This window comes from Gossypium arboreum, chromosome 4 (genome assembly GCF_025698485.1).
Source record: "Gossypium arboreum isolate Shixiya-1 chromosome 4, ASM2569848v2, whole genome shotgun sequence".
In the NCBI taxonomy this organism is placed as follows: Eukaryota; Viridiplantae; Streptophyta; class Magnoliopsida; order Malvales; family Malvaceae; genus Gossypium; species Gossypium arboreum.
Window position 1 is genome coordinate 101,680,211 of NC_069073.1, and position 144,179 is coordinate 101,824,389.

The 144,179-nt window shown below is 33.1% G+C and overlaps 7 protein-coding genes and 1 non-coding gene across 12 annotated transcripts; 5 read left to right on the plus strand and 3 right to left on the minus strand.

Annotated features, from left to right (window-relative positions):
* Window positions 1–26,165: 26,165 nt before the first annotated feature.
* Window positions 26,166–27,376, plus strand: LOC108458390 (dirigent protein 17-like). Its single transcript, XM_017757764.2, has one exon. It carries the CDS (start codon window positions 26,610–26,612, stop codon window positions 27,084–27,086), a length of 477 nt encoding a protein of 158 aa, XP_017613253.1. The 5' UTR covers window positions 26,166–26,609; the 3' UTR covers window positions 27,087–27,376.
* A 10,184-nt stretch (window positions 27,377–37,560) lies between these two features.
* On the plus strand, window positions 37,561–39,223 carry LOC108459643 (protein ALUMINUM SENSITIVE 3). Its single transcript, XM_017759044.2, has 3 exons — window positions 37,561–38,014; window positions 38,488–38,733; window positions 38,805–39,223. The coding sequence occupies exons 1-3, from the start codon at window positions 37,748–37,750 to the stop codon at window positions 39,117–39,119; spliced, it is 828 nt and encodes a 275-aa protein (XP_017614533.1). The 5' UTR covers window positions 37,561–37,747; the 3' UTR covers window positions 39,120–39,223.
* Window positions 39,224–45,129: 5,906 nt separating this feature from the next.
* On the minus strand, window positions 45,130–45,202 carry TRNAA-UGC (transfer RNA alanine (anticodon UGC)). The gene has a single exon. It is a non-coding gene; the product is annotated as a tRNA-Ala (tRNA).
* A 21,803-nt stretch (window positions 45,203–67,005) lies between these two features.
* On the plus strand, window positions 67,006–68,823 carry LOC108460821 (protein CANDIDATE G-PROTEIN COUPLED RECEPTOR 7-like). The gene has a single exon (XM_053027397.1). It carries the CDS (start codon window positions 67,279–67,281, stop codon window positions 68,590–68,592), a length of 1,314 nt encoding a protein of 437 aa, XP_052883357.1. The 5' UTR covers window positions 67,006–67,278; the 3' UTR covers window positions 68,593–68,823.
* A 1,488-nt stretch (window positions 68,824–70,311) lies between these two features.
* On the minus strand, window positions 70,312–70,974 carry LOC108460822 (uncharacterized). Its single transcript, XM_053027398.1, has one exon. The coding sequence runs from the start codon at window positions 70,838–70,840 to the stop codon at window positions 70,424–70,426; it is 417 nt and encodes a 138-aa protein (XP_052883358.1). The 5' UTR covers window positions 70,841–70,974; the 3' UTR covers window positions 70,312–70,423.
* A 1,117-nt stretch (window positions 70,975–72,091) lies between these two features.
* On the plus strand, window positions 72,092–77,731 carry LOC108458339 (phosphatidate phosphatase PAH1-like). Of its 2 annotated transcripts, none has more exons than XM_017757693.2 (11): window positions 72,092–72,444; window positions 72,877–74,414; window positions 74,494–75,092; window positions 75,187–75,260; window positions 75,579–75,663; window positions 76,233–76,319; window positions 76,478–76,550; window positions 76,841–76,884; window positions 76,991–77,119; window positions 77,206–77,304; window positions 77,429–77,731. In XM_017757693.2, exons 2-11 carry the CDS (start codon window positions 73,016–73,018, stop codon window positions 77,480–77,482), a joined length of 2,643 nt encoding a protein of 880 aa, XP_017613182.1. In that variant the 5' UTR covers window positions 72,092–72,444; window positions 72,877–73,015; the 3' UTR covers window positions 77,483–77,731. The 2 variants fall into 2 exon arrangements, with proteins under 2 accessions (XP_017613182.1, XP_017613181.1); XM_017757692.2 differs by having other exon boundaries at window positions 72,958–74,414.
* On the plus strand, window positions 77,483–85,298 carry LOC108459617 (probable membrane-associated kinase regulator 3). Its single transcript, XM_053027401.1, has 3 exons — window positions 77,483–77,554; window positions 78,491–78,677; window positions 79,792–85,298. Exon 3 carries the CDS (start codon window positions 80,833–80,835, stop codon window positions 81,943–81,945), a length of 1,113 nt encoding a protein of 370 aa, XP_052883361.1. The 5' UTR covers window positions 77,483–77,554; window positions 78,491–78,677; window positions 79,792–80,832; the 3' UTR covers window positions 81,946–85,298.
* LOC108457709 (ankyrin repeat-containing protein At5g02620-like) lies at window positions 84,693–88,142 on the minus strand. Of its 4 annotated transcripts, none has more exons than XM_017756792.2 (4): window positions 87,762–88,142; window positions 86,888–87,290; window positions 86,165–86,574; window positions 84,693–85,817 (listed from the first exon to the last, which is right to left on the minus strand). In XM_017756792.2, the coding sequence occupies exons 2-4, from the start codon at window positions 87,177–87,179 to the stop codon at window positions 84,939–84,941; spliced, it is 1,581 nt and encodes a 526-aa protein (XP_017612281.1). In that variant the 5' UTR covers window positions 87,180–87,290; window positions 87,762–88,142; the 3' UTR covers window positions 84,693–84,938. The 4 variants fall into 4 exon arrangements, with proteins under 4 accessions (XP_017612281.1, XP_017612280.1, XP_052883359.1 ...); XM_017756791.2 differs by having other exon boundaries at window positions 86,888–87,350; window positions 87,762–88,136; XM_053027399.1 differs by lacking the exon at window positions 87,762–88,142 and adding an exon at window positions 87,560–87,712 and having other exon boundaries at window positions 86,888–87,350.
* Between the last annotated feature and the right edge of the window lie 56,037 nt (window positions 88,143–144,179).

Below are 144,179 nucleotides of genomic sequence, written 5' to 3' on the forward strand. Positions count from 1 at the left end.
GTCCATTTAATTAATTTTTAATTTATAATTCACCTTTTATCCTATACGTGATTTAGTCCTTATACTCTAATAGCTCTTAATTCAAGCAAATTCGCCTAACTGAAACCTAATTAACTACACAATTAGCTTTTTAAATATTTATTAAAAATATTTACGAGTCCGATTTATGGGAATAGAGTCTTGAGAATACAATTTTCGACACCCCTGACTATGGGGTCGTTACAATAAAACTGGTCGACAATAATTTTGCATGCAATATTATTGTTAAAGTAATGAAATAAAAGGAGAATCTTGGATAAATCTATTGAGAAATATAGATATGGAATAAATTGGTCAATATAGAAAGATACAACTCAAGTACAATTAAATTTGTTGAGTTTTTGAACCAATAGTCCAAATATCTAAATGTATAAAGCCAACGAGGATGCAAATGAAGTAGTTTTGAAAAAACAAAATAAAAATATGAAGTTTTTCGCCAAGTCCTGGCATTAATTATGAAAAGATATAATATTCTTTTGTGGTGAATGCAATAATCTTTAGATATATTATTTTGACAATTCATAAAAGATTTTAACTTGCATCTAATTGTTGTTGTTACAACCTTTATGAATCACTATATAGTGTAAAGTTTATATTAAAATCCTTGAAGGATTTAGAATGCTAAAATCATATTGAAATTCTAGAAATTGTTCATTTATATGAATTGAAATAATTTGAAGATATGTGGTAAATTTGACTTAGTGAATAATAGTTGAAGGAGGATTATAAAATGATCCAAAATACCTATATGTGTTTTTATAAAAGAATCATAATTAAAGTTTGCTATGATTATTGTTAAAACTTTTGAAAAGATCAAAATTTTATTTCCTCTAAAATTTCTCTCACAAGTGACTTTCAAAGAAATGGTGATATAAATGCTCATTTGAAAAGCTAATATTCAAGATTAAATACATAGAATATGAGATATTATGTGATGTTTTCATGAGGTGGAGTAAATACACGCTTTACTCTTTTTTCCTTAACCAAGATTTTATCCCATTGGGTTTTCCTGGTAAAGGTTTTTAACGAGGCAGCTTGTAATAGAAGATTGTGTACTATATTTCCTTCATTAGATTTTTATCCCACAGGGTTTTTCCTAATAAGATTTTAACGTGGCACATTATCTACCAATGAACATCCAATGGGGAGAGTTATGAATATCTTATTAAGTGGATGTCCATCAAGATCAAGATAAGTTTTGATGTACTTTAAATTCTAGTAGTCATTAGAAGTAGATCTCTACTTCATTTATACTTCTTATACTTATAAATAGAGACTTTGGAAAAGGTTTGTAAATGTCCCGATTGATTAATAAAAATACGCTATCTTTTGCTCTCACATTCTCTTTATTCTTTATTCTCATCTTTTATTTTATAACAATAAATTTTTTTATCTATATTTTTATATAAATCTATAAAAAAAAATTTAAGCATAAAATAAATTCACAAATATTGGAATTTAAATTTTAGGCACAAGATATACAAACTTTCAATTTTATAATTTCAACCAAAACTTTGCTTGTCCACATTATAAATATCTCATAATCTAATATCATATAATTGGGTAAAAATAAGGTAAAACCAAGGCGCTTTTCTTCTTTGATTAAGGGTGCGTTTGTTAATGGAAAATGACTTACGATTTTTTTTTTCCACTTTCCTATATTTATTTCACAGAAAATAGCTTAACTAATGGAAAATAACTTACAGGACAACATAAAAAAATCCTTTTTTTCTTGTAAAATGACTTACCTTTTTTAAAAGTGTAAACTATTTTTTAGAAAAGAGCTCATTTATAAGTAATTTTTGTAACAACCCGATTTAGACCCTAATCGGAACGGTGGTTTCGGGACCACGAATCCGAGTTATAAAAATATTTAAAAATTATTTTTTGTGTTTATTTTGTGTGAATTTATATCTGTGAAATTTTTGTGATTTAATTTTGTCATTTAGGTGTCCGATTAAATAAAAGGACTTAATCGCGTTAATTAAAAATTTGATAGTTAAAAGCATAAAGGGCTAAATTGATAATGGCTTATTAAATGGAATAATTTAAGTTGTAAATTACCCATTTCCATAATAAGTGGACGGTAAAAGACATGGATTATATAGTTTATTATTATTTCATTAAGGTTATTTAATTAATTTATTTAATAAACATATAATAGTTAAAATAAAGTTATGAAATTCATTACATTCATTTTTTCTTTGACCGAAACTTAAGAAAAGAAAAGAAGAAAGAATAAAAGCTTGGGTTCGGCCTATTTGGAGCTCAATCAAGGTTCATTTTCTTGTCGGTTTTTGATAATTTTTACGTTTTTGAGATCGTTGCTTAGTAATCTTTAAAATCCAAGCTTTAATTTTTTATTTTGATGAATATTTTGAGTTGTGCCATTGTGATAGCTTGTGATTTTTGTTGTTTGATGATGAAAAATGAAAGATATGTTTTAGATTAACATATTTTGTAATAGAGTTTTTGATGATTTTGAGTAATTAGGACTTAATTGCAAAAATAATAATTTGAGGGACTAAAATGTGAAATTGATAAAATATGTGGGGGCTATTCGGCCTAACATGGGTGTTGTGAAATTTTGTGTATTTTGTGTTTTGTGCAATAGAGACTAAATTGTAAAAATTTTAAATGTTAGGGTTAAAATGGTAATTTGCCTATTTATGTGTTTTTGGGCTAAATTGAATGAAAATATGTTTGAATGAGCTTAATTTGAATATGTTTAGATCAAGAACCAAAGAAACAGGATTTGGACCGAGGAAAAACAAAAGATGTCGACTAGCAGCCCCGTCCCATTTTACGACGTCCGAGGTAAGTTTATAAGAAATTAGACGTGTTTATTGATAACTTTAACGTTATGTTTACATGCTGTTAAGAAATGTTAAGTTAAAATTATGGTATGGCCGAATGTGATTGAATATGGTTACCATACTTCTGAGTGTGATTCGACTGAAATACGACGTCCGAAAGCCCCGTATGAACCTTAGGAATAGCTATGATACATATGTCATGACATAGGATTTCGATATATGCGTGTGAGTAAGACCATGGTATCGATTTGTGATTTTCGATATGTGTTTACGAGTAAGACCCTATCCGGGACAGTGGCATCGTTTTGTGGATACATGTAAGACCACGTCTGGGACGTTGGCGTTGTACAATTTATGTGATTATCCGAGTGTCCTATCCAATTCCGAATGGTTCATCAGGCAAAGGTAATCGTGTACAGATTGTATGATATGAGCTAATGGCCAGGTATGAGTTAGTTTGATAATTAACAAAAATAAGGTAAGTGTATTCGGCCTATTGCACATTATTGAATAAATGTAAATTTAGTATATGTGTATTTATGAGTATTCGGTCATGTGACTAATATAAGTACTTGAGACTATATTATAATCTATGAGTTTATGTATGTATGGGTATGTGAACTAAGGACTTAGTGGATATTCGGCCTTGAAAGCTAAATAATGAGTTGTAACTTTTGATCATACAAGCATTCGGGTAAGGTGATGATTTAACTGTGTATAAATGCATATGATTATATATAAGTAACATGGATATATTCGTGCCTAGAATCGAATGTAAATTGATGTAATAATTCTAGTATAAATTAGTTAAGTTGAATGAATCATTAAGTAGTTGATTTGCTTATGACTTACTAAGCTTTGAGAGCTTATTCCTTGTGTTTTGTCTACTTTGTTTTATAGATTTTGAAGTCAAGCTACAAGCTAGGGAGCAGTCAGCCAAGTTCATCACACTATCTACTATTTTGGGTACCTTCAGACTAAATTTAAGTTATGGCGTGTATAGGCTGGTTTTTGAGTTAGTTATTTCGGAAATGAATGTATATTTAAGCCATGCGAAAATGGCTAAATTCTTAAGTTAGTCTTGAATGTGTTTTGGTTGTGGTTATTGCTCTTTATATGAATTCGGTTATGCATGAGCATGGAATGAGCTCATTAGGGTTAACATGCTGTGAGTGAATTAAGTTTAATTAAGATTATGTGTGTTTTGTGTATCGCAATAATTGATGAATTGGGCAGCATCTTTGGTTAATCCGATTATAGTTTTTGAGTGAGTATAAACACATATATGAAAGCGGTAGTTATATTTTGTTAAGGTGTTGTTATATGCATTGTTGCAGGGAATATTCAGCTATGTCTTATTGCGAATTGAATTGATTTTGTTACAGGTTTTATATGATATGTATGGTTGCTTGGCATGGCTCATTAATGATTTATATTTTGATAAATCATTTGTCATATGAGTTGAATTAAAAAAAATGTCTAGGTTGATTTATATTCGGCCTTGATACTTAAAATGTCTTGGGTACTTTGTTATATGTTTATGAGGTAATTATAACGGATAATGTACGTGCATGGTCCGTTATAAGACAAGAGTGAATGAGATGTTTGTAACCAACTTGATTATAGGTATAAGTTTATGTATTTATTTGCGCATAGGATGGATTAACTTATCCATGATATGGTAGTTGTCTGTGCTATTACATTGGGCAAATAATGTGGTTAGAAGTATGCATGAATGTAATAATATGAGCCTATGTGAATTTTGATTGCCATATCGACATTATAAGGTGTATATTTTTGCCATGCGAGTTGGCTTGAATTTCGTAATAAAAAGTGCATTTATATTCGACTAGGAAAGGAAAAAACATACACACATGAAATGATATAACGTTTATGGTTCGGTGATTAAGTGTTTATATATGTATGCATATTCGAATGGGTGAATTTACCTATATTAATGCATGAAACATGTAAACTAATGCCAACTATGAAATCATGCTGCATAAATGATATATATATTGGAAATTTGTATTGTCTGACATGTAAAGTAGCACTTATGCAATTCTTTTATATTAAAAGGATATAATACGTCTGATGTTTAATTAATAAAGTTGTTGGTTAGTTATTTATATTCCGTATTCATAAATAGTTTGCTTTGACATATATTGGATTATGTTTTAATTATGTTGTAATATGATCGATATGATTTTAAGTCTGATAACAAATTAAGTTACGAATAATAATGTTATTTTAGATTTTGAATTGAAATTTGTGATGTATGATTATATGAACCGTGATACGATTGGTAATGCCTTATAGCTCTACTCCAACGACAGATACGGGTTAGGGGTGTTACATTTTATTGGCATCAGAGCTACGGTTTAGTCGGTTCTAGGACTACGTAGTGTGTGTGAGATTAGCTATACATGCCATAATTATATACTGTGATAGTGTGATGACTTCTGACATTTGAAATGTGTTTTCATATAGTAAATGGATCCCGACAGAGCTATAGCTGATGATGTCGAAAGTGTAGTGCTTGTTCCCACGCAAGGGACAGCGTAGGCTGATTCTCGATCGACTTCGTGTAATCCAGAAAGTGAGGCTAAACAAGCCTTCTATCGAATGATGAATGACTGGTTCACTCAATATATCCGGACTAACCTGGCTACACAACAACCTCCACCATCGACGAATCCATCTTCCGTGCCTATCGTACCTCAAGTAAGTAATCTGCGATTGAGTAGACCACCTGTTGATAAAATCAGAAAACATGAAGCTAAAGAGTTTAAAGCCACTGATGATGATGACGCTGAGCGGGCTGAGTTCTGGCTTGATAATACCGTCCGTGTGTTTGATGAGTTGTCTTGTACTCCAGTTGAATTTTTAAAATGTGCTATATCATTGCTCCGAGACACAGCATACCACTAGTGGAATACCCTAGTATCAGTAGTTCCGAGAGAGCAGGTGACCTGAGCATTTTTTCAAACTGAGTTCCATAAGAAATATATCAGTTAGAGATTTATCGACCAGAAGCGTAAAGAATTTCTGGAGCTGAAACAGGGTAGGATGGCAGTGATGGAGTATGAGCGAAAATTCGTAAGACTCAGCCGGTATGCTCGAGAATGTGTTTCTACTGAATCTATAATGTGTAAAAGATTTGAAGTTGGGCTGAATGAAGATATCAAATTGTTAGTTAGCATACTTGAGATAAAAGAGTTTGTGGTACTTGTTGAGCGAGCCTGCAAAGTTGAAGAGCTCGGGAAAGAGAAAAGAAAAGCTGACTTTTAAGCTAGAGATACACGAAAAAGAACATCTGATAAGTGATTCCAGTCAGCATCAAAGAAGTTCCGAGATGATTTTAGCCGTTCTAAAGCCACTTTAGGTTACTCCAGATGGGATCAGAATAGACCACTAGTGAGCTCGAGAGCTACCTCAGTAGCGAGTGTGGGTAATGTCAGATCAAATCAAACCGAGTGCAAGCACTATGGTAAACGACATCCCGAAAGTTGTAGGTTGAATGATCGGGCCTGTTTTAAATGTGGATCGACAGATCATTATATTCGAGATTGCCTAATGTTAGCTGAGAAAAATCCAGTGCAGAATATGAGATCGGGTAACACTGCAGCTCGAGATAGACCACCCAGAAATGCTGGTAATACGAGTGGCAGTCAGAGAGGGACTAAAGATACGAAAATCAGATCTAAGGCTCGCGCACTTGTAAGAGCTTATGCTATACGTGCACGAGAGGAGGCTTCATCCCCAGATGTTATTACCGGTACATTTACTCTTTATGATACTAATGTAATTGCATTGATTGATCCTAGTTCTACTCATTCTTATGTACGTGAGACACTAGTATTTAGCAAGACTCTGCCTGTTGAGTCTAATGAGTTTGTGATTAGAGTGTCAAACCCTTTGGGCCGGTGTGTTATGGTTAATAAAGTGTGTAAGAATTGTCCCTTGATGGTTCGAGTTCTGTGATTTTCAGCTAATTTGATGTTATTGCCATTTGATGAGTTCGATATAATTCTGGGTATGGATTGGCTAACTTTACATGACACTATTGTGAACTGCAAAAGGAAGACCATTGATCTTCGGAGCCAGAATGATGAAGTTATTCGGATTGAATCTAATGATTTGTATAGGTTACAAGCAGTGATTTCTTCGATGCTAGCTCAGAAATATGTGAGGAAAGGGTGTGAAGCTTATTTTGCCTATGTGCTCGACAGTAAAGCAGCTGAAAGAAATATTAAATCAGTACCTGTTGTATGTAAGTATTCAGATGTGTTTCCAAAAGAATTACCAAGATTGCCACCTATTCAGGGAATAGAGTTTGGTATTGAGTTAATACCCGGGATGACTCCGATATCCATAGCCCCGTACCGAATGGCTCTTACAGAATTAAAAGAATTGAAAGCACAGTTGCAAGAATTGATAGATAGAGGTTTCGCGCGACTGAGTTTCTCTCCGTGGGGTGCACCTGTGTTGTTTGTGAAAAAGAAAGATGGAACTAGGAGAATGTGCATTGATTACAGACAACTTAATAAGGTGACTATAAAGAATAAGTATCCGTTACCACGGATTAATGATCTGTTTGACCAACTGAAAGGGGCTACAGTATTTTCGAAGATAGATTTGAGATTAGGCTATTATCAGTTACGAGTTAAAGATTCAGATGTGCCGAAGACTGCCTTCAGAACAAGGTACGGACACTATGAGTTTTTGGTTATGCCTTTCGGACTTATTAATGCACCTGCTGTTTTCATGGACTTGATGAATCAGATCTTTAGACCGTATCTAGACCGATTTTTAGTTGTGTTTATAGATGACATTTTGATCTACTCTTGTGATGAAGCTGAACATACTGAACATTTGAGACTTGTGTTACAGACCTTACGAGATAAGCAGTTTTATGCGAAATTCAGTAAATGTGAGTTCTGGTTAAATGAAGTCAGTTTTCTAGGCCATGTAGTATCAGCATCAGGTATTCAAGTTGATTCGAGCAAAATTTCAACTATACTAGATTGGAAACCTCCGAAGAATGTTTTTGAAGTCCGAAGCTTTCTGGGACTTGCTGGTTATTATAGACGGTTCGTGAAAGGTTTCTTTATGATTGTAGCTCCGATGACAAAGCTATTGCAAAAAGATGTTAAGTTCGAGTGATCAGAGAAGTGTCAACAAAGTTTTGATCAGTTGAAGCCTCTTCTGACAGAAGCTCCAGTGCTAGTTCAGCTGGAATCTGGTAAAGAATTTGTTATTTATAGTGATGCATCATTAAATGGTTGGGGTTGTGTCCTGATGTAGGAAGGCAAAGTGATAGCTTACGCCTCGAGACAGTTAAAGCCACATGAAAAGAACTATTCGACACACGACCTAGAATTGGCAGCCATTGTGTTTGCATTGAAGATTTGGCGTCATTATCTGTTCGGTGAGAAATGTCATGTTTATTCTGATCATAAAAGCCTGAAATATTTGATGACTCAAAAATATCTGAATTTGAGACAACGTCGATGGTTAGAACTGCTAAAAGACTACGAACTTGTGATTGACTATCATCCGGGAAAAGCTAACGTTGTTACTGATGCCTTAAGCTGAAAATCACTGTTTGCTTTACGTGTAATGAATATGCATATGGCTATGTCTGATGATGGTTCAATAGTAGCTGAATTGAAAGCTAGACCATTATTTGTTCAACAAATATGTGATGCCTAAAAGATTGATAATGAATTGATTGCAAAACGAGCTCAGTGTGAGACAGATGCTGATTCAGAGTTCAGAGTTAATGCTGATAATTGTTTAAGGTTCAGAGACCGAATATACGTTCCAAGAAATTCGGAGTTGATTTAGATGATTATGAATGAAGCTCACATCAGTCGATTATCTATTCACCCAGGTAGTACAAAGATGTACAATGGTCTGAAACAACTTTACTGGTGGCATGGTATGAAACGAGACATTTCTGACTTTGTTGCAAGATGTTTAGTCTGTCAACAAGTAAAAGCTAAACACCAGGTACCTTCAGGACTACTTCAGCCTATTATGATACCTCAATGGAAATGGGATAGAGTTATGATGGATTTCGTATCTGGTTTACCAGTGACACCAAGTAAGAAAGATGCAATTTGGGTTGTTGTTGATAGATTGACTAAATTGGCTCATTTTGTTCCGATATGTACAGATTACTCACTAGATAAGTTAGCTAAATTGTATGTCTCTCAGATTGTGAGATTACATGGTATGCCTATATCTATTGTCTCGAATAGAGATTCGAGGTTTACATTGCGGTTTTAGAAGAAACTATAAGATGCACTAGGTACGAAATTACATTTCAGTACTGCTTTCCATCTGCAAACAAATGGCCAGTTTGAGCGAGCCATTCAGATACTTGAGGATATGTTGAGATGTTGCATTCTCGAGTTCGAAGGTACGTGGGAATGATACTTGCCTCTAATTGAATTTGCATATAATAACAGTTATCAATCGAGTATCAAAATGCCACCTTATGAGGCTTTTTATGGTCGTAAATGTCGTACGCTGTTGTACTAGACTGAGCTCAGTGAGAATAAGATACACGGAGTTGATTTGATCAGAGAAACTGAACAGAAAGTGAAAGTGATTCATGAAAGTTTAAAAGCAGCATCAGATCGTCAAAAATCTTATGCGGACTTGAAACATAAAGATATAGAGTTTCAGATTGGAGACAAAGTCTTCTTGAAAGTATCATCGTGGAAGAAAATACTCAGATTTGGTCGTAAAGGCAAATTGAGTCCGAGGTTTATTGGGCCATATAAAGTTATAGAGCGTATCGGACCGGTCGCTTACAGACTATTGTTGCCACTTGAGTTAGAAAAGATCCACAATGTATTCCACGTTTCGATGCTTTAGAGGTATCAATCTAATCCTTCACATATGATTAGTCAGTCCAAGATTGAAATTCAGCCTAATATGACCTCCGAGGAAAAACCGATTCGCATTCTAATTCGTGAGATTAAAGAGTTGAGAAATAAGAAGATTTCGTTAGTTAAAGTACTGTGGCATAAACACGGTGTTGAAGAAGTAACATGGGAACCAGAGGATGCAATGAAAGAACGCTATCCGAACCTATTCACTGGTAAGATTTTCGGGGACTAAAATCCCTAAGGGGGGAGAGTTGTAACAGCCCGATTTATACCCGAATCGAAACTGTGGTTTCGGGACCACGAATCCGAGTTATAAAAATATTTAAAAATTATTTTCTGTGTTTATTTTGTGTGAATTTATATCTATGAAATTTTCGTGATTTAATTTTGTCGTTTAGGTGTCCGATTAAATAAAATGACTTAATCGCGTTAATTAAAAATTTGATAGTTAAAAGAATAAAGGGCTAAATTGATAATGACTTATTAAATGAAAGACTTTAAGTTGTAAATTACCCATTTCCATAATAAGTGGACGGTAAAAGACATGGATTATATAGTTTATTATTATTTCATTAAGGTTATTTAAGTAATTTACTTAATAAACATATAATAGTTAAAATAAAGTTATGAAATTCATTACATTCATTTTGTTCTTTGACCGAAACTTAAGAAAAGAAAAGAATAAAGAATAAAAGCTAGGGTTCGGCCTATTTGGAGCTCAATCAAGGTTCGTTTTCTTGTCGATTTTTGATAATTTCTATGTTTTTGAGATCGTTGCTTAGTAATCTTCAAAACCCAAGCTTTAATTTTTTATTTTGATGAATATTTTGAGTTGTGCCATTGTGATAGCTTGTGATTTTTGTTGTTTGATGATGAAAAATGAAAGATATGGTTTTCATTAACATAGTTTGTATTGGAGTTTTTGATGATTTTGAGTAATTAGGACTTAATTGCAAAAATAATAATTTGAGGGACTAAAATGTGAAATTGATAAAATATGTGGACTTGCATGAGCATGGGGGCTATTCGGCCTAACATGGGTGCTGTGAAATTTTGTGTATTTTGTGTTTTGTGCAATAGAGACTAAATTGTAAAAATTGTAAATATTAGGGTTAAAATGGTAATTTGACTATTTATGTGTTTTTGGGATAAATTGAATGAAAATATGTTTGAATGAGCTTAATTTGAATATGTTTAGATCAAGAACCAAAGAAATTGGATTTGGACTGGGGAAAATGAAAGATGTCGACTAGTAGCCCCGTCCCATTTTACGACGTTTGAGGTAAGTTTATAAGAAATTAGACATGTTTATTGATAACATTAACGTTATGTTTACATGCTGTTAAGAAATGTTAATTTAAAATTATGGTATGGCCGAATGTGATTGAATATGGTTACCATACTTCTGAGTGCGATTCGACTGAAATACGACGTCCGAAAGCCCCGTATGAACCTTAGGAATAGCTAGGATACATATGTCATGACATAGGATTTCGATATATGCGTGCGAGTAAGACCATGGCATCGATTTGTGATTTCCGATATGTGTTTATGAGTAAGACCCTGTCCAGGACAGTGGCATCATTTTGTGGCTACATGTAAGACCATGTCTGAGACGTTTGCGTTGGACGATTTATGTGATTATCCGAATGTCCTATCCAATTCCGAATGGTTCATCGGGCAAAGGTAATCGTGTACAGATTGTATGATATGAGCTAATGGTCAGGTATGAGTTACTTCGATAATTAACAAAAATAAGGTAAGTGTATTCGACCTATTGTACATTATTGAATAAATGTAAATTTAGTATATGTGTATTTATGAGTATTCGGTCATGTAACTAATATAAGTACTTGAGACTATATTATAATCTATGAGTTTATGTATGTATGGGTATGTGAACTAAGAACTTAGTGGATATTCGGCCTTGAAAGCTAAATAATGAGTTGTAACTTTTGATCATACAAGCATTCGGGTAAGGTGATGATTTAACTATGTATAAATGCATATGATTATATATAAGTAACATGGATGTATTCGTGCCTAGAATCGAATGTAAATTGATGTAATAATTCTAGTATAAATTAGTTAAGTTGAATGAATCATTAAGTAGTTGATTTGCTTATGACTTACTAAGCTTTGAGAGCTTATTCCTTGTGTTTTGTCTACTTTTTTTTATAGATTTTGAAGTCAAGCTACAAGCTCGGGAGCAGTCAGCCAAGTTCATCACACTATCTACTATTTTGGGTACCTTCAGACTAAATTTAAGTTATGGCGTGTATAGGCTGGTTTTTGAGTTAGTTATTTCGGAAATGAATGTATATTTAAGCCATGCGAAAATGGCTAAATTCTTAAGTTAGTCTTGAATGTGTTTTGGTTGTGGTTATTGCTCTTTATATGAATTCGGTTATGCATGATCATGGAATGAGCTCATTAGGGTTAACATGCTGTGAGTGAATTAAGTTTAATTAAGATTATGTGTGTTTTGTGCATCGCAATAATTGATGAATTGGGCAGCATCTTTGGTTAATCCGATTATAGTTTTTGCGTGATGTATAAACATATATATGGAAGCGGTAGTTATATTTTGTTAAGGTGTTGTTATATGCATTGGTACAGGGAATATTCAGCTATGTCTTATTGTGAATTAGATTGATTTTGTTACAGGTTTTATATGATATGTATGGTTACTTGGCATGGCTCATTAATGATTTATATTTTGATAAATCTCTTGTCATATGAATTGAATTAAAAATAATGTCTAGGTTGATTTATATTCGGCCTTGATACTTAAAATGTCTTGGGTACTTTGTTATATGTTTATGAGGTAATTATAATGGATAATGCACGTGCATGGTCCGTTATAAGACAAGAGTGAATGAGATGGTTGTAACCAACTTGATTATAAGTATAAGTTTATGTATTTATTTGCGCATAGGATGGATTAACTTATCCATGATATGGTAGTTGTCTGTGCTATTACATTGGGTAAATAATGCGGTTAGAAGTATGCATGAAAGTAATAATATGAGCCTATGTGAATTTTGATTGCCATATCGACATTATAAGGTGTATATTTTTGCCACGCGAGTTGGCTTGAATTTCTTAATAAAAAGTGCATTTATATTCGACTAGGAAAGGAAGAAACATACACACATGCAATGATATAACGTTTGTGGTTCGGTGATTAAGTGTTTATATATGTATGCATATTCGAATGGGTGAATTTACCTATATTAATGCATGAAACATGTAAACTAATGCCAACTATGAAATCATGCTGCATAAATGATATATATATTTGAAATTTGTATTGCCTCACATGTAAAGTAGCACTTATGCAATTCTTTTATATTAAAAGGATATAATAGGTCTGATGTTTAAGTAATAAAGTTGTTGGTTAGTTATTTATATTCCGTATACATAAGTAGTTTGCTTTGACATATATTGGATTATGTTTTAATTATGTTGTAATATGATCGATATGATTTTAAGTCTGATAACAGATTAAGTTATGAATAATAATGTTATTTTAGATTTTGAATTGAAATTTGTGATGTATGATTATATGAACTGTGATACGATTGGTAATGCCCCATAGCTCTACTCCGGCGACGGATACGGTTTAGGGGTGTTACAATTTTATTTTATATAAAAATTAATTTGAATTAATAATATTTTTAATTTTAAAATATTTAAAATATTAAAATATTGATATCAAATATTATAATTTTCAATATTATCAAACATACATATTTAATTATTTATATTTAATAATATAATAAATTATTAATATAATTAATATGATTTATTATTTTAGTAATTTTTTAATATTATAATTCTATTTTAATAATAAATTTTAAAAATAATAATTTTAAATTTTAAATAATACTCTTCATATATTATTGACAAATATTTATATTAATACTTTAATAATAAATATATATTTGTTACGAAAGCTATTATGTGGATGTTCATTATAATTAACCTTTCACCTTTAATCGCCTTAACTGTTCACCTTTCATATCCTTGAAACCCATTCCCTATTTATGTATTAGAAAGCGAGAAGTCTAATCTCCTTATATATATATATATATATATATAGGAATATACTACTTGTCTTGATGATGAAAAATAATAAAATACAATAGAAATCTTCCTATTCTCATATCTATCTTTTATCTATTATTCTTGTTTTATAATACGTTATCAGTACAAACGTTTAAGTTAATCCAAGAGTATTGTGATTTTCGTTAGTTTAGATCAATGTGTTTTTGCATTGTTAAAAGTTCCACTAATCCCATAATTTGTTAAAACTTCTAACATAGCCAAATTACTTGTAATTTATTTTGTGACTAAATTGTTGTAATTGCTTGAGTACTCTTTTGTTATGGTATGCTTGAAAGTTTGTTAAGAGGCTACTTATGTTTACATTAAATTTGCATTGTAGCTGTATCATCAATGTCGAACCTTGCAAAATTTGATTTTGTAGCTCTTGATATTACTAAAAGAACTATTTATCTTAGATGTTAGATGCTGAAATACACTTAGATGTAAAAGGCCTTGGTGAAACTATTAATGAAGGAATTGAAGCATCTAGTTAAGATAAGGCCAAAGCTATGATATTTCTTCACCATCACCTCCATAAGGGACTGAAGACTGAATATTTGACCGTTAAAGATCCACTTTTCCTCTGGAATAGTCTAAAAGAAATATATGACCACCAGAAAACTGTAATACTTCCTAAAGCTCGCTATGATTGGTTGTATTTGAGATTACATGATTTTAAATATATGTGTGAATATAACTCAACTATGTTTAGAGTCACTTCCCAATTGAAATTATGTGGAGGGAAAATAACTTATAAGGATATGTTAGAAAAAACATACTCCACATTTCACATAAATAATGTTGTCCTATAAACACAATATCTTGAAAAATGTTTTAAGAAATATTCTAAGTTAATATTTTGTATTCTATGGTTGAACAAAATAATGAACTGTTAATGAAAAATCATGAGTCACTTTCAACTGACTCTACTCCATTCCTTGAATTGAATGCGACATCATATAATGGAAAAGATAAAAGCCACACTAATAGTCATGGTCAAGGACATGGGCGTAGCTGTGGTCGTGGTTGAGGACTAGATGTGGACGATGTGGTCATTTTAAGAATACCCACCATAAGTGGGATCATAAGGATGAAAATAATGATAAAGATACAACTGGGAAAGTGGAATGTTTGTGTTATTGTTGTAGAGGTAAAAATCATTGGTCTCATACCTATTGTACACCAAGGCATCTTGTGGAGCTATATCAACAATCATTGAATGATAAAGTGTAACAGCCTGTTTTTAGTGAATCGAAATAGTGAGTTTGGGACCACAATTCCAATGAGTAAATTATTATTTTATTATTTATTATAAGTCTACAAGATATTATTAAGGTTGTATTAAAATTTCGTTAAGAAATTTTGATGTTTGAATGGTTAATTAGGCAAAAAGGACTAAATCGTAAAAGGGTAAAAGTTGAGTTCTAATAGTTATAAGGTCAAATGGCGATAAAATTTTAAATTAAGTGGATTTAAATGATAATTATGCCATTCTTAAGGTTAATGGATAATTATGGGCATGATTTAATGGATTTTAATATTAATGGCAAAGGTTAAATTTGCAATTTAATAAATAAGTTAAAACTAAAATAAAGAAAAAATGGTTGCATCTTCTCAAAGGGTTTTCTCCACTGAAATTAAAATAAAAAGTAGCCATTTTTGAGCTTTGAAGAATCGGTTGGTTCAAGCACTTGCAAGGTATGTGATTTTGGCCTATTTTTAATGATTTTTATGTTTTTTTAACTCATTTTAGTTTAACTTTGCTAGCCTAGGGGCTAATTTATAAAAAATTTAAAGGTTGTAGGATATTCCATGAATTATTTTGAATGATTTTTGATGTTAATTAATAGATTATGAATCTTTGTTAAAAAATAAACAAGTTTTGTAAAGTGATATTTGATGAAAATGGTATTTAGGGATTAATTTGTTAAAGGTATAAATTCTAGGGTTTTGTTGTGAAATGATGGTAAATATAAGTTGTTTCAAGGTCCCTTTCATGTTTGATTAACATGGAATTAGATTAAAATGATTAGATTTCAAATTACGGACTTAAAGACTAAATTGTGAAAAGTTAAAATGTTAAGGGTAAAATAGTAATTTTTCATAAATATGAAATGTGGGTTGAATTGAATGTTTAAATTTAATTGAGGTACTAAATTGAATATAATTACCTATTTATATCAAGATAAACTACATATGGACTTAGACCGACGCAAAGCAAAAGCTTTAGATTAGCTCGATTTAACTTCTACGCCCCTAGTCATTAAGGTAGGTTCATATAAATAGTTATCGTATTAATGCTATTTAAATCGTATGTTATTATGTTATTTATAATTTGAATTGATTGATGTATAAATAAATCAATGTTATGACGGTTAACGAGTCCCGGTTGAACCTCAGGAATTCGTAGGATACAATGACATGTCATTAGGGATTTCATGTTTCGGGTGTTGGTCTTAAACGTCCTACCGATGGCTGAGGTCCTGCATTTGTTGCGGATACCCCACAGCTCGTGTAAGTAGCATCGTGTAGCTTACATTCTGACCTACAGCTCGTGTGAGCAATAATGTAAAAGAAAGGTTACGGTTATTTGTAAAGGCATAGTTCGTGTGAGCTTTCCCAAGTATCCGATAAAATTCTAGATGGTTCAACGGGTAAGAAAAGGGAGTGAAATGGTAAGTATTCAAATGGAATCAAGAATGATCTTATGGAAAGAATGCATGAACTAATTGATGTATTTCATATGGAAAATGACTTATATTATGGTTGGTTCATTTGATTTATGAGCAAGTGTACTAACTTGTGTATTGATGGTAATGTATAGGCTTATGCCAAGCTTATTGTTTGGGTTATATTGTGCTTATGCTTTATATTATGCAAATGAAATGGTAAGTTATGTTTTAATTTGTACGAGCTTACTAAGTATTAATTGCTTACGAAGTTTCTTTCCTATGTTTATAGATTATCGGAAGCTCGATTTGGTCGGAAGCTTGTCGGAGATCTATCACATTTTTGAATGTTTTGGTCAAGGTTTATAATGGCATGTATAGAGTGAATTGTAATGGCATTTTGTTAAATGTTTAGTTAGTGATTTGGCATGTATAAGTTGTGAAAGTTAATTTTGTTGGAACCATTTGATACCTTGCTAGATTGTGTCATTTTGGTTATCTTATGATGCATGTTTTGAATGACTCCTATGGTATGTTTTGAATTGTATGATTATGGTCAAGTTATGACATGTTTTGGAAAGTATTGAACTATAAGTAATGACTGAAATGTGGTAAAATTGACATGTTTAGGTAAGTGTTATTGAATGCAAGTGATGTGCCTTCAAATGTCATATTGCTTAGGTGAATTAGGTTGTTGAAATAACATAATTATGCAGGTTTGAATGATGCTTGGGGTACCTCGAATGTATGTTTAAATAGGTTGAGTGTTTAATCATGAAATGGTGTTGTAATGGTTTGATTTTAGGTACATTTTCGGTCCACACGATCTGAGACACGGGTGTGTGACTCAGTCATGTGAAACACACAACCTGGCGACACAGCCGTGTGTCATCTGAGGTTTTCAAAGGGTGGAAGTCAGTGAGTTACACGGCCTAGCACACGACCTAGCACACAGGCATGTGGGGCAACTTAGAGAGTTATACGGGCTGGGACACGGCCATATGTCCCTAGTTTGAAGGTTACATGGCTTGAGACACGGGCGATAATTCCTGTAATAGTGTGAAAATTCCTAACTTAAATTGAACTATGTTTTCGTATAGATAAGATGTCATCCAACCGAGCCGATTTTGATGAAGTTGAAAGTAATGCGCAAGCCTCCGTTCATGGAATAGCTTCTAGTGGTAGTAGCCTCGTGACTGACGACCAGAGAGGAGAGGCTAAAGAAGCCTTCTTTCACGTGATGTCCGAGTGGTTTATTGAGTTCGTGAGAACTAACCCGTTGGCTCAACAACCTCCACCCCACCTGTATCGTAACCTGTCCCTATAGTTTCTCAGGGTTTGGAACAAACATGTATAAGCAAGCCTCCAGTTGTTAAAATCTGAAAGTATAGGGCTGAAGAGTTTCGTGGTACAGCCGAAGACAATCGAGAGAAAGCTAAGTTCTGATTAGAAAACACAGTGAGGGTTTTTGATGAATTATCTTGTACACCAATTGAATGCCTGAAATGTGTTGTATCATTATTAAAAGACTCAACATATCAGTGGTGGAATACATTGATTGTGGTAGTACTGAGAGATCGTCTAAACTGGGAATTCTTTCAGACAGAGTTTTGGAAGAAATATGTTAGCCAGCGATTTCTTAACAAGAAACGCAAAGAGTTTCTGGAATTGAAACATGACCATATGATTGTGGTTCAATACGAACAAGAATTTGTATGACTCAGAAAATATGCTTGAGAATGTATACCATCTAAAGCTGTCATGTGCACACGGTTTAAAGATGGTCTAAATAAAGATATTAAGTTGCTAGTCGGGATTCTTGAGCTAAAAGAATTCGTAGTTCTGGTTGACAGAGCACACGAGGCAGAGAAGCTTAGCAATGCGAAAAGAAAAGCATATTTTGAGGCTCGTGATACGGGAAAACAACATATAAGAAAATCGTTCTCGTCTCCATCAAAGAAATCAAAAGAATTTCTTAGTCGTTCATCAGCTTCAGTGGGTTATCCTAAGAGAGATAAAGGAAAACATCATTCGAGCTCAAAACCTTAGGCTACATCTATAGCAAGTGTGGATAGTGTCAGGAACAACAAGCCTGAATATCAATAATGTAATAGACGACACTTCGGTGAATGCAGATTGAAAGATGGGTTGTGTTTTAAATGTGGTTCCTACGATCATTTTCTTAAAGATTGCCTAGAAAGGTCTGAAAAAGAAAAGGCTCAAAATACTCGTCCGAGTAATACGACTGTGAGAGGGAGTGTAACGCCCCTAACCTGAATTCGTCACCGGAATAGAGTTACGGAGCATTACCGGAGTTATCGATTCATTTATCAGATATTTCATTAATCCGATATCTTTTTTTTATCACGTTCAAGTCTCGTATTCAAGTCATCTGAATCTTTATAAAGAAATTTGATCGTCGTTTTCATTTATTTCATGTTATAATACATTCAACTAATGCTCTAAACAAAATTATCATTTTACCCCTAAACTTTTAATTAATGACGATTTCATCCTTAGGTTAAAATAAAATAAAATTATTACAATTTAATCCTTATTTCCGGCCGTTATTCTCACACAAATTGATAACAACCTATGAATTCTATAAAATGTCAGAATTTTCCATAATTTCAACACTTTTCAATTTAATCCTTAAAACATGTTTTTCCCTGATCTTGAGCTAAATTAATAATTTCATTAAAATTTTGTAATTTAAATACTAAAATAATCCATTTCATGCAAATTGGTCATTTCTAACATTTTTTTTACAAAATTTCCCATAAAATTTTACTTTTATTCAATTTAGTCCATGAGCCTAAAACATACAAATTAGCCATGCTAACTGAATATTCATACATATTTTTCTCCTCCTCCTCTCCATTCCACATCCTTAATTTATATAACATGCAACAAGTAACATTATTAATAATTTCACTATTTACTTATGTATATTCAAATTGTCCATTTGCGTCATGGTCACTAAATTATTTATATCTTAAGCTACAAAAGTCGAAATTAAGATCCGCTAATTTTCCATGAAACTAGACTTACTTATCTTATTACCGTAAAATTTTCAGAATTTTTGGTTTAGCCAATAAGTACAGTTTATTCTTTAAAGTTGCCCTGTTCTGCTGTCGACAGTTCCGACCTTTCTTCACTAAAATTAATTATCTCATCGCATGCGAGATTAGGATGATGTTCCTGCTTATTTCTATTGAAAATAGACTCTTTAAGGATTTTAAACATATAAATTTAATCCCTTAATTATTTTTGTCCAATTTTGATGATTTTATAAAGTCGAACAGGGAACCCGAAATCATTACGATATTGTCTCACAAAACTTATTATATCTCATGATTTACAATTCCATTGCTTACAGTTTCTTCTATAAGAAACTAGACTCAATAAGCTTTAATTTCATATTATTCATCCTCTAATTAGATTTATACAATTTTTTGAGATTTTTCAAAGTTAGACTATTGCTGCTGTCCAAAAGCTGTTTTAGTGCAAAATGTTAATTTTCATTTTGCCCCAAATTTCACAGATTCATACAATTCGGTCCTTACTTAATTAACCCTCAATTAAACTAATTTTCTCAATTAATACTTTTCCTACACATTATAAGTTATTTCATAACTATTGAAATTCAGAATTTCCACATAAAACTCTAACTTCAAACTCTTTTACAGTTTAGGTCCCAAACAGTCACTTTCTATTCAATTCTTTCAATAAAATCAGCATATAAACAATTTAAAGCTCTAATTCTATGTCAAATCATGATATACTTCCAGCACATATTCATAGAAACTTTCAATTTCTTTCATAGAATCAAGAACTAATGAATTCAACAAATGGACCTAGTTGTAAAAGTCACAAAAACACAAAAATTTCAAGAAATAATCAAGAATTGAACTTACTTGCAGTAAAATATGAAAAACCAGCTTAAGGGAACTCTTCCATAGTGTTTTTTCTGATGACAATGCCGAAAAATAAAGAGAAATCTAGATAATTCCACTTTAGTCCTAGCTTTATTAAGTAAATTTTGCAATTTTCCAATTTTGCCCTTAATTCCCCTTATTTTCTTGGTGATTTCATGCTCTTGCCGTCCAGCCCAAATAGACCTTGGGTCTATTTGCCTTTTAAACCCTCTTTCTTTTATCATTTAAGCTATTTAATCATTTCCCACAATTTTGCATTTGATACAATTTAGTCCTTTTTGTTCAATTAGCTATCAATACTTTAAAATTTCTTGACGAAACTTTAATACTAACTTATTAACACTCCATAAATATTTATAAAAATATTTATGGCTCGATTTAAAATTCCCGAGGTCTCGATACCTCGTTTTCAATTCTAATTATTTTAATATATATATATTTAGTACATTTCACTATTTCAAAATTTTTCCTAACTTCACATTTAACTTATACTCACTAAATTAATAATATTTCCTACTCATTTGTCGGATTTAGTGATCTCGAATCACTGTTTCGACATCACTGAAAATTAGGCGTTACAGGGAGACCACCCCAGAACACTGGAAATGCTAGTAACAGTCACGGTGGAATGAAAGATTCTGTTGTTAGATCTGAGGCACGGGCACCAGCTAAGGCTTATGTATTCGTGCTCGAGAGGAAGCTTCAGCACTGATGTGATCACTGTTACATTTTCTATCTTTGATACTAATGTTAATGCTTTGATTGACCTAGGGTTAACACACTCATATGTATTCATAACTTTAGTGTCGAATTAGAAAATACCTTTTGAGCCAACTGAATTTGTAGTTAAAGTAACAAACCCTCTAGGTTAGTATGTATTAGTTGATAAAGTCTGTAAAAATTGTCCTTTAATGGTTCGAGGTTGCAACTTTCCGGTTGATTTGATGTTATTACACTACCAAATACCAAATACTAACCCTATGTAATATATGTAATTTAGATTAAGTTTTAATTAGACATTATTTATTATTAAGTTTATATATGATATTAATTATTAAAATTTTATCTTATTATCTTGTACTACAATATTTTGTAATAAATATATTTATGTCATGTTCAATTTACTAATAACAACTTTTAGAAAATGATTTCAAGAAAATTTTCCAAATAATGGAAAATATTTTACGTAAAATCATCCAAACACCAAAAAAATCAATCCATTTTCCAAACATCATTTTCCACAAGTATTTTTAGTGAAACAAATGTAGATGAAAGAAAATGACGATGCATTTGACTTCAGAGAACATCTATACTTGTATATTTATATAATTTGTCTGACTAAATTGGTATCACAAATCAACTCGACTCCAACTCAATTAGAAAAATTCTTAATTTTTAATAAAATAAAAATATTATAATAATGATTTTAGATTTTACTATTTTAATATAAGTTTTAAATAAAACAACTAAAAATTAAGAGGTTTAAAGGTTGAACTCATTATTGATAATTTGGGTTAAATCACTTTTTGGGTTATAAATTTTTTTTGTTTAAGTTAATCTCTAAATTTTACAATTGTTCTCACATTAGGGTCTGAATTTTTATCCGATTCAAGCTAATCCTTGGTATTTTCTTGAAAGTCCTAAAGCTTAAGCCTCAATGTGAGAACAATTGCCAAGTTCTTGCCCCAATATTAGGAACAATTGTCAAGTTTAAAGACTAATTTGGATAAAAAAAATTAAGCCCAAATGTGAGGACAATTGCCTAGTTTAGCTCCTAACATGAGAATAATTATCAAACTCAAGAACTAACTTAGACAAAAAAAAAAGTTTAAATCTCAATATAAAAGTTGTTACCAAATTTAGACCCCAAATAATGATTCAACTGTTATAATTACTTTACCACTTTATCTATTACTCAATTGTGGAACTAATTTTATTACCAAAAACATTATTTAATAAATTAGTTATAAATTTTATTTTAATATTTTTTCCATTCACCCTAGAATCTAGTAATATAAGGTAAACTACACCCAATATTATGAATTATTAGTAAGTTTACATTTTGGTCAGTTAACTTCAAAAAGTTACAAAATGGTTATTGAACTATTCAGAAGTTTTCATTTAAGTCATTAGATTGTTAAAAGTGCTACTGAATGTCCTTCTCTATTAGCACCACTTACACTAATCGAAAGATCTCATTCCCCTTTTGTTGAGGGGGGATTGACTCCTCTAAGAGAAGTCTTCAAAGTGTTGTCCTTAAGGATGTCAATCCGATCCCTCAACAATGGAAGGTATTGTCCCCTAAGGAGGGTTTTGTCCCCTTTCGTTGAGAGTAGTGTACGGTTTACGGAGGGGAGCCTCAACCATACATGGATGTACGACCACCCACCAAGAGGCAACATAAGCATCTCGCCCTTGGTGGGATTTGAACCCCTGGCCTATGCCATATAGGTCAATTGTTGGGGTATATGGCATAAGCTAGGGGTCCAAATCCTACCAAGGGCTCATGTTGCCTCTTGGTGGGTGGTCATATGTCCTCGTATGGTCAAGGCGCTCCCCCCGTGAACAGTACATGACTCTTCAAAAGGGGGGAAATACCTTTCATTGTTGAGGGATCGGATTGGTGTCCCCGAGGACTATAGTTCAAAGACTTTTCTCAGAGGAGTTGATCCCCTTTTAACACCTTCTATAACGACCCGAATTTTACGGTTATCGAAAAATGTATTTTCGGGTCTCCGTTTCTGAAAAATGGATTCGTAAATATTTATTAAAAATATTTATGAAGTTAATCGAGTGGTTAATTAGGCTTTAATTAAGTGAATTTAGCTTAATTAAGAATAATTAGAAAAAAAGACTAAATTGAATAAAGTGTGAAAGTTTAATTGTAGATTAAAAGAAAATAAAAAGGACCAAAATAGAAATTATGCCATTTGTCCTAAGTGAGTGGCAAATGCATAAAAATCTTTGATTTTTATGCATAAATATATATTAAATAATAATAATAACAATAATAATTATTATTATTATTATTATTATTATTATTATGGTTTTATATTTGATATTTATTAATGTTATTTTTATTAATTTGATATTTTATTATGAAATAAATTAAAGTAAAAAAAATGTATAGTAATAAAAATATACATGTGTAATACATATATTTGTACAATTGTAAATATTTATTTAATTATTTTTATTTAAGTAAATAAATTTTTATATGAAATAGATAAAATAAATAGTTGAAAGACAAATGTGTGGTTATGATTTGATACAAGTGTATTAATAAAAATACATATATTTGTAATACATGTATTTAATTATTTATAAATATTTATTATTTATAAAAATATATATTAATTAATTATATTATAAGGTATTTATATAATGAATAAATCTTATTTTTAACAAGTGTATGGAGTTGATAAATCCATGTGGAAAGATTATATACATATAATTATTAATATTATAATAAACTTAAATATTAAGTATATGTGTATATATTATATTATAATAAATAAAAAGAAACAAAAGAAATGAAAAGGAAACAGAATATGAAACGAAAACAGAGAAGAAAAGAAGGAAAGAAAGAAAAGAAAGAAGAAAGGGAAATTTCAGGGTTTAAAGTTTGAGGTTTAAATAGCTAACATCGCACTTGAGGCATCTATGAAGAAAGGAAAAGAAAAGGTGGACGAAGAATAATTAGAAATTACGGTTTGTATTTTTATAATCCGAACCTAGTTATTAATTGTTATATTTTGTATTCAATGCATTTAGTAAATGTTGAAGTGAGAATTATTGAGTTTATAATGGAAATGGATTAATTTGGTATGTGATGAATTTATATTGGTTGAATTAAATTGAATTATATATTATAAATATATAAATGTGTGAATGTGATATTGTGTAATTATGATAATTGAATTTTGGGTAAATGTTATGATAAATAATAAAGATGAGAATTATTTATATTGTGTCTTTATAATTGAAATGAATTGATTTAGTATGTGATAAATTTATTGAATTTATATGAATATATGTGATTGATGTGGAAATTGAATAATTGAATATACGATATATTGGAAAATATATTGGTTAGAAATGAGATGAAATTAGTATGAATAAGTGACTATTGCGAAATCGAATATTTGTTATTGAAAAGTGAATTGAATTATATTGAATTGAGTTGTAATTAAATTGAGAATGAAATTGAAATAAAAAAAAATTGAAATCCCTATTAACAGTGTCGGGCTAGTCGGATATAATTGGCATGCCATAAGATTGGAAGTATTCAGGGATATTCGACTTTGTGTCGATAAGGCACCTTGTGTGCCATCTTTATTAATATTCTTGTTCGGATTTGTTCGATGAGGTACTCGTATCTTGTACTATTCTTGTTATTTTTGGCTGACCGATGAAGCACTATGTGCTTTACTGGTGTGTGGGTTGGATCCATGTATCCGTCCAGGTCAGAGTCATGTTAATAGGGGTAAATAAAGGTACTGAATAACTGATTGCTACTGAATAATTAACTGTTACTGAATAAATGACTGTTACTGAATAACTGATTATTACTGAATAATTGACTGTTACTGAATAACCAACTGTTATTGAATAACCGACTGTTACTGAATGATATTGATAAAGTGATTAATATTGAAAATACTAACTGTTATTGGAATGAATGAGTATAGAATATTGATTGACAAGTGAATTGTTGAATAATATTTATTGAAATAACAGTGAACTAAAGTATGAATAAGACACATGAATTAAGTATCTCTGAATTGAATATGAATGAAGAATATTATTGTTCTAATGATTTGTGAATTTATTGAGAAAAACTATTCGGTAAATAGATAACAAAAATTGAATTAGTATAAGGAATTTGTCTACGAATTGAACAATTAAATAATTGTGATTGTTATATGATTTTTAAGTAAATGTTATATTTTCATATTATTAAGTGTTCAGATTATATCAATACCACTGAGTTCATACTCAGCGTACGGTTTGTTTTCTTACGCAGGTCAAGTTAAAGCTAGAACATGGAATCAGCATCCCAGGCCGATCCCGAATTTAATAAGGTAAAATGTGTTAATAGTTGGTAATGGCATGTACCTAGGATATTTTACGTGTCTGTATTTTGAATTGTCAATGTATTGATGAAATATTTAGAATTAGGTTTGATAATGGTATATAATAGGATTTGGCTTAATTGGTATAAATTTGAATTATTTAATAATTTGTTAAATTTGTGATAAGTGTAAATAATTATTTTAATTAATAACTGTAAACGAACTATACTGACTGGCAATTCCCCGTAATCCTGTTCCGGGAACGGATAAGGGTTAAGGGGTGCTACACCTTCTCTTCCACAATTTCATTTTTTTTCATGAAATAACTTTGAACGTTATGAATTTGCAAACCAAAATCCAAATAATTGACTATCAAATCGACTTGGATCTAAGGTATGTTTTTCTATCTGTTGATTGATACTAATCCATTGTATTGATGGTCGAAAATCGCCGCTTAAAACTCATTAGTTGAACTTAAAGAAAAAAAATTTAATAATCCAGTAAGTTAAATGAAAACTTTCGAATATTTGAATGACCATTTTATAGCATTTTGAAGTTAAATGATCAAAACATAAATTTACTAATAATTTAGTGACTTTAAGTAAAATTTACCCTAATAAATATCTCTCTGTCTCCATCCTCCCGCAAAATTCGGTGGGTATAGAGTTACGAGGAAAATCTGGATTTTTTTAGTAGGCTAATTGCGACCTGCGGAATTCGATTTCTAACGACATCGTTTAGGTGATAAACAGTTACACATTTTACTTACCCTGGGGCTGGCGAGTATAAGACCATAACCCAAGGAGTCTCTAGACTCACTTCCATTACACTCAAATTTCAACTCTCGAAGGCAAATTAGGGTTTTTACGCTTCTTCACAGCGAAAAGGAAACTTTTTAATTTCAAAGAAAGGGGGGACGAAAACCAAGAAAATTGCGAAAAAAAAAAAAGTCTCAATATTGAATCATTTTCTGGTGAAATTTCAGAACCAGGTATTCAGTTTTACACATTCTTTTCTCAAATTTCTTTTCCCTGTTTCCTTGAATTAAATTCTTGTTGGAATGGAAAAGAAATCGGAGGCAGAATCAGAGCCCGGGGTATACGAAATACCGGGAGAGCCAGTTGTGGTTATCAATGGAGTCCCAAAGGAAAACCCAAATTGCATCACCCTTGTCCCGTCAAAATCCAATAAGGAAGACAACGAGCCTCAGAAAGATAAAGGGTGTGGTGAATGGTTGGAAGGCAGAGAAGTCCAGAAACTGTTTGGGGAAAGATATTATCGTGGGAGTGTGATCCAGTTTGACAAGGAAACCGGGTGGTATAGGGTGGAATATGAAGATGGGGATTCTGAGGATCTTGACTGGATTGAACTGGAAGAAGTGCTTTTGCCTGTGGACATTGCAGTTCCTTTGAAAACATTGGCATTGAAGTTGTTGAACAAGGATCAAAAAGATGTGCAGTTGGTGCTTCCAGCCTCTGAAATTCCCAAGCCCAAGCATGTGGGAAGCAACAAAGGAAAGAAGACAAAAGCACGTTGATCTTGATTCTCGAAGCTGGTAGGTGAATTCCTAACTGAGAATGCTATAGTTTTAGTAATTAGTTGATATTGTTTCATGTCTATGTTGTGTGGGAATGTTGTATGTGGATGAAATTAGTGGTTGCAGTATAAGAGAAGCCTATTTCCATTTGTGTAACATTGTCACTGTAGAAATTGACTCTTGCAGTAGTAGAATTTTAGCTTTGATGCCCCAGATTTTTACCTTGATAAATTCATGGAATGCCGTCAACCATGTACATTATATACTGGTTTAATCAGTTATCCAAAGGATTTCTGACTTCACTTCTTTCTATCTCAATGTAGTCCTTTGTATCATCTTATCATGCATGAAACTTGACTTCGTTTATGGTTTGGATCTTTCTACAATTCCTTTTATGGTTGTTCAGTTGCGGATTAACACCCATTTGATAAAAAAAAAAAAAAAGTATCTAAATACAAGTTTATATAATAGTTTTCTTCCAACAAGCTTTCTTCAGGATTCCCGTAGTAGGAGGAATAGGAATTTACGTTTTACGAGTTTTATATTTGGATAATTGGGTCGTTGAGTTGGGTTTAATTTTATGAATATTGGGTTTTTGTTTGGGCTTGGGTATGGATAAGGATTAAATGGGAAAAATAGCATTTTGGGAAGAGATAATGCTATATATTGATAAAATTCTGTCACAATTATACATTGCATAACGTTTGAGTTGAGGAAAATGCTTCTGTAAATAGACTCGTACATATCCCGTTGAAAGCTAACGGGAACATCTCCAAGTCGGAAGAATACCACTTGGATCAATCCCAAAACCCTGTCTAAACCCAACCACACACAGATGTAACTGGTTTCTTGCTTTGGATCCTTTGATCAGCTTTCCCCACTATTTTTGAACTCACACCATACAAATTTCCCCCAAGTTGTATAGTTGGGTATTTGTAATTGGGGGAGCTGAAATACAAGGAAATCAAGGACTGGTGTTCTCATGTATGACTAAACTTTCTCTAAACCTAAGTGTTGTATGATTTACTACTACAAGCGAAACCCACAAAAACAAGATCAATGCTAGTTGTTTTTCTCTCAATCCCACACTTGAGATTTTATAAGAAAATTTTTCATTATCCATACCAACAGATGGATTGATGAAGCAAATAGATAGCAGTTGCAGGACATTTCGAAATTATAGTGTTCCAAAAAATAAAGTTTGATATATTCATAAGTCCCCCAATCAGTAAAACTAAAGTAGCATAACATGTACATCATTTGGTTTGGCTTTTCACTTTAGCTGAAAGTGAGATATTTGACAAAGTCACCATAAGTATTTTTTTAAAATTAATTAGTACATCAAAGTACGAATGATTATCAAGTTGTACCTGTTTTTTTCTTTCTTTATTTATGTTTAGTATGATAATAAGCTTAATCAAATTATAAAGAAAGTCTAATACCCTACCCACAATTATCAATAAATAAATAAAAGTCAAACATTCCATTTCATTAGATGATGTACACCATGCCCCTTTCTCATAAAGCAAGCAACATAAGACCAACAAAAAGGAAAACATAGACAAAACAAGTTTGGGATAATTAATAGCAATGTTTTGTGTCAAAGCAACACTAATATTCCTTATTTAAAAAAAAGTATACACCATTCCCCTTTCTCATGTATTCATGAGTCATTTCATTAGATTTTAATTTCTTTTATATTAATATTATCAAGTTTTAAATAATATTTCAAATAAAAATATGACATTATTTTTTTATCAATATCGAATAAGATTGTTTAGAATTGAATCTAAGCTCTCACACCTCATAACTTAACATTCTTACCACTAAATCAAGAGGTTGTTGGCCATGCTCATCTATATTATTACTTAATAAAATTTTAAATGGTAAACTATCTAGATACTCTCTCATGTTAGTTTAAATATTTAACAAATTTAGCAGTCAATGTTCACACATTCTTTCGATTTAGTTATAGTTTTAAAATTTTGACATATAAAAATTTAGGGAAAAAATAAAATCTCAAAATATATAAAATATATAAAAAAAAGGAAAGAAACTTGCATAAAATATTAAAAATTCAAAACTTATAATAAAAATTTGAAAATATATAGATTATAAAATATTAAAAAAACAAAAATCGTTTCAAATATGTTTTCCTTCCTTCACTTTTTCATCAAATCAAAATTAATTTTATAGTTGTGTGAGCAGTTTAATTTTTAAAAAAAAAATTGTTCATGTGCGTTGTTTTCATATATATAAAAATTTGGGTACCCATGTGTTGTTATTCTTGGGTTTCCCCTGGGACGGATGACGGGGGTGATTGATGGACTGAAGAAGTTGTTGTTGGCGCCAAAAATCATTGAAAATTTGCTCAGAATATGGTATTGTAAAGGTGATTTGGTTGCATTTTAGTTTATTAATAAGGTTTGGGTTGGTTAGTGTGAGTGCCTCACAAATTGTAGTTTTCAGCTTTACTCGTGATTTCAAGATTGATCTGATCCTATGCCTCAACAATAAACTTTATGTATTTTTTTTATAATTATAATAAATTAAAATGTTTGTATACATAATATTCCAATCACCCTCCATGTGAGCCCCAACCAGAAGCATCATCCATTGCCATATAAATTATTGCAGGTGAGATCTGAGCTCCAACTACCAATTTCTGTCTTGCTTTTAATATCGGCAACTATATTTAGTTTACTTTTTTTACATTCAATTTTAAGTTTAAAATGATGCATCATTCAATTTTATGTTATATCAATAGGATTCGTTGGTTTAATGAATATTACTTATTTTTAAAAATAAAATTAAACTTTCCTAATTAAATCGTCTTATCTTTTTAATTTCTACATTATGTTATTGTGCTTGTTATATTTTAAAAGAAGGTATATAAAAAATTTCTTTGCATCGATTATTATCGTTAATGTGTCATGTATTGTTTCAATAGAATAATCTAGTCCATTCTTCAATCTTCATTACTCTATTTTAATTATCAAGAGTTGTAATATTTTAATAAATTGATCTTATACTGTACTCATAAATTATTGTGCAACTTTTTCTAACACTTAAAATCTATAATTTTGCCTACATTTACTCAAAAAGTTCAATGCTAACCAATAATGATAAAATGATAGTTTAAATATCAAAATAGATAAAATCATTCAAAATTTAAAGTGAAAAATTAGTATAATTCAAAAACTAAATCATGAATTAAGCATAAAAAAAAAGTTATTTTGGACAAAAAAAATCTTTATGATTTTTTGTTATGGAAACATGGTCCAAGCAATAAACATTTACAAATAGTTAACTAGAGATAGTAGTTGTAGCTCCCTTCAGACATAATTTGTGCATGTGTGGTTTGTGAGTATTACTTTTCTAATTTTATATTAAAAAAATAGAGATAGTAGTTATTAGTGCATTAATCATTTGATAATTTGTCAATTTATCTCTTGCCATCACTCAAGCTAAGTTACGTCCATCATGTCACTGGTAAAGGATTTAGATATGTTGAACGCGTTAATGCCATGCAAAATGATGCATAAGGGTAGGGGTGTGTCAAAAGTTGGGTCAGATTGATTGAATTGATAAAATTTGCTGGTTTCAATTTTTTCAAGTCAGTTTTAATAATTCAATTGTAGGTGAATTTGAAAGGTTGGGTAAAACAAAAAATTTAGGTTGTTTTCGATTTTGGAAAATCAAAATCGAATCAATACAGTGTTAAAACATTGATATTAGGTTTACTACTGTCTCTCAACTCGTTAATTTTGACACTTGCATCTGGATGTAAGATCACGTTAGGGCCATTCTTGAGAGTAATCAAGTTGAGAAGATGCTGGCAATTCCACTCGCACTAATGGGCTCTCCAGATATGTTGGTATGGCGTTATGAAGGATCGGATGAGTATTCTCCGAAGAGTGGTTACAAGTTGCTGCTTGACCAAGAATTACATTTTGGGATTTCACAGCTATGGCTCTGCCTAATTTACTTACAAAGCTATTTACGAAACTATGGGCTTTACATCTTCCAGGAAAAACCAAAATTTCATTTTGGAGATTTGTACATAATTTTTACCTATATTCGGGAAATTGTCTAGACGTATGATGCATGTTGATAAGTTATGTTCTTTGTGTAAAGAAGATGAAGAATCGGTGGACCATCTTTTAAGATCGTGTGTTGTCTCATAGCAAACACTGGCCTCTTTGAATATAAGGATGTTACTTGCGTCATAATTTCCAGATTATAAACAGTGGTTAGCAACGAGGTTTAATCATCTGGATGATAAGAAAAAGGAGGTTCTTGTGATTGCTTACTGGGCAATCTGGCATGCTCAAGATAGTTTGGTTCATGATGTTATATATTAAGCCAAATATTCAGGAACTGGTGGTGTTCATTAAGAAATATCTCATGGAAATCGAAGCCCTTGAAGAGTTGAGACCTTCCTCATTCGTTTCTAAATAAGAGGTCTGGGTGCCTCCACACCCAAACAGAATACAACTAAACTATGACACTTCTTTTAATGCTAATGCAAATACATTTATATCGGGTGTTTTAGCTAAAAATGAAAAGAGGGGAATTATGGTTGCTTGCACTTACTCGTATTTTGGCATTGTAGATGCTTTTATAGCTAAAGCACAAGCATGCTAACAGACGGTGATCTTTGCTCAAGATCTCATGTTTAGATCGATTCATGTGGAAGGAGATTCGCCCACAGTCACGAAGAAATTAAACAATGCAAAATCTGACAAATCAGTTTTGGGTCCGATTATTCAAGACGTTAAGGGAAAGATGTGGGGTTTCAATAGTGTTACTTTTGGCTTTGTCGGCAGATCGGCAAATGCAGCAGTTCATGTTCTTGCGAGAAGTGGGCGTCGTCTTCCAGCACCATAATACTGGATTAAAAAAGCTCCTTCGGAGGTGGAGCGCGCGACGATTCTGAATTGGTAGAAATGGGTGTCATGGAGCTCCGGAGGGTAGTATTCACTGGCTTCGGCTTTGGGTTTTGGAGACTTTAGTATCTTTCACTCCAAAAGGCTTCCAAGGTAAGATTTTTCTGCGTTTTTTCTTCACTGGTATTTCATGCAGCTCCTAGATGGGGTCGTGTTTGTAGGAAGATTTGTTAGGTTCTGGCTTCATTTGTTGGCTCATATTTAGGGGAAAAGAATTTCTGGTTGATTAGGGTTTTTTTTGTTTGTTTTGTTGGCTCATGGAATGCTTCAATTCTGAGACTATGTCTTTTTCTCTTTATTTATTTAATGAAGGCTAGCTTTCACTCAATATTAAATCTATATATATCTATATATTAGAAGTAGAAGCGAAAAATAACAAAACAATCTTGCATCAGACTACTTGTGTTTTTGTAGTTGGATCTCCAAGTTTTTGGAATGCTCCAAATTCCACTTGACCATCCAAATCTGGATTAATACCGGCAAAAAAATCTCTGAACAGGGTTCTAGTGTCACGGGACTAGACCTTTCGTTTTGCAATCTGTGCGGCCTTAGACGATCCGCTCGTCCAAACTCGCCTAAGTCAGCCTTTACACCCAACAATGAGGATTCCTTAAGAATTCTTTTAAGGTACCAATTTGTATAACGGAAGTGATTGTGCCAAAAGAAGCAACTAAAAGAACAACAGAAAGGGACGCTCGCAAAGTATTTGAGTAAATGTTCTCTGTTCTTTTATTCACAAAGAATAATGAAACAATGTAATAGAGTGATTATAAATGAGGGGGAGGCTCTCTATTTATAGTTAAGCTCCCCCAAAACCAACGATCAAGATACATTTACATTGAAGGGCGAGATTAACCATATCTCATGATTTAAAGGATTTAAAAGATATGCCATCAAATCCTATCTAATCTTTACAAGATATGATTCCTTCTATCTTCTAAGATTGGTTACCAAATTAGCCTAAGTTGCCATATCTTCGCTATCGGGCCAATCAGGCATTAATTTGACAGGCTTTCCCAACAATTCCTTGAATTGGGCAAGCTCTCGTGGGCCAAATGATCTCATCTAAACAATAGACCTCCATCTGATGCATTTGGTGCGATGGTCACAGGCTTTGAACTCTGACCCGTGACACTAGCACTATGCCAAATGTGTCCGAAGAAGAAAAGTAAGGCAAATGAAGCATGCCCAAAAGTAAACCAATCCATTGGACTGCTACGAAAAACACCAATATATTTTAAAGTAGCACAATCTAATTCAAAAATTTCACCCAATTGAGCATGTCTAGCATATTTTTTCACAGTAGAAATATCACTATAACTCATCCATTGAGTTCGCCGCCATAGAAATCTACAGTTACACCTATTTGTTCGACACTATATTTTGATTCTGCCATTCTAAAAGGGACATCTGCTATAACAATTTCGTCTACATCTACCAAAACAGAGTTTGGAAAAACTTTTGAAATGATGATAATACTTTTAATTTTTCATTATGTTACTAAATTCACATTTAAAAATAATTAAAATTAAAACTATTAATTTAAAAAGAAATTGCATTCCTATAATGTATTGGAAATTGGAATATATGATGAACTGACTTGTAGTCCAAAAAAAAAATGCATGGTTTAATCTGCTTTTGTAGTCAATATTTGGAATAAGCGATAGTTTATTTGTGGTTAATTTATATATATATATATATATATATATAGACAAAAAATTTGAGAAACTGTGCTGAATTTCTAAAAATTTCTCAATCTACACTGTTTTTGAAGAGAGAAAGGAAAACGCGTCCTATATGGTGCGTTTTTACTGATGTAATTTTTTTTCTTTGCAGTTGGAAATTAAATGTTTGTAGATTTATTTTTATCTATGTTTGAGATAGACATGGTTACAGTTTTAAGGAATGTTCGAATTTACAGTAGTGCTATGGAGCTAGGTAACCTACAAATTTAATCTACCGTATGAGTATGGAGCTATCACTCGGGAAGTCAGATCGCGTTGCAACTCAAGGTCCCAGTTAATAGTGATTATGTGGTCTAGGGTTGAAGTGTAACTAGGGTTTCAAGTTTACAAATGTTATGTTGTCAAAGGATGGAGCATAAATAGGGTCGTAGTTGACGATGGTTATAAAGGCACGACAACAAGTTTCTCATTAGAAGAGGATGCTTTATAAAACTCAAACATAAATACAAGGAAGAAAAACGTAATAGTGTTTTAGTACAATCTTGTACCAACATAACTAATTTTATGTTAAAGCATATAAATTTGAAACCATATATATTTGAAAATTTTTCAATGCAAAATAAAATAAAATGTTTTAGTATGCTAAACTTGAATTGTTAATTAACTTAGTTAGGTCCCCAAAATTATTATTATAGAAAGTTTTTAATTTGCTTAACTTTCTTTATATATATATATTTGAAATTTTAGAATTTATATATATAAAATCATTATTCGAATTATTCAAGTTATTGAATTGTAAAATTCAACTCAATTCTTTGTTTTCTAAAAATATTGTACTTAACAAATGGACGGAGAAAAACTTACATGAAAAAGTAACATAAATAATTGTAAATTTCAAACTCACAACTTGATTGTGTACAAATCAAACCAATTTAATAAGATTGTTCCGTACATTGTAAATAAGTGTACATTTTGGCTATAAAACAAAGTATATAAAAAATTACAAAGTAACGTGATTATGGGCATCCCAAATGTGTGCCACAACCGGGTGGGCGTTGGGCACGCCTAGGGTTCCGTCGCACTATTTGGTTTGACGACTCTTCGTCGACTTCGACTTCACCTTGACATGCATGTTAAGGTTGATTGCTGACTTCGTCTCTTTCCTTTATGGTTGATTGCGATCGTGTCCTAGCCACCTATCGTGGATGACCCCGGGTGTCTGCGATTGTAAGGAAGACCCACCTAGATAGAACATTAATGCTGGGGGTGTTTGCGACACTATTGACGGGCCACTATACGGTGTCACATTGCCCGGCTGTGGATAGAATGTGGGAATTAAAGGTGATACTGAATGAGTCAGTGTTGTTGGAAGGATCGACATGTAATATGACATAGTGGGTGGTGGTTGTGCATAATATATCCTTGGAGAATGTGTTAATGTAGGGAATGATGAGGTGTGTTGTGGTGGTTGTGTAAAATAAACCAGAACTGAGGTGATGATGCGGGGAATGATTGTGCGTATTGTGATGGTTGTGACAAAAAAACTAGGTTAGAAGTAAAAATAAATGAACCACACTGACCTAGAGTTTGTACGACAACCGGGTCCTCCGATGTAGATGGAACAGATTTCAATCCCGCCGTCTCTCCATCTCCCGACCTAGGATTGATAGGCTCTTATCTTGGCCTCCTACAACAACTTGCCTACTCCTCCCTGAAGCCAGCAGTAGATATGGCTTGCTATTATGCCTAAACCAATCCATGTAATTTAAATACGTCGTTAACTCCAGTGTGAGAAATTGTTCACGTGTTGTCAAGAAATTGTACCTACACTCATATATCTCGATATACTTTTTTGTGAAATGTTGAACAATCTTCCTCGAGTCTCCCCCCGCAAGTCGATCTTGTACAAGTCATCGAGATCCTGGGGTGGTGGCAGAATACGTTGGATACACTCGAACTGTCGCATGGCTTAGTCAGATTCGCGCATCTTGACAGTTGCAAAAACGACCAATGGCACTTTAATTTGTCAGATGTTGCGATTGGCTAAAAATTCGATTGGGACGCATTCTTAAATCATCAAATCCGCATATGGAATCCATACAAATCACATTACGAATTTATAATTTTTAGCACATGCTTAATATTTAATTTCAAGTGCTAAAATGCATATTATTTAACTTTGAAATTCATAAACTAACCTTATCTTAGGTTTCTTGGTCTAGAGCCAATCGGATATCCTCGAGCTTGGTTGGTATACCATTGTGTCTTGCGAGGTTGTTCCACCTATTCAAATAATATGTTATTTCAAAATTGCAACAATGAAAAATAAAAATCGTAATGATATTGTGGAATTAATTTTACCATATGACGAGTGGGAATTTGTAAGGGAGTTCCACTCAGGAGCGTAAAAATGGTAATCGATACCATGCCCACGATTGGAGAAGGAGTATGCAACCACTGATTTTAGCTTTATCCAGTATCGTCGCTCGACACATTTCTTGGTACAATGTTGTCAACACAGTTGATCCCAACTAAGTTGTCCTAATTCTTTCAAGTCGGTTAATAGTAGTAGCCATCTTAAATGTACTAGATTGCAAGATTCGTCTGGCATTAGCAGACCCTCGATCAACCTCAAGATAAATGCATCATGAATTGTTCCTTTTCAACGTTGCTAGCTGAAGCCTCAATAGTTTAAAAGTTGTCCTCCAACCATCTTATCTCAATCCAACTACCCTTAAACTTGTTCGACACCTGCCTTAGTAGTTACACGCATGTTGCACTCCAATCGAAATTAATAACTAACCTTGTAACAACATCCTCATCGATAGGTAGACCAAGTTGTAAACTGAAGTCCTCAAGTATAATTGGACACTCACCGTAGGGAAAATGGAACATGTGCATCTACAGTCTCCATCTCTCGACCAAATTACTAATAAGTGGAGGATCCAATTTAGTCCCCCCGAGCATACGAGTCACGTATAAAAAGCCTATATCTCACAAGTATCCATGAATGACCTCCGGTGCACCTTCGCTTAATTTTTTTATGTACGTCTTCAAAATCCGATCTTCGGGCTAAATATATAAACATAAAAAAATAATAATCTAAACAACATAACAATTAACTATTTTAACAAGCTTTTATTTTAGTGTTTTTTAGATCATTTATATTATATTTTTTAAAAATATTTTTAAATAAAAATTAATCTAAAAAATTAAATATGGGCAGGTCAAGTTGAACCCGAGTTTACTTTTCATAAATTGGGTCAAGCTTGGACAAAAAAATACGTCCATTTTTAGGATTAGACCTAAGCTTAAAAAATTGATCTAGTTACATTACATGAACCTAACACGAACCCAACTTGATCTAACTCATGAACACTTCTACCCCTGTTCATGTCTTAGCCTTTACCAACCTAACCAAGATTTGAATGGTCATAAAATAAGTTAAAATATGCTCCAACTCCCTGACCTATTAGCACATTTAAAATTTAGTCCTCAAATTTCAAAAATTTAGTTTATTCATTAAAATTCTTCTGTTAATAATAAAAATTTCATTGAGTAATCACATAACAAAACAAAACAATAACATTATAATAATAAGAATTTAATAAAATAATATTAATATTAATAATTCTAAATTGAAAAAGATAATAAAATTTTTCCTACTCAAATAATAACAAAATAAGACGTTGAAAGTAATACTTTTTTTAGACAAAATGAATAATTTAACTATTAATTTGAATTAAAAAATAAAATTTGATTTTAATTTTGGTGGTACTATCCTCGTTAGTTGCGCCAAAGCATAAAATAACAAAAAAAAAAATAGAACCAGAAGAATTAACGTCTTCATCATAAATATTCGTTTGTAGTTTTGCTTAACTTTTTGTAATTACAAAAACCGCTCGAATAGCATCTTCACGAGTTGTCTCAACACCCAAGCTTTCCCATCAGGGGGAGGTACCTTCTCCTTTCTTTCTTCTACTTTTCCACCACAAAAACCCTCAAAAGGAAAGCTCTTATCATCAACATGCTGGATTTTAACTCTCACTTTCATCTCTCAATGGACTGGGATTGGTTGTTTGAGTTCCTAAAAGGCATGGTGAAGCCAGTGGCTGCCCTTACCGTCGTCCTCTTAGCCGTGCTCTTGTCTTTCATGCAAAACCTGGGCTTGGAAAAAGAGATGATTTATTCCATTTTCAGAGCTTTTCTTCAGCTTTCTATTATTGGGTTTGTTCTTCAGTTCATATTTAACCAGGACAACAGTGGCTGGATCGTTCTTGCCTACCTTTTCATGGTTTGTCTTTTAACTTTTAGATCATGGTAATCTCTTTTTGACTTACAGCAAGTCAATTCAATTTTTAGGGTACTGTCAAGCGTGAGATTTGAATGTTAAATTTACTGCCTTTGCCTTGCTTTATTGATCATATTACGAAATCTGCAGAATTCTTGGTTTGCTGACTGCCTTTCTTTTGGGATTTGAACATTAGATAGTATGCTTATGGGGTGTTTCTATCACATCAAAATGCTTATTTCCTATTTCAAATTGGTTACAGAGTTTTATGTATACAGTTTAGTTTGTCTGATATGACCCAAAACAGAATAATCCAAATGTCTGGGATTTCAGGTTCAAGTCTCTTTCTGAGTAAATTCTTGATTGCTTCTAAATTGCACCATCAATATTAGGAGTTTGGATAGTTTCTTCAAGTTTTGACTCTGTCAAAATCTCAAAAGTCCACGCTAAGGGGTGCTTGGAAACATGGATTTCAGGTTTCAGTTGCTGGATATACAGCAGGGCAACGTGCCAAACATGTGCCCCGAGGGAAGTATGTTGCTGGAGTATCTATCCTGGCTGGCACAACACTCACCATGTTTGTTCTTGTTGTACTCAATGTTTTCCCTTTCACTCCGAGATACATTATCCCCGTCGCCGGTATGATGGTCGGAAATGCTATGACAGTAACCGGAGTCACCATGAAAAGGCTTCGAGATGATATCAAGTTACAAATGAGCCTTGTAAGTTCTAAAAACCTGTCAATGGTTGTTTTCCAAGTACTCTGTTAACGAGTTTGCATCACTTTCCACAGGTGGAGACTGCTTTGGCGCTCGGGGCAACTCCACGTCAAGCGACACTAGAACAAGTGAAAAGGGCTCTGGTGATTTCGCTCTCTCCGGTGTTGGACAATGCCAAAACGGTGGGTCTTATCTCACTTCCAGGGGCAATGACGGGCCTCATAATGGGAGGCGCTTCGCCATTAGAGGCAATTCAACTGCAGATTGTTGTGATGAACATGCTAATTGGAGCCTCTACAGTTAGCAGCATCATGTCAACTTACCTCTGTTGGCCTGCTTTCTTCACTAAAGCATACCAGTTGGAGACAAAAGTGTTCTCTTCAGATTGATAAGTTTCGATTTTCAATAATTCTCACTTCTCTTTTGCTATGAGAAGTTGTAAAATATATGTAACCTACATGTTTTTCTTATTTGATATGATTAAATTTCGGAAGCACCGGTTTTTGTTACAACCAAGATTAAGACTAAACTACTAAAACTGAATCTATTAATGGTAAGTGGTGCAAACAATCAAGAACAGAGTTGCATGCTTACTTGCTGGTAAAGTTTCTACGGTGTTCACTGGTTTATCTCTACATATTGTCGTAAACAAGGGAAAGAACCAAAGATGCCTCTGAAAAGTCCCACATCGTCCATGTGGTGGCCATATGTGGAACTTGTTTCATCTCCATAATACTGGCTGTCGGAATCTTCATCTTCACAAAATAGATTGTAAGACCAAGGGTTATAATAATCACAGTCAGGCTGACCAAATTCACCCTCACAGTAACTGGTATAACTTCGGTGCTGGTCTTCACTTTGGTTCGAGTCTTCGTGTTTTGTCCTTGCCCTGGTGTCATTGCATCCATCATCATCATCATCTGTAGCGTACTTACAAGAGGAGATCGTCTCCCCAGTAGCCCCTAAAGCAATTATGAAAAATAAAATAGAATAAAATAAATAAAAATAAAGAACACATAAATTTTACGTGGAAACCCTTTCGGGAAAAAAAACCACGGGCAGAGGAGAAGAAAATTCACTATGTCGAAAAATTTTTTACTCAAAATACAAGAGGAATAGACTATGTCTATTTATAGGCTTGCAAAGCCATATTCTAGTAGGATTGAAACACCTTATCCTAATCAATATAAAATAGATGGAGTTTAATAAGGTTTAAAAACCTTATTCTAAAATAAAATAAAAGAAGTCTAGTTCTATATGGATTTTACTTTTATTTTATTTTCCATCGTATTTTATTTAAATAAGAATTTGGGTCACTTAATTCTAACAATCTCCACCTTGACACAAATTCTCAATGAACAAGTTCTTCATCGCGAACTTTCAATAAACAAGTTCTTCACCTCTTCCAAAAACCCTTAAGGGTTTAACTTCAACAATGAACACCAACCAAGTCTAAGCAATGCTCAAACTTGGTTATAGGAAGTGACTTAGTCATCATATCTGCAGGATTTTCATGAGTGCTAATTTTGCTCACAACAATATCACCACGAGCAATAATATCACGAACAAAATGATACCGAATATCAATGTGTTTTGTTCTCTCATGAAACATTTGATCTTTTGTAAGAAAGATGGCACTCTGACGTCACAAAATATTGTGCTGATTTGAAGGTCTTCATTGAGTTCACTAAATAGTCCTTCAACCAAATAGCTTCTTTACAAGCCTCGATGAATCGCCATGTACTCGACGATTGGTAGACAAAGCGATTGTAGTTTGCAAAGTGGCTTTCCAACTAATTGCACAACCTCCGATTGTAAAGACGTAACTCGTGAGAGATCTTCTTCTATCAAGGTCTCCAGCAAAATCAGCATCAACATACCCTATAACTCCATCTTTAGTTCTTCCAAACTGTAAGCAAACATTAGTAGTGCCTCGTAAGTATCTTAAAATCCATTGAAGCGCTTTTGTTGTTCTTACCGAGATTCGCCATGTATCGCTAAGCTGACTTGACCGCATATGATAAATCGGGACGTGAACAAACCATAGCATACATGAGAGATCCTCTGCACTAGAGTATGGAACATGTGACATGTACTCAATCTCATTATCGATTGAGGAGATAAGGCCGATGAAAGTGCGAAATGGAACGCTAAAGGAGTACTAACGGGCTTAGCACTCTGCATATTGAACACGCAAAGAACTTTCTCAATGTACCCTTCCGACTTAGGTACAATTTACTTGCTTTTCTATCTCGAGAATCTCCATACCAAGTATCTTCTTTGCTGGTCCTAAATCTTTCATCTCAAATTCTTCACTTAGTTGGGCTTTAACCTTTCTTATCTCTCTTTTATCTTTTCTTGCTATCAACATGTCATCAACATAAAGAAGTAGATACACAAAAGAACCATCAACATTTTTCTTAAAATAGACACAAGCATCAAAACTACTTCTTTTGAAATCATGAGAAGTCATAAAGGAATCAAACCTCTTATACCTTTGTCTTGGTGATTGTTTCAAACCGTAAAGGGACTTTTTGACAAGCAAACATAGTCCTCTTTTTCGAGACTATAAAACCTTACGGTTGTTGCATGTAAATATCTTCCTCAAGTTCTCCATGCAAAAATGCGGTTTTACATCTAAGCGCTCAAGCTCCAAATCATGCATGGCCACAATACCAAGCAAAGCTCGAATCGAACTATGCTTAACAACCGGAGAGAACACATCTGTGAAGTCCACTCACGAAATTTGATTGTAACCCTTTGCAACAAGCCTTGCTTTATATCGGGTTCTTCAACTCTGAGTCCTTCTTTCTTTTTAAACACCCATTTACAACGAACAGACCTTTTTACCTTTAGGAAGTTTTACAAGATCCCATGTTACATTTTTTGTGGAGTGATTCCATCTCCTCTTGCATAGCAAACATCCACTTTTACGAGTCTTCACACTAATCGCCTCGGAATAATTAAATGGCTCTTGATTCGCATCTATATCTTCACCACATTTAAAGCATAAGCAACTAGATCAACCTCGGCATACTTCTTTGGAGGTTTAATTTCTCTTCTTGTCCTGTTTTTGGCGATAGAGTATTGCGGTGAAGAAGCAACTTTATTCTCAATTTTGTCTTGGCTTGAGGAGTTGATTACGTATTGTCGATGCTCCACGCTTTTGGTTTTCTTTATTGGAAGAGTCTTTAAGAGATAAGTTAGGTAGCATAGCGGTTTCATCAAAAACAACATCTCTGCTAATCACAACTTTTCTATTTTCAGGACACCATAACTTATAGCCTTTTACACCGGTTTATAACCAAGAAAACGCATTTAATGGATCTCGGTTCCAATTTTCCATTATCAACATGAGCATCGCAGACACCCAAAAATCTTTAAATCGAATAATTAGCGGGATTACGGACCATACCTCTTGTGGAGTCTTTTCTCAATGGCAGCGGATGGAGATCGGTTGATCAAAAACATGCGAGAGAGGCATACGCCCAAAATGACTTGATAAGTTGCCATTTGACAACATACATCGAACCTTCTCCATGATCGTTCTGTTCATTCGTTACGCAACGCCGTTTTTTGTGGAGTATGACGAACGTCAAGTGTCTCATGATCCTTCGACTTGCACAATCTATTAAACTCATCGAAGCGAACTCTAAGCCATTATGCATGCGGAGGTATTTTATCATTTTCCGTCATTTTTCAATCATAATTTTCCAAGACTTAAATGTGGAAAACACATCGCTTTTACGCTTGGGAAGAACGCCCAAACTTTTACGGAAAAATCATCAATAAAGGTTAGCATATAATTAGCTCCACCTCTCGAAGGCACTCTGGGCCCCCAGCGGATCGAATGGATATACTCCAACGTTTCCTTCGTGTTATGGATTCCTCTAGTGAATCGAACTCTCTTTGCTTCCCAAAAACACGGTGCTCACGAAATTCGGTTTGCAAATTCCTTGCCCATTAAGAAGTCCTCTTTTGCTTAATTACGCCATGCCATTCTCACTCATATGCCCTAGGCGCATATGCCAAAGTTTAGTAATATCATCATCGACAAGGAAGAGGAAGCGACAATTGCATCACCGATATGATGAGAACCACAGTAAAACATATAACTTGGCAATCTTTCTTTGCCCTTTCATCACAACAAGGGACCCTTTGAAATCTTTAAAACCCCACTTTCAATTGTGTGTATCTGTACCCTTTTGAATCAAGAGTACTCAACGAAATTAAATTTCTTTTCAATTCGGAACATGCCGCACGTCACTAAGTGTTCGACAACTCCATCAAACATCTTAACTTTAATTGTTCCAACACTGCGATTTTACATGAAGCATTATTTCCCATCAAAACAACACCTTGAGATCTTGTTTCATAAGTTGTAAACCAATCCGATTGGGACTCATGTGGAAGGTACAGACTGAATCAAGTATCCACTCCTCGCTTACTTTAGAATCATTGTGAAGCAACTAGAAGTTCACCATTCTTTGTAGTCTTCTACAACATCGACTTCATAGAATTTTTCATTTGTTTTCCTTTTGATTCATGACCTCCTTTTAATCTTATTTTGTAGCTTATAGCTTTTCAGTTTAATGTGCCCTTTCTTCTTGCGAAGTTACAAGTTTTACCTCTGTTTGAAGATTTCGATCTACCCTTAGATTTACCACGAGGATTCCGTTCTGTGTTCTACCACGATCATCATCAACATTCGGTCTTGTCTCCCACGAACAATGAGACCCTCTCCACGAGAGTTGGGTTTAACCACAAGATGCTTCATCTTATCATACGAGGTTAAAGAATCATAAACCTCATCAAGCTGTGAGAGACTCATGGCTATATAAAATCGTGTCTCTAAAGGTTGAATAAGGCGGGAACAACGAACAAAGTAGAATCAACCCTAGATCTTCCTTATCATCTTGAACCTCCATGGCCTCCAAGTTTGAGAGAATTTCTTTAAACATTGTTAAGTGTTCGTGTACTGACGCACCTTCCTCCAAGCGATGAGCATAAAGACGCCGCTTCATATGCAACTTGCTTGTTAGAGTTTTCGACATACATATTTGTTCTAGCCTCTTCCATAATGCGTGGCGGTTTTCTCTTTCATCACATCCGCAAAATTTCGTTGGACAAATGCAGATGTAATTGTGTTAATGCCTTTCGATCCTTACGCTTCTTCTCTTCATCTGTTAATGTCGAAGGCATCTTATCTATCCTAGCAGGGCATCCTCTAGATCCATCTGCAAGAAGCGCTTGCATCTTAATTTGCCACAACATAAATCGGTGTTAAGATCCAACAATGAATTTCATACTTCAAAGACGCCATTACCGTGATCGAGATGAATAACCGGAAGCTCGATACCAATTTATGAAAAATAAAATAGAATAAAATAAATAAAAATAAAGAACACATAAATTTTACGTGGAAACCCTTTAGGAAAAAAAACCACAGGCAAGAGGAGAAGAAAATTCACTATGTCGAAAAATTTTTACTCAAAATACAAGAGGAATAGACTATGTCTATTTATAGGCTTGCAAAGCCATATTCTAGTAGGATTGAAACACCTTATCCTAATCAATATAAAATAGATAGAGTTTAATAAGGTTTAAAAACCTTATTCTAAAATAAAATAAAAGAAGTCTAGTTCTATATGGATTTTACTTTTATTTTATTTTCCATCGTATTTTATTTAAATAAGAATTTGGGTCACTTAATTCTAACAGCAATAATCATATTCAGAAAGCTTCCCATGCTGTACCTCATAAGCTGTCTCTTGTGGTAGATCGGGAACGGGATAAAGGTGGGGCATATGGAACAAGGAAGCCGATTCTTCACCGGTACCAGTAATACCATTTTTGCTATTAAACCAAGAACTGTAATTACCAATGACTTGTGCTTCTGAAATGTCAAAACTCGAGTGGTTCATGGGTACGAAAGGATTTACAGTCCTTCCAAAAATGGAGAGTGTAAGAGACAGAAGCGGTTCTGTTTGAAAATAAAGCAAAAAGAAGAAAGTGAGAGGTTGCACAATGTATGATAATGAACACTATCTTTAAAACTGGAGGGAGATTGAGATTCGCCATGGTAAAGCTTTGTTGAATCGAACCAAATTTTTTAAGAAAGATGAGAGTCGGTTCATCACTCACCAGAGCATCTTATGCAAAACTTATCCATCACCAAAATGCAGAGACTTTGCTAGGATATATTCTCTGCTACTCAAACAACACAAATATTGAACTGAAAAAAAAAAAGAAGAAAAAGAGGAAGAAAGAAGGGAAAATCATTCTCCAGGCTCTGAATGATTTCTGACGTAAATAAAACTAAATTCCATGTAAGAACAAAATTTGGTCTGTCAAATTTGGTAGTAATATGTTGCCATCACAACAGAAAAAAAAAGGAAATGGAGATGCGGGGGATCGAACCCCGTGCCTCTCGCATGCAAAGCGAGCGCTTTACCATTTGAGCTACATCCCCTTTGCTTTGAGGAGCTAGAACTATAATAATAATACTATATTAAGGAAATACATTCTGGAAGAATGTGACAGCCACCCGGTTTAGGTGATGCTGGAACAAAATGCTATAAAAATGAAGGAGATAAAGTATTTGGTTGCTTTTGCCATTTTCATATCCTACACATTACATGGCCAGCAACACTAAAAAGACAAGCAGTCCACACGAGATAGAATAGGATAGAATGCAATCATGTGGTGCGCATATCTACCGTACTGTTTGTGTACATTACAATGAAATGGAGAAAAGTGAACGCCAATATATATATATGCGCCAAAGGTTTATGCACAAGTGTGAATTTTAAAATTTAGTCCTAATTCTTTGTATATTTTTTTTCAAATTCAATAATGTTGATTTAATTGTTAACATGGTCTATTTTTGTGGATATTGACAATGACATTGTAAGTCAAGTGAAAGTGTTGAGGTGTATATAGAGTTAACGAGGTGGTGTCGATTTTCAAGTGAACAATTTCATGCAAATCATGTGTAGATAATGTTTTTAATTATCAGATCAAAAGTGAGTAAAACGAAGTTTTGTCAACCCTTGATGGTGTTAGATGATAAATTCCCTTAGAATTTTGTATTGCTTGAATTAGTTACCACCAAAAATGGAAATGTAGAGAAGAAATCATTTGGCTTCATGTTTATGTTTTTCCTCCTTGATACAAATTTTGATATTTGGGAAAGAAAGGAAGATCTCAATAAATAAAGAGAAGACTTATCAATGGATGAACATAATATATTTTGCTTCTAGAAGAAGAAAAAATAATTGAGGAAGAAGGAATATATTTATTCCTAGCCATTTTCATTTTCTCTTGATATCAACTGAAGGAGAAGGGGAAGAGATTTCTAATTATTTGTTCTCATTTAGGAATTAGGAAGAAGTATTTTGTTTTAGTATTTTTGAATTAATAATTATTAATTTTGTTCACATTTATCTTAAGAAAGAAGAGAAGCTTTCTGAATCTTAAAAATATCTGTTCGTCATCCAACAGAGTAACAAAAGAGGTAACATTTGCAAAACAAAAGTGTGCACTAAAGAAAAAAAAAGAAGAAAAATGGAAAAAGTAGCTATTACAAGACTTTCAAAATAGTGTAGGTATTAAGTTTGTTATTTACTATTTTTATTATTGGAAAAATTAAATCATGTACCATATTTTAGTGTTTCAACTTTCTTTATTATTGGTACAATTAGTAAATCGTTGGGTTGTGTTTAGAGCAATTAGTAAACGGTGGAGGTGCAGAGGTTTCAATCTTATTATAAGTGTGTGAAATACATGGGTAGTTTAGAGAAATGTGGGTAGCTATTTATGGTTTAACTGTATGGTTTAATCATATGGAGCTTATCCAATGGCCTAACCTGTATCTCTAACATATGGTATTATAAGTGAACACTTGCCCGGCATGTTTAGAAAAGTGATTGTAATCAATCTACCTGTCAAAATCCGTTTAAACAATGAGATAGTTTAGACAAAATACGAGACTCGAAAAATGGGTTAGGGTAAAACTTATAGCCTGTTTGGTTGAACGGAATGTGGTTGAATGGAATGAGCCATTCGATCAGGCCTAATCAATAGGACCACCACAATACAATGTTTGGTTCATTGTAATAGGCTATTATAGCTGAATCTATTTAGCTTTCTATTCCCCAAAACATCGAATATCATTCCTTTCTTCCACTACTGAATTGCAATTACAACCATTAACGAATAAAGAAAAAAAACATACCTATAACAACCCATTTTTAGTCAAATCGGAACAGTGGTTTCGGGACCACAAATCCAAAGTCGGAATAATTATTTTATTATTATTTTAATGTCTACAGCATGAAAATATGATTGTGTGAAATTTCCCTTAAGAAATTTTATCATTTGGGTGCTTAATTTGATAAAAAGGACTAAATCACGTAAAGTGTAAAACTTGAGTTCTAATAGCTAAAGGTGTCAAATAGCTATAGATGTAACAACCTGGTTTAGACCCTAGTCAGAATAGTGGTTTCGGGACCACAAATTCAAGTTAGAAAAATTATTTTAATATTATTTTCCGTGCTTATAATATGTGAATTGATATCTGTGAAAATTTTGTGTGAAAATTTTATCGTTTATGTGCCGATTTGATAAAAAAGACTTAATCGCGTAAAATGTAAAAGTTGTCTGTTATTTGTTAAGTGCTTAATTGATTTGTCTTATTAAAGGAAAGGTCCTTATAATGCAATTAGACCATTGAAAGCATGAGTAGACATTTATAGCCTTAATGCTAATGTTTTAAATGTTTATTTATTAAGGGAAAAATTGGTATTTAGTTATTAAAGTTATTATTAATAAAACAAAAGCATGAAATAAGATGATTATCATCCATTTTGTCGAAAATCATCAAGGAAATAAAAAGAAAAACACAAGCTAGGGTTCGACACTTCGATTTGGTGATTAAGGTATGAGTTTTACTCGATTTTTGATAATTTTTACGTTTTTGAGATCGTTGCTTAGTAATCTATCAAGCCCATGCCCTAATTTTTGAATTGGTTGATTATTTTGAAAGATGCCATTGATGAATTCATGTGTTTTATGATGTTTAATGATGAATTATGAAAGCTTAGTGCTTGATATACATGTTTTGTAAAGTGATTTTGAGTAAAAATGCATATTAGGGATTTGATTTAGAAAAGTGTAAATTGAGGGGTTGAATTGTGAAAAAATTAATTTTTTGGGTTCCTAGAGGTCCTTATGATATTTGGCTACGCATGGGTTCATTTAAATTATGTGTATTTTGTGTTTTTGTGAAATATGGACTAAAGTGTTAAAATGTGAAAATGTGAGGGCTAATTTGTAAAATGCCCTAACTATGTGTTTATGGATTAAATTGAATGTGTTGGTGATTAAATGAGTTAATTTTGAATACATATAGATCAAGAAAGGAGAAATTCAGACTTAGATCGAAGCAAAAACAAAGTGCTCGATTGATCGACTAATATCATTCTTTTTACGTCCGAAGTAAGTTCGTGTATAATACATTTTGTTTGTATAATGTTTGTATGTGATGAAATAAATAGAAATGAGATTGATAAGTTAGAGTATGTGAAATATGAATCGAATTCGAGGCACTAAGTGTGCGAGAAATGAAATAGCTACAGTTATTAAATATGGCACTGAGTGTGCGAGAATATACAACTATAGCTGAATAAATGGCACTATGTGTGAGAATATACAACGATAGCTGAATAAATGGCACTATGTGTACGATACCGATATAAGTTCTGTTTAATGAAATGGAACTAAGTGTGCGATAATATTATAGCTTTAGTTAAATAATTAGCACTAAGTGTGCGAGTTCAAAGAACGTCTAAAGATGATTGAATGACATTATGCATCGAGCATTGAAGTGATAAATGTGATAGGTAAGAATGTGATGGTACAGGTATGTATAGAACCTATATGGTTGATGATATTATGGTATGACAGTAAGTTATAGCTTTGAGTAATTATGAGTAATGTGATGAGTAACATTAAATGTTAGTTAAGAGATTGAATTAGTGGATTGATGAGTTAAGTGTATTATATCATAAACTTACTAAGCTTAAAAGCTTACTATGTGAAATGTTCTCTGTTTTACAGTGTTATAAAGCTAACTCAAATTCGGGGATCGTCAGCGACTTATTTACACTATCGGACATCAATTTTGGTACCATTTTAAGAGTTGTATATATATGGTATATGACATGTATAGGCTAGTGTCATTGTGGTATGTTTTGTGTTGTGAATATTAGCCATGAGTTTTGGCTTGTAATAGATGATATGTATGACCTCTTAAGTTGGCCTAATTGGTATGTTTGATAAGTAAGAAATGTGATGTTTATAATGTTCAAGTAATAGTTTAAATATGGGATGTTAAATTGGCAAGTTTTGTGGTATGGAATAGGTGATAAGATGATGATATTATGTTTTTGAAACTTATGTGAGTTTTAATGATTTTGGTATATTTAGGTTGTGGAATTAAGTAGTGAATTGGATGGTATTTGGATGTTATGCAATATGTATGAAATGGTTAATTTGGTTGTCTATAAATGATGCAAAAATGTTGTGGTTTTGGTGTGATTGAAATAGGTGGGAAATGTGGCTTAAATCAAGCCTAATTTCACCCCACACAGTTGACCATAAGGGCATGTGTCTCGACCATGTGTCTATTGTAATTTAGCTATTCAAGTCAGTCTCGAGCACGACCTAGACACACGGGCGTGTTTGGTGGCTGTGCGAGGCACACAGCCTTGGTACATGGACGTGTGTGGCCATTTCGAAGGGTACACGGGCTAGACACACGAGTGCGTGGTCAGCCGTGTAACCCCAGTTAGTTTCGACCATGGCTAAGGCATACGGACGTGTCTGGTGGCCGTGTGGACAAGTTAGTATATATGCCTTATTTTGCCACGGCCTAGACACACGGGTGTGTCGAATGCTGTGTGAGGCACATAGCCTGTTCACACGGGCGTGTGACCTTTATAACTTTAAAAAATGTTTAAGTTTCAAAAAATTTTGTACTAGCATGGTTTAGTCTCGACCCCTTTCTAAAGCATGTTTGAGGTCTCGTTGACCATTATAAGGGACTTTGTAATGATGTATGACCTACAATGTTATGATGATTAAGAAATGAATGCTAAATGTGTCGATCTATTCGATAACGCCTTTAACCCTATTTCAGCGATGGATACGGGTTAGAGGTGTTACAATTGAACCTTAAAGTAAAGGTCTTTAAGTGGTAATTAGACCATTGTATATTTGAGTGGACAAAGATGGACATGGTTAGCTAAATTATAATTATTATACATTAAGGTTATTTTAGTAAATTAGATATTAAATTAGTAAATTAGTAAAAATAAAGCCATTGTTGTCCATTTTCTTCAACATAGCCGAAATTAGAAAAAGAAAATCCATAGAAATAGCTTAATACATTCGGCCTTGTCTTCTTGAGCATGTAAGCCCATTTTTCTTCGATTTTTAATGATTCCTATGTTTTTGTGATCGTTGCAATTAGTTCTAGCTAGCCTAGAGACTATTTTACAAAACTGTTAATGATTTTGAAAGTTTCCATTGATGAAAATATGTGCCCTTTGTTGTTTGATGATGAAATATGAAATCTTGTTTCTAGATTTACATATTTTGTAAAGTGATTTTGAGTAAAAATGCAAACTAGGGATTTAATTGTGAAAATGTGAAAATGTGAGGTTAATTGTGTGAAAAGTTGATAAATGTGGGCTGCTAGGGGCATTATAGTAATTCGGCTGGCATGAGTTTATTTTGAATTTCATTAATTTGTGATTTTATAAAATAAGGACTAAATTGTAAAAATGGTGAAACATTAAGGGTAAATGTGTAAATGTGCTTAAATGTGTGTTTTGGATTAAATTGAATAGAGAGATTATAAAATAAGTTAATTTTGACTATATTTAGATCAAGAAAAGTGGAATTTGGATCTAGATTGGGGGAGAATGAAGTTATCGACTAATTGATTTAGTACGTCGTTTTCACATCTGAGGTAAGTTCGTATGTGATAAATTTCATTATAAGTGTATTTTAAATACTTTGATATTATATTAGTTGTGAATACGAGACTTCGGATAAGTTCGACAATGACTCGATGGTAATTTGGCATTCGAAATCCTGGTTGAACCTTAAGAATAGTTTAGGATACTAGTGACATGTCATTAAGGGATACATTGAGTTGGCTTCGAGCCATGATATTAGCACTTTGGGTGCGAGTTAGACCGATTTGGCTTCTGGCCATGAATATCGGCTGATTTGGTTTCGGGCCATGGTATAAATATTTAATGTGTAATACTTCTGAGTATCTAACTTCTATTCCGAATGGTTCAACGTGTAAATGAATGATATGGTCAAGAATGGGATTGGTACGAGATGGTACAGGTATGTGCATAAACCATATTAGCTTGAAATTGAAGAAATGGTGAAGAAAGTATATAGTTTTGTAAATGAGTAATTGAAAGGTTTGTTAGTTGATGTGAATTCATGTATCTATAATCAATTGTTAAATTATATGGATATGATTATATCGAGTTTATTTCATATGAGCTTACTAAGCTTTATAGCTTACATCATTTATTTTTCTATGTTTTATAGTGAATTCAAAGTTAGCTCGGATCCAGGGATCATCGAAGATCGCTTCACACTATCCACCTATCACTTGGTACCTATGAACTTTGGTATTTTAAGTATATGACATGTATAGGAATTTGGTCTTTTTGGTTTATATATTTTAGCCATTTGAGTTGGCTTGTGAATGTGGTATAGTTGTTATGTATATAGCAATGTGAGATGGTCTATTTGGTTAGTTGATGATGTATATATGTATATAAGTGCAAATTCTTTTTTGATGTGGCCTATAATTACGTGGTTAATGGTTGGTTGTGGATGAGTAGCTTAGGTAGTAATTGTTTGGAATTTAGTTTTGGTAAGTTTATGAAATATAGTAAGATTATATTTGACTAGTTGGATGATTTAAGAATGTGAAATATTAGCATTGAAGCATTATGTTTTGGTTGGCAATGAATGATATGAATTGAGCTTGATTTGAGTAGATTTTAAATGCTTAGTTATGCTATGATTTAGTGCCTTATGTGTAGGTGAAATGGTATGTCTTTTGGGTGGAAAAATGGCTTGGTAAATAGCCTATTTTTGTCTATACGGGCGTGTGTCTCAGCTATGTGCGTCACACGGTCATGTTACACGGTCATGTGTCCCCTATTGTTGAAATTGAAATCAAGTCAGTATGCTCTACACGGCCTCATACACGGGCATGTGACTTGGTCGTGTGGCATAAGTTAGTATACCCTACAGGTTTGGCACGGCCTAGCACACGGCTTGGCACACGGGCATATATAACCATTTTTAGGGCATACGAGCTAGCCACACGGGTGTGTATGTTGGCCATGTGACCCAAGTCAGAGAGTTATAAGCGGTCGGACACGGGCTGGAACATGGCCATGTGCTTCCATTTTGAATGTCCACACGGCTTGGGACACAGACGTGTCTGGTGGCCGTGTGAGACACACGGGCAGACCACACGGGTGTGTCCCCTATTTTGAAAAAAATTTCAAGGTTTCGTGAAAGTTCCTAAGTTATTGGTTTAGTCTCGAACCACTCCCAAAGCATGTTTAGGGCCTCGTAGGCTTATAGGGACATTATGCTTGAGTTTGAATAATGTTTGCATGAAATGTGAAATTATATGTGAATTGAATGTTTAATTGTTTTATAAGTCTGGTAATGCTCCGTAACCCTATTTCGGCATTGAATACGGGTGAGGGGTGTTACATTTATTGGTATCAGAGCTAAGGTTTAGTTGATTCTAGGACTAACGTAGCGTTTGTGAGAGACTAGCTATACATGCCATATATAAACCGTGGTAGTGTGATGACTCCTGACATTTTAAAATGTGTTTTCATATAGTGAATGGATCCCAATCAAGTTGTTGTTGATGAGGTTGAAAGTAATACGCTAGCTCTCACTCAAGGGATAGCGCCTTCTAAATCGAGACCCGTATCGGGTAGCCAGGGAGGAGAGGCTAAAGAAGCCTTTTTCCGAATGATAAACGCATGGTTTATGCAGTATGTCTGGACAAATCCGGCTACTCAACAACGTCCACCCCCTCCTAATCCACAATCAGTTCCTGTAGGTCCTTAAGGTATAGAACTTTTAAGATTAAATAAGCCACCAGTTGATAAGATCTATAAACACGGGGCTAAAGAGTTTAGAGCTAATGTTGACGATGATCCTGAGAGATCCGAGTTTTGGCTTGAAAACACTATCAGTGTATTTGATGAGCTTTCTTGCACACTGGCTGAGTGTTTAAAATGTGCTATGTCACTTCTGAGGGACACCGCATACCAGTGGAGGAATACTCTAGTATCTGTGGTACCTAGAGAATGGGTCACCTGGGAATTCTTTCAAACCAAGTTCAAGAAGAAATATATAAGCCAACAATTTTTGGATCAAAAGCACAAAGAGTTTTTAGAATTGAAACAGAGCCGTATGCACATAACGAGTATGAAAGAGAATTTGTACAATTGATCAAATATGCTCGAGAGTATGTTTCTACCGAAGAGATTATGTGCATGCTGTTTGTTAACGGTTTGAATGAATACATTAAACTTTTAATCGAGATTTTAGATTTGAAAGAATTTTTTTATTAGTTGATCGGGCTTGCAAAGCCGTAGACTTTAGCTGAGAAACGAGGAAAGCTGATTCAGAGGCTAGAATTTTGAGAAAAAGACCGATAAATAAACCTTATCATTCTTCATTAATGAAATCCCGAGATTCATATAGCCGATTGAATGCATCAATGGGATACCAGAATAGAGATCTTAGAAATCAACATGTGAGTTCTAAAGCTCAAGCAACTTCCATCTCAAGTGTTGACAGTGTGAGAAACAATAAACTTGAGTGCCAACAGTGTGGAAGACGACATTTTGGAGAGTGCTAAAATAAGAGTAATAAAGTTTGTTTTAAATGTGGCTTACCAGATCATTTTATTTGAGATTGCCCAGAGTTATTTAAGAAAGATAAATTTCAGAATGCAAGACCGAGCAATACGATTGTGAGAGGGAGACCACTGAGAAATACGAGGAATGTGTCTAATAGAAAAGGTGTGACTAGGGATTCAGCTGTGAGATCTGAGGCTAGAGCACCAGCCGAGCTTACACTATTGACACTCGCGAAGAAGCGTCATCACCAGATATTATCACTGGTATATTCTTTTTTTATGACACTAATGTGATTGCTTTAATTGATCCTGGATCGACACATTTGTATGTTTGTGAAAATTTAGTGTCCAGTAAGAAATTGCTTGTTAAGTCTACAGAATTTGTAATTAAAGTATCGAACCCCTTAGGCAAGTATGTTCTAGTTGATAAAGTTTGCAAGGATTGCCATTTGATGACTCGGGGTTACTATTTTTCTGCTAACTTGATGCTTTTACCGTTTAATGAGTTTGATGTGATTCTGGGTATGGATTGGTTGACTCTGCACGATGCCGTTTTAAATTGTAGACGAAAGATTATTAAACTAAAATGTCAGAATGATTAAATCCTTCGAATTGAATCAGATGAGTTGAATGGATTACCTGCTGTAATTTCATCTATGTCAGCTTAGAGATATGTGAGAAAAGGTTGCGAAGCTTATCTCACTTACGTTTTAGATACAAAAGTGTTTGAATCAAAGATTGAATCAGTGTCGATAGTATGTGAGTTTTCAGATGTGTTTTCAGAAGAATTACAAGGGTTGTCACCGGTCAGAGAGATCGAGTTTGCTATTGAGTTAGTACCGGGAACTTCACCGATATCTATATCTCCGTATCGAATGGCTCCAATAAAATTCAAAGAATTGAAATCTCAGTTGCAAGAGTTAACGGATAGAGGTTTTGTAGGACCTAGTTTTTTACCCTGGGATACGCCTATATTGTTGGTAAAGAAGAAAGACGAGTCAATGAGAATGTGTATTAACTATCGATAGCTCAATAAATTTATGATAAAGAACAAGTATCCATTGCCAAGAATAGATGATTTATTTGATCAGTTGAAAGGTGCAACAATATTTTCGAAGATTGATCTGCAATCTGGTTACTATCAGTTGCGAGTTAAAGATTTGGATGTATCGAAAACTACTTTCAGAATGAGATACAAACATTATGAATTCCTTGTTATGCCTTTTGGTTTAGCTAATGCTCTTGCCGTTTTTATGGATTTGATGAACCGAATATTTAGACCATATTGATAGATTTTTTGTTGTGTCTATTGACGATATTTTGATTTATTCTGGAGATGAGTATGAGCATGCTGAACATTTGAGGATTGTGTTGCAAATATTGAGAGATAAGCAATTGTTCGCTAAATTCTACAAATGTGAGTTTTGGCTCCAAGAGGTTAGATTTTTAGGACACATTATTTCAACGAAACGTATAAGAGTTGATCCGAGTAAGATTTCGGCAGTTGCTGATTGGAAACCACCGAGAAATGTATCCAAAGTAGAAGTTTTTTGGGGTTAGCTGGCTACTACTAACGTTTTGTAAAAAGATTTTCAATGATTGCTACATCAATTACCAGACTACTACAGAAAGATGTAAAGTTTGAGTGATTCGAGAAATGCCATAGAGTTTCGAGCAGTTGAAAGCATTGCTAACCTAAGCACCGATTTTGGTTCAACCTGAGTTGGGTAAAGAATTCGTGGTTTATAGCGATGCGTCATTGAATAGTTTGGGTTGCCTTTTAATGCAAGAAGGAAAAGTTATAGCTTATGCCTCGAGACAGTTGAAGCCGCATGAAAAGAATTATCCGACGCACGATTTAGAGTTAGCCGCTATAGTTTTTGTATTGAAAATTTGGCGTCATCATTTGTAAGGTGAAAAATGCCACATCTTTACAGATCACAAGAGTTTGAAGTATTTAATGACTTGGAAAGATTTGAATTTGTGACAACGAAGATGGCTCAAGCTACTAAAAAATTATGAGTTAGTAATCGATTATTATCTGGGAAAAGCTAATGTGGTTGCAGATGCTTTGAGTAGAAAATCTTTATCTGCTTTGAGAGCGATGAATACAAGATTGACTATGTCTGATGATGGTTTGATATTAGCCGAATTGAAAGCTAAACCGGTTTTTCTTTAGCAAATTTATGAAGCTCAAAATGTGATAGTGAATTGCAAGCTAAAAGAGTGCAATGCGAGTCAACTAGTGATTCAAAGTACCAAATCAGATCCAATGATTGTTTAATGCTCCAAAACAGAATCTGTGTTCCAAAGAATTTTGAATTCATTTAGAAAATTTTGCACGAAACACACAGTGGTTGTTTATCTGTTCACCCGAGAAGTACTAAAATATAAAATGATCTAAAACAGTTATATTTGTGGTCGGGCATGAAACGAGATATTTCAAAATTTGTATCGAGGTGTTTGATTTGTCAGCAAGTAAAAGCTAAGCATCAAGTGCCTTCGGGTTTGCTTCAACCTGTGATGATACCAGAGTGGAAGTGGGACAGAGTTACGATGGATTTCGTATCGCAATTACCCTTAACTCTGAAAAAGAAAGATGTTGTTTAGGTTGTCATTGACCGACTGATGAAATCGGCACATTTTATACCAGTACGTACAGATTATTCACTTGATAGATTAGCTAAATTGTACATTGCTGAGATCGTTAGTTTGCACGGGGTACCAATTTTGATTATTTCGGATAGAGATCAGAGGTTTACATCGTGGTTTTTAAGGAAATTGCAAGAAGCTCTAGGTACTAAGTTGAATTTCATTATAGCATTTTATCCGCAAACTGACGGATAGTCTGAGAGAGTAATTCAGGTTCTCGAAGATATGCTCCGATGTTGTGTTTTAGAGTTTGAAGGCAATTGGGAGAAATTTTTTCCATGGGTTGAATTTGCGTGTAGCAACAGCTTTCAATCGAGTATAAAGATGGCACTATACGAAGCTTTATATGGTCTCAAATGTCGAACTCCGTTGTATTGGATGAATTGAGTGAGAAAAAGATTCACGGGGTTGATTTTATCTGGGAGACTGAAGAAAAAGTGAAAGTAATTTGTGACTGTCTAAAAGCAGCTTCAGATTAACAGAAATTGTACGCGGATTTGAAACAAAAAGACTTAGAATTTTAGATCGGTGATAAAGTGTTTCTAAAAGTATTTTCGCGGAAGAAAATTCTTTGTTTTGGTCGTAAAGGTAAGTTAAATCCGCGTTTCATCAGGCCATACGAGATTATTGAAAGAATAGGGACAGTAGCATATCGACTAGCTTTACTGACTGAGTTAGAGAATATCTACAATATGTTTTCACATATCGATGTTGCATCGATATAGATCGGATCCTTCACATGTAATTTCTTCGTCTGAGATTGAAATTCAACCTGATATTACGTACAACAAAGAACTGATCAGAATTCTAGCACGTGGGATTAAACAGTTGAGAAATAAAAGTATAGCTCTCGCGAAAGTACTTTGGCAACGACACGATATTGAAGAGGCTATGTGGGAACCCGAGGAAGCTACGAGAAAACAGTACCCTAACCTTTTTGCTGGTAAGATTTTTGGGACGAAAATCCCTAAGGTGGGAGAGTTGTAACAACCCGTTTTTAGTCAAATCAAAATAGTAGTTTTAAGACCACAAATTCGAAGTCAAAATAATTATTTTATTATTATTTTAATGTCTACAGCATGAAAATATGATTGTGTGAAATTTTCCTTAAGAAATTTTATCATTTGAGTGCCTAATTTGATAAAAAGGACTAAACCGCATAAAGTGTAAAACTTGAGTTCTAATATCTAAAGTTGTGAAATAGCTATAGAACCTTAAAGTAAAGGTCCTTAAGTGGTAATTGGACCATTGCATATTTGAGTGAACAAAGATGGACATGGTTAGGTGAATTATAATTATTATACATTAAGGTTATTTTAGTAAATTAGATATTAAATGATTAAATTAGTAAAAATAAAGCCATTTTTTTCCATCTTCTTCAACATAGCCGAATTAGAAGAAGAAAAGCCATGAAAATAGCTTGATACATTCGACCTTGTCTACTTGAGCATGTAAATCCATTTTTGTTCGATTTTTAATGATTCCTATGTTTTTGTGATCGTTGCAACTAGTTCTAGCTAGCCCAGGGACTATTTTGCAAAACTATTAAAGATTTTGAAAGTTTCCATTGATGAAAATATGTGTTCTTTGATGTTTGATGATGAAATATGAAATCTTGTTGCTAGATTTACATATTTTGTAAAGTGATTTTGAGTAAAAATGTAAAATAGGGATTTAATTATGAAAATGTGAAAATGTATGGTAAATTATGTGAAAAGTTGATAAATATGGGCTGCTAGCGGCATTTTAGTAATTTGGCTAGCATGAGTTTATTTTGAATTTCATTAATTTGTGATTTTATAAAATAATGACTAAATTGTAAAAGTGGTGAAACATTAAGGGTAAATATGTAAATGTACTTAAATGTGTGTTTTGGATTAAATTGAATAGAGATATTATTAAATAAGTTAATTTTGAATATATTTAGATCAAGAAAAGTATAATTTGGATCTAGATTGGGGGAAAATTAAAGTTATCGACTAATCGACTTATTACATCGTTTTCACATCCGATGTAAGTTCGTATGTGATAAATTTCATTATAAGTGTATTTTAAATGCTTTGATATTGTATAAGTTGTGAATACGAGACTTCGGATAAGTTGGATAATAACTTGATGGTAATTTGGCATTTGAAATCTCAGTTGAACTTTAGGAATAGTTTAGGATACTAGTGGCATGTCATTAGGGGATACATTGAATTGGCTTCGAGCCATGATATTAGCATTTCAGGTGCTAGTTATACTGATTTGGCTTCGAGTCATGAATATCGGCTGATTTGGCTTCGGGCCATGATATTAGTACTTTGGATATAAGTTAGCTTGATTTGACTTCGGGCCATGGTATAGGTACTTAATGTGTAAGACTCCTGGGTATCCGACTTCTATTCTGAATGGTTCGACGGGTAAATGAATGATGTGGTTGAGAATAAGATTAGTAAGAGATGATACAGGTATGTGTATAAACCATATTAGCTTGAAATCGAAGAAATGGTGAAAAAAGTATATAGTTTTGTGAATGAGTAATTGAAAGGTTTGTTAGTTGATGTGAATTCATGTATCTATAATCAATAGTTGAATTATACGGATATGATTATATCGAGTTTATTTCATACAAGCTTAGTAAGCTTTATAGCTTACATTGATTATTTTTCTATGTTTTATAGTGAATTCAAAGCTACCTCAGATCCGGGGATCGTCGGAGATCGCTTCACACTATCCACCTATCACTTGGTACCTATAAACTTTGGTATTTTATGTATATGGCATGTATAGGGATTTGGTCTTTTTAGTTTATGTATTTTAGCCATTTGTGTTGGCTTGTGAATGTGGTATAGTTGTTATGTATATAGCCATGTGAGATGGCCTATTTGGTTAATTGATGATGTATATATGTATATGAGTGCAAATTCCTTTTTGATGTAGCTTATAATTACTTGGTTAATGGTTGGTTGTGGATGAGTAGCTTAGGTAGTAATTGTTTGGAATTTAGTTTTGGTAAGTTTATGAAATATGGTAAGATTATGTTTGACTAGTTGGATGATTTAAGAATGTGAAATATTGGTATTGAAGCACTATGTTTTGGTTGGTAATGAATGATATGAATTGAGCTTGATTTGAGTAGATTTTAAATGCTTCGTTGTGCTGTGATTTATTGCCTTATGTGTAGGTGAAGTGGTATGTCTTTTGGGTGGAAAAATGGCTTGGTAAATAGCCTATTTTTGTCCACACGGACAGAGACATGTGCGTGTGTCTCAGCCATGTGCGACACACGGTCATGTTACACGGCCGTGTGTCTCCTAGTGTTGAAATTGAAATCAAGTCAGTATGCTCCACACGGCCTCACACACGGGCGTGTGACTTGGCGGTGTGGCATAAGTTAGTATACCCTACAGGTTTGGCACAGCCTAGCACACGGCCTGGCACACAGACGTGTATGGCCATTTTTATGGCACACGGGCTAGCCACACGAGCATGCGTGTTGGCCATGTGACCCAAGTTAGAGAGTTACACTGGGTTGGACACGGGCTGGAAAACGGAAATGTGCTCCCATTTCGAATGTTCACACGGCTTGTGACACGGGCGTGTCTGGTGGCCGTGTGAGACACATGGGCGAACCAGGGCGTGCGTCCCCTGTTTTGAGAAAAATTTTCAAGGTTTCGTGAAAGTTTCCTAAGTTATCGGTTTAGTGCCAAACCACTCCCAAAGCATGTTTATTGCCTCGTTGGCTCATTATAGGGACATTATGCTTAAGTTTGAATAATGTTTGCATGAAATGTGAAATTATGTGTGAATTGAATGTTTAATTGTTTTATAAGTCCGTAATGCTCCGTAACCCTATTCCAGCATTGAATATGGGTAAAGGGAATTACAATACCTGTCATTACTACCTTTTACCACTCTCCCTCACCAAGCACCTCAAGCCATCACACCCTAATCCTATTTCCTCATTCTCGTTCGATTTTACGTATTTTCTCTTATTTTTTTTCCTTTTTTATATCTTCTATTTTTGTTCTTTATTTTTCTATCAGATTTGATCTTTTTCATTTTTTTTCCATTTTTTTTCATTTTTATATCTTTCCATTCAATTTTTTTCCCTATTTTCTCATTCCTATTCGATTCGATTTCGGGTATCTTTCAATTTGTGATTTAGGATTTAATTTTCACTTTCTTTTGATTCTGGGTAGCTTTCTTTTTCCATCTTTCCGTTCGATTTTTTTTTCTGTTTTCTCATTCCCGTTTGATTTCAGGTATGCATTTGATTTTCACTTTATTTTGATTTTGGGTATTTTTTTAGCCATTTTTATTGTATTTAAATTTGTTTTAAAGATAAATTTGTAATTTTTAAGTGACTGTTTAAGCTAAATGGAATTTTTATCTAGTTTAGGTATTTCCAACTATTATTACCCATGCAATTGGTACTGAAATTTTTATCTGCACATTTAACAAAACAAAACAACTTAGGAAATAGCTAAAGCTAAACAACAAATAACAAGTTGCTAAGAAACATGAATGTAGCAGCATATACCAAAATACACATATCTCTACAACGTATGGATATAGGTGAAATTACCTTTTGTTGTTTGGTTTTAAGAGAAATTAGCTAACAAGAGGATCCAACAAAGGTCTTAAAAACAGACCTATGGAGGAGTGATAATTTTGCTTGTATTATGATATTAGTGAAGTGAAGAAGGTGGGTTTAGAAGAGGGGAAATGAGTGTGGATTGATGTTTGATGGTGGGAATGGAAAAGGGGTATTTGTAAGAGGGTACAAAGGCTTAGGAATCATGTCCAATGGACCCCTCTCCCATACTACCCATCAATAGACTCCTCCACTCCTTTCCAAGTTTTTCCTTTTGTAGGAGTGTTTTTTTATTCTTAATTGGAGAAGTATTTTTTTACTCCGTTGATTGTGGAGTTTTTTGAAGTGTTTTAGGTGCTTGTTTTGAGGTTTATGCCTTGTGTTAATTTTCATTTTCTATTATTAAGAAACATTTATTTTAGAGTGCCGGTGTTGGTGGTGGTTATAGAGTTACATGAAGCTGATGTTTTGCAATTTAAAGAGTGATTTGGATACTGTTACTGATGATCTTTTAAGGGAATTCTCTTTGAAAATGAATTTTGGTGACTTTGAAAGTTCATTCTTGCAATTTTGAATCGATGGCTAGTGTGTCATGAGTGCTTGGTTGGTGTTTCTTTTATTATTCTTATTGTAATTTTAAGTGTGTGTCTTTGCTACAAGTTGTTAGCTGTATTGATCATGGTGCGTGATTGTATTCTTCTAGTAATACTGTTGTTGATGTTTTCAAAGGTGTTTGTTTCTACTACTCATAGCATTTTTCATTTTGTCACAAAATTTGATGATTAAAGAAACAAAATCAAAAGTTTAAAGTGGTGGTATCCTCTATTAAATTCTCAACTATTATTTGGTTAACTTAGTCAAAGTTTTTTTTTTTTTCGAGTTTATCATGTTACAAAAATACATGTTCAGTATTTCACATCATTATTTCATAAAAATACACACTCTTCTAAGGTTTTTCATATATTTGAAAGAATCTTGGAAGTCATATCTCCATATTCATATCCATTTACTGGATACGAGTACTTCAAGGAGTTTGAGTAGCATAGTTGCTATCTATATATGTGTGTGTTCTTTCCATACTTTTTTTTTCTTCGTTAACTATGATTTGTTTTCATCCATTTAGGACGATGCAATAGATGATATCAAAGAAGCTGATACATGTACGGATGGAATGAAATTTAATAAATTTCATCCCATCTATGCATGTATCAGAAGCTCCCAAACACGAGGAAGAGAAACAAAAGTGAAATTGCCAATCTTCAAGGTACGATTTTACTTCTCTGGTTATTTTTGTATGGAGAAGTTCATCGATTCCACTATCCCCTTGATTCCCTCCAATTTATTGTTTTTAGATCACACCTCTTTGTTTATGAACTGTCGAAGCATTGCTAAAAGTTTCTTAAGTATTTCACTGGTTATTACTTTATTAAGTTTCTTGTATGATTATCTCAAGAAATTGGTTATGATAGATTAGGTTTATATTTGATAAACTAATTATACAAATCAAATGATGACATATCATCAAAATTTTTTAAAAATAAATACGAGTGGCTTTATTTTTAATTATTTGATGACTCATGGGTTGTTATACACTATGAGTGCATCATGTTAGATTTTAACACATTTTAACACTACAGATATTAAGTTTTATATTAAGTCAAAATTTAATAAATAATAATTGAATGAAAACAAGATCATATACAAAATTAAATAAAAATAAAAATAAAAAGACACGGGCTTATTTAACTACAAAAATATGTTAGGTGTTTATATTAGGGCTTATTTAACTTATACACCATGAGTACATCTTGTTTTTACACTTGATATGCATTTTGTTTATGTTCTTCCCAGTTGGGAAGGTTCTGTTGCTGATGGACGGGTTCTTCGAGATGTTATTAGTAGGAGACATGGGCTAAAAGTTCATCATGGTAAAGTGCAGAATTGGAGAAATTTGAATTAATTTTTAAGATCAAACTTTTTTATGAAAGTTAACCATGATAAATAGTTTTTCCTTTGTTTTTTTTATAGGTTGCTATTATCTAGTTTATGCTGCTTACACAAACTGTGAGGGATTTCTCGCGCCTTTTAGAGGACAAATATATCGTTTGAATGAGTGGCGTCAAGGTTGCCAACCAAGTACTCTAGAAGAATTTTTCAATATGAAATATGCTTTAGTACGCAATGTTATTGAAAGATGCTTTGGGTTATTAAAACTTAGATAGGGAATACTTAAGAGTCCATCATTCTATCCTGTGAGGGTGCATAATAGAATCATTATTGCATGTTGTTTACTCAATAATTTTATTTGAACCTATATGAGTCTTGATCCTATTGAAGTGGAGTTGAGAGAATGATTAGCTAATAATATGATAGATGATGATGAACCGAATATCATAAATATTCATCCTTCAGATACATAGACTACTTAGAGGATAGAACTAGCCAATCAAGTGTTCTATGAATGGCAAGCATCTATAAATTAATTATGTTTATTAAAATATAGTAGAAGGTTAATTTGTTTATGTTACTTCATGTATCTAGTTTATGAAACTTTGGTATTGTTTGAATTGTCTTTATGTATTGTACTAAACTTGTTGAATTACAATTTTAATTTATTTTATTTTGATTCGTCATGTGTTATAATTTTATAAAGTGTCAACCTTCTGATTCATAATATCGAACTTAATTTTAATTTGCATTTTTTCTTAAAATAGTTATGTCAGGTTTTGCACAATCAAGTGTTTCTTCCCAAAATTCTCAAGGAGCCAAAAGGAAATGGGTTCCAGAAGAAGATGTTGCATTGGTTGCTTGTATGGTCGACTTGTACAATGTTAGAACCTATAACGCATATACGGGATTCAAGGTTGGTTATTTAAATGAGCTAGAAAAAATATTAGAAAAAAGTTTACCTCATGCCATGTTGAAGGCTAAACTTAATCTTGACTCGAGGATTAGGACATTGAAAAGGGATTAGGTAATCGTTTACGACTTGCTCAGTGGCAAAGACAATAGCGATTTTGGTTGGGACGAGCATAGACAGATGGTTGTTGCTGAAGATGTTGTGTGGAACTCATATATAAGTGTAAGAATTATTTCCTGTCTTTAGTATCTTATTTTGACCAAACTTATATCTAATATGGATTCCTTCTTTTTTTATAGAGTCATAAAGCAGCCAATTAATTCAGACATTGCAGTTTCCTTTATTATGACCAAATTACTTCCATATATGCAAAAGATCGAGCCACTAGGAAAGATGCTCAAACAGTTGCATATATTGTTGAAGAAATAGATGCTGAAAATGTAGCTATTGGAAATAATCTTGAAGAAAGAAACATTTACCGTGGATGCAAATATGATGTTTGCTTGGATGAGATGGATGTCTCGGCATTTCAACAGCCGAAGCCAAACCAAGATGGTTCCACATCTTCAAAGAACAAAAAAAAAAGAAAAAAGAAAAAAAGAGATGGATGATGGAATTGAACAAATTTCTACTTCAATTACTGATGTTGCCATGTTATTGGGGGAAAACATACGAACTGTTAGCCTTAAATTAAGTAGTTGCCTCCGAGAAAGTGATCTAAGAAAGTGCTCAAAAATTATATCCAGACTTATGCGAAGTAAAAAGATTAATTGAGGATGAGCGCTATCGTGCGTTGAGCAAAATTCCTGACCATCCAATGCAATTGCTCATTTTTTTAGTCTACCTTTTTCATTTCGATTGGAATAGGTGAAAAGATTTCTTTTTGACCATTAAAAATCATGGTTGTGTTGGTGATGTTTTGATAACTTTTTGTATATGTAATATCTGGATGGTAAGATGCCATTTGTAGAATACCACAGGCTGCTGTAACTTTTTGGTGTTGTAAAATTTAACATTTAGATTATGACATATAAGTTAATGACATCATGTACTATTTTATTAATGTATGAACATTATGTTTGGATGTAAATATAATTCTCAAGCTATTTATTAGTTCTAATATTTTGCTTTTAGTTTAGAAGACTAATGATATTTTAGCACATTAAATATGCACAATTTAAAAATAATAAAGTAGGTTATATGTTATTTTATAATATTATATATTATAATTTTTATTAATTAGTATTTTAATAATAATTATATTTTATTAAATTATATATTATTTTATTAATTTGTATTTAATAAAATTATGTTAAAATATGATTAAATTAAATTAAATAATAATCTTATTAAAATTGAATAACAATAACAATAATTAGGCTTTTTACCTAAATAATACAAAAATAAAATTAATAATTGAAATGGTATGCCCATAAGATTATTCACCAAAATGGTATGGTTTCTTGATGCCGCATGTCAAATTGGCGGCACCGGACTAAAATTTAATGATCTAAAGTATTCAGGAACTTAATATGCAATTTTTCCATTTTGGGTGGCTACCAGAAAACAAAGTGAAAGGGTGTCGCCTAACAGCGCGGCACTAAACCTTAAATGTGGCTAATTGCCTTGTAAGCACTCCTTATTTATTATTTTCTTTTTATTCCCCTTCAACTCACTATATTTTGTTTAAACAAGCCATTAACCTATTTTTGTAGTTAAATAAGCCCTAGCTAATAATTTTACTCATAAAATCCTTTTATTTTAATATTAAATTAAATATATTTTACCAAAAGTAAAGCTATTTTAAAAAATATAAACTAATTCGCTTTTTATGTTGATGTGAATTTTATGAGAATAGTTTATTAAATAAAAAAATAAAATTTTAAAATTTCTTGAGAATGCTTGTATACATGATATTCTTAACTACTCTTTTGAAATTTTGATTACTTTTTAGATTTTATGTTGATGTTAAAATGTATATAGTTTTTATTGTATCAACAAAAATTAAGAAAAGAGCTTGAAAGTCAAAATATATTTACTTTAATATTAAAATAAAAGGCTTTTATGAGTAAAAATCATAAGTTAAGGGCTTATTTAACTACAAAAATAGATTAAGAACTTGTTTAAACACAATATAGTGAGTTGAAGGGGAATAAAAATAAAATAATAAATAATGAGGACTTACAAGGCAATTAGTCACATTTAAGGTTTAGCGCCGCCATACTGTCAGGTGGTACCCTTTCATTTTTTTTTTCAGCAGACACTCAAAAAGGAAAATTTTCATATTAGGTCCCTAAATACTTTAGATCATTACATTTCAGTTTAGTGTTGTCAATTTGATAGGCGACACCAATAAAACCATACTATTTTGGTAAATAATCTAATGGGCATGTCATTTCAGTTATTAATTTTACTTTTTTGTATTATTTAAGTAAAAAAGTCCAATAGTCATCTTCCTAAAATTCTTTTTGTTAAAGGTACTTTGGTCATTTAAACCTTTTTCCTTGTGGTATTACAATATCTATTCTATTTAACCAAACACAAGAATACTATTACAATTCTATTCCATTCCATTTAACCAAACAACTGAATTACTAATTATAGCTATATTCCATTACAGCTTTATTACATCACAATTCTGTTCCATTCTCCCCAACCAAACATGGCGTTAACATTACGTTTGGTTCACTATAATGGAATAGAGTTGTAATGGAATAGACCTATAATCAGTAATTTAACCATTTGGTTGAATGAAATGAAATAGAACTATAATAGTATTCTTGTGTTTGGTTGAATTGAATGTTGTTATAATAGCATAAGGAAAAAAACTTAAATGGCCAAAATACCTTAATGTAATTTTTTAGATGGATGATTATTGTTATTAAAATTTTAATAAGGTTATTATTAAAATAATTTAATAAAAATAATTTAATACATTATTAAATATAATTTAATAAAATAATAATATTTTTAATATAATTATTTTATATTAAATTATATTAAAATACTTCAAATATTTTATTTTTATAATTTTTAAGTCTAAATTTTAAAATATTAAAATGAAAATTAATTAATTTTTATTCAATATTGCATACTAAAAATAGTTATTAAGGAAGAATAAATAATAATTTATTCTATTGAATGAATATAACATTCAACCAAACAAAAAATAATTTAGCATAAATAAGATTCCCCAACTAAAGATGGTGTTAGAGTTGAGATGGTCGAAATGTTAGACTAAAACAGAATGATGGGTTGGTGAATCGGTAAATTTAAGAGCCCAATAAATTGGACCGACTAAAGCGACACCGTATTTATCTTTGCCTTCAGAGTTGAGTTTCTAATGAAGGAAAAAGAAAACAGAGGAAGGTACGTTACTGAAGTAGATTCACATTTTTCAGATCCGGAAAGCCCTTACAAAATTTCCTCCCTCCTTTCCTTTTTGCCAACCACCTCCCTAAAATGACGAAAACAACCGTAATCCTCCTCTTCTTCTTCCTCTCCATCGTCTCATCCACCACGGCGGAGATCAAAACTCTGACCATCAAGTCCGACTCCCGCCCGATGATCCTCTTCGAGAAATTTGGCTTCACCCACACCGGTCACGTCACCATCTCCGTCTCCTCCGTCTCCGTCTCTTCCTCTTCCAACGCCCCCAACCCCTCCCCTTCCCTCCTCGGTTTCTTCCTTCTATCCGAAGAATCTCTCCTCCAGGTCCTTCTCGAGATTCAACAAAATTCCCACTTTTGCGTCCTCAACTCCCGCTACATCCAACACCTCTTCACCTTCAGCGAACTCTCACCGCCTCCCCTCTCCCGCTTGAACCGCTCTTACCCCGTTTCTTCCCCCAATGAATACTCTCTCTTCTTCTCCAACTGCGCCCCAGAAACGCGCGTTTCTATGGACGTCATAACCGAAATCTACAACCTCGACCGCGACGGTTCTAAGGATTACCTCTCCGCCGGCCAGACACAGCTCCCTTCTCTTTACACCGTCTTCTCTGTCCTCTACTTGTTCTTCTTAGCTTATTGGGTCTACGTTTGTTACACTAACAGACGATGCGTACACCGGATCCATTTATTAATGTCCGGGTTGCTCTTATTCAAAGCTTTGAATCTGATCTGCGCCGCCGAAGATAAGCATTACGTTAAGGTTTCCGGAACACCTCATGGTTGGGATGTTTTGTTCTACATTTTCCAGTTTATTCGTGTCGTTTTGTTGTTTACTGTCATCGTTTTGATCGGCACCGGCTGGTCGTTTTTGAAACCCTTTTTGCAAGAAAGGGAGAAGAAGGTCTTGATGATCGTGATACCGCTTCAAGTTTTGGCTAATATTGCGTCGGTTGTGATCGGAGAGACAGGGCCGTTTATTAAAGATTGGGCGACGTGGAATCAGGTATTCTTGCTAGTTGATATTATCTGCTGTTGCGCCATTATTTTCCCAATTGTTTGGTCTATTCGTTCGTTGAGGGAAACTTCGAAAACTGATGGGAAGGCTGCGAGGAATTTGGCAAAGTTAACTCTGTTTAGGCAGTTTTACATCGTGGTGATTGGATATCTATATTTTACGAGAATTGTGGTGTTTGCTTTGAGGACGATTGCAGCTTACAAGTATCAATGGGTAAGCAATGCAGCGGAGGAGACTGCATCATTGGCGTTCTATTTGATTATCTTTTTCATGTTTAGGCCCGTGGAGAAAAATGAGTACTTTATTCTTGAGGAAGAAGATGAAGAGGCTGCTGAGCTGGCTCTTAGAGATGAAGATTTCGAGCTTTGAGAACCTGGGGGCTGTTGATAAGTGAATTGGTATAAAGGGTTACTCTGGATTTTTACCTTTGATGCAAATTGGGATAATATTGCAGGTTTTTTTGTGTAAATTTTACAGATACAAATTGCTTCATCTGGTCTGCAACTTGCTGCTGCTCTTCTCCTTACTGCTACAGTTTTGTTTAACTTGTTCCATTTGTTACTCTATTTCTGCTTAATGAAATTGTTATCAAGCTCATAATGGAAGTTGCACTAAATTCAATTTAATCTTCCCAAATGATTCACTATTAGGCAGTGGATTTCAGATGAATGCCCTTTTGAGTCTTTCCTAGTAAATCATATGCCATTTTTCTGTAAGAGAATCGTATGCTGCTTTTGTGACATCCGATATTGTTTTATTCAAAATTTTAAAATGATCAGTAGATAGAGTATAGAGGGCAGTAGAATTTGTGTTGGATTGACTGTTTAGTGGTTAAAATGATCTATTTGTTATCTGCTGTGTTTCCATTAAGAGCTTTGCATATGGCTTCTATTAATCAATATGGACTTAAGGAATTCCTGATTTCTACCATTTCCATTGCTCGTGTCCATTGAATTACCCTGTATAGTTTCACTCTATTCAAATAGGTCTTTCTTATATTATATGTGATAATGTTGATTTCTTTTCCTATAGTTGGGCTGTTTGGGTGTGTTATTAGACTTAGAGGTTGGCTGTTTGAAACTTGAATGATTTAAATTTTACGGTCCTTCCTCTAGAACTGTCTCACATCCTTTTGGGTATGACAGATGAAAACAAGTGCAGTAGACCCCGAATTAGTTATCGACTTACCTATCTTGAGGTGGTTAGGAAGATTTTTCAGAACTCTTTGTTAGATGGCACCTAAGAAATTTCTTAGCAGGTTGAATTTTAGAAACTAGAGTTTGAAGTTTCTTCAATTCTGCAATGCTAGACATGTTTGTGAACCATATCGAGGTATTGGATGGTAGAGAGCATATATTTTATGAACCTAGTTTATGTTCTTTGGAGTGATCTGGGAAGATAGTCTTTAATTGTATAGTAAATGTTTGGTGGATAGAGCTTTTCAAGCATTTTCTACGTTTTAGCAGATGTTTATGTCCATTGTGGTTAAACTTGAATAAAGTGGTGGTGAATGTGTAAATGAAGTTGTTAGTTCCCTAAACGGGTTTTGAGTGAGTCAACAAGTAGCAAATGCTATAATGTTACTTCCCAGTTCCACTCACCTTGATGAGTGGTGAATTCTTTGTATGAATTTTAACTGCTTTTTGACGTAAAGCCTTCCCCGTAGTACGTTGTAAAGAATTTTTGTAGTGTAGACAGCCATCTTATGCGGGCGCTTCATTTGTTATAGAATTTGAAACTAAACACATTTGGTGGCATTGGCATTATGATCATATAAGATGTGTCTGGTTGAGTAAACCAAAAAAGTGAAAAGAGAATAATTATTATTTTTGATGGAATATTTAGAATTATTCGTAATCGTATTGAATGAAGTTAAAAACTTAATTTCAACCTCCGGAAGTAGTTGGATGTGAGGTCATCTGTCCTAAATCTTCCGCGTTAAGTAATGCCTAATTAACAGTTCAGGAGTCCTGCATTTACACATGACCCTAACTGCTGCTAAATTACTTTTGTGTCTACATATATAATATTCTGTTCAAATTACTTTCCACGTCTCAGTCAATAAAAAGTAAAGGCAGAAAATCCCCCTTTTTAACTGTTCCATAGATTGAATAAATGAGAAATAGAGAAGAATACATAACTCAAAACAAAGAAGAAATGAATGAATTAAACCCTATCCTCTCAAACACAGCCAAATGAATCAAAAGAACGCATTCCTCTGATCTACAACATGTACAGTAGCAGAACAAGAAAGCAATCTGTTGAAAAACCTGAACAATACAATCTTGATTTTCCTCCAAACCAAACACCTCCTCCTTCTTCTAATACGTAGGCTCTTCTTCCTCTTCCCATCACCCCCTATTTTCTCTTTAACTCTCCCAAAGCATTTCACTGTCTTTTCCCTCACACTTTCTTTCCTTGAAAACCTATAACTCCTCAGGTACATCTGCCTACACGAGAAACTGTCCACCACTCTACTCGGTCGGCCTGAGCTCCTTGACCTCAAAAACTCAGCATCCGATTCTGGCCACTTGTACAGATTCACGTATGTTGCCCTAACAGGGACCAGAGGGTCCGTAGCATCGGACAAGCAGCTAGAAATGCAAACAGAGGTCATTTGGTTCACGTTGATTATGTGATTGTGAGAAAAAGAGAATATATAGAGTGAAAAAAGGGAGATGATGATGTAACGTAATTAGGCAAAGAGTGGATAGGCTAATGAGGTTTATTTTATTTTGACCAGAATGGGCCGCCTTTAAAAGTAGAATGGAGCATGATATAAGTAGGAGTTGCGATATGAAGCAGGGGATGAATGTGTAATAAGAAAGAAAATAAAATTCATGGCTTCTCCTCATCTCAACTCAACCCGTAAGGTAAAACATAAAAACAAACTAAAATATAGTTAAGTTAATAATCTAAATGAATTAGTGGTGATCATGGTTGTTGTAGTTTTGGTAGAAGAAGATGGGTGAGTTTCAACAAAAACAAAACATCCCAAACTATAATTTAGATTTTAATTTCTTCATTAAATTTATAAATGTTTAATTCAATGCTCACCGTCTTAAACAGCGGAATTAAATCTAAATTCACTTTTGTTTCTTATCTATTATTACAAAATTTTGTCGCATTTAATTTTAATCATTTCTTTTCTTTTCCAAAACAAGCTCAATATTTGGTATGTTTGAATTAAGCTTTTAGTTGTTTCAAACACTTACAAAAATAACAGAATTTTATGTTGGTTCACTGGAAAGTGTATCACTAACACTCATTTTTATTTTGTTATTTTGTCACATGTAAGATTTGAAATATACAAGTTTCAAGGTTTTATTATTCAATCAGAATAAATATGAATAATTTTCACTAATATGATAGAAAATACTCCTGAATAATGTCTTTTATTTCGATCTCATTATAGAATGATTAGATTTTTGAGTTTCAATTTTAGATATGTAGGAAAATATAAAATGTAAGGGAGGAATTTTTGAGGAAAACTAACAAATTAGATGTTAGACTTTGATGTTTGAGATAGATTATAATCTACATTTTAAAAAAAAAAAAAAAAGAAAAAGAAAAAGAATTTCGACTTCTTTTTAAACAAAAGTTGATTAGTGTTAGTGATACACTGTCATTCTCAGGAGGTTACTTTTCTAAGTGTTTGAAACAACTAAAAGCTTAATTCAAACATAACAAATATTGAACTTGTTTTGGAAAAGAAATTATTTAAATTATATGCGACAAAATTTTCTAATAATATATAAGAAACAAAAGTGAAATGAAGGGTAATTTAGTCAATTTAGAAGTTAATAATTTTTTTCTTTTTTTCGGAATAAAACTCAAGTTTCAATAATTATAATGTTTCTTCATCCCGGCGGCTCTACCATCTTAAGACTTGAAAAAGCGGGACAATATTTCAAATATCCAAAATTACCCTTCCATTAATCACAAATTTACACGTCATATTTCTCGTATTTTTAAGCATCGCATTGCATGGCGGTTGCGGTTAGGTCGCCGTTGCCAACTTCTGACTCGTTTTCTAAATTTCCATTTTTTTTCCCAAAAAATAACAAATAAAAATTCAAAGCTGCCAGAGAATCCTAACAGCGTCGGATCGTTGTATCATCATTCATCGATCATAGTAAAGAGAATCTTACAATTGTTTTGATTTCGAGCTGCCAGGTTCGTTCATCCCGGGAATTTTCTTCTTTGTGCAGTTCTTAATCTGTAAGTTTACTGACTTTGACTGTATAGTTATATTTTAGTTCAATTTTGAAATTAGAAAGTTCGATTTTTTCTCCACAATTCTCGTCGTTTAATCTGTATGTTATCAATCTTGTTTGATTGCTTTTACCGTATACTGGACATTTATTTTATGTTTGGTTGCTGAGAAAATTGGAGGTTTTTTTTCCCTTTCTTGTGTTTCTAAAGTTTAAGCTTTTCTTCTTTTATGAGAAATATGTTTTAGCATTCTATATTGGGATCATACTTCATATAATATTCGTTAAACTTGGATTTCTATATTTGGTTCCAAGTGACAGCTTATAGATTCCCATACATGCTTTCTTCCTTTTTTTTACCCCATTTTATTTTCTTGCTGAGCAAAAGGGAACATGTTATGGTTTAAGTTGGCTTCGTTTAATTTTGAACTGAACGCAGATACCTGAAAGTAAAGAACAAAGATCCTTGATTAGAACGATTTTGGATGTTTATATTGATTTGTGGATTCATTTTTGATAGAATTAAAGGAAACTGCAGAAGGATTTTTGTTAATCTAAGAAAGGTTTAATTTTGACAAATGAATGTGGTTGGCAAAGTTGGGAGTTTAATTTCACAAGGTGTATATTCTGTTGCTACTCCTTTCCATCCTTTCGGTGGAGCGGTTGATATAATTGTTGTTCGGCAAGCAGATGGGACTTTTCGGAGCACGCCTTGGTATGTTCGGTTTGGGAAGTTTCAGGGTGTCTTGAAAGGGGCTGAAAAGGTCGTTCGTATAACTGTTAATGGCATTGAAGCAGATTTTCATATGTATCTTGATAACTCTGGGCAAGCATATTTTTTAAAGGAGGTTGAATCTGGTAAAGGATTTCAGACAAATGGAGATTTGAAGGATTCTGATGGTGAAGTTGTTTCAGATTCCTCGGTGGCTCAATTGAGGGATGAATGTGATGCCACAAATCACAAACAGCTTGAAAGGGCAGAATCTGATACTAGGTTCTATGATTTTCAAGATGATCAGTTTTATCAAGAGGGTCTGGTTAATTTTTCAGAATATGGGTCCGACCAATATGGGGGTTTAGATAGTGAGTGTTTTGGGGAAGCACAAGGTTTAGATTCAGTTGTCTTCTTCAGTAAGGATGGCCATATTCTCACAGCCCCTGTTTTGGCATCAGACAGGAGTGCTGAAAATGTGCAACTAAGCACACCTCTGTTCCATATAGGCGCAGGTGAAGGACCTGACTTTTGTGACGGTAATGGGGAATTTAGTCCAGGTGGCAATGAATCAGATGCTGACTATATAGGTAAGCTCAATGCTGCGGCACCTAAGAATTCCTCTGATATTGTTTGCAGCTTGGACAATGATTCTACTGCTTTGAGACACCATCTAGAAGTTTGTGAAAGAGGGGGGGAACATGCCTGTCATACTGAAGAAACTCGAAACCTTTTCAAGCATGAAAATGAATTTATCAGGCAAAGTGACATTGAAGATGCATCCGTGCATATTAAGGATGATGTTTTTAAGAGCTGTCTTGAACTATCTGAATTGGGCAGACACGAAGAGAACACCAATTCTGAAGAAATAGATAGCCCACTGCAAGCTCAGATTTCACAAGATAAGCCTTCTTGCAGCCCCCCAGAAGTTGGTGAAACTGAAGATGGAGCTATTGGTGGCTCCAGAAATAAAGATGTGTTGTCTTCCTCTTGTATTCCCAATTATTCCAATGAAATTGGGTCTCCTGATTTACCAGTTGAAAAGACAATGTTGGCTACAGATAATAAGGGTTCTAACAATGCATCTGTTGATTTGGTTGTTAATGACCCTGAATTGAGAGATGAACAGTTTGATACATCAGCAGCAACTGAGGGGATGAATAGCAGTCTGCAAAGTCCTCCACCTGAGGACAAGAGTAGCATAAGTGAGACTGTGGAAACTGAAACAAGTTGTGCTAAAGAGATAGATGTTAGTGCTAGCCTGGGTAAGGAACTAAGTGCTTTTCCTCCTTGAATTACTTAACTTCCCTTATTCTTGCTCTGATTCTCGCCTTAAATTTCCAGGGTTTGAGATCTCACTCTGTGGCAATGAACTTTATGTGGGTATGGGCTCAGATGCTGCAGCAGAAGTCTTTGAAGCACATCGGATATCAATGGAGGAATACAAAAATAATGCAATGTCAATTATTAAGAATACAAACCTAATCATCCGATTTGGAGAGATGTACTTCACATGGGAAAAAGCTGCTCCTGTTGTTCTCGGAATGGCTGCATTTGGTTTAGAATTAGCTATTGAGCCCCAGGATGCAATCCCTGTTGAAAAGGATGAGTCATCAAAGCCTAAGGGTGCTGCTTCTGGTGTCACTTCTGCACCTTCTGGCTGCAGATGGAGGCTTCGGTCTATTCCCTTAAAAAGGGTCAAAACACTTGAGAAGACCGGTAGCAATTTATCTAGTGAAGAGGTATTTCTTGATACTGAATCTTCTCTACAAAATTCACCAGCAGATTTAATTCCAACATCCAGTGGAAGGATTGAATCTCCTGGCAAACAATTTGTGAGGACAAATATTCCCACCAACGAGCAGATTGCTTCCTTGAATCTGAAAAATGGTCAAAACATGATTACTTTCAGTTTCTTCTCCAGGGTTCTGGGAACACAACAGGTATCAATTTTTTCTTTACACAATTCTTCTGGTAGGTTCGCAAGGTTTGTGTTCTGCTTAAATTTTAGCCTAAAAATCTGTGTATCTTTAACAGGTTGAAGCTCATCTTTACTTGTGGAAATGGAACGCAAAGATTGTAATTTCAGATGTGGATGGAACTATTACCAAGTAGGGATTTATCTCCTGATATTGTTGCTCTGCAGTATTTAAAATTTTCCTGTTTCACCCATTTATGGACCTGTCTAAACTAGCTCTGAATCTTATTATGATATTATTATGGAAACAGAGAAATTAAACCATATATTCGCATTTGATGCTGAAATTATAACTTCCATTATGATCTTTAGTATTAGAGCAGCAGTGAGCATTCTAGAAGCAGTCATACCCTAATTGATTTGGTGTGAAATCTTTCTTTCGAATATGTTTTAGTCATGTATAGTGTAATACAAGATGCATGTTTCAATAACCTTAACATATTTCTTTCAGGTCTGATGTCTTAGGCCAGTTTATGCCTTTAGTTGGAAGGGATTGGACACAATCTGGTGTAGCTAATCTTTTCTCAGCTATTAAGGTATGCTTTTCTCAATTGTTTCTTTGTTCAACTTGACTTGACTGAGAAGTTTTTCTTTTCTGGACTATCATGCAAAACTAGATCTAGTAAATTGCTCCACCATTTTTTAGTTTCACCACAACAGAAATCAAAACTTGTCTCATGTTTCCCTTGCGCTTTACTTTTACTAGTTCTTTATAAAATTCCCCACTGATGTAAGTGATGATAAATTTTTTAATGCAAGTTTATAGAGTAACTTTTGATAACCTTAGTATCAAGATTATGTGAGCATTATCCTGTCACCATTATGCCCCTCAACATTTATTTTTCTGTTGTGAAATGTATTTTTGCACTTCTTAGTTTATATATGGGTAGTGATGAAATTCTTCTCATAAGTTGCATTTGTGTCATCTTTATTCATCCCTCCTGTAACATGTGTGCATGCACAAACACAATATTGTTTGTAGAGAACAATATCAAACAGTGTGGCTCTTCTATTTATTCCATTAACCAACATATTTTGGCGTGCATATTAACCAATGATTTTCTTGGGTGTCTGATGTCCAACACTAACTGTATGTTCACAACAGGAGAACGGATATCAGCTTCTATTTCTCAGTGCACGTGCAATTGTTCAGGCATATCTAACCAGAAGTTTCTTACTTAACCTGAAACAGGTAATGGAATAGCCTGAATACACTTTTTTACATTTCCCTAATGGAAGCAAAAAGGTTTAACCAAAGAGAAAAGCTAACATTTGGAAACCATCTTGTTAAAAGACTTTAAAATCACAAATTTGTAACCGATTTTAACTGATATAGCTTTGTTTATGTAGGATGGAAAAGCTTTACCCTCTGGACCTGTTGTGATTTCTCCTGACGGTTTGTTTCCCTCATTGTACCGTGAGGGTGAGATCTTTCATTCTTTATTTTCTCTGACATTGTTTGTCTATTGAAGTAATCTAGCTGTTTTTTTAGTTTGCTTCACAATTTTGAGGCTCCAGCTACATGAGAGGAAAAAGAATTCTTGTTGTATTCCATCACAAAACCTTTAAATGATAAACGTGGCATTATTTGTTGTCTTGGCCTTTTCTTTATATCAGAATCATTAGGCTTTATCATCAAGTTACATTGCTTTTCTTCTTTTACTTCCTTTTTAATTATTTATGGGTTCCATTCTAATAAACTATACTTGGCAGTGATAAGAAGAACACCTCATGAATTCAAAATAGCTTGTTTAAAGGTGAATTCTGAAATATTCAACCTTGTTTCTAAATATACAACGGAACTATTACTGCATCCAGATCAGTCTTTTCACCTATGATTTCTTTCTTATACATGCATTGCAGAATATCAGGAAACTTTTCCCTTCCGACTACAATCCATTTTATGCAGGCTTTGGAAACAGAGACACAGATGAACTCAGTTATAAAGAAATTGGCATCCCAAAGGGAAAAATATTTATTATTAATCCAAAGGTACATGTTTTTCATGTCCTACTTATGAGAAATCTATATTGCAATTACCATATCAAATTTATAACAATCGGGCTCAAAACTGGCAGGGTGAGGTGGCTGTAAGTTATTGTATGAACACGAGGTCATACACATCATTGCATACTCTTGTAGAAGAGATGTTTCCACCAACCTCATCCATTGAACTGGTAAGGCATCAATTTCTCGCCTCTTTATATATGATGCAAAAGAACAATTGAAAATTTATCTACAACTGTCTCTTATTTGTTTTGGAGCCTTCTTGATATCCTTGATATTTTAATACGTTTGCAGGAAGATTATAACGAATGGAATTTTTGGAAAGTGCCATTGCAAGATATTGAGTAACATAGTTGATTGCCTAAAGAATACGGTTTAGTTATACCAAGGAGATGATCAGTAGCGTAATTTGTCCCATAGGTAAGAAATTGTTATGATATTCTTCAAGTTCTTAAACTCGCTTCCTCGCTGACATTCATATTCTTTGGTGACCTTGAAATGGTCTGTTGGGGTTCATCTTGTAAGGAATAAATAATTCAAGTGGATAAAATCAAAGCCATTGCCTACAATAGCTATATCTATCTTTAGAGATTAAAATATTCTCCCCAATTATAAAGTTCAGTAAAAATGATAGCATTTCATACGTAGTTTTCTTTATTATATTCATCCATCATTTATAAATGTGGGGTTCATAGAAAATTTTAATAGATCTCACGTGGATCTATTGTGCTTACATAATTGTTGTATAATAATTATAAGTAATATCGTTCACAAAATGGTTCCTCTTTAGTAACCATTTTTAACAATTTCATTTTGCAGGATAAGAAATAAATGCAACTTATGTGTATATGTTTAAAACCAAGCTGTTCTCAGTGTTCTTCAGGCTACTAACAGTGACCTAAGAAAAGCTTGTATAGGTCTTTAATGGACTTATATTAGAAAAGCTCTGAAAACCCAATAAATGATTGTAATAATTTCAAACTACTGTAGACTGTAATGGTACCAATCTTATCTGGAATCCTGAAATATTACATTCAAACCTGCATTCAAACCAATAGTACTAACAGGTGTGTATCTATGACACAAAACAAAAACAACTTTTTGAAGGTTAGTACCATAAATCCACTTGTAAAAGGTGTTTCTGAAGGCGACTCCCCTGAGACATTGGCCGCAACTATTCTGGGGTTGGGTCGGGTCGGACTTTTGATTTATTTTTTTCATTCACATGACTTGAAATTGAGATATTGCTTAAAAGACATTAAATTGTTTATCACTCAGTTCAATAGATAGGGCTTGGTCTTGAACTTGTAGATATCAGGTTGGAGTTGTAATTGCAACTTTGAGTCATTGTAACAGTGGCTCGGTTGGAAAGCCTGAGAAGGTACATGATGCAGCCATGCCCCCATGCAGACGCAGGCTGGCATGAGAGTTAAAAAGTGAAAAAGCTAATTGCCCTTCAGAAAGTGAGAACTGTGGTGTACATGAACAAAGCTTAGGGTGCTCAGACCAGCATCACGTGATCACCTCTGCTTCATTTCTTGCAGTAAATTCGGCTTTACCCGTATTTCAGAGCAGTGATTTGGGTTTTGGATATGGGATCCTTCTTTCGCATCTTTATCAATATTGTTTCATTTTTCATCATTTTACCCCTTGGTTAAGATTTACATCTCAAAAACTCTTATACACTACTAGATATTATTACCAATCAGCAAAAGATTGACCCCGATCACAAGGTGACAATATAATAAAATATCAGTCTATGTTAAATCCAAACTGTTACTTAAGACAGCTAATTATTATATTTTCCTTGTTCATTAATTTGTTGCTCTTAGGTTAGGTCTTAGCTGATGTGATACAAAAACACTTGGAATCTAGGTGCAATGTTGTTATTGAATATTGCGGCTGGTCTTGGATCAGTGTTGTAGAATTGGACAAAGCTCAAAAGTAAACAGTTACTGCAAGAGGAGACAAGCTAAAAAAGAAAAACCCTCGAGCCTTGGGATAAACTGCATCCCAACACCAAAATATTGGAGCTTATACTTGTTTTCTATTTTTTGGGGGGATGACTCTAGTTTATGTTTGTTTTTAGTGAGGTCAACAGCTGCATTCAACGTATGCATAGCCCCCATAGGCATAGCAATAACTTAATGCAGACATTGGCTTCTACCTTGTGAACCACTGTTCATTTTTATCCAAAAAGGTGAAATTCCTTTCTGAGTCCCTTTATTATAATATAGACTAGATCAAATAAGGTCAAAGTGTAACTGATTAACATTTACTCATAAATATTTCAACAAGCTTTCATAGTCCTATTAACACTAAATAATATTTTAAAATTATAAATGTTAAAATTTGAATTTATTTAATTTTTTAATCGTACAAAGACTAAATTAATTCATTTCATAATAAAAAACTAATTTGATCGGATGTTTATAATAAAAGAACTGCCAAATAGATTTTATATAGTAATGCATTTAGATTTAGCTTAGAAGGTTTGAAAAAACTTATAATATAATAATAGCTATTTCTCACTCTCTCTGTTTGTCTGTCTGTCTGTCTGTCTCTTAGCTCTAATTCATTATTAAATGTTAAGCTTGACAATGCAAAAAACCAGGTTTTGGGAAAAGAGCTGACCTTTTGAAATTTAAATTTTGCAGCTGAGAAGATTATGGATCTACATAAAACAAGTCTGGCATATATATAATTAGTATTTAGTTTTATAATCAAGAAATTCTGCAGTTTCCAATGTACAGGAAAAAAACATATAATTTAAGAGTACAGGTTTGCATGTAATGAAGTATGAACTAAGAAGATTATGGTCTGGTAAGGTAATTTGTATATATATGTATATGTAGTCAAACTAAGAGAGACTGGCAGCAGATGGCTGAATACTTGTGAATTCCCAAGTGGATACACTATTATATTGTAATTTCAAGTAAGATTCCATGTGAGTAATTTTTTTTTTTATCTATTCTTCTTCTATTTTGATTATCTTTAACAATGTTGATCAGATTTGTTTTGTGCTACTAACATTGAAACTTCCAATAAAAAGAAAAAAAGGGTACAGTTGTACTACTGTCACCTTCTTCCTGGTTGTGGAAGATTCCTTAACTTCTGCACCACATTTTTCAAGTTCAAAGTATATATATAAACATGGAAACACTCAAGTGTCCTAAGAAAAATATGGGGTTGCAGCTATATTGTTTTCTATTCAGTCCTTTGGCATTGTAGGGATTTAATCAGATTGTTCTAAGCTAAACCTTAAGCTTATTAGTTGAATGTGTCAGTGTCTCAGAAGTTCATTGGCTATGGATACAGGACACATTCAAAAGAGAAACAAAAAAAGGAATGATAATAAATATCATTGAGAAGATAAGAAGACAAATGGCTATAATTCACCTTTTGAGAAGGGCATGAGGTAAATGATGATATAGTAATATACATATAAATACATATATATAATAATACTCAAGTAGTAATGTAAGGCTATACTGTATGTGAGCCACATAAAAATTTTTTGATGTAGAATTGGAAGGGATAAATTGAAAAAGATTGTTTTTTCAGCCATTTTATTTGTTTGGAACCATTCAAGATACTAGTATACAAGGGAGAAAAAGTGTGGGGGGAAAAATGGAAAAGACCTGACAAATCCTTGTGATTTTATTTGTTTTAACTTGGCTCCATCCTTACTTTAAAGGATGCTCCTTGGTCCTTTCTTTCCTCACCAAGCTCACCATTCCAATAAGCTAGACATCTTCAAGAGAAAAAATAAAAACATGGCCACAAGCCAAGCTACATTCAACCATGATGCAGATGAAGAGTACATAGATATGGAGGTAAGTTCACCCTCCAGGTTCTTGTGTTACTCTATAAACTCTCCACCACAAAGCAGAGAGTTTGAATTCCAAATGTGTTCAGTTGACTGCAATGGAGACATTACCTCAACAACTTCACCTGCAGATGAGCTTTTCTACAAGGGAAAACTCCTTCCTCTTCATCTTCCTCCTCGGTTGCAAATGGTTCAGAAGCTACTGCAAAGCTCCAACAGCTCTTCATTGGAGAGCAAGACTGAAGCACCTTTCGAAGAAAATGGTCAGCTTCATTTCATAGGCTCTGCAATTGCTTCATCAAATGGAAGTAGTCTATTGGAATCCTGTAGGGTGAGTAGTGAACTAAACCCTGATGACTTTTTCTTTGAATGGTCAACTGAAATGAATGGCTTCACAGGCAATAATTCGAACAAATCTTGGTCTAAAAAGCTTAAACAGATGAAGCAATCCTCAATAACCCAAAAGCTCAAGGCATCCAGGGAGTATCTTAAATCATTGTTCAGTAAATCTGCTTGTTCAGATGAATCTTGTGCCAAAGCAGATGTTTCAAAGACCAAAGAATGTGCAAACAAGTACATGAAAATGGGAAAGAAGAACCCATTTGGAAAGGTTGATAAAGATAGATACAAAATTTTCATGAAGACTATTGACAGGGAGTTAGGTGAGGACGTTACAGATATCCATAGGAGGTCATTTTCAGGGGTAATTCAAAAGCATTCTGCAATAAAGACTTCATCTTCATCATCAACATCTTCATCTGGTTCTTCTTCTTCTTCAACATCTTTTTCTTTAAGTTCAAGTGGATTCTGCGATTTACAGTTGCTGAAAAGGAGCAACAGTGCCAGTTCAGAGATTGAGAATTCAATTGAAGGGGCAATTGCTCATTGTAAGCAGTCTCAGAAACTTGGGGTCTGTTCACTTTCTGCTTCAAAGATTTCTGTTTGTGGGGACCAAGAAAGACCAGAACTTTGCAGCATTTGAATGTCAAAAAATACTTTACAAAGACTGGAAATCCACCATAACAAGAAGAAAAAAATAAACCGAAGTTGACTAAGATGGGTACCCAGTTCCTGCTACATTCTTCAAAGTGAGTGCCATTTGATATTTTAGATACTTTGCATGATTTTTCCAGCACTGTTAGACAAGACCCTCTTTTTTTTTGGTTTTTAATGTTGCTGTAATACGTTTCCATGGAATAATATGTTGAAAATCCATCATCACCAATAATAAAGCAAAAAATGATTAGGATTCTTCCATGGAAGCTTATCTTTCAAAATCAAATGCTCTAACCCCACCAACCAAATTGCATGTTGTACTTGCTCAAGTTATTGCATGATTGGAATTGCTTGAATCCAGTATCTGTTTGCTTGGTTTTTGCTTCTATATATATTTATATATAAAAGAATTTCTTTTCTCCTTGGACTGGGACAAGACATTCTCTTTTACAACGAATTGCCGGTTTCCGTACAGCATCTTTTCACATTTGACAATGATCCTTACCACTTAACTATGTTTTTACTGTGTTGTTGCTAAGTTTAAATGTTGAATAAAACATCCACAAAACCCCCTTCTAACTGCAACAAAAAAATCAACTTAAATTGGAAGCGAGCGACTGTCTGACATGATTAAATTACATTTTCAATATATATATATGTATTTAGAGGATTCATGGAATCTGGTATCATCGTCCCAACACTAAATATTCATCAATATTACAACAATAATAATTTCCTTAAAAGCTAATTGTATTATATATGATTTGTTTTTCTTTTTACATGAAGCTTTTCCCTGATTCTGTATTCTACTATTTCAGCCTTTTAACTTTTCAGACTTTATTATGCCTTTCAGACTGCCATCTTTTCATCTTATCTTTTCCTTCTAGTAAAAGAGAAATTTCTTTCACTTCATTTTGAATGATTTCAACGAGTAAAGCCTCTATACTACTTTTACCTCTCAACTCAAAAAGTTAAAATCATTCATTGACAATGTGGCATTTTTATTCTAGTAAAAAAGTCCCATATACCCTTTGCCTTTGTTGAGGGAGAGACCTTACAATATGGAAAAACATGTAACATATGATTAAAAAAACATTTCACTTCGTTCCTTCGAAATATCAAATAATAGACAGATAGCATACCTGCATTCCATGGCCTCCATTGGTTCAGCCTTTTACTTCATTAAACAAAGAAGAATATACATCTAATTATTCATGAACTAATTACCAAAGCAATCAAGAAAAAAAAAGCAATTGCATGTCCTAATAGGCCTCTAGAGATGTAGATTTCAGTTTACCAAAAAAACAAAAGGATGCAGCTGGGACCATGTTACCAAGTGAAAAGCATGTGAATAAATGTCAGGATAGATTCAAAGCATCAATATTATTTCCTGAACACAATTGTAAAACAACTCGTCATCAACTTACTCTTTGTTATGAGGGAGAAACAATGCAACTTCAGCTACAGTAATCAACTCTTCCCTCAACTCATTTCAAATCAAACATTGATATTATCATTATGTCAAAGGCTCAAACTTAAACATGTATGAAGTAAACTATAGTTATATGACTCAGCTTTATTACTTGGAAGATCCGAAGAAGATCCGAAGACAATAACTGTATAATAAAGCGTCGTACTGTCCTGATTATCGACAAGAAAAGAAGGAAAGAACAATAATAACAAGAAAAGGTTCATTGAATTTAGCATTGATTGAGGACAAAAGGACGTTCATCCAAAAATACAAGCATAACACAGCAAAATATATGTTGACAACCTATGAAACTCCTAGACTTTGTACCAATGCTGATAGCTTTAGAATTTAAATGTTAGAGACATGAAATGATGTTCTAGAAAGCAAATGTCTTAGTAGCGGACAGGGTCTATCACCATCATTTGTCAGAGTCGAGTACTCGTGCCCCTCACTTGAATGAAGACATGGTAGTATTCAACATTACCAGGGTATACAGGTTTACAGCTTTCATCTTTAATGATTGGCCCTCGGAACTAACTGCACTAACCTAGAAATTACAAGTTATATGAAGAAGCACTGAAGGAAGAAAAAATACCATCTAAGGAATGCTATCTGTTTTTACAACATGGTATCATAGATTCTTTAATTAGCAGTTTTCAGATTGCATTTCTAGTTACTCCTTTTTCTTTTTTGTAAAACTTTCTGCTTCTTTCTTTAAAAGAAAAACAAAGAGAAGACTATAATAGCACGTTCCAACCAAATGACAGCAATTAAATGCCGTACATGTTACCTAGACTTCATTTTTACGAAAATATTTTTCTGAGATATATTTGGACATGCGTATATGATCAGATCATCTAAATACATGGAAAAAACATGTCACGCCAAAGTGATACTTAGTATTGGTTGGTCATCATAACGTTAGCGGGGTGAAAATTGAAGTATTTGACAAGGAAGACCTAAACATATAAAGGTGGCAGTGTAGACTAGCAATGAAGGCAGAGCTGGAAGGCATAAATAATTTTATTTGCAATGAATCTGGTCAAATTTAAAAAGGCATAGCCTATCTATGTCAAGCATTGCATGATATCAATCAAGAAGGAAAGTATGTTGGAGAATTATTGCAATACTCACTGGTACTCTTCATTTGTTGTCTTGCAAGAAGAGGAAAAGGAACTGTATGACACTGAGAATCTTGTGCATGTGACATGGGAAAAGCACAGTAAAAGTGATATAGTTAGATTTTTCAATTACTTATCTACTTTTAAGGGAAAAAAGGGCAAAAGAAAGAAATTTGAATGTAAAAATGTTGACAGATAATCTAGGCAATCAAGCCAAATCATTGACTAATTTCTTGATCCATTGAACTAAAAAAAATAAATGTAAGTCTACGTATTCTCAGCTGTTCTTGCAATCTGTTTAAGCTCAACCTTGCAACTTGCTAACATTCTACTACAGTTGGTCAAATCTGTAAGCATGAGATAAAATGTTTCTAGTGCATTAAAAGCTCAAACCGCATAGAGTTTCTTGTGCTCATTGTTTAGAATCTCTGTGTCAGACGTATATGGTGTGGGCAATGACCGAGATCCGCTAGTCATTGAAGACCTACGGATGCTCCGAAGTTTGGAAGCCTCAATACGGTTCACAATCACCCAATAACACAATGTCCCCAATGTCGATACCATGATAACAGTCCCTATGCCGGTAATAAGGTTAGCTAACCACCTCTCGTCTTTTCCAACTACAACATATGAAAGGGCAAGAAAAGCAACTGAAATCAGCACACAAGCCAACCACATGAGCTTATTAATAACTGCCATCATCTGCTTCTTTGCCTTTCTCTGTATAACTACAACAGACGTTTGTACTACTACAACAGCCAATGATATGAAGAGGGCTATGGAGTCAAAGACAACAAAAATCATAAATGGTAGTTTTGCAGCGATTCTCGCTTGTCCTGGAGAGACCCCTGGTGAAATATCGCTAGGACTGTCAACATATTGACCTGGGACATTGAAAATGGCAGCAAATGCAACAGAGGCAATGAGAATAGCCACCACTGTGCTGGAGTTGATAGCATTGTTGAGACTTTCAACATGCATTTTGTTGAGCCGCTTAGCTATACCTTGCACGCGTTTTCCTGTTTTACGTGTATGCTCCAGCTGGTAATGAACTCCATTCTTTATATCACTTACAGTTTGTTTTAGTTCTCGTGCTGAATTTGCAGGATGTGGCTTGATGGATTTGGCAGATTGGACTCCATGCTCTTTTAAAATACATGCAATATCAGATAATTTATTCTTCTCTGCAGCGTCAAGAGCCGTTTCCCGTGACTTGTTGATGACTAGTTTGTCAAGTCCACTGTCATTTAGCAGCTTTTCAACTATCTGAAAGATTGAATAGAGATTAGACAAGCTCACAGACTTAGCCAACCCTACGGAGATGGATTAAAATTTCTATTAGCAACTTTGATTAATTGTTCCTAATAACCGAGAGTGAATTTTTTTTGTAAAGAAATATTTGGAACCTATTATATCAGTGACTAAAATTGGAGTTTATTCTAAAGCTGAAAGAAAAAACTTATACTACTTTGCATACACTATGAGTAAAGATGATTCGTAATATCTGACAGAACAGCAAAGCCATTATAAATTCATCCTCAAATAAGTTAAGTTCGCAATGAAAAAAAATTCTAAAGATACATAACATTTACTAAAAGTTCAATCCCAACTACCTGAAGACGACCCTTTTGAGATCCTATATGCAAAGCAGTGTTGCCCTTGGCATCAACCATATTTATCAAAGAAGGATCTGACTTTAGTAGAACATCCGCCACTTCAACATTATGTCCTTTAACAGCCATATGCAAAGCTGTCTGGCCCTTCTTATCAATCCTTGTTGCAATTCCAGGTTCTTTAGCCAATAGGGACTTTACTATCTCTAGATGTCCATTCCTAGCTGCTGAATGTAAGGCAGTTTTTCCATTGTTCCTTGCTATTGCAGCCACATTGCTGCCTTTTTCCAACAGAAACTTCACCACTTCAGTGTGGCCTTGTGATGCAGCAGTTTGCAATGCTGTGGTGTTATAAGAATCAAAAGTCATTGAAAGCTCAAGATTGGCCTTCATGAGAATCTTCAATACCTCTGAGACAGCAAACAAAAGAGATTTAGAAAAAAAGAAATTTATCCCTAAGGATAATCTGTTAAACAAAAAAAGAAATCTGAGGAATTTAAGGTAGTTTGGCTAAAAATTTTGGGATAAAAGAAAGACAACTTCAAACAAATCAAATGACTTCAACAAAGCTACATAGTTCACTAGTTCACAACCAATCTTGCAAGTCCTTAAAACCTAAAAGCAAATATTTCTAGCTAAGGGAATTTCAGGGTTGAACTTTCATAATCATTCTTAATTTCATATCCAACATGATCATGGAGTGAAGCAAACTAAGAAACTCACCCAAGTCCCCTTGCTTAGCAGCAATATGAAAAGCATCATAGCCATTCCTTGCTTTAAGACCAGCCAAAACAATATCACAGTGCTTCATTATTTCCTTCACCAAATCAGCATGACCACACTCTGCAGCAACGTATAAGGCAGTCTCACCGGATTGATTCCGCTTCGACAACAAGTCTTTCAACTCTCCATCCTCAAGACCATTAATTATTTCCAAAACCAATTCAAAATCCCCTGCTCTAACAGCCGAGTGCAGCCGTGTAGCGTCCTTTTTACTTGTTAGTTGCTTTGTCATCTTCTTTTTCTGAAAGCTTAGCTATTTCCCCATAGTATCTTTGCCTCCTTTAATGCAAACTTGCAAAAGAACAAGATCCCCCTCCCTCCTTTTCTTTGATGGTTCTGATTTCTTTTGAATCAAAAAACTTCAGTTATTTACCACACATACAGATCAAAACATGAAGAATCCCTGAAATCGTTATATTAAAAAAAAAGATATGACTCAGAAAAACCGAAGAGATATGTATGCACATGGCAAACCTGATTTTCTCTAGATATCATATTCATAAAATTTCTCTTGCAACCCAAATTCAGTACACATATTTTAATCTAAAAAATAAATATAAAACCCTCACACTCATGATTATAATATCCATAGTTCATATCTATTATTATTACCAGCAATCATAGAAAAAAAGAAGAAGTGATAAACACTGTAAGTTTTGAAACTTTGCTTCATTTTTTAATCTTTATCTACATTCAATGAATCAAAGACAACAATAATGATTGGTAGTTAAATTTACCCCAACTACAAAGTCAAAGAATCCCAAGTAAAAAAATAAATAAATAAATGCCTCTTAATTTTTCTTCTTTTACTTACCAATGGTTGTTGGTTCCTTCCTGGCTTGTAAAAACCAAAGCTTTCCTCTTCTCTGTTATAGAAACAATTCATTAAGGCGAAAAAAAACCTTTGATGGGTACAATGAAGAACAAAAAAACTGGGGAGAAAATAGGGGAAAATAGAAGCAAAAAAGGACAAAAGAGGGGTTAGGCATGGAGCATGGACGAAAGCGTAGTAGAAAAAGGTTATAAGCAAGTGGTTGAAAAATGAAAACTTTGAAACGTTGGCCTTGGATTTTCCCACAGTTGGGTGGAGTCGACCTTTGAGTCCAACGTTGTACGTAATATGGAGTTCCCCAATGGTTTAATTCCGCGTAAGCAGCAAATGGGCCACCTCTAATCATTTAAGTAAAGCGTGCCCGCCACTAATCACTTAACAAACGCGGTTTAAATAAAATTATTATTTTTTATATTTTAAATAAAAACATAAAAATTTAAAAATATATTCTTTAAAAAATAAAAAATTATGAAAAAACAAAAAAATCTTTAAAAATAAAAATATAAAAAATATTATAAAATTAAATGTTATCTAAACTAGATCAAATTAATTGTTCGAATCGAGAACTAATTTGGGTATCAATATGATGAGAGATAAAAAATCGGTTGACTTACAGACTAGTTAAACCAAATTCGAATTAGTTTGATCAACTGATTTCTTGACAACCGGTCCAATTGATTCAAAGCAATTAAATTACTAAAAAAATCAAATAAAAATATTAAAAAATTATAAAAATTTGTTCACTTTCCAACTCAACTTATTTTTAAACCCATTTCAATCAGTCCTTACTGGTTTGCGGGTCTATCAATTATTTAAAATTTTAAAATTTTTAGCCTTCGAACATTTACATATTTTGTCATTTTCGTCCATAGCCATTAAAAGGAGTACTTTTTAAAAAAATAAAAATATTTTTCCTATTTAAACAAAATTTAAAAATTATAAATTTTAAAATATATAAAATGAAAAATAAAAATTCTTTAAAATTTAAAAATTAAAAATGATTTTTAAAATATTTTAAAATATAAAAAATTCCAAAATCCAAAGTTATCTAAACCGGATCTGGCCAATTGGATCAAGAACTAGCTAGGGTATCGATTCAATGAATAGACAAAATGGTACAAACTGGTTGAGCCGGGCCAAAACGGTATAGACTAGTTGAATTGGTCTAAAAAACTAGTTGAATTAGCAATTGAATCGATTTTTATATTTTCTATTTGTAATAATTTATTTGCTTTGAACCGATTGGACCAATCGTTCTGGGAACCAATGTAACACCCTTAAAATTGATATATTATAAAGTAGTAATAAATTGAATAGTGTATTATTGATTTTCCGGTAAAATGAGAAAATGATATAAAGATGATAAAAGAGAAGATTGAGGTGTATTAAAGAAAATTGAATTGAGAAGTTTGTTGTGGGATACTAAATTAAAGTAAGGATTAAATTGTTAAGGTGTCAAATGTTGAGGTTCAAATATAATTATTCAAAAATTGAAGGATTGAAATATAAATATGAGAAAAACTGAAGGACCAAAAGTGAAAAATAACCCCATTTCTTATGACATGAAATTGGTGTGCAGAGATTGAATTGAATAAGTGGAAAAATATGAAGGACTAAATCATAATTTTATAAAAAATGAGTAGTTACTTAAGAGTGAAATTTAAAGAAACATGAGAGGTAAAATGGTCATTACCCAAATTAGATAATTATATGATGAAATAATTAAGGAAGAAAAGTGTGAAATTATGATTGGTTGAATATTTTATTATTGTTATAAGATATTTTCATATTTTAATTAAAATATTAAAGATATATTTACATGGAAGTGCGACGAAAATTCTCCACACCGTCCATGCACTCAAGGTGACACCATTGTAAATAGGGGAGGAGTTCTCTTTTTCTTACAATTTGGTCCTTATCATGAAATCTCACTTTTTTCTTACAAATTTTTTGATAATTTCTATAGCTACCCAAAAGGAGAAGTGAAGTAGAAATTTTAGAGAGTTAGGATACCATCTTGGAAGCAAGAAATTGGAGTTGGAGATAAAGAAAGTTGAGGAGAAAGTGAAGAGATTAAAGAGGCAAGGTATGTACTTTAAGGATTTTACTTCATTTAATTTTAGTCTAAGTGTAGAAAATGTTAAATAGTTGAATTAATTATGAATGTGCAAATATTATGAATGAAATTATATTAGTACATTGAAATAGTAGAAAAAGGGCTAAGTTGTAAAGTAAACAAAATAAGATATGTGGAATAGAATGTTAAAAGGAGAATATAAATGAAGTGTGATGATATAGTGATTACATCAAAAAGTGATGGTGTGATGAAATTTCCAAGTTAACTTGCATTTGTGAAAATGAGGACTAAATTGTAAAGTGTACAAAAGTTTATGATTTAAATAAAATATTATAATAAAGAGTTTAAATGATGTGTTAGGTGTTAGAGGATAAATTACAAAGTGATACTAAAGTGAAATTATATTAAATGATGAATTTTATGAAATTTATAATTGAAATAAGAGAAGTTATGATAAAACTATATATTAATGATATGTGAGTTTTAGAGATTAAATTGAATAATAATAAAAATATAATAAATACATGTTATTAGATAAAAGTTAGTGCAAAAGAACCATGTGAAAGAAAATGTTTCAACTAAAATAGTCTTTGGACAGCAACAATGACAACAGTGACTCGACTTTGAAAATTCACCAAAAATTGTAAAAATTGAGTTAGAGGTTGAATCAAGTATAAAATTAAAGTTTAATGAGTCTAGTTTTTCATAGAAGAAATTGTGAAAGCAATGAAATTGTATATTGTGAGATATAATAATTTCTGTGAGGCAAGGTCAAAATAATTTCGAGTTTTCCTATTCTGGCTTTGAAAATTCATTATAAATTGTAAAAAAATAATTAAGTAATGAAATTTATATGACTAAAAACTTGATGAGTCTATTTTTAATGGAAACAAATGTAAATATAATTCGAGTCTTTTTTTAAAAGATAATTAATTTTTAGTGAAAGAGGGGCAGAGCTACCTAGTAGCAGAACAGGAGAAGAATTGAAGAAAAAATTGTATTGATTAGCTTATGTATAAATTATAAAATTTTTAAGGTAAAACTTTCATCAAGACTAGAGTTTTTTTTTTAAAAAAAAAAAGTGGAACTTAATTTCGAATTTTGCAGGTCAAGATATAAATAATTTAGTAATTGTTATTCAAGACGACAATTTTGTTAAATGTGTAAATAGTGAAAGAATAATTAATGTAACAATTAAGCATACCATACTAAAGGTAAAATATTTTTATATAAGTACATGCACATATAGAATGTGGAATGGAGAGGAGGAGGTGAAAAATAATACGAGAGTTATTACATTAGGAAATTATTGTAAAGGATAGATTTATTAACACATAAAAGAAGCTCAAATGAATTATTGAAATACTAAGCGAGTGATTGCTATAAAATAAATTAAGAGAGTCCTAATTGATATATTGATTGGTAAAGGTTGTCAATAGTGAGGACATGTAGAAATAGTAAACTATTATTTTTAAAGTGTGAATCCTCTAATGGATTTATTTATTAAACTTCAGTTATTGTGATAATGTTATGAATTTTGATATAAACGACATGTACATGAGATTCTTTAAGACAATATCATATATTTTAGAAATAAGTTAACGAGTAATGACTTTTGATAAAAAAATTAATATATATTTGACTAATTGTAATAATTATGAGAAGTTACAGTGTAAGATGCAAATTATCGTAAAATGATATTTTTTAAAAATTCAAAACACCGAACCATATTTTGGTATCGATACTAGGGACATAGTACAAATACTTTGACAAAAGTATCGATACTTATGATTAAATGTTGAACATCGAAACTTAAACTGATATCAATACTAGGTAGGTGTATCGATACTTGAGTCAAGGTACCAAAACCATACAAAGGGTATCAATACTTGACTCCTTGGAACTAGTTTTTTACTTTATAAAATATTTGAGACAAATTGTTTTTTGTCCCTGAAGTTTAAAAGGTTTGCAAATAAGTATTTGCTGTAGATAATTCTATTAACTTGACTAGAAAGAGTATTTGAACTATATTTCTCTTAAGTTGCTTCGACAATGAATGCAACATTCTGGTGCTCCGATCCGATGAATGGATCAGGTATGAGGGTGTTACAACCAATTGGTTAGATTAATTCAAAATTGGTTCAATGGATTTTTTAGCTCGGTTCAATTAGTCTGTATTGGTTTGCAGGTCAACCATTTTTAACCTGTCTCCAGATCGATACCTAACTAGTTCCCAATTTGACTAGTCGGTTTGATCCAGTTTAGATAACATTAAATTTTGGAAGTTTTTATATTTTTAAAATTATTTATATTTTTTTGAATTTTAAATAGTATTTTTTTATGTTTTTATTTATATTATAAAAATAATGTTAACAGATTTTAAAAATTTTAAGTACTTTCAAAGGGTAAAGGCCAAATTGACAATGTAAATGTTGAGGATAAAAAAATTATTTTACCTTTGATATTGTTAACTTTAATGGCAAAATTAGACAAAGGGACTAAGATTTTCAAATAAAAAACGTATAGGAACCTTTGACATTTATTATTTTTAGGGATCATACTATCAATTATTTAAAGGGAGTTGTTATACGTCTAGAGATTTTTGTCTAAAATTTGTTTGGAGCTTATAAAATTATATGGATAAGGATGGCGCCGCCCCTCAAAATGGAAAATTATCATTTTAGCCTCTTTATGTTTTTAAGATTATAATTTAATTTAATGGTAAAATACACTTTAGTCCCCCAAAGATGAAAATTTTTGTTTAATCTGTTTAAAATTCTAAAATAATAAGCATATACAAAGATAAATTTTTACTTTGACTTCTTTAAAATTTTATAATTTAATTTTGACCCCCAAAGATAAATTTCTGACTTAGTCCCTATACATGAATATCTTTATTGATAGAATTTATAGTTTTTCCTTCATCTTTTCTCTCTCATTTGTAGTTTCTAACATATTTTTCATAACTAGCTTCTAATGTCATATGCAATTATGCATTACATGTGATTTTATGCATTTAATATTTAATTAATTTTTAAATATTATGTTTTATTTGCAATAATTAGCGAAAATGATATTTCTTATTTGAATTACTGGATATAGTTAAAATACATTAATTTATATTTTAAATATCATAATAGAAAATTATTATACCCTACCTCAATTTGGACTCGGTTGACCCTCTATTGGGCCACCTAGGTCATATTGAGTGGCATAATTGGGTAGGGACCATCACTTTCTTATAGATACCCAAATGAATCAATATTGTAGGGGACTCATATCAACTCTCGACCCTAATACACTAAACCCTCAACCAGTTCTGCACGAGTCCCTCTACCTTGGTAGCTCTCGGCTCTAGAATGGGTGAGTCGACCCTCCTTGCACCACTATCCTTACCTCCCTCATTGATACTATGTATCAACAAGAATTTTTAAATAATAGTTAATTAAAGTATTTTTAACATATTCAACATAAAATGTAGTTAACATATTCAACATAAAATGTAGTTTTATTTTATGTAATTATCTAAGTAATATTCTTCGAATAATAACTAAAAACATAATTAACTCCAATATTAATTAAGTGATATTTAAGATGCTTATAATTCTATTCAAGTAATAACTTCATTTTATATCAATAAAATTAACACAACTTTTTTTTGTCAAAATTTTTTAAGTAATAATTACAATTACAATTACAATTATAATTAGCACAACTTTTTCTTATATTTTATGCTTAGAGAGCTATTCAAGTAACAACTCTATTTTAAAATTAGCACAACTATTTTTTAATTAATAATTGTAAATTAAATTATAATTATTTTAAACGTATAATTATCACAACTTCTATTTTATTCACAATTTTTAACTAATAATTTTAAACTAAATATTATAATTACTTTTAAATGTCAATCTAATAATTTGATTGAAAATAAAGTGTATTCTCATCAATTTAAAAGCTTTTCCAAACCCATACTTTTATATATGCTTAAAGCTTTTACTGTTCCATGTTTTGTTCCAACGTGTTTTGGAACCTGCTGCCAACATTCAATGTCTCACTAGTTGTTTGAAGGTATTGTTGAACGAGATATTGCTTTAGTCAAAAGGTTGTATATTGACATCTTTGACTGGAACATCCCGAATTTTATATTAATGATTTAAAAATAAGGAAATAGCCTAGTGGTTAATTGATAAATGAAAAAGCATGAAATTAAATTAAGGTCTTAAGTTTGAATCTTTTCCCTTGCAAAATAATTAAATTTTGCAAAATCTCTTATTTTTTTAATGTGTGTATCGTCCATGCCCTATTAGACCTAGGTATAAATAGCATTTTTACTAAATTTTAATAGACTTTAATAATATTTTTTCCACCCCAGCCATCCCTCCCCTCTCCTTTCTTCTCCTTTCTTTTCAATTTTTCTTTTTTTCTTCCTTGTTGCCGTCACCCAAACCCTTGCACCACCATTTCTTTTTCTTTTATTTTTCCACAAGATCTTAAACCATCTTCTCCTCAATCTTGCTGCCATTTTCCCCTTAATTTTCCACCCTCAAATCTAAAATTTTGGATCTCTAAGAATGGTTCTCATTGTTGTCAAGAAGAGCCATTGCTGCGCCTTTCACCTAGTGTAAGTTCTTGTTTTCTTCCAATTTCTTGATGAATCTTATGAGTTAAAAACCCAAACTTCCAGACTTAGAATTGGAGTGATTTTTAAAGTTTTAAAAGGTATTTTTCCAGCCTTCCAAGTGTTTTTAAATGTGCTTTTAAATCAGCCCCAATTTAGCTGCCATTGGTGGTGGTGTGTGCGTCTAAAGGGCTCAAAAAATGGGGCTATTGTTTCTTTATTTTATTCCATTTATTTCCAAAAATGTCTTGGGATCTTGAACCCTTCCTAATAAGCCTTTAATCATGTATAATTAGGAAAAAAAACAATCTTGATCAATCAGTGACTCAGATTTGACAGTTCGGGAAGCATAAGTGTGGTTGATTATGGACTAGAGTGTAGTTTCAGTTTAGATGTTTGGGTAATTGTTAATTTATTAAATTAAAGATTTTAGCCATGGATTAGTTACTTATTTTTAGTATTTAAATGTGTTAGGTTCCGGCTTAAATGCCCTAAATCAACAGTGAAGCCGAAAGACATTTGCGCGTACGATTCACATCTAATCAGTGTAAGAAACCTAACTAGTTCAGATTTGAAAAATAGTTGTAATTGTAATGGTTGGGTTGAACCCATAAGTGGGTGTTTGGGGGCTATTTAAGAGGCATATTGATTGATTTTAATACTGATTTTTAATTTAGGTTCATTTTAAAGCTTATTAGAAAAACTGCAATATTTACAAGTGTGTTGCGGAAAAGCATAAAATAAAGTATGGGTCCTAACTCAAAAACTTGAATGTTAATAATGATTTTAATGATATAATTGATGATTTAGCTTATTGATCGTGTAACACCCCGTGCCCGAGACCGTTGCCGGAGTCGAACACAAGGTGCATACAGACTTAACTTAATTAATTTCACAGTCCATTTAAAATTTTCCAGGCAGGCTGGCAAGCTGCGTCACTGTCACCTTAAAAATCACATCTTGCGTTCCACAACTCGAAAATCAGTTTCGTGATTTTTTTCCTGAAACTAGACTCATATTTGCATCTAAAATTTTTTTTCTAGAATTTTTGGTCGGGCCAATTAGTACAGTTTATTAGTTAAAGTCTCCCCTGTTTCAGGGCTCGACTACCCTGACCTTTTCGTATTACGACTTGGATATCTCCCTGTACAGGGCTTCAATACTGGTGCCGTTTGTTTTTATAGAAACTAGACTCAAAAAGGAATCTATGCATATATGGCATGACTTCTAATTATCTCTGGTTAATTTACAATGAATTTCCAAAGTCGGAACAGGGGATCCAGAAACCGTTCTGGCCCTGTCTCACAAAAACTTAAATTTCTCTTAACATACTGTTCACATGATCATTTTATTGCTTTCCTATGAAACTAGATTCATCAAGGTTCATTCAAATAATTTATTCACTATTTAATTCCATTCCTACTATTTTTAGTGATTTTTCAAATCTATATCACTGCTGCTGTCAGCATCTATTTTTAAGGCAACTTTACCTATTTCATGATCCTCCATGGATCAACTAGAGTTTGTCATACATATACCAAAAGTGATCATGAATGACCATTCCCATGGCTAACCGTTACCAACATTTCCATGCTTCTTAATGAACATATACATTCAAGATGACTATAACATTATGCTCAAAACGTATATAAGCCATTTTCGCATGGCTATCCAAAGTTTTACATACCAAGTTCAAACAAAACATAATAGCCTATACATGCGAAATGTTCTCTTAGACCATCTAAGAAGAAAATACCAAAAGTTGCTAGCCGTGTGATGACTTGACGACGGTCCTGAGCACACAAAATGGATCAAGAACCTAAATAAGCAACAATAAGCACCAAATGAGTACATAACTCAGTAAGTCATAAGCAATGCACTACCATCCATTAATAACATTATCATAAGAGGAAACAAAATGGAACGATGCTAATTACTTCATCCAAACCGAACTATACCATAGTTCCTTAGACCTTCGGTTCAATCTCACACCAAGTTACACATTCACATTCCATATACTAATCAATAGGATATTTGAGGCGTTTTATACATCATTTTGTTTTCGTTACAATCATACAACTAAATGGCCTTTCACTTATTCCACGATAATTCTCATGTACGTGACTTCAATTAAAATTGTCACATAGGTTCAAAACTTACCAAGCTCAACTCCAAATATAAACATAGCGCCTATTAGCCATGAACTCAAGGTACTTACCCGATCCCCTGTCCGTGATCAACTTAATAATGTCGCACACTCAGTGTCAATAGTGATTCAAAAACATATAGTGAGTCCGCACACTTAGTGCTATAAAATCAACTTGCACACCTAGTGCTATATAATCAAACTCGCACACTTAGTGCTGTACAAATTTAAAACCCGCACACTTAGTGCAATCTCATGATCATAAATGTTTATACCCGCACACTTAGTGCCGAAATCCACAACTCAATACATCTCACCTCTTTTCTTTTCATTCAATACTTTCATCACCACATACATACATGTATATAAATTTATCATTCCATTCGGCATAATTACATAGACATCATGTCTATTTAAATCGATACAAAATATACGCTTAGTGACTTACTTGTGTTGGGTAAATTAATTCCAAGTCGGCTACTCGATGACCTTCGATTTCCCCTTGTTGGATGCCTCTCTTTTAGGATCTTGAGCTTAAACAAATAAATTAACTCATTCAACCCCTTTGCTACATATATTGGTATTCACATTTTAATGATTTTATGACATACGGAACGGCATGGTAAAAATTTTTATCTTGCTGCCTCGTGCTTTTAGCTATTCGGCTAATAGCCATATGCTATCGCCCTACTATCAATAATCCAATCACACATGCATATATATATATATGGCCGAATGTACAAAGCTTAGACTCATCATCACCTATGCTCTTAATTGATAGCCGAATATGCATACATATATATATATATGATATCAACTATACTATCATCTTTAATTCACCTAACACAAAATTTCATCTCATGAACACTTGACCGAAATTTTCCTAACCTAGCATGGCTTTACATATACTTGTAACATCCTATAAATCCACATTTCTACCTAAATTTTCTTTTACCTTTCCTCTACTTCCATTCACAACATCAAGAGCACCATACACATGCATCATTACAAAGCTTCACACTTAGCATGCAAATGACATCAACACAAACCTACCTTAGCCGAAACTTAACTCATCTTCATGCCTCATCACCACAACATCAAACATCAAACATCAAACAAGAAGACAACACCCATGGCTGAATATCATCTCCATCTCATAGCAAAGATTTAAACCATGGGCTAAGTAGAACTCAAACTAACAACTAAAACATGCATGAATCTCATGGACAACATCAAACATACCTTAGTCTAGCAAACTCCCATGGCTGATTTTCTCAAGCTCTTCCCCCCCTTCTTCTTAGAACATTCGGCCAAGCAAAGAAAATGTGAAAGGATGGACACTTTTTTTTCCTTTGTTTTCATCATATTTTCCTTTTTTTTCATTATTTTATTCTTTCTAACATAACCACTAACCCAACATGTTTGTAACATGTTTCCACCCATAGCATGGCCGGCCATCATGCTTAAATTTGGGTAAATTGACATGCAAACCCACCATTTTCACAACATGCACTTATAGGCCACCCTACATTTGCCTAGCACATTTCTAAATTTTCTCACATAAGTCCTATTTGATAAAATTCACTTACAATTAACAAAATCCAAACATGAAATTTTCACACATGCATATGTACATATAACGAGCATCAACTATGACAGTTAATTATTTTTATGACTCGGTTTAGTGGTCCCGAAACCACTTTCCGACTAGGGTCAATTTAGGGTTGTCACAGATCGAGCTTAGTTAAATGGATAAGTAATTAAAATTGCAAGTGGTCGAACCAGGTACGTTTTGAGCCCTAACTATTTGGCATGTTAGCAAAGTTGCTAGTTTGACTGAATGATTGCATGATTGTTATTGTTGTGAATGGTTAGTTAATTTAATGTATGATTGGTTGTATGGATAGAATGATTCTGAATGAAAATAAGGCTTATGCATGATATATTCTTACGCGTAATTTTTTATGAAATGTTGAAAGATTGCTATATATGTACATAGAAAGTCTTGTAAGAATACGTGAAATTGTGATTTGTTGAATGATATCACCTTAATGGTAAATCAAAAGTGGGTTCCATGATCCTACTCACTGAAAGTATTTGATAATTCTAGAGCATGTTGAACATGCCAATAAATTGTGAAATTATTGAATGATGACCATGTATGAGATTGTATGACATATGTATGTGCATTGGGGTGGGTTATTATTGTGGTGGATGGAGGAATTCCGTGGAGATTCGATAGCATATTAAGTTTGCATTTATTCGTAGTGAGTGCACTGCACCAGAGATTCGAGGAGATTTGACGATTTTATCTCATTTATTCGTTATATGGAAGATTTTATGCAATTATATTCATTTGGTGGTTTTACCACATAGAGCTTTGCTCGTATTCGCTGGAGTTTGGCAGACGGATTTTAGGGAACTTATGGTGTGTAGCAGATGGTTGGGGAAGGAAATTCAATTTGCATTATAATATGATCATGACTCATTACATTTTTATTAATGTTGTTTGATTGTGATTTATGGTTCTACATATGAATGCTTTCACATGTGCTAAATGCATTTTTGTTTAGACTCACACTGAGCTAGTTAGCTCACGCCATTACTTCAAACTACTCAAGTAACGAACGAAATTAGGACCAAACTTGGCATGCGAACATATTACAGACTTCGGGCTTAATTTCAAACTATTATTTTTATTTTCTTTTTATTTAAAATTCTCTAAGTTTATTTGGTTTTTGGACTATAAAGCGATTTGAACTGTGGTTTGGGATTGTTTCTGTTTTGGGGATTTTTCATGCATGCATAGCTTCACGTATGAAAATGACTTATTGTTACATATTGAAATTGGATTAAGCATGTTTCTTGGCTTAATTAATAATTGAGTTTTTAATCGGGTTTTTCGCTGCAATCAAGATAATCAAAGTTATTTTTCAAAAGCAACGATGTGTAAAGAATTTTTCTAAAAACGAAGGCAGTGCTATGAACTTGACTTAATCAAGATTGGATTTTAATAATGAACATTTTTTTCTAAAAATAACAAAGGTAACCGAGATTTTATTAAAAAAGAGAGTGCATTTAAGGTTTTCAACCATCGATAGGGTAAAATTGTAGTTTAGGTGTCCAATGTGATTTTCACGATCTGACCATAACGTCTAAGCCAGGTTTGAGAGGTTACATTTAGTGGTATCAGAGCCTAGGTTCAAAACCTCGGATTGAATTTTTAATCTTTTCAAAACGAGTCTACATGCATCATAAATGAAAAGGGCATTTTTGGAAAAAAACAAACCAAAGTATTTTGAAAAGTATTTTGCAAAAAATGACGAAGTCCAAAAGTCCGAAGCCATGCCTATAGAAATAGTAATGAAACTTTAGTATGATAGTAGAGACTACTGTATAAAATTTGTAATAAAAGAATTTTTGATTGAGAGTGCGCTAAAAGATTTAACAAAGCATTAAAAATATTCTTACTTATTGTAGATCCATAAAATACCGAAATGAAAACACTCGTGGAATGATAACTCGTGGTAGGAGGGGAAATAGGGGACAACCTCTGAGGGCTTCAGTTTGGTCGGTTGCGTCTCAAGAACAGTACATAATAATGAACAGAATGAAGCTATTAGTGAACCCACTATTAAGGGTGGGATTATGGATAATCGAGATAATTACGATAAGGATGATCTTGTAACACGAGCTTTGTTAAGGGCTTTAAATCAAGTTGTTGGGGCTCCAATTAGTGATGTTAGTCGTAGGATGATTGTTGAGAGGCTCTGCTCTATTGGGGCAAAATTGTTCAGGGGTATTGCTGAAGCTACTCTTATTGTGGTCGAGTACTGGAAGGAGACCACTGAACGTATTTTGGATGATTTGGACTACACTCCTAAGTAAAAATTTAAAGGTGTTGTATCCTTGTTAAGGGATGAGGCCTACAGGTGGTGGCAATCAGTGGTTAGGGTTACACTACTAGAGCGTATTGATTGGGCTTACTTTCAGGAGGCCTTCTAGGGTAAGTTTGTCGATCCTCGTTATGTGGAAGCCCGACGATTAGAATTTATTGAACTGAAACAAGGTGATAGGACTGTTTCTAAGTATGAGGCAAAATTTCTGAGGTTAAACTGCTATGCACCTAGTATGGTAGCATCTGGACAAGAGAAGAATTTTCACTTTTAGGAGGGCCTAAGGTATGACTTTAAGCTTCAGGTAACTCCGAACCAGGAGTGTGTGTTTGAGGCTTTGGTTGAGAAGACCAAAATTATTGAGGAGATCAAGTGCATAGAGTGTGAGAAAAAGGGGAAACAGAGGGATCAACCCAAAAGAGAGGTGGCCTCTGTTGGGCCAAACATGCATCCTGTTAAGCGAGCCAAAGAGGCTAGGCCACCACAAAATAGGGAGGCAGTGGGCCTTAGAGAAAGGCAAAATCAGGTATGATAGTATTGTCAAAGGCGTCATCTGGAAAAATGTTGGAGAAGAATGAATGCTTGTTTGGTTTGTGGCTCGATAGAGTATAAGATTAAGGACTGTCCTTGTCGATATGATCAGGTATAAGCTTCGAATCAGAATCAGTACCCTACTAAGGGTCAAAATTAGAGGCATAATCAGGGTGCTCAGAAGGGTCGTAATCAGAATAGAAATAAGCATGGTAATCAAGGACAGAGAGCACTAGTTCAGGGTGTAAATAGGGCTGAAGCTAGGTAACCTACCTTGGTATATGTAGCTAGACGCTGAGAGGATAAAGATGTGGTTGACTAGGTGCCTTTACTCTCTATTCAGTGCCTTATTTTGCATTGATTGATATAGGATCTACTTATTCTTATATTGCTTGTGATGTGGTTGTAAAATGAGGGATTGGGGTAGAGAAAACTGAAAAACCTATTACTATAGTCAGTCATTTAGGATCATTTATGCTTGTGAATAAAATTTATAGGTAATGCCCTTTAGAAATTCAATGAGAGATTTTTCCTACCGACTTAATAGAATTTCCTTTAATGAGTTTGATTTAATTCTGGGGATGAACTGGTTGGTTGAGCACCGAGTTCATTTGGATAGTACACTGAAGAAGGTAACTTTAGTTACGAAAACTAGAAAGGAAATTCTTGTGGTTGGGGAACGTCAAAATTATTTATCCAATGTGATCTTTGCCATGGTAGTAGAAAAGATGGCGCGTAAGGGGTGCAAAACGTTTCTGGCTTATGTTTGAGATACAAGCATTGTTGATCCTTCTGTTGATGGCATTTGTACAGTAAGATATTTTTTTATGTGTTTCCTAAGGAACTGCCAGTGTTGGCTCCGGATTGAGAAGTACAATTTTGTATTGAATTGTTGACAGGAGCGACATCAGTTTCCATTGTTCCCTACCGCTTAGCACCTAAAGAGCTTATGGAGTTGAAGGTTCAGTTACAGGAATTGTTGGATAGGAGTTTCATTTGGCCTAGTGTTTCTCCATGGGGCGCACTGGTTCTGTTTTTGAAGAAAAAGGATAATACACTTCGGTTATGCATTGAGTACTGGCCACCTCCAAATGTACCAATATCCAGTGTAGAAATCCTGCACAAAATATATGAAAAGTGGTATTCGCAAGTATATGGGTCAAGTTGTAATTTAGTTACAACGGAGTAGATAAGTACTCTAAGGATTGTACCCAAGGGAGACGAGCACTAAATTAATTCTAATTTAAACATAAATAGATCTAATTATTACTTTAATCGAATTATAGTGCGAAGAATTAAAAGAAAGGTTTTTGATAACTATACTAAAAATAATAAAAAAGGAAATAAAAGAAAAGTAAATAAATGCAAAACTAAAAATCAAATAATTGAATATGTATCAACTTTAGGCATGAGTGATTAGCTTGCTTTGGCAGTCATATTCAAGTCTCGTCTCAGGTTTTCTTGTTCACTCAACTAGTTAATACCCCAATAGGATCTTTTGATCTTCAATTGAAGTATTGAGTCTGTAAGAACTACTTATCTCTCGACCTTACAGTCCAGACAAATTTAGGGTTAAGGTGTTCACTGTTAAACCATACCAAATCTGGGTTAATTCCCACCTTAATGACTTTTTAGGGTTGTCAGGCCTAGGGTTTTAGGTTCTTCCTCTCTTGAAAGTTGATCCACTAAGAAATCCCTATAAAATAGTCAATTAATCATACCTGCACTCACTAATCCCCCATAGGAAGATTAGTTCCTCATGGGTCTAATAAACAATATAAAATTGATAAAAAGAATAAACATAGAGAATAATTCAAGAGAATAATGTTTAGAAGAAGCCTGACTTGTATTTAGAATTAAGCGTTGAATCCTCACAGAGTTTGATTGTACTTTCACAAATCCGACCTCTCTGTAAAAGTAAATAATAAGAACTGAAATAAAAATCTAAAACCTAAAAAAAAAGAAAACTAAAGTCTAGATTGAAAAAGAAAATTATACAATATGAAAGTTGTGTCTAACATGTGTTAAATGAGCCTATTTATAGACTTTAGGGTGACTGTCATCCTCAACCATAGCTCAACTACCTTCCTTGTGCTTAACATTTGATTGTGCAAACCAAAACACCCTTGGATCGTAATTATTTTTCTGTAAAGAGGTGATGTCGTGACACACCAGGTCCTGTGTCATGACATCGAGGGAAGTATGCTCAACTTCAGGGTGTCTTTAACGGTATGTCGTAACATCCTCTCGCTGTGTAATGACATTGAAGACAGTCTTGGAATTCTTCTATTCTGCTTCTTATGTTGTGATATCTAATGCTCCATGTTGCAATATAGTGAGCAATATTGAGTTAGCACACCTTCTAATGGTCTCCTACACGCTCATAAAGTATATTAGCTCACCCTTAGGTCTCATTTGGCCCTTAAGATCAATACAAGACTCAAATTACACATTTTATTAAATTGAACTAAACTTACAAAAACGTAATTAAAATTAACTAAAATGCTTATGTTCAATCTCCTAAAGTGCAAAAACCAGTTTAATCTACTACATTGAATTATGGCAAATCAAACTGCCCCACACTTAAGTTATTGCTTGTCCTTAAGCAAAGCGAACAAAATAGAAAGTAAAAAGATGACCCTTGAGTAAGTGTGGTACAAATGCTAACTTTGGAGCACATGAATAAGTGTTTCATGTTCACACATAATCGACATAATATATAGTTGACTTGCCACATTTGATATCAAACATCTATGTTCAGTATATTACAAAATGTACAAGCATTAAGGGTCTCAAATATAGAAATCCATCAATAAATTATAAAAGTAATTTGATTATTCTAGTAGAATACAAACAATCAAAAATGCAATTATTCAGTATGATTTAAAATTGTGAATAACTCTACTGATCTTCCGTAATTCAATGTAACAGATTAAACTACTTTTCAAATTTAAAGTGCTTGAATACAAGCATTTTTATTATGTTTTAGTTAAGTTTTCTTAGTTTTATTTACATTCAATAAAAAGTGCAAATTGAGTCTTTTATTGACCTTAGAGGCCAAATTAGGCCTAAGGGAGAGTTAACACACTTTGTGAGTGTACAGGAGACCTTTAGAAGGAGTACTAAACTAATACTGGTCGTTATGTGGCAACACGGGATGATCGATGTCTCAACATAGGGAGCAGAATAGAGAAAGCTCAAGGCTGCCTTCAATCTCGTGACACAGATTGAAGGTGTTGCGACATACCCTTAAAGATAGCCCAAGAGGAGTATACTAATTGCCATGCCACGAGACAAGTCCTGGTGTGTCTTGACATAAACTCTATGATGAAAGTTAAACATGAAGTAGATGTGTTTTGGTCTGCACGATCAAACTTAAAGCTTGAGAACATCATCTAACTAGGGTTAAAGACGACAGCCATTTAGAAACTATAAATATGCTCCTTTAGCACATGTGATGGACATAATTCCTTTAGCCTAGATTCTCTGTGTAAAATTTAGTTTAGTATTTCATTTTTAGGTTTAGACTTATTTCAGTTGTTCTTGTTGATTTTAAGAGATTTGAATTGTGGAAGCATTCAAACTTTTTGGATTCGCGATTAATCTCAACACAATCAAGCTCTTTCATGTACTCTATCTTGTCGATTTAATTAACATGCTTTCTCTTTACATCAATTCTATATTGTCTATGAAAGCCATGAGGAACTAATCCCTCTATAGGGATTAATGAGTGGAGGTATGATCTGTTAATTGTTTTGTAGGGTTACTCAATGGAGTAGTTGTTTGGGAAAAGAATAACGTGAAACAAACCTTAGGCCTAACAACCCCATAAAGTTATCAAGGTGAGAATTAACCCAAAATTGATATGGCCTATTCGTAAACACCTTCACCCCAAGACAATCTAGACTATGAGGTTGGAAGATAAGTAGTTGTTGCTAACTTGTTATGTTAGTGGAAGATCGAAAGAACTTGCTAGGGTAGCAACTAGTTGATTGACGAGAAACCCGAAATGACAGTTGATGGAGATTATCGAAGTGAGCTAATCACCCATAATCAAGATTTGATTTATTCTACCTTTCTATCTCTTGAAGTCTATTTCTTTCATGTTATTTTGTTTTATTTTTTTATTATAAAAACACTTAAACAACTCTTTTTATGTTTTTGTACTTTAACTGATTTGAAGTACTAATTAGATCTTTTTATTGTTTAGATTAGAATTGAACTAGCACTCGTCTCCCTTGGGTACAATCCTCGGAGTACTCACCTACTTCGTTGTAAAAAACTATATTACAACTCGATTTGTATACTTGCGGATACCGCATCATATTTCTATATCTTATTGCAGTATTCACACTTTGGAGGTGGTCATCTACCTAGATCACATAGGGTTTTTTGACTTGTAACATTTTGAGGCTTAGGACATGTATGGATTTCAAGAATAGTAAGCATCAAAGATTCAAGCGTGAAAATAGTTTGGCACATCATATTGTCCCCTATTCTCCCCCTTAGTGACCTTTTCCCGCTCACTGCCTTATTTCTCCTTCTTTCACCTTCATTATTTCTCCTCTATAGGAAATCTTAGCATCATATAGTAACTACGGCTATCTCACAAGTTTTTTACACTGATGAATGAGTTTTTCTATTGTTGTGACTTTGTCACTTTTCTTTCTTTTTCATTGTACCTCACTCACAAATGTCTTCATTTTTCACATACTTTTTCTACTCGTGTAAAATTCTCTTTTTTTTTTGAATTTTTTTCTTTTTGCACTTTTAAGCTAACCTATAATCACAATACTCTACTGATCTTTTCTATCGCACTGCTTTTACAAAACTACGGCAATGTTTCTATTTAACCCTCATTATGTATGGCCAGATGCCTATAATCATGCAATTCAGAACCAAAGAAAAGGGTAAGCAGAAATCATCGTTTTTAACTCAGGTTTTGTATAAAGGCACATCAAAAGGAGTTTTCTGGCTCAAAATAGGTACTAAAGATGAATAAATAAGGCTTGCTTTTTGGCTTTGAGTGTATACCAAACAATGCCTTAGGTATCCCTAGGTATCTCAATATTCACAAATTTAGTCAACCAAACAGTCATAAATTCAATAATTTATCATTAATATTAACATGCTCATTTCTTTGTATTCTCCTTATCATTTGGTACATTCAATTTCTTAATACATATTTACAGTGAAATATATAAAACTTAATCGTCTAATAATAAAAAATTTAAAATCACCTATCCTCATGCCAAATTTACTGTAAATACAATCAACCTATGCATATGCTCCTAACTAATCACTTGTATTTCTACAGGCTCGCACACAAATTACAATAAAAATAAAAAAAAATCATAAAAATTTCAAGTAAATTTTCTATGTTACCTCTACATATTAGATAACACATTATCTTTAATGTGGAGCCTTGTAAAAGATAAGGAACGAAGTTACCCAATTGATGATGATAGTTTCGTGGGCTATTTGTGGGTGCTTTCTTCTTCAATCGTTGACAGCTCAAAATTATTGTGCATCCACTATGTCGGGTTACTACATAGAAAATTTAAACAAAACGAAAAACAACTAATAATCTACTATTACTCCTACTCCTAACAAATGAAATAACTTTAAAATCATCTCAAATTTAGTACAATCTTTAAAAACCAAAATTAAAAGTTCAGTCATCCTCCTCAAAATCCATCTCATCATCTTCTTCCCCCTTCTCAGCTCCTTCTTCTTCTTCACTCTTCTGCCCTTTTTTTTTCTCTGGATTTGTCGGTCCAAACATATTCAGTGTATAATTAGGCACCCTAATATTGTTTTGCCGCATGAATTCTTAAAAAATCGAGCCTAACTCCTGCATTCAGTGTATCATCCAGTCCATCTTAGGAGGACTGCTTTCACCAATTTCGTGTTGAGTAGTTGATTTTGCTTTTCTGTGCGACAAAGTTGGAATGGGCATCATCTCTTGCTAGCATTTATTCCACTCCTTAATTTGTTTAGCCTAAAGCTTAGTGTATTGTGTATACAGAGTGTCGCCAATTATGCTTCGAGATGGTTTCATTGATTGCTCCATGGATGCCATCAGAATGCCTACTCTTTTGCATAAGGCCGTCACTAAGTGGGGAAAGAAAACACCCACTTTCTGGCCACTAATGCATCGCTTCATATTTTGGTATATCCACGTTTCGGTGCATACATGTTTTCTCTACAAAATACTGTAAAGCAAAACTGCTCGAAAAGTATTGACATTAGAAACATTCAAAGTAGGAGCTATTCTAGTGCACAGAAATTGAATCCACATTTTTTCTTTAGGAGACATTATTTCTCATTTAAAGGAGGTTGGAATACCAGCACATGAGTGACATTTCTATTCACCCTTCCTTCTGTTAGAAAATTTATAATGTTGTCCATATTTGTATCTCTAAAGTACTTCAAATTAGTTTCTTTTGAGATTGTACAAAAATGTTCCCATCTATGATATCTAACTAAAGGTCATATATTGGGATAGAGAACCATTGATGGTTCAAATCCTCTCTCTTGAATAAACTTTTTTCTTGAATTTCTAAAAAATAATTCTTGATGTTTGGATTTGAGAAATTAGATGGATTTGAAACCATTGAAGGTTCCAGTTCATTAGTTATTCTAACCTTTCGTAGAGACATTTTGAGTATTACTTAAGTTCAGTAACTAACGAACTAGCAAGCAAAGTTTCCAATGGAACTGTAAAAATAAGAGTTAGGAACCCTTAAACTTAAATGGAGATTCGTCAGATTCCCTTGAGGACTCTTGTTGTTCTATCTTCAAATCCTTGCACTGAATTCGAAAACAAGATCTGCAAAACAAATATTTAGGAACAAAATAAAATTTAAAGATTTTAAAAAATTTAAGGCTTTAAAAATTTAGAAAATTTTGAGACAATCAGAGGTTAAAGAGGTTTCTAAGGGTTAAAAGTGTTTTGGGGTTTTAAAATAAATATTTTTAGCTTAAAATCGTGTATAATTAGTTTTAGTCATTTGGGTTACGCAATTGGGTCAAGTCAATCCTACAGAAAATTACAGCGATGTTGTGACACAAGGGTTCCATGTCGCGACACACTCTGGGATTTTGGATTTCTAGGTATACTGGCTCTGATGTCACGACACGCAAAGTTTGTGTCTCAACATTGAGATGGTTTCCTCAATTTCATTGATTCTAGCCTTCGTATTGCGATACGAGGTTGTCATGTTACGAAATTGACTCTGTTTTTTCCCAAACTTCCAATTTTTAGAGTGTCACAGTTCCTATAAAACATAAATATGATAAAAATTAAAATCTAGACTAAACAGTTAGTTAAATATACAATAATTTACAAATAGTTAAATATCAATTTAAATAATCAAGTTTTACTATCGGATTCATCCAACAACACCATTAATTCAAATAAGGATGATTCTCTGATTCTTTTAGTATTAGTCCACCATCCGCCGTGCCACTCCACTATCTTCCATTTATCTCTTTCCCTGAACTTGTTCTTTTGACCCGCATTAATTGTAGGAAGTACATCCCTTGATTCAGGATTATTAAGGTTAAAGATAGATAATTTATTACAATTCTCCCCTAAGTCCTTTTTATTTTCCCTACTCTATTGGTGACAACATTGAAAATTTCAGTTTCACCATTAATCTTCATTATTAATTCATTATTTTCTAGATCAATGGTGGATTTTGAAGTGGCTAGAAAAGGTCTTCCTAACAGGATTGGTATCTCTCGATCTTCAAAGTCTAAAACTACAAACCTGTTGATATGATAAAGCTACACATTTTGACTAACACATCTTCCAATACTCCTTTCGAATGTACTAAAGATCTATTAGCCAAATATAGTGTAATTTGTGTATTCTTTAGGTCCCCTAACATGAGTTTTTCATAAATAGATAAAGGCATTAGATTGATGCTAGCCCCTTAGTCACATAGAGCTCTATTAAATTGGCTACTCCCTATATCTATGGGAATTGTGAAACTTCTCGAGTTTTTCAACTTTTGGGGAACTTGTCTATAAATAAAGGCACTAGAGGAAGCGCTTATATTAACTTGTTCACTTACCTTAATTTTCCTATTTCTTTTAAGAATTTAACGTACTTAGGAACTTTCTCAATTAGTTCAATTAAAGGCAGGTTGACATTTAATGTTTTGAACAAGTTTAGAAAGCTTACAAACTCATCGTCATCCCATTTTTTGTTCTCTTCCATCCTTGAAGGGAATGGTATCTTTGCAATAGCAGATTCCTTAATTGTCTCTTTCTCTAGTTCAACTAACGTGTTGCTATTTCCTCTTGTTCTGGTTCATTATTAGCTTCTAACAGTTCTTCCTGAAAGTCATCAGTGTTTTCCTTACTTACCTCTTGAGTTGGGATCTCTGGGCTACTCAGTATTTTACCCGATTGGAGTGCGATTGCTTTCACATGTTATTTCCCTTCTCTCTAAAGATTATCTTCGGTGTTGCTAGGAATAGCTATGCCAATTTGTCTTTTTATATCACCCATCATGCTCATCAATTGGCTCATCTGATCTTCAAGCTTAGTCAATGTTTTTGAGAATTGGTGCACTCAGACTGCACCTGCTTTACGTCTATCCTCATTGACTACATTTCCAGTTTGATTCAATCCAAATGCTGACCATATACAGTATGGTCTTTTAGGTTGGCCCTTTCTTAAGGTTTTTATAAATAAAGAGGTTGATAATTAGTGTTTTTAACTTGATTAGAACTATCACCTCCTCCTTGATTTCCTCCCCATCTCAAGTTCCGGTGATCTCTTCATCTGGGATTATACGTATTCGAATAAAGATTTCCACCCGTATTCTCAATGTAGTTCACATCCTCGATGGGATTGTTTGTAACACCCTTACCCATATTCAATGCCAGAATAGGATACGAGGCATTACCAAACTTACAAAGTAAGCAAACATACAATTTTGAGTCATAAATTTGCACCCAAATTAAGACCACCCACATTCAATCATAAAGTCCCTAATACGAGTCTACTAGGCCTGAAACATGCTTTGGAAGTGGTTCGAGGCTAAACCGATAACTTAGGAAATTTTTACAAAACTTAGAAAATTTTTGCTATGAATAGAGGTCACACGCCCGTGTGGCTTAGGACATGCCTGTGTGGGTAGGCCATGTGGTCACACACGCCCGTGTCCTTAACCCATGTAACTCTCTGTTTGCCAATGCATGAATAAATTGATGTCACACGGCCAAGTCACACGCTTGTGTGCTAGGCCATATGGTTAATTTAATTTTCATAAAATAGGTGCAGACTTCACACGGTCGGGACACACGCCCGTGCCTAAGGCCGTGTCCCTCACACAGCTAAGACACACGCCCGTGTCTCTTCCCGTGTGCTCAATTCTGAGCATTCTGTTTCTCAAAATTAAGGTGCAGGGGACACATGGCCAGAACACATGCCCATGGGGCAGATCGTGTGTCACACACGGCCTAGAAACACGCCTGTGTGTCTACCCGTGTGGACAAAATAAAGGTTATCTACCAAGCCATTTTTCACCCTCATTTACACCTACACTCACGCACAAGTTCAATGGCATAATACATGGCATGTTTAAACAACCAAAACATCCATAATCAAGGCTAAATCATATCATTCATTACCAACACTTAACATATTTACTATAGCATAATTTAACAAATCAATTCATACCAAACTCACAGTCACAAGTATCTACATGATTACTTTCATCATGTATAATTCTACTTAGATTTCCTAGCACACCAAAGGACCCATCCCATCCATTTCACAACAAGTCATTTAACCATAATAAACACATAGTAACCCATTACAAAACACAAAAACAAGAAGGCATTAACACATATACTTATATAAATGAGCTTACAATCATTTTAGCCAAAATAAGTCAATTACATGGCTAAATACCAAATCACCTTAAACAATTATAAGACAATACATTTGGCCAAATCAAATGAAACATATAACAAAATGACCAAGTACCTATACATGCCATACTTTCAAAATGTTTTAAAATCATCGGCACCCAATCGACAGTTTGATAGTGTGATGTGACTTCTGACAATCTCCAATCTCGAGCTGGCTTGGTGACACTATAAAACATTGAAAATTAAACAGAGTAAGCTATTTAGCTTAGTAAGCTCGTATGAAGAAATAAGCAGCCTTACCATAAATTAATCATGCAAGTAATATAACATAAGATGACATAATTTACCATAATCTCATGATCAGAATTCACTTCCATCACAACTTACCTTGAAATCATCATTTCAAGAATTAATAATCATAAGCTTCGAGTACATACCTGTACCATCTCGTAACAAATTCACACTTATTCTCATCTTTGACATACCCGTAAACCATTCTGAATAATAATGTCAGACACTTGGGAATCTTGCACACTAAGTGCCATATATGTAGCCAATGCTACCTTAATCTCATATCGCATAATTGCTCACTCTTGAGCTAATCAACGGACCTACTCACACAAGTTGTTAGTCAAGAAGTAGCTACTCGGGGCTGCTCACACAAGCTGTCAAGTAACCGCAACATATACGGGTATACTCAGCCACCGATAGGATGTACGAGACTAGCACCCGAATCACATAATCACATAACACATGGTGACCCTAGTGACATGTCACTTGTATCCTAATCTATTCCTAAGGTTCGAGATTTCTTGCTTATCGAACCGTCATTGAACTCGTCCGTAAAGTTAAACTCGTCCACACAATCAATCATACAGTTTATGCAATATTAAAGCATTTAAATACAATTATATTAAAGCTTATTTAACATACGAACTTACCTCGGTTACAAAAACGGCTATTAGTTTGATTTAGTCCACAACCTTGTTCTTTCCCCGGTCTAAACTCGTACTTCATTTTTCTTGATCTATAATATAAAATTTAACTTATTTAATCATCACATTATTCAATTCATCCCAAAAACACACTATGACAAAAATTATATTTTTGCCCCTAACCTTTTGACATTTTTACAATTTAGTCCCTAGGCTCGTAAAATGAATTTCTTTCAATTTCATCACAATGCAAGCCTAGCCAAACCTTTTTCATGCTCATGACAGCCCACATTTTTCATTTATTCACATTTTTCTACTCATTTTATAGACTTTTATAACTAAGTCCCTATTTGTCATTTTTACCGAAAATCATTTAAAAAGTCATTTAACAAACAAAAAACATACATTTTCTACCATAAAACATCAAAATACATACATGTTCAACATGGGTAAAATTTTACACTTCACTTTTCTTTCAAATTAGTCCTTGAAATAACTAAATCAAGTTACAACGATATCAAAAATATAAAAATCGTTAAAAACGGGACAAGAACGGACTTACAATTGAGCTTGGAAGTTGGCCAAACCCTAGCTATGGCTTCTCCTATAAAATTTGGCTAGGGGGACTAAATTGAAGAAGATGGACACTTTTATTTGTTAATTTTGTCTTTATTTATCAAATGAGTAAAATGCCCTTAATGAAAAATTTAAAAATTTTACCTAACCATGTCCATTTTTGTCCATACTAATATAATGGTCTAATTACCATTTAAGGACCTCTAATTTCCATTTAAGGACCTCTAATTTAAGAATTCATAGCAATTAGGAACCTTTAACAGAGAGAACTCAAGTTTTGCACCTATTGCAATTTAGTGCTTCTAGTCAAATTGGACACTCAATCGATAAAATTTCTTAACGAAATTTTCATACAATCATTCAATCATACTGTAGACCTTAAAATAACAACAAAATAAATATTTATACTTCAAATTTGTGTTCGTAAAACCACTGTTCCGATTTGACCTATAAATGTGTTGTTACAACTCTCCCCCCTTTAGGGATTTTCGTCCCCGAAAAGCTTACCAAAAAAGAGATTAGGATACTATTTTCTTATAGCTTCCTCAGGTTCCCACATAGCCTCTTCGACCCCATGTCTTTGCCACAAAACTTTCACTAGGGCTATGCTTTTATTTCTCAATTATTTAACTTCCCAAGCTAAAATCTTGATCGGTTTTTCACCATAAGTCATATCGGGTTGAATCTCAATCTCTGCTGGTGAGATTACATGCTGTGGATCTGATCGATATTATTGTAACATCGACACATGAAATACATTTTGGATCTTTTCTAACTCCGACGGAAAGCTAATCGATATGCCACTGGCCTTATTTTTTCAATAATCTCATACGGCCCAATGAATCGCGGACTCAACTTGCCTTTGCGACCAAATCTAAGAATTTTCTTCTACGGAGATACTTTCAGAAACACTTTATCACCAACATAAAATTCAATATCCTTTCGTTTCAAATCTGCGTACGATTTCTATCGATCTGAAGCTGCTTTTAAACAATCACGAATTACTTTCACTTTCTCTTCAGTTTCTCTAATCAAATCAACCCCCTGAATCTGTTTTGCACTAAGCTCGGTCCAATACAACTGAGTTCGGCATTTGCAGCCATACAATGCTTCATACGGTGCCATCTTTATACTCGACTAATAACTATTGTTATAAGCAAATTCGACTAAAGGTAGATATTTCTCCCAACTACCTTCGAACTCTAAACTGTTAGTTAAAACGTAGCTTGTAATGACCCAAAATTTACGGTTATCGAAAAAGTGCATTTTGGGGTTGCTGTTTTCGTAAAACGGATTTGTAAATATTTATTAAAAATATTTAAGAAATTAGTTGTGTGGTTAATTAAGTTTTGGTTAGGTGAATTAGTTTGAATTAAGGTTAATTAGGTATAAGGATTAAATTGAATAAAATGTAAAAGCTTAATTATAGAATAGAGAAAGCCAATGGACTAAATTAGCAATTAAGCCATAAGTGACAAGTGTGTGGTAATAGTGAAATACATGTGGTGAAATAAAATACATAAGTTAGTAATAATTACTTATTTACTTATTATATAAGTAAATATTATTTTATTATTATATTATTATATTATATTAAAAATTATATTATATTAATATAATGACATAAAATAAAAGAAATAAAACAAATGTATGGAAAATATAATTCCATGTGTATGTATAATATACATATATTTATTTGTATTTCTATAATCCGAATCTAATAATTATTTGTTGCATTTATTATTTAATATGTACGGTAAGTGAAATTAAGGTGAGTATTGGTATTGTTGATATTGAATTGAGTATAAATGAATTTGTGATTAATGTGAATGTGAATATTGGATATTGATTGTATTGAAAAATGAAAATTGAATTGAGTTGAATTATGAGTATATGTGATTATTTGAATTTAATTGTGTATTGATTGGAAATTGAAAAGTGATTTGGAAACCCTATTAACTATATTGGGCTGAGTCGGATATAGTTGGCATGCCATAGGATTGGAAGTCTTCAGGGATACTTCGACCTCAAGTCGATGAGACACTGGGTGTTATACTGTTACTTCAGATAGATTTGATGAGGTACTGGGTACCAACTTACTTCGGCTTGGCCGATGAGACACTGGGTATCAACTATTGCTTCGAACTATCCGATGAGGCACTAGGTGCCATATTGGTATGTTTTGGTTGGATCCGTGTATCCGCTAAACTCTGAGTCGTGTTAATAGGGTAAATAAATGAATTGGTAATAGAAAAGATATTAAATGATTTTGAATAAGAACTGAAATAAGATATTAAAATGAAATATTAAAAAAATATATATATGATTTTTGATATAGTGAGATGATGTTTAAATGTAAAGCCCCAATTTTCGAGAATTCTGTGAATATTGGCATAGGTTTAATTATGTTAGTGGGCCTTTAGAAGGCCCAAGCTTAAGATAGAACCCGACAATTTTAGTTAATTTTTGTTCCATAAGAAAAAGGGGGTGAAATTATGAAATAGAACCTATGTGAAAATGTTTGAAAATGCTATAGGCTAAATTGAAGTGGCCAAATAAATAGGAGTGCAAAATAGGAGGATTTGCATGACAAACCTCCCATTTTACATGAAGTGGCCAACCATCATGTTGTTGTAGACAATATGAGCACTTGATATCCATAATTCATGGTACAAATTGATAATGGGTTAGGTAAATGTTCCATGATAATGGATTAGGTAAATATTCCATGATAATGGGTTAGGTAAATGTTCCATGATAATGGTTTAGGTAAATGTTCCATGATGGGCATTTCATGTCTTTTGTATTAAAGAATTAAATGGATGAAATATGAAATTTTATTAAAAGAAAAAGGGGTGAAAAGAACAAAGTTTTGTCCATCTTTGTTCATCATATCCAAAAGTTAGAGAAGAGAAAGGAGAGGAGAAAGCTCTTGAGTATTCGGTCACTAGGAGGAGGAAAATTGAAGGTAAGTTCTTGGTACCTTGCTTCTATTTTGAGGTTCATGAGTTCTTCTTGATTCTACCTTAACTCTTGAAGCATATTTCGGTTTTTAGTTGTGTTGTGAGCATTTAGTCATGAATTAAAATGAAAGAAATGGTTGTTGTTTCATGTTCTTTTGATGAAAAATGGAAGATAGGTGAAGTTGAGCCAAACAAATGAGCATGCATGTGCCTTAGATGCTAAAGGGAAAAAATCGGCTAACATGTTGTGCTTTAAAATGATGAAATGGAGATTATACTTAAGTAAAATCATAGATATGTGATGATTGATTGGTGATATACATGTTTAAATAAGATGCATGCAAGGTATGTGTGAAAGAGTGATTTGGTAATAAATCTGCTTGGGACAGCAGTAGTAACGTGACTTTGGAAAATCACCATAAATTGTGGGAGATGAATTAGAAGCTGAATAAATTATGTAATTAAATCTTATTGAGTCTAGTTTCAAATGAAATAAACGAGAACATATTTTGAATTCTTTACAATGAGAAATTTAATTCGTAATGAAGAGTGGTCAGATTAGTCAAACAGTGAAACATGGGAAACTTTGAGAAAAATCTGGTATTGATTGGATAAACCAAAAATTCTGAAAATTTTATGGATAGAATATATATGAGTCTATTTTCAGGGAAAATTAACGGCACTTGATTTGGAGTTTCTTAGCTCCAGTTATAAATGATTTAGTGACTGTTGCTCAGGAAGACAACTTGCAGTGAAATTATGATTATGTGGTAAACATTGACAAAAATTTGTTAATGAGTTGCTTATTGATTTCTTATAAGCTTACTATGATCGGTAGGTGTGGTTGGTCGAATATTGTAAGGGGTTAATACGTAGTTCGTATTTGAATAGTTAGATTAACGTGTTAGTAATCCAATTGTAGGCGTTCGTGTGTGAATCTAAATCACAAGATATCGTCGCAAAGCAGTGTGTAACTAACACCCTCTTTCTTAGTCGGATCGGCAAAAGTCGAAAAGTCGAAATACCGAAAATCGGTATTTTGTAGATTTGCGAGTGTGCGAATGCTCGTGAGGTAAATCGATTAATGTTTTTGGTAAGCTGCAAAAATTTGGACTGCAAAGTGCATCATTTCTATGCCTTCGATATTTTTGGGCTTAATGGGCCAAAATTGGAATGATGGGCCAACGAGCCCAATTCGATAAGAACCCTCGGTACGTGATTCTGTTAGTACGTGAAAAGTAGGAATATGCATGAAAAACCCTATAGATAAATTACTGAAATACCTTTAAAAGTGGAAAATTTACAGTTTTACCCCTAGTAGATAAATTATCGAAATACCCCTAGGGTTAAATTGACCTAAATGCATGTTTGACTGTTGTTATTTACTGCATGCCATGTTTTTATTATCTGATGCATGGGATTGGGATATTGACGGAGGAAGTACTGAAAGTGGCTTGTCCACGTACTGGAGGCTTTGCCTCAATTCTTTGATAAGCGAGCGACAAGTTTGCAAGCTGTGGAGTGTTGGGTTGGGTGGGTTGAGCTATTCCCCACATGGAGTGTAGGGCTGGTACGGATGGAGTGTAGTGATTGGTGGGTTGAGTAGTCTCCCCAAATGGGCTTGCATATGTTATTGATGTTGCATGTATTTTGAAATGGGCCTATGGGCCATACTGTTATCTGAATAAAGGGCTAAGGCCCAATTTATTGTAATCTGAAAAGGGCTCTGGTCCAGTACCACTGTTACCTGAATGGGCTTAGGCCCAATAGGCTTGAGCTGACTTGGGCTTTGAATGGGTTTTCCTTACACACTGAGTTTCCCCAAACTCACCCCTTTTATTTTCATCCATGCAGGAAATCCCCAACCATAGTGGGCTTGGAGCTGTGAGGGAATTCGGAGTGGCCACCCGTTCTGAAAGTTTGGTTTTCTTCTGGTGAACTGGACATCCTATTATTTACGTTGAGGTTTGGGTTTTTAAATGTGATAAGGCCGTTTAATTATTTTTGATAGTTTTAATATGTATTACTAAGATAGGTATTACTTATTTTAACTGTTGAAATTGGATAGCTTTAGGGCGCGCTTTCAAAAAAAAAAAAACAACAATTGATTTCAAAATAACACGACAACAAGCAAAGCTTCCGCAATGAAAGTATTTTCCAAAATTAATCAATTTTCCTAAAAATGACTTAATCAAATTGGTTTCCTAGAAATATACATGACGTTAAGGTGTGGCAATGGCGGTATGCATGTCAGGATTGGATCCGAAGGAGCTTGGTACTTAAGTAGTCCGATAGACTCACCTCCTCTTTTAGGTTTCCTATCGGTGCATGACTTCCATTCACTTTAACCTATAATGAAATTATCTTTTAAAATACTAAGTAGGTTTTCTGGATCAACAATATAAAATATTTTGAACACTTCGATGTGGCATGTCGGATCCGGCCATAACGTCTGGGCCGGGTTTGGGGTGCTACATTAAATCTAAGTAAAGAAGTGCTATTTAGAAATAGCTATTAATAAGAAATGATAGAACAGTGTAGGAACTGGTTATTGAAAGACTAATGTTGTAAGATTTTAGATATGAAATGGAATAAGATATTGAATTGGGATATGGAAATGAAATGTATGAAATAATAGCTTATGAAATGATTATTGATAAATGCATGAAATGGATATTGATATAGTAAGGAGATATGTAAACTAAAATGAAGAAAAGCTATTTAAGATAGATATTATTAAGAAAATGTAAAGTTTAAATGCATGAATGATTCATTGAAAATAAATGGTGGTAAGATTAAATGTGCATATTTATTGTTTTTACCTTAAGTATTTGAATGATAGTAATACCACTGAGTGTATACTCAGCATATGGTTTGTTTCCATTCATAGATTAGGTACAGTAATTTTGAAGAGTTGTATTTGAGATTGCGAGCATTCATCTCATCACATCTCCAAGTATCAAGAGGGTATGTTTTAAAATTTTGAATAAAATGGCATGTACTTAGGAAAATCAAGTATGTTCCAAGTAGTAGTAGGGACTAAAATATAAATTATTTAAATTTATTATTTGTTTTTATATTCAAATATATTTTGTGATTAGCCAAAATCACTCTGGCACCAAATGTAATATTCCTATATTAGGTTCCTTGGATCGAACATGGTATAGGGGTGTTACATAGCTACTCGGTGCTGCTCAGTGTTACATAGCTACTCGGTGCTGCTCACACAAGCTGTCAAGTAACCACAACATATGTCGGTATACTCAACCACCGGTAGGATGTACAAGACCAGCACCCGGATCACATAATCACATAACACATGGTAGCCCTAGTGACATGTCACTTGTATCCTAATATATTCCTAAGGTTCAAACGGGATTTCTTGCTTATCGAACCGTCGTCGAACTCGTCTGTAAAGTTAAACTCGTCCACACCATCAATCATACAGTTCATGAAATATTAAAGCATTTAAATACAATTATATTAAAGCTTATTTTACATACAAACTTACCTCGGTTATAAAAACGACTATTAGTTCGATTTAGTCTACAACCTTGTTCTTTCCCCGGTTTAAACTCGAACTTCATTTTTCTTGATCTATAATATCAAATTTAACTTATTTAATCATCACATCATTCAATTCATCCCAAAAACACACTATGGAAAAAATTACATTTTTGCCCCCAAACTTTTGACATTTTTACAATTAAGTCCCTAGGCTTGTAAAATGAATTTTTTTCAATTTCCTCAGAACCCAAGCCTAGAAAAATCTTTTTCATGCTCATTACAACCAACATTTTTCTACTCATTTTATAGACTTTTTTAAATAAGTCCTTATTTGTCGTTTTTGCCGAACATCACTTTACAAAAGTCGTTTAACAAACAACAAACATGTATTTTCTACCATCAAACATCAAAATAGATACATGTTCAACATGTTTAAAATTTTAAACTTCACCTTTATTTCAAATTAGTCCTTGAAATTGCTAAATCAATTTACAACGATCTCAAAAATATAAAAATCGTTAAAAACGGGACAAGAATGGACTTACAATCGAGCTTGGAAGTTGCCCAAATCCTAGATATGGCTTTTCCTTGTAAAATTCGGATAGGGGGACTAAATTAAAGAAGATGGACACTTTTATTTGTTAATTTTGTCTTTATTTACCAAATGACTAAAATGCCCTTAATGAAAAACTTCAAAATTTTACCTAACCATGTCCATTTTTGTCCATATTAAAATATAATGGTATAATTACCATTTAAGGACCTCTAATTTAAGAATTCATCGAAATTAGGCAACTTTAACATAGAGAATTCAAGTTTTGCACCTATTGCAATTTAGTCTTTCTAGTCAAATTGGACATTCAATCGATAAAATTTCTTGACGAAATTTTCACACAATCATTCAATCATAGTGTAGACCTTAAAATAATAACAAAATAAATAATTCTACTTTGAATTTGTGGTTATGAAACTACTATTCCGGTTTGACCCATAAACGGGCTGTTACATTGTTAATATAGTGGATGTAACAGTCCGATTTTCAATGGTGACAGAACAGTGGTTTCAAGGCCACAAATTTTATTCATGTTAACTTGTAAATATTATTTATAGAATATTTACGAAGCCATTAGAGTTGTATTAAAATTTGGTTCGAAAATATTAACGTTTAAACAACTGATTAAAAAAATGACTAAATTGTAAAAGGTGCAAGACTTATTAATTAATGCACTAGGATGATTTAATGGCAAAATTAATAAAGATGGAAGGACCAATAGGAAAATTAGTCCTGATTTTAGATAGTGTACCGTAACGAGGTTTAATTTAAAGAAAAAAATTGAATAAAAATTAAATTTAATGGAAAATAGTAAATATTGTAAATTTAAAACAAAATTTATGAAGAGAAAGGCATTTTTCTTCTTCATTTTCACTTCATCTTGCTGAAAACACCATGGAAACCTAGCTTGGAGGTTTGGCCATTGTTTTCTCTTGCATGTAAGTCCGTTTTGAGTCTGTTTCTTGTAATTTTTATGTTTTTGAGATCGTTGCAACTAGGTCCAGCTACCCCATACCTTTGTTTTTGAATATGTTGAAAATTTTAGAAGTTTTCATTGATGAATCTTGAATTTTTTTGATGATAACTATGTATTTGAAGCTTTGATTATACTATTTGGTGATTTTGTGAAGTCATTTTTGTTAGATTTTGATTTTAAGATTAAATTGTGAAAATGTCAAAATTTTAGGGTTCGATAGTGAATTTGATGTTTATTGGGGACTGTTTAAGGGCCTAGTATATTCAGTTAAAATGTTGACTTGAGAAAAATGGTTAATTTGATGATTTTCGGGTTAATGGACTAAATTGCAAAAGTTGTAAAAATTAGGGGTAATTGTGTAAATTCAAAAAATAAAAGGGTATAAAATGTAAAATGAATTAGAATGTGAAATGTAAGCTAATAATTGAGAAATTTTATATTTTAGATCAAGATCCAGTTAATACTCGTGGAAAATAAAAATTACGAAATAATCCTAAACTTCTGCAACTACTACAATTTAGTCCAGGTAAGTTCATACAGTTATAAATTAACATCTATATGGAATGTTTGATGATATTATGTAATATGATAGATATATTTGATTATAAATGATGTAAAGTGATTTGAGGAAAAATTGTTGAAATTCTATACTTGGAGATTAAACGCAAGATAGAGTATAGTCGAGATATGGTGTGTTATGGGGAATTGGAGTGGGGACTGTTGTGGAGTGATATAGACATATGTTTCCTAAGTAAACCGAGGTTTAGCATTTGTTGCGAACTCTCGTGTTATACTTCATATTTTGGTGTGTTTCGGTTAGATTAGCTTTTCGGAGCCGTTGGTGTGATTTGGTTGGAATATCGATGTATTTCTATCTGTAAGTCGTTCATTATATTGTAAATCTTGGTAAGGTAACTTATTTAGTGATTTTGTTGGTTTTGTCATGAATTTGAGTTTTGAATTAAGTTTTACAATACACCAGTTTAGATTGTGGATGACAGGGAATAGAACACATATGGTTGTATTATTATTATTTGATTTTTTGTACTTACTTCAGTAAGATTTATCGTTTTAGTACGTTGAACTTATTAAGCTTCAATGAGGTTACTTGTGTATTTTTTGTTCTTGTAGATACTTTGAAGGTTGGACGGTCAGGTCAGCACTCAAGTCACCCTATCCTCTCATTTTTGGTAGTTTTTGGAACGTTCACTTTGGATTATATGGCATGTAATGGGCTTGCATGTCATTACTATTCTTTTGGATATGTAAAATGTTAAGTATGAACTTAAGTGCAAATAATCAATTTATATGATATATGAGAATATGGTAAGATGTTTTAATGCAAATATGAATGATATGTGTTAAGGTAAGATTGTGGCTAAGGTGCCTATGATAGGCACATTGGTTAGGTCTTAATTTTGTGAATTGATAAATTGTTGTTGATGATTCATTGTGATCTATAATTGTATATACTTATGGTATCAATGGGGATACATTGGTTAGACACTTAGGATAGTTGATTTAGCATGTTTTTAGCTTGTTTAATGTCATATTGAATATGTCTTTTTTGCTGGTAAATGGATTACTTAAAGTCGAAGTAAGCTTGAATAGGTAAAGTTATGGTTTAAGGTTCATTTTGGGTCCACACGACCTGAGACACTGGCATGTGACTTAGCCATGTGAGACCACGACTTGGCGATACGGTCGTGTATCATCTGATGAGTTCTTAGGGTGCAAGTCACTGAGTTACACAGCCAAGCACACGAGCGTATGGGGCAACTCAGAGAGTTACACAGCCTGGCATATGAGCGTGTGATACAGTTGTGTGACCTTACTTAGAGAGTTACATGGGTGAGAACACGGGCTGGGACACAGTCGTTTGACCATTGTTTTGTCAATTTTGTATCTTTTTATTTAACTTTTTAAACCGTTTCAAATTGGTCCCAAATTGTTTTTAATTGATTTTTAGGGCCTTGAGGGCTCGATGTAATGACAATATGCATGTGTATGAATATTTTATGATGTGATTATAATATTGAATGACAATATGTTTAAATGGTTTTGATTGTTTAGTAATACTCTATAACCCTAATCCGTTGATGGATACGAGTTAGGGGTGTTAGATTTACTGGTATCAGAGCTACGGTTTAATCAGTTTTAGAATTGAAGGTAACGTGTTAAATGTCTAAAATTCCATACCATATAAACCTGTGATAGTGTAACGTGTTTGATTCGATCTAACCTTTATTTTTTATATAAATTGTAAAGATGTGAGATGAATCTGATCGTGCTGACAATGATGAGGTTAATAGTAATTTATCAACCTCTAATTAAGGGACGAGTAGTAATATCTCAATTTCACAAGTACAGAAGCATGAACTTAAAAATATGTTCGTCGGGTTTATGAACCAGTGGCTCAATAAGTTGATGCAAATGAATATTCTGGCTCAACGACCAGCACCCCTTGTTACACCTCATGTTGCACCTCCACCCCCTTCTATGACTGAAACTAGTCGACGAATTTTGGTAAAAAATCTTAGGAAGTGTGGTACTGAGGAATCCTGAGGTAGATCAGAAGATGATCCGGTTGAAGTCAAGTATTGGCTTCAGAACATCTTACGAGTTTTTGAAGAAATGGCTTGCCCTCCCGATGATTTTATTAGATTTTTCGTTTCATTATTAAAAGAAGAAGTGTATAGTTGGTGGACTACGTTGGTACCTATGGTACTGAGAGAGAAAATTTCTTGGGATTTCTTTCAAACCGAGTTTAAAAAGAAGTATGTTGGGAAACAATAAATGGATAAGAAAAATAAGAAATTTCTTGAGTTACGTCACGGAAATAAGTCAGTGGTTGAGTACGAGAGAGAGTTCATATATCTTAGTAAATATGTTCAAAAAATTGTGCTCACTGAAGAGGAGATGTGTATCCGAGTTGAAGATGGCTTGAATGATAAAATCAGAATGATGATCGGAGGTAATGAAATTTCAGAATTTGTTGCCTTTTCTGATCATGCACAGAAAATGGAGGAAGTGTACAACTACAAGATATAAAGGGATAGACGGATTCAAGAGTTTAACAAGAGAAGTTCTTCTCAGTTGTTTTCTGTACCGCTGGCAAAGAAGACTAGAGAGGAATCAAGTCGAGCTACTTCAGTGTCTGAGCATCCAAACAAAAATAAATCGATTTAGCATGATTTTAAAACTCCTACCAAACCAACTAATAGTGTGGGAAGTGTACGGAATGCTTTGAAGCCCAGTTGTAAACATTGTAGAAAATTAGTGCATAGCTAAGTTCAGAGCATGTTATAGATATGGGTCGACTAATCACTTTCTTCAGAATTTTCCTAAACAATTAAAGGAAAATGAAAAGCAGGATGAAAAGACAATGTTTACATCTCAGAAAGGTAGACGTCCAGGCCAGAACAGTAATACTGGGACTACTCTTATGGGAGCAAATGACATTGTTGTTCGACCAGAGGCTAGAGCACCTGCTTGCACATATGCAATCTGAGCTAAAGAGGAAGGTTCTGCACCTAATGTGATTGCTGGTATATTTTATCTCTTTGATGTTACTGTGTATACATTGATTGACCTTGGGTCAACTCATTCTTATATTTGCACTGCATTAGTAACAAAAAAGAAACTACTTGTTGAATCAATTGAATATGATATGCAAGTTACTAATCCATTAGGTCAGAGTGTGAAAGTTAACTTAGTTTTTCGTAAATGTCCACTAAAAGTTAGAGGCTGTGAATTCTCTACTGATTTGATGTTACTACCTTTTTAGGAATTTGATGTTATTCTGGGTATGGATTGACTATCGTTACATGATGCTGTGGTAAATTGTAGATAGAAACGGATTGACTTGAAATACCAGACGGGAGAGATAATTTCAGTTGAATCCGACGGGACGAATAGTGTTGTTAGAATCATTTCAGCTGTTTCTGCACAGAGATTGATACGTAAAGGTAGTGAAGCATTTTTAGCCTACATTCTTGATACCAAAGATCCAGAGTCAAAATTATATTAGTTACCGATTGTTAGTGAGTTTATTGATGTATTTCCTGAAGAGTTGTTAGGTTTGCCTCTTGTCTGTGAAGTTGAATTTGTGATAGGTCTAGTTCTTGGAACTGCACCGATATCGATATCACCGTATCACATGGCACCAGCTGAATGAAAAGAGTTAAAAACATAATTGTAAGAGTTGTTAGACTGAGGGTTTATTCGACCGAGTGTATCTCCTTGGGTGCACCTGTATTGTTTGTGAAAAAGAAAGACGGCTGCTTGAGATTGTGTGTAGACTATAGACAATTGAATAAAGTCACAATAAATAATAAGTATCCATTTCCACGTATTGATGGTTTGTTTGATCAATTAAAAGGTGCCATAGTGTTCTCGAAGACAAATCTCAGATCCGAGTATTATTAGTTGTGGGTTAAAGATTGTGATGTGTCGAAGATTGCTTTCAAAACTCATTACGATTATTATGAATTTTTTGGTAATGCCATTTGGTTTGACTAATGCCCCTGCTACTTTTATGGATTTAATGAATTGGGTTTTTCAACCTCATTTGGATAAATTTTTGGCTGTGTTTATCGATGATATATTGATCTATTCCAAGACAGAATTGGAGCATGCTCAATACTTGTGAATCGTGTTACAAAATTTGAGAGAAAAACAATTGTACGCAAATTTCAGTAAATGTGAATTCTGGCTTTGCGAGGTTGGATTTTTAGGACACTTAGTATCAGCTGATTGGATTTTTAGGACACATAGTATCTATTGTTTTGTTAAAAATTTCCCGACCATTGCTTCAATGAGGACCAGGTTACTACAGAAAAATGTCGAGTTTGTTCGGTCTGATAACTGTCAACAGAGTTTTGAGCTGCTGAAAAATAGGTTGACAGAAGCTCCAGTGTTGACTCAGACTGAATCTGGGGTAGCATATGTTGTTTATAGTGATACGTCACTCAACAGTTTGGGTTGTCTATTGATGTAGGTAGGGAAAGTATTAGCTTATGTTTCATGACACTTAAAGCCACATGAAAGAAATTATCCTACTCATGATCTCTATTTGGCTGCAATTATATTTGCTTTGAAGATTTGGAGACATTATTTATACGGCGAGAAATGTCACGTGTTTACAGATCACAAAAGTTTAAAGCATTTGATGAATCAGAAAGAACTTAATTTGAGACAGAGATGTTGGTTAGAGCTATTGAAAAGCTAATGTGGTTCCAGATGCACTTAGGGCCAGTTCTGCATTGCTTTTCAAAAGCACTTTTGGCTCCAAAAGCACTTCTGGAAGAAAAGCTGTGCAAAACAAGCTGCTTTTGGCTAAAATTTTTAGCTTTTCAGAAGTGCTTTTGAAAAGCACTTCTGAAAAGGAGAAGCTAAAATTTTTAGCTTTTCCTCTCCCAAAAGCACTTTTAATGCTTAATTACTTTTTCACCCCTCCAATACCATAGTACTTTTTTTTTTCTTGGTACTTAATTACAAATGTGTTAAAATCATTAATTAAAAATAAAAAATAATTTTTAAAATACTAATTACAAATATTTAATAGTTATATTTAAATATTTAAAATATAGTTTATATATTCTAATTAAATTTTATAAATAATTAATATTTATTTCTTAAAATATTTAAAATTTATATTTTATATATTAAAATATTAACAAGAAGTTATAATAATTTTTTATATTCTTACTAAAATATAATAATATTAACTAATTTAAATATTATTTAAATACAAATTTGTTACTTTATAATAACATGTCTAAAATGGACATTTTATTTCTCAAAAGCACTTTTTAACAGCAATGCTAAACACTCAAATTTTAAACCAAACTTTTCAAAAGCACTTCTCAAAAGCACTTTTTCACAGCACTTTTCAAAAGCATTGCCAAACTAGCCCTTAGTCAAAAGTCGTCATTGTTTGCACTTCGAGCGTTGAACACTCATTTAGCTCTGAATGAAGATGGTTCAATACTGGTAGAATTGAGATCTAAACCCCTATTTCTACAATGAATTCAAGACTTGCAAAATGAAAATATGAAGTTGATATTGAAACGAAAATTGGTTCGAGATAATTCGACTACTGAATGCAGTATTGATGATGATGGTACACTACGTTATCATGGTAGAATTTGTGTTCTGAATGATTTAGGTTAACAACCCAATTTTCAGTGGTGTCAGAAATAGTGATTCAAGATCACTAAATCTGATGAGTGAGTTCGAAAATTTTATTAATTATTATTTATGAGTCAAGTGTGATTTTAAAAATATTTTTGAATTTGTGATTTATGTTTTAGAAGGAGTTATTAAGTAAAATGGTTTCAAAAATGAGGAATCGAGATCTTGATTTCATAAATCAAGCTGTAAATGTTTTTACACATATTTACGGAGTATCATTAAAGTAGTATTAAAATTTCATTAGAAAATTTTAACATTTTGATAATTAATTGAATAAAAAGGATTAAATTAAAAAAGGTGCAAAACTTGTTAATTAAAGAAATAGTGATTAAATATTTTGAAAGGCAAATAAGGGAGGACTTAAGGAGTAATTTAGCCTAATTGATTTGGCTGGGGCGGCATAAGGGTAGAAGAAATAACAAAAATTAGTGTGAACTAAGGGCAAAATGGTAAATTAGTGAAATTAACAATAAAACAAGTGACCAAATTTAATTCTAGACAATTCTTCATCAAATTTCAGTCCAAAAAATGCCATAGGAGGACCTTGAAGCTGGTTTTTCATATTTTTTACTTTAAGTGAGTTCAATTCTTGCTTTTTCTTTGAAATTTTTATGTTTTTGAGACTTTTACAATAAGGTCCAACTATCTATTTCATTAGTTATTTTATGGGCAATTATGAAAGTTACCATTGATGAGTGCTAAATATTTTTGATGAATTAACATGAATCTAGAGTTCTAATTTTTGTTATATGATGATTTTATCAAGTGATTTCAATAGAAATTGATTTTAGGACCAAATTGTGAAGAATTAAAGAATTAGGATTTGCTAAAAATTTCAATGGATCAAAGGCTGTAAGATAGCTTAGAATAATTAGATAAATTTTCAATTGAGAAAAATTAGCTCAATTGATAGAATAATTAGTAAAGGACTAAATTGAAAAAATTGTAAAAGTTGAGGTAATTGTGTAATTTTAAAAAAATTAAGGGTATAAGTTGTGAAGTGAATTAGAATTGAAATATATACTGATGAATGAATAATTTTACATTTTAGATCAAGAGCTTGTAGACCAACGAGAAAAAAGGAAATTAACAGAATAGTCCCTAACTACTACAAACTTACAATTTAGCCCAGGTAAGTTCGTATGGTTAAATTTTAATGCTATATGTTAAATGATAAATAATATTTTGTATTTATTTGTAATATTTTTTGAAAATAAAATTATTATTAAATTTACGAAATTGAATCAAATGTTTGAAGTGAACGGAACGCAGAATTGAGTACATTCGTTTAGTGCAAAAGAATAATTGATGGCAAAATTACCCAAGTAAACTGAGGTTCAGCACTTGTTGCGAACTCTTGTGTTTGCTTTCTATTTAGCTTTCATGAGCGTTAGTTATATGTTTCAGTTTAACCATTTTGGGTTTCAGTTTAGCTCTTCTGAGCTTTAGATTAACTGTTATGGGTTTCTGTTTAGCTCCTACGAGCTTCCGTTTAACCCTTACGTGTAACACCCCTTACTCGTATCCGACGCTGGAACAGGGTACGAGATATTACCGGACTTAAACACAAGCAAACACACATTTTCAAGCCACAAATTTTTATCCAAATTAAAACTTTTTACAAATACTCATAAAGTCCCTAACATAAGCCTACGAGGCTCAAAACTTGCTTTGGAAGCAGTTTGAGACTAAACCGAGAACTTTAGAAAAATTTACGGCACTTAAAGAATTTTTTTGCTAAAACAGGGTTCACACACCCGTGTGGCTTGGGACATACCTGTGTGGGCAGGCCATGTGGTCACATACGCCCATGTCCCTAACCCGTTTAACTCTCTGTTTGTCACCTAAGAACAAATTGAAGTCACACGGCCAAGACACATGCCTGTATCCCGAGGCCATGTCCTCCACACGGCTCAGACACACGGCCGTGTCTCATGCCCGTGTGCTTGATACTGAGCATTCTGTTTTGTAAAAATTTAGGTGCAGGGGACACACAACCGAATCACACGCCCATGGGGCTGACCGTGTGTCACACACGGCCTAGACACACACCCATGTGTCTACCCATGTAGACAAAAATAAGGCTATTTACCAAGCCATTTGCCAACCTTATTCTCACATACACTTGCCCCAATTCAAAGGCACAAAATAATACATACTTAGGCAACCAAAACATCCACATTCATGGTTAAAACATATCAACTTTATATCTTTATCTAACACATTCACTTTATTTATTAAGCCTTAAATCAAACATACAAATCTCACATTCATTAGGCTTCATTCAATTACTATCTAGTTGCCAAATTGTACTCAAATTCCTCATCTCATCAATAGGTCACAATTCCAAACATTACACAATCATGCCTTAAATCACATTTCTAAATATTTCACATTCACCAAGCATACCATGATCATATCACCATAGACATTGACACATATATGAATATACTTAGGCTTACAACCATGTTGCCACTATAAGCCAACTTACATGGCCAAATAGCAAAACAAGCCACTAACGATTACAAGCCATTACATTGGCTAAAATCATATGACGCATATAACAAAATGACCAAGTCTCTATACATGCCATAACTCAAAATACTTGAACTCATCAATACCCAAAATGATAGCTTGATAGTGTGATAAGATCTTTGGTGATCTCCAACTCAAGCTAGCTTCATGGCACTATAAAACATGGGAAAGGAAGAGGGTAAGCTATATAGCTTAGTAAGTTCGTATGAACATAATAAGCAACTTTTACCAATCATTTACCAAGTCCACAATATAAACACAAAACAAAATAATATAAATTGTTTTAAACCTCATAGCTATAAATTATTCAGTCATATTGTTTGCTATATCAATTTGCAAGCATAATTTAACATGTCTTAACTTTAGCTTAACAACCTTAATCTCTCCTTTGTAACATATTACAGCAATTAACAAATCATTTCAAACGTCATAGTACACGCACATTGATTATGTGTACTCATATTTCCAAGCATATATCTTCATATCATTCAATTACCTAAACTTTTATCTTCCAGTACTTTCATAACCATTTTAATAGGCAATTATACCAAATTTTCCCTATTCTCATATCCGATAAATCCCAATTTAAGTGAATAAAACACGCCAAAACATAACCCAATTTTTCCCGAAAGCCAATCACATGATTTTTAACCGAATTTATCAAGGATTTTATACATCACAAGTATAAACCAATAATCACAAGGTTTTCACAAAATCATTCTCGTGGAAACCATGAACTCACAATTTCATGAAGTCAATGCTTATAAACTTTACGTACATACCTGTACCAATTCATAATACTTACATGCTCATTTTCTTCTTTGACATAACCATTAAATTACCCGTTGAACCACTTGGAATACTAAATGATACTCGGGAATCTCGTACTCACAGTACCATACCAATGCCATATCCCAGATATGGTCTTACATGTAATCTTGTATCGATGCCATATCCCAAATATGGTGTTACACGTAATCTCAGTAACGCTAATGTCATGACATTTGTATCTTATCTATTCTTAAGGTTCAACCGGGACTTTCGATGTATCAAATCACTGTCGGTCATTTCAGTAGTATCGTACTCAATAGAATTCACATTTCATTTCAATAATATAGCATTTACCACAATTATATCAATTAAGCATTTAAACATATATAATTTAATTCTTATTAAACATACGAACTTACCTCGGCATAAAAAAATGACGAATAGGACCTAATCGTCAAATACTCGTTTTTCCCCGTTCTAATTCCGAACCTTATTTTTATTTATCTATAATATCACTTTTAACTTATTTAATCATTACACTATTCAAATCAGCCCAAAATCACATTATGGCAAAAATTATATTTTTACCCCTAAAGTTTCACATTTTTATAATTTAGTCTCTAGGCTCGTAAAATGAAATTTACTCAATTTCTTCAATACCCATGCCTAGCCGAACCTTATACATGCTTATGAAGCCAATATTTACTTTAATTTGCATTTTAACACCAACTTTACAACTTTTTACAAATAAGTCCTTTTTAGGCATTTTCATCGAAAATCACTTAGCAAAAGTCGTTTATCATACACCAAACATACATTTTCTAACCATTAGACATCAAAATACACAAATATCCATCATGGGTAAAATTTTAGACTTTGATTATTTCTTCAATTAGTGGTAGAAATAGATAGATCATGTTGCAAGGATTTCAAAAACATAAAAATCATTAAAAACGGGGCTAGAACGGACTTACAATTGAGCTTAGAAGCTTGAAAAACCGTAGCCATGGTTTCCCCTTGTGAATTTCGGCAATGGGAGGAAGATGGAAAAAAATTGGCTTTTAATTTGGCTTTTTAATTCATTTAATTACCAGATTACCAAAATGCCCTTAATGAAAAACTTTAGAGACATACCTAACCATGTCCATTTTTGTCCACCAACTTAGCCAATGGTATAATTACCATTTAAGGACCTCCAATTTAAAATTTCATAAAAATTAGACACCTTTAGCTTATAGAACTCAAGTTTTGTACTTTTTCCAATTTAGTCATTTTGACCAAATTGAGTGCCCAAACGTCAAAATTTTTGAACGAAATTTTCATGAAATCATTCCATAAAATTGTAGACCATAAAAATATAATAAAACTAAATTTTTATACGTTAGATTTGTGGTATCGAAACCACTGTTTCAACAAGACCCAAAATCGGGCTGTTACATTACAGGTTTTCGTTTAGCACTTATGTGCTTCTGTGCAGCCTTCGGGCTTCTGTTTATGATGTACTCAAATCCATAAGACGTTCTCTGATATGTTAAGGATTGGTAAATGCTATATGGAACTAATGTGGAATAATTTAAGTTATTATTGATATTGAGCTTAAATAACTGAATTCATCAATTGAAGTTGTGATTGGCAGGAAATGTTTGTGAAATAATTTACCTAAATAAATTATTATTGTATGTTCGGGAAGACTTATATTTAAATCCAACACACTTAATAAGTTTCATTAAGCTTTCTTGTGTTGTTTAATGTTTTTTTATAGATTTTCAAGAAGTTCAGAGGATCAGATCAACATATCGAACCACACTATCCAGTTTGCTTCGGTAGACTTTGTTATACATTTTATGGTTTGTATGGCATGTATAAGACTGGATTGGAAAAGAGCTAAATTTGAAGCATGGTTGTGAATGACTTATATATATATATATATATATATATATATATATATATGTTTTATGCATGTATTTAGTAGTAGGTTTTGGTAAGTCAATGAAAGGAGTTATTTTTGTAAGCTAGGAAATTGAGTTTTGTGATGATATATAATGATGAAAATATGATTTTTGGTTTGTGTTTATTTCTTGATTGGGGCTATTTGATGTATTTAAATGTTGTGTATAGGTTGATATTAAAAAAGGTGAGAAAAGTGGCCTTAAAATGACCTATTTTCATCCACACAGGCAGAGACACGGGCGTGTGTCTTAGCTGTGTGTCTGGCACATGGGTGTGTGGCTTGGCCGTGTGTCCCCTGCACCTTAAAATTTCAAAACAGAATGCCCAGGTTTTTGCACACGGCCTAGCACACGGGCGTGTGACTTAGCCGTGTGACCCTTGCACTTTACACACGGCCTAGCATATGGGCGTGTGGCTAGCCGTGTGATCCAAATTAGAGAGTTACATGGGTAAGGACACAGCCTGGGACACGGCCGTGCACCTCACATTGAATGCCCACACGGCCTAAGACACGGGCGTGTCTCCTGTTCGTGTAAGCCACATGGGCGTGTGTCCCCTACTCCAAAGAAAAATCTTAAGATTTTGGGAAAAATTCCCTGAGTGTCCGGTTTAGTCCCGATTCACTTCTAAGTTGTATTTTGGGCTTCGAGGGCCCATCTAAGGGACAATATGAGTGTTATATGATTGATTCTTAGTTTATGTAATAAAATATTTGTAATTAGTCCATAAAGTCCAATAATGCTCCGTAACTCGGCTTCGGCAATGGATAAGGGTTAAGGGTGTTACAACATTGTAACACCCCTAACCCGTAGCCCTTGCCAGAATCGAGTTACGGAGCATTACTAGAGTTTTCATCAAACAGACAGAAATTTCAAATATTTCATATCATATAATATTCATGTGAAAAACCAATCAAACTCAAACATACTGTCCCTAATTCGAGCCCTCGGGGCCCAAAATACGCCTTAGAAACAAGTCAGGACTAATTCAGAAACTTAGAGAATTTTTCAGAATACATTAAAAATTTTCAAACCCACAGGGTTCACACAGCCGTGTGTCCAGGCCCTGTGACTCACACAGCCAAGAGACAAGTCCGTTTCTTAGGTCGTGTAACTCTCTGACTTGGGTCACAAGGCCAAGCCACACGCCCGTGTCCTAGGCTGTGCACCCTTTCGAAATGGCCTCGCACGCTCGTGTGCTAGCCATGTGTCTTACACAGTCGAGTCACACACCCGTGTGGGCCTAAAACGTGTCTTTAACAAACTCTACATGCTTGAAGATTAAACAACTCAAAAACCATTCGTTTAACCAGTTCAAAACATGATCAAATACATTCAAAACATGTCAAAACAATCATCCTAGGTGCCTAACCAATGTACCCTCATTGGTACCACATTTATATAATCTATTCATATCATCAAAGCATCATTCAAATACAAATTATAAACTTACCAAATTAAATCCATTTTGCCTAGTTCATAAGTACTTAAACACTAACTTAAATTCACAAGCACATATCTAGATTTGGTTCAACTTATCATGCAAACACAAACACAAGTTTATATATCTACCAAACTAATATTAAACTTATAACTTCATTTACAATCAATTCCCAAAATAACTATTATTTAGACACCCTAAGTACTTCCGACACAAAAGATAGACATCACCACTTTGAGTTTGGGATCATTGTTAGATGCTGAATCGGTTATAAAAAAGTTAAGTACCTAACCTGCGCATGGAAAACAAAACCGTACATTGAGTAAAACTCATGGTATTTCTATAAACTAAATATTTAAAGACATAATAATATAATATGCACAATTGAATTATAAGCACATAATAATGTCTTGTATCATGACTATTATATTTCATTTGTTAAACAATGTTCCAATTCACACAATTGCTATATAAATAGTTATTCACATATCAAACCACATTTATTCATACAATTACATTAGCCATGCAATACTCAATTCATGAATACATCATTATATACCATACTCAATTTTCATCACTTGCTATATAATAGCTTTTCATAATTTGTTCCACATATCGTTTAAACAATGGCACTATCCATTCCATATTCAATTCATGAGTATATAACTCATGTATTCCATGTATTTGCAACATATTTCACATTCTATTTTCAATTCACTATATCAATTCTATTTCTCATACCATGTCATTTCAATATCAATTAAAAAATTTTATTATATGTTTACCCCTATTAACACGACTTGGACTTGGACGGATACACGGATCCAACCAACACACCAATTTGGCACCCAATGCCTCATCAGATAAATTTGAAGTAATATGCGCCCAGCGCAATATGCATTTGACACCTAGTGTCTCATCGGTTAAACCGAAGAAAATTGGAACTGAGTGCCTCAAAGACTCGAAGTCGTAAAAATCCTTGAACTCTTCCTATCCTATGGCATGCCATTTATATCCAACTCAGCCCGATACAGTTAATAGAGTTCCAATTCACTTTCCAAATACAACCAAGATCCAATTATCATATTTGCACAATATCACATTTACATATAAATATATAAATATATTCCAATTCAATTCAATCAATATAAATTCAATAAGTTCATCACATACCAAATCAATCCATTTCAACTGTAAAATAAATAATACTCACCTTAACACTTATCATATGGATTAAATTGAATTATAACAATTAACAACTAAGTTCGGATTATAGAAATACAAACTAGAAATTCCGAGCTATTCGACATCAGCTTTATCTTTCCCCTTTTTAGTTGAGGATTTCGGTACGATGTTAGCTACGGAATTAAAACAATTAAAATTCATCAATATAACACAATTCAATTTCATATTGAATATTTTAATCTTTACTTAATATTTGCCTAAATTCTAATTTAGTCCCTAAATCAGGACTAACTTTTACTCTTCATATTTAATTCTATATTTTCATACAAATTCTAATTTAAACTATATTTAACTCCTTATTTTCACTTAAACCCTAAATTACAAATTTTTCACAATTTAGTTCCTATTACTCAAAATTTACAATTTATTCTACAATTTAATCCTTTTTCATTTCTAGCTTAAAATCTATCAATTTAATCCCTAATAATAAAATTATTCAACATTAACAACCTTTAAAAACTCAATTAATGCTCAAATTTTGACATGAGTCAAGTAGTACTTAACACCGAGATTCCATAAACATAAAAATTACAAGAAATTGACTAACCAATTGAACTTGGAAACTTTGATGTGCCTAAGCCTTACTCTGTTTCTTTCCCTTTTTCTTTCTTTCTTTTCTTTCAAATTTTGGTTTTGGTTTTGGTTTTGACTTTCTTTATTTCTTTTATTACTTTTGTTTTATTATAATTATATAAAATATATACTTAATACTTAAGAAAACTTTAAATACTAAAGAAACAATGGTAGAATTACTTCTTTAGTCCCGAGAATGCATTTTTTTTCAATTTGGTCTTTTTCTCTTAATTAACTATCGAAACGTTAAAATTTCTTAACGAAACTCTAATACCACCTTAATGACACTCCGTAAATATTTATAAAAATATTTAAGGCTCAATTTCTAAAAACAAGGTCCTGATACCTCATTTTCTAAAACCACTTGAACTTAATAAATCACTTATATAACATAAATTATCAAATTAAAAACCTTTTTAAAAATCACATTGACTCGTAAATATTAAATAATAATATTTGTGAACTTACTCGTCGAACTTGGTGGCCTCGAAACCACTATTTCTGACACCACTAAAAAACAGGCTGTTACAACTCTTCCCTCTTTACAAAAATTTTGTCCTCAAAATTTCTCACCTGTTACAAGCTATTAAGTCAAGTCTTTCTTCCACTTTTCAATCGAAGTCCATAAAAATCAATCATAACTCATATAATTTTCGAACTCATTTTAGAACTTGATACTATACCTGAACTTAACTAAGTAGCTCTGATGTTCTCCTATCATTACTTTATTAATAGTAGTATAACTATCGAGAAACCCCGATTATCAAACTCTGACTGATGCTTCTGACGTGGTTGCATTTGTAACTTTCAACTGATTTTTGTTCATCTTTTTCTAGGAAAGCGTCAAGCAATATCATTTTACACAAGTGAGATAACTTCAACAATTGGGACGACTTTAACCCATAATAACATTTCCCGATTAAAAATGACCTGATAGATATATTTCTGTATCAAGTCTTCTAGAATCTAAATTTCTCATTCTGACTGTCCGTTTATTTACCCATGTATGTACAAAATTTATTCTCGGACCTGATGATAGACTCAAATGCGTATAACTCAATTAACTTTTCAATGAATAACCCATTCTGATTAAAAAAACTAAGTCAATTTTTTCTATCAGATAATAACATTTCAGAATAGTCCCTTTTTCTTATTGTTAAGACAACCTAGACATACAATCTATCACAATTCCCTCAGAATACTAATCAAAGATCCTTAAAAACTGCATTAACTTAAACAAAACATAACATCCTGTTTTAACTTGTTCACATTAATCAAGATTATATGAGGAACAAAAACCAATATACAAGTTTGAGCTCAATCTTCCACCGTTTACTTTTTTGTTGATGTCAACCCTTTCACGAAAGCTAGAGAGGGATTGTATATAATAAATTTTTTTCAATTATTAATATCAAAGCTTTGAACTATACCGAAGGCACAACCATCAGATAGATTAAAAACCATAATACTATAACAGGACTGACATTTCAACCATATAGATAGAACAATAATGCAACATCAATAATAGAAGAGGCAAACCGAAAGTAGTCCCAATAACAACTAGTGCAGTAATACAAATTCTATAATCTAAGATCTATATCATCGAGCTCCCATGATTGAACCAAGATTTATAACAGTAAAAAATGTAATTACCTCCGGTCAATGAATATCTTTTACAGATGAACCATGTTTGATAATTTAAACAATAAGAATTATAAGAAAACTGAGATAATGAAATCCAAGATGTGAAGCTATACTGAATTTCTGAGAACAAAACGCATATTGAATGATAAAAAGCTTCAAGAATCCAAAAGAAGAATACTATTCATACGCATTGGAATTAGTTGTGATATAAATAACATAATTTGTGTATATAAAGCAAAGAAAAAACCAGTAGAAACAAAATAATAACATCATATGAGTTTTATCATCCAATTTTCTACAAAACATAATGGAATAGAATGCCAAAGAAAGATAAAGTAATGTCAATCAGAAATCAACCAGACTAACAATACTTCTGTCTAACATTATGATTAGCTAACGTTATCTTACGATAATAATTACCTCTGAAGATGAATTATTACATATAATTCTGAGAGTAAATGAACATATAAAATACCCAAAAGAGATCAGTATAAGATATTCGACTATAACAGCTGCACTCAGATATCTTTACAATTTCAACACTATCCCACTAACTACTAGAGTCATCAATGATCCCATATTATCCCAATCACTAAAGAAATCAATTCAGAAGAAATTTCGGTTAACCTATTCTTTAAACACCATACCTGAAATTTGACTACTCGGGAATAACTTCTTCCTTAACAGTGACATGCGTATCCTAAATAATCTTCAAAAAAAATCATATATCTCTTCTAGAACTCTCTTTACTTGCTAACCCATCCTCGGCTCTGGCCGCGTTATTATTCATTCAGCTATTGAACTCTTCAGTTTCACACTTGTAAGCTTAATAAATATAAATCTTGTAAATATCGTTGTATAAGACTGTAAAAGTGAGGGGGTGAAGGTCGTAAAGCCTCAAATTTTGACTCTCATATATACACATGTATAACATAACATTTGTCATCAACATAATCATTATAATCATTCGACATTTTCAACTATAAAACAAAAACAAATATATCAACATCCAAATCCTGACTCAATTTGACCCAATTATGGCATATACCTCTAGACTCAATTCTGAGCTCGGTTTAGTCTGAGAATCGGCTAAACCTGTAAAACTCTAATACCACTAAATATAACACCCCTAACCCGTAACCCTTGCCAGAACCAAGTTACGGAGCATTACTAGAGCTTACAGATCAAACAGATAGAAATTTCAAACATTTCATATCATATAATATTCAGGTAAGAAACCAATAAAGCTCATACATATTTTCCCTTATTTGAGCCTTCGAGGCCCAAAATATGCGTTAGAAACAAGTCAGGACTAATTCAAAAACTCAGAGAATTTTTCAGAATACATTAAAAATTTTCAAAGTTGTAAGGGTCACACGGCCAAGAGACAAGCCCGTGTCTTAGGCTGTGTAACTTTCTGACTTGGGTCACACGGCCAAGCCACATGCCCATCTGCTATGTCGTGTACCCTTTCAAAATGGTCTTGCACGCTCGTACGCTAGTCGTATGTCTTACACGGTCGTGTCACAAGCCCGTGTGTCTGGTCGTGTGGACCTAAAATGAGCCTTTAACAAAAAATTTACCATTTTCTACATGCTTGGACATTAAACAACTCAAAAGCCACTCGTTTAACCAGTTCAAAACATGATCAAATAAATTCAAAACATGTCAAAACAGTCATCCTAGGTGCCTAACCAATGTACCCTCATTGGTACCACATTTATATCATCTATTCATATTATCAAAGCATTATTCAAATCCAAATTATAAACATACCAAATTCAATCCATTTTGCCTAGTTCATAAGCACTTAAACACTAACTTAAATTCACATGCACATATCTAGATTTGGTTCAACTTATTATGCCATAATATGGCTTCAAACACAAACGCATGTTTATATGTATATACCAAACTAATATTAAACTTATAACCTCATTTACAATCTATCCACAAAATAACTTTTATTTAGACACCCTAGGTACATGCCGACACAAAAGATAGACATCACCATATTTGAGTTCGGGATCATTGTTGGATACTGAATTGGCGATCAAAAAGTTAAGTACATAACCTGCGCACGGAAAATAAAACCGTACGCTGAGTAAAACTAAGTGGGATTTCTATAATTTGAATATTTAAATACATAATAATATAATATGCACAATTGAATTATAAGAACATAATAATGTCTAGTATCATGACTGTTATATTTCATTTGTTAAACAATGTTCTAATTCACACAATTGCTATATAAATAGTTATTCACATATCCAACCACATTTATTCATACAATGACATTAGTCATGCTATACATAATTCATGAATACATCATTGTATATCATACTCAATTTTCATCACTTGCTATATAATAGCTTCTCATAATTTGTTCCACATATCATTTAAACAATGGCACTATCAATTCCATATTCAATTCATGAGTATACAACTCATGTATTTCATGTATTTACAAAATATTTCACATTCTATTTTCAATTCACTATATCAATTTCATTTCTCATATCATGCCATTTCAATATCAATTAAAAAACTTTATTATATGTTTACCCCTATTAACACGACTCGGACTCGGATAGATACATGAATCCAACCAACACACCAGTTTGGTACCCAGTGCCTCATCGGATAAATCTGAAGTAATATGCGCCTAGCGCTATATGCATTTGACACTCAGTGTCTCATCGGTTAAACCAAAGTAAATTGGCATCTAGTGCCTCATCGACTTGAAATCGAAGAAATCCCTGAACTTTTCCTATCCTATGACATGCCATTTATATCCGACTCAACCGATACAGTTAATAGGGTTCCAATTCACTTTTCAAATACAACCAATATCCAATTATCATATTTGCACAATATCACATTTACATATATATATTCCAATTTAATTCAATCAATATAAATTCAATAAATTCATCACATACCAAATCAATCCATTTCAATCGTAAAACACAATAACTCTCACCTCAAAACTTACCATATGCATTAAATTGAATTAGAACAATTAACAACCAAGTTCGGATTATAGAAATATAAACCAAGAATTTCGAGCTATTCGACATCGGCTTTATCTTTCCCTTTTTTAGTCGAGGATTCTAGTACAACGTTAGCTACGAAATTAAAATAATTAAAATTTATCAATACAACACAATTCAATTTCATATTTAATATTTTAATTTTTACTCAATATTTTCCTAAATTCCAATTTAGTCCCTAAAACAAGACTAGCTTTTATTCATTACATTTAATTCTATATTTTCATATAAATTCCACTTTAAACTAAATTTAACTCCTTATTTTCACTTAAACCACTAAATTTCAAAATTTTTACAAGTTAGAGCCTTTTACTCAAAATTTTTAATTTATTCTACATTTTAATCATTTTTCATTTCTAGCTTAAAAATCTATCAATTTAATCTCTAATAATAAGATATTCAACGTTAACAACCTTTAAAAACTCAATTAATGCTAAAATTTTAACATGGGTCAGGTAATACTTAACACCAGAATTCCAGAACATAAAAATTACAAGAAAATGGACTAAATTGACTAACCAATTGAACTTGAAAACTTTGAAGTGCCAAAGCCTTACATTTGTTTCTTTCCTTTTTCTTCCTTTTTCTTTCTTTGTTATCTTCAAATTTTAGTTTTGCTTTTGTCTTTCTTTATTTCTTTTATTTCTTTTGTTTTATTGTAATTATATAATATATATACTTAATACTTAAGAAAACTTTAGTTATTATAATATATATAATAAATTTACAACTATCTTACCTAGTTTCGTCCCACTAAATAAATAATGGTAAAATTTCTTCTTTAGTCCCTTTAATTATTTTTAAATGTATAATTCAACTTTCACGCTATATATAATTTTGTCCTTATACCTAATTATTTTTAATTCAAGCAAATTCACTTAACTGAAACCTAATTAACTACACCACTAGCTTCGTAAATATTAATTAAAAATATTTACGAGTCCAATTTACGGGAACGGATAATTTGGTCCTTTTCTCTTAATAAACTACCGAAACATTAAAATTTCTTAACGAAACTTTAATACCACCTTAATGACACTCCGTAAATATTTATAAAAATATTTACGGCTCAATTTATAAAAACAAGGTCCCAATACCTTATTTTGTAAAACTACTTAAACTTAATAAATCACTTATATAACATAAATTATCAAATCAAAAACCTTTTTAAAAGTCACATTTGACTTGTAAATATTAAATAATAATATTTTCAAACTTACTCGTCAGATTTGGTGGCCTCAAAACCACTGTTTTCGACAGCATTAAAAAACGGGCTGTTACATACTTATTCCATTCATCTGGTAGCACGAAAATATATTGTGATCTGAAAAAGATGTACTGATGGCTGGGTATGAAGCATGAAATTTGTGAGTTCATAGCTAAATGTTTGATTTGTCAACAGGTAAAAGCAGAGCATCAGGTACCGTCGTGTTTACTACAACCTGTTATGATTCCTGAGTGGAAGTGGGAGCGAGTCACAATAGATTTTGTATCTGGTTTACCTATAACTCCTAAAAAGAAAGATTCAATCTGGGTGATTGTTGACAGATTGACTAAATCGGCAGACTTTATTCTAGTCAGAACAGATTTCTCACTTGAAAGATTAACGAAATTATATGTGTCAAAGATTGTCAGATTGCAGGGGGTTCTGATATCTATTATCTCTGATCATGATCTAAGGTTTACATCAAAATTTTGGAGTAAAATTCACGAGGCTTTGGGTACTAAACGCAATTTTAGAACAACGTTTCATCCTCAGATAGACGGGTAATAAGAACGAGTGATAAAAATTTTGGAAGATATGTTGTGATGTTGTATAATTGAGTTTGAAGGTAGCTAGGAAAATTACCTACCGTTAGCTGAATTCGCTTATAATAACAGTTATCATTCCTGTATAAAAATGGGATCGTTTAAAGCTCTTTATGGAAGAAAGTATAAAATATCGTTGTATTGGTCTTAATTGAGTAAATCCAAAATGGAGGGAATTGATTTGATCCGAGAAATTGAAGACAAAGTTCAAATTATTCGAGATTGTTTAAGACTTGCATCTGATCGTCAATAATCATACGCAGACCCAAAAAGAAAAGATATAGAATTTGCTGTTGACGATCGAGTATTTCTAAAAGTTTCTCTGTCGAAGAAAGTGTTACATTTTGGTAGGAAAGGAAAGCTGAGCCCGAGATTTATCGGACCATGTGTGATTGTTGAAAGAATCAGCCCTATAGCCTACAGATTAGCTTTGCCTTCTAAACTTGATAAAATTCATAATGTATTCCATGTTTCAATGCTAAGACAGTACAAATCTGATCCTTCACATGTGATTCCTCATAGTGAGATTGAATTGTAGCTAGATTTGACATATTATGATGAACTAGTGAAAATTTTGGCTCGAGAAGTTAAAGAACTGTAGAATAAACGGTACCGTTAGTAAAAGTCTTATTGCATCGTCAGGATACAAAGGAAGCTACCTGGGAAATCGAGGAATTGATGAGACCACAATAACCAAATCTTTTCTCAGATAACAATTTCGAGGACTAAATTTCTTAAAGGGGGAGAGTTGTAACAACTCGATTTTCAGTAGTGACGGAACAATGGTTTTGATGCCACAAATTTTCATCATGTCAACTTGTAAATATTATTTATAGAATATTTATGGAGCCATTAGAGTTGTATTAAAATTTGGTTCAGGAATATTAACATTTAAACAGCTAATTAAAGAAAAAGGACTAAATTGTAAAAGGTGCAAAACTTATTAATTAATGCACTAGGATGATTTAATGGCCTAATTAATAAAGGTGGAAGGACCGATGGCGAAATTAGTCCTTATTTTAGATAGTGCACCGTAATGAGATTTAATTTAAAGAAAAAAATTGAATAAAAATTAAGTTTAATGGCAAAATAGTAAATATTGTAAAATTAAAACAAAATTAATGAAGTGAAAGGCATTTTTCTTCTTCATTTTTACTGCATCTTGCTGAAAACAACATGGAAACCTTGCTTAGAGGTTTGGCCAGTGTTATCTCTTGCATGTAAGTCCGTTTTGAGTCTGTTTCTTATAATTTTTATGTTTCTGATACCGTTGCAACTAGGTCCAACTAGCCCATACCTTTATTTTTGAATCTGTTAAAAATTTTAGAAGTTTCCATTGATAAATCTTGAATTTTTTTTATGATAAATATGTATTTGAAGCATTGATTGTATTATTTGGTGATTCTGTGAAGTGATTTTTGTTAGATTTTGATTTTAGGATTAAATTGCGAAAATGTTAAAATTTTAGGGTCTGATAGTGAATTTGATGTTTATTAGGGACTGTTTGAGGGCCTAGTATATTCGGTTGAAATGTTGACTTGAGAAAAATGGTTAATTTGATGATTTTTGAGTTAAGGGATTAAATTGCAAAAGTTGTAAAAATTATGGGTAATTGTGTAAATTAAAAAAATAAAAGGGTACAAAATGTAAAATTAATTGGAATGTGAAATGTAAGATAATAATTGAGAAGTTTTATATTTTAGATCAAGATCCAGTTCATACTCCTGGAAAAGAAAAAATTGCAGAATAGTTCCTAAACTTCTACAACTACTACAATTCAGTCTAGGTAAGTTCATATAGTTATAAATTAACATCTATATGGAATTTTTTATGATATTATGCAATACGATAGATGCATTTGATTATAAATGGTGTAAAGTGATTTGAGGAAAATTTGTTGAAATTCTATACTTGGATCGGATTGAACGCGGGATAGAGTACAATCGAGATATGGTGTGCTATGGGGGATTGAAGTGGAGACTGTTGTGGAGTGATATATATATATGTTTCTTGAGTAAACTGAGGTTCAACATTTGTTGTGAACTCTTGTGTTTTCTTAGGTACGTAGTTTTCTTGGGTTGGCCGGATATTATCGAAGGTTTGTGAATGGATTTTCAAAAATAGCTTTACCGATGACAAAGTTATTGCAAAAGAATGTTCCATTTGTTTAGAGTGAGAAGTGTCAGAAAATTTTTGAAATGTTGAAACAAATGTTGACAGAGGTACCAGTATTGACTTTGCCAGAGTCGGGAAAAGATTTCGTCATGTACAGTGATGCTTCTTTAAATGGTCTCGGGTGTATACTGAAACAAAATAGAAAGGTAATTGCTTATGCTTCACGGCAATTGAAACCGGATGAACGCAATTATCCGACACATGATCTAGAATTAGCAGCAGTGATATTTGCCTTGAAGATTTGGAGACATTACCTATACGGTGAAAATTGTTATATTTACACTGATCATAAAACTCTCAAGTATCTTCTGTCACAGAAAGAATTGAATTTGAGAC

Bases quoted from the DNA above. Each gene is read 5' to 3' on its own strand.
- LOC108459617 (XM_053027401.1), top strand. From the start codon at position 80,833: ATGCTCCTTGGTCCTTTCTTTCCTCACCAAGCTCACCATTCCAATAAG.
- LOC108459643 (XM_017759044.2), top strand. From the start codon at position 37,748: ATGCTGGATTTTAACTCTCACTTTCATCTCTCAATGGACTGGGATTGG. The intron at 38,015-38,487 runs GTTTGTCTTTTA...CATGGATTTCAG, and splicing joins TTCTTGCCTACCTTTTCATG to GTTTCAGTTGCTGGATATAC. The intron at 38,734-38,804 runs GTAAGTTCTAAA...CACTTTCCACAG, and splicing joins TCAAGTTACAAATGAGCCTT to GTGGAGACTGCTTTGGCGCT.
- LOC108457709 (XM_017756792.2), bottom strand. From the start codon at position 87,179: ATGACAAAGCAACTAACAAGTAAAAAGGACGCTACACGGCTGCACTCG. The intron at 86,575-86,887 runs GTGAGTTTCTTA...TTGCTGTCTCAG, and splicing joins TGCTAAGCAAGGGGACTTGG to AGGTATTGAAGATTCTCATG. The intron at 85,818-86,164 runs GTAGTTGGGATT...TCAATCTTTCAG, and splicing joins CTCAAAAGGGTCGTCTTCAG to ATAGTTGAAAAGCTGCTAAA.
- LOC108458339 (XM_017757693.2), top strand. From the start codon at position 73,016: ATGAATGTGGTTGGCAAAGTTGGGAGTTTAATTTCACAAGGTGTATAT. The intron at 75,664-76,232 runs GTATGCTTTTCT...TGTTCACAACAG, and splicing joins ATCTTTTCTCAGCTATTAAG to GAGAACGGATATCAGCTTCT. The intron at 76,320-76,477 runs GTAATGGAATAG...TTGTTTATGTAG, and splicing joins TCTTACTTAACCTGAAACAG to GATGGAAAAGCTTTACCCTC.
- LOC108460821 (XM_053027397.1), top strand. From the start codon at position 67,279: ATGACGAAAACAACCGTAATCCTCCTCTTCTTCTTCCTCTCCATCGTC.
- LOC108458390 (XM_017757764.2), top strand. From the start codon at position 26,610: ATGGAAAAGAAATCGGAGGCAGAATCAGAGCCCGGGGTATACGAAATA.
- LOC108460822 (XM_053027398.1), bottom strand. From the start codon at position 70,840: ATGACCTCTGTTTGCATTTCTAGCTGCTTGTCCGATGCTACGGACCCT.